The sequence below is a fragment of the Rhamphochromis longiceps genome, linkage group LG14 (genome assembly GCF_057381845.1).
Source record: "Rhamphochromis longiceps isolate RC_006_pf linkage group LG14, R_longiceps_female_GT1.1, whole genome shotgun sequence".
Taxonomy (NCBI): domain Eukaryota; kingdom Metazoa; phylum Chordata; class Actinopteri; order Cichliformes; family Cichlidae; genus Rhamphochromis; species Rhamphochromis longiceps.
Genome location: NC_140570.1, coordinates 10665684 through 10790284, shown reverse-complemented (window position 1 = coordinate 10790284; position 124601 = coordinate 10665684). Strand labels below are relative to the sequence as shown.

Sequence of the window (124601 nt, the reverse complement as noted above, 5' to 3'; positions counted from 1 at the left end):
AAAGGAAGAATGGAGGGATAGAGTGAGAAAGAGGCAGATGAACCACTGTGGTGACCACTAAAGGGACCAGCCAAAAGAAGGAGAAGAAGACGAAGAAGCAGATTCTGTACTATGTATGTGCAATATTTTGCAGTGCACCTGAAAGCACCAATAGTTCTACAGCTTCAACCTGCCCTTACTTTATTTTCCAAGGGTTTGGGGTGTAGGTGTGTGTTGGAGGGAACAAACCTTTAAAGGGGCTCCAAGCTGAAACTTCCTAGCTCTACATTTTATTAGTAATTCTTACACCGGGATGACTACCACATCCATCCTCCTCTCGCTCATTCCTCTTGTGTATTGTAGGAGTAAACTAGGACTGAAATAGCTATGTTATCCAGTTATGTGATATTACCTTTGAAGAGAAATATCTTTATGTAATATGGAATTTTCTACCATATCTGTGGTGAAGTTTAAAAATCTATTCTAAATCCCCCAGTTCCCTTTTTTAACATGTCCCTTTTTAGGTCGAAGGTCACAAGGCAGCAGTTGGATCTGTTGTTGGCTCTCACACACTGGATGTGAAACCCTTTCTCTGTTTTGGAAATCACATGGAAATAACAAAACTACTCTCCCCCTGCTAATGAATGACGTTCGTTAACATTAATGTCACAAAACAAAGACAATCCCCCCAAAAAAGAAATCAGGTGGCAAGAAAGAAACTCCCGACCTTTTAGCACGTCATTGTGACAACTGATTCAAAGAGCTGCTCATTGTCAAACATGTGCTAAAACTGCTTTAATGGGAGCCAGTTTGTTTTTACAGCAGGGCAAGGCATGTGGCTTGCAGGCGTTATTGTAGGGGGAGTTAAGTGTGAGGATCCTGTGGCTGTGTCAAATGGCACTTTTTGTCCTCTGAGCTTCTCACTCCATCAAAGAGGCGTTGCCAAATGAAGCTTTTTTACAGATCCAGAGCCAGGATGTGATATCAGATGCTTGACACCTATCCCATTCAGCCCTTTGTTGACTGCTGTTTACAATAAAGTAGCTCCCGCAGTATTTATTTATTTTTTACACTGTTACCAAGTAACATTTGCACAGAGGATTATAGGATTGTAAGCTTCAGAAATATCCTAGCGTAATAACCTAGAGTCTTAACCACAAGAGGGCAGAGGAGGGAGAGCACACAGCAATGTCCAGACCCCTTTCTGATAAACAGCAGCTGTATTAATACACTGAAAGGACTAAATTATTCTAAATCTTTGGCTCAACACAGTGCCAATTATCTCTCAAGTTTCCAAATACTCCCTATTCTTCTTCGCTCTTTTGAGTTTATGGCTTCAGTCATCCTGCTCTTAAGCCACCCATCGCATTAGTAAGAAAAACACGGTCACCTCTCTAATGACATGTGTTCAGCAATACATATTACGCAACAAACTCCCAGAGTATTGAGAAAAAATGCCCGGGTTCAGGGGAAATGGCTTTTCTTCCCCAGCGTTTGTTTGCTTTGTCTTTGGTGTGGGTGGTTTGGTTCTAGCGTCAGGGTGAATAACCTCCATATCTTGGGCAATGGCAGCTAGAGGACCACAAACTGGCCTTGAAACTTCGATGATCACCTCAACACCCACGCACATGTGCACTTCTTATGTGAGGCTGCGATGCCATGTAGGTATTGAAAAATAAAAAATAAAAAAGCAATGACAGTCGAGTGCATGTACACCAGGTAAGCGGAGCCAGTAAAAGTCGAGACGTCCAGATCATCACCAAACTCTTTGCTTTCACTTTTCCATGAATTTAAAGAGCCACATGTTCCTTTTCTGCTGAAAGGTCCTAATTGTGTACTAATTATCTATGAGCAGCAAATAACTGCAGCGCCTCATAAACAGGGGAGATAATGTTCCCTATCAGAACGGCTGGCATGGGAGATGCCCTGGTGTGTCCTCGTTATTCTCTGATTACATGAGCATTTGTCAAGCGAAAGAGTCTGTGTGTGTAGAGACTTACAGTTGAATCAGAGTTCTCAACTGTATATCACCATGGCTGCACTTCTCAGGTTATTCGAGTTCACGGCAGATTTTCTGCTGTACAGCATCGCCCTGTCAAGCTGTACAGCCCACAGGGCGATGCAACCTACAGTGACACTCTCCATGCAGGGCTCTGGGCCAAATATCTGTATTAAAACCAAAGGGGCCTCAGCAGCTGTGACATTGCAAAACTACCTACGGACAATTAAGCAGACGTGCGTATGGCCGACCTGAAGCGGCGTGTATGTGTTTGACAAAGCCAGTGAGTGCGCCGCACTGTTGCTTACAGCTGAGATAACCTCCCCTGCTGATCAGAGAGCAGTGCTCCATCATGGAGGCAGCTGGAACAGTGACATGACCTTTGAACCTCAGCCAGTGCCTGATCAGACGGTGGGTTTGAATGATGAAATATTTATCAACGTCCTCTGAAGAAATGAGGCATACATTAAAACTGACTTGAAAACTAACTTCTTCTTTTTTTTGCCCCAAATATCTACGTCTCATAGGGAAATCAGAATAACTCACCTACTATATCCCCTCAAACGCTTGTCAAAATGATGATGACGACAAAGACAGGAGCATAATATCAGAACTTTCTGTTTGCATAAGAGTTCACTTATATATGCCTCGTTCGTGGAAATCTCAGCAGAGGATTGAAAATCAGCTTGTTTTGGAACTCATATGCAGATAATGAATGTTCAAATTATGTTTATTAAGCATGTATATTGTCTGACAGTGCTTTTAATAAGCTATAATGAGCTCATTTGAGCTTGGTTTTAACATTATTCTTACTCCATCAGAAGAGTTCAGTGTTGCTACACAATCTGCAACCTCAGCAGCTGAGTCACCAGCGAGGAGTCCTGAGGTCCTATTGATATCAGTTATGACAGCAGTAATGTAGACGGACTGCTCGGTGTGGATGCTGAATCAACGTCGTGCGACGCAAGCAGTCTCAAAGGTTATTCTTCCAGATAAGAGTCATTCCTCTGATGAGATTCCTGCTCAGCAGCTCTGAGCAGCTGATATCCAGAACATTCTAATCTTATGGTTCAGGGCAAAAGCCCACAAGATCACTGCAAAGTGACAAGACAGTCCAAGTACTATATTTATCCAGTTTTTATGGTAGAATTATTTTAATTGCGAGAGACAGAATATCAGCCAAAAATCTAGAAAGAACACTTTACGTAAAAAGTTATACATGTATATGCCTCTGAAATTAAATAAGTAATTGATCTCCACGTAAAGCATGGCTCAGTAATTGGCAGAAAAACCCTTGCACACGTCTCAAGACAGATTTTGGTCCATTTCTCTTTACAGAAACTCTCTAAATCCTTTATGTTTCTTAGCTGCTGCTTAGTAATTCAAAACTTCAGCTCCCACCATAGATTTTCTATAGGACTGAAGTCTAGAGACTGGCTAAGCCACTCCGTGACTTTAATATGCTTCTTCTTTAGTCACTCCTTTGTTGTCTTGGTGGTACGTTTCGGTCATCCATTACCCATCTTCAGTGTTCTGGCTGATTAAAGTCATCTAAGATTTTAATGGTCAATGACCCCCCAGTGAGGTAAAGTCATCCTACACTCTTAGCAGAAAAACACATAATGTTTCCACTGCCGTGCTTGACTGTGGGAATGATGCAGAGAATGGTGTTCTCTGCATCAAACTCAGCATTTCTCTCCCTCCAAACACAGAAGTGATGCCACACAACTTGATCTTGGTTTCATCTGACCACAGCACTTTCTCCAAGGCCTTCTCTGAATCATTTAGATGTTCACTGGCAAACTTAAGACAGACATCTACATGTGTTTTCTTGAGTGGGGTAAACAATGTGGGTGCTGTAAGATTTCAGTTCATCACAGCGTAGTGTATTAAAAATGGTATTCTTGGTGACTGTGGTTCCAACAGCCAGATCACTAACAAACATTACAATAAAACTTACTAAAAAAAAAAGTTTGTTCACTTCATTGTAAATGAGCAAACTTAAAATTTAGCAGGCGTTAAAATAATTAAGGGCATAGAGATAAGACAGGAAAGCCAGGAGGAGGGGAAGAAAAAGAGTAAAAGGGCAGGTTTGAACCCAAACATTTTCATTAGTCTGACAGCATATGGTCACCAAATCAACCCAGTGACCTAACGTGGCAACCAGTTCTGCCTTTTAATGTGGCTGGTGTATCAAGTGGGAGCCTGCACCAAACGATTATTTTCACTGAGGACTTTTTTTGTCAGAAAGTCATTGAAAGTCCATCTCACAGCTTCAGAGCTCAAGGCAGCATCGCCAGATTGCATATATTCCAAATATGTAGGATATATGCAATGACAATAAAGGGCTATTCTATTCTATTCTATTCTATTCTATTCTATTCTATTCTATTCTATAGCCTGAGTAAAGCAGTAATTTGTGACATTGCAGTGGCATAAAATACTTGGCTTTATAAATGGAAAACAACTTACCGATGTAATCTGGCACTGGTGCAGTGTTTTTATAATTAATGCATTCCAGGCTTCCATCAAGATGTTTACCAGTGATTTGTGTTTCACCTTGACTGCTGGCATTTGTTAATTGGTGTCAGACAAATGGCAGGTGGTGATTAAAAAAGAAGAAGCTGTGAACGTGGTAGACGTGGGTGACTCCTCACCGAGTCACCAGGCTCAGCTTGACTCCTTGCATACTTCAAGACACGGGGGTAGAAAAAAGACACCAAGGTGTCAAAGAATGAACAGCAAAGACAAATGAAAGTGGGGAGAAAAAACATTTAGACTTTTAAATGAATAGAACTGCTGCTAATTGTGAAAATACACCAAAACTAATCTGGAATTTTGTTCAGGCAGAAAACTCAAACACAATGTCACAAACTACACTGAGCTTCACATCAGGCCATGTGCAAACACTTTTTTCTACTACTGTACATATCAAGTCAACATTTGATTACTTGAATCCTCTATATTTCTACCTCTACGTGTGTGCAGAGCTGTGGAGGAAAAGTCGATGTTTCCAGTTTTTAAAAATCATTTTAAATCCTTAATATTTTTTAAGACTTTATGAAACAAGGAATGATTCTGACATGAAAGTCTAGAGTCAAAGCCTTCTACTGTCTTCATTTTGCAGACTTTATAATACTCTTCCATTAGGTAAATTCTTTGGGTAGTATCCTGCAACATGTTGCTTGCTCTTATGTTGCAATCACACAGAGATTGCATTCAAAGAAACGTTCATTGATTACATAGGCTTCTGGAACTTTTATTGTGCAACACTGCACCTAACAACCCAGCAATACACAAGTTTTAAATCTGCAGATATGGCCCAGAGTATAATTCAGTTAAATTGTATTCCTTTTTTATATATAGTGCCACATCACAGCAATAGTGACCTATTGGTGTGTCGTATGCCTCATGAGCAAACACTTGGTGACAGTGGGAGGGAAAAACTCCCTTTTAACAGGAAGAAACCTCAAGCAGGACGAGGCTCAGGAAGGTGCAGCCATCTGCTGGTTGGGGATTAGGGGAGGAAAATAGGACAAAACACACACTGAGCCAGAGATTAAAATTGAAATGAATCACTATGAATGAATGCAGTAGTCATGTATAAACACATAAAGAGCGAAGAAAAGGGGAGTGAAGAAGAAACGCTCAGTACATCCATGAAAGCCCCGAGCAGCCTAGGCTTATCATAATGTAACTAAGGGAGGATTCAGAGTCACCTGATCCAGCCCTAAGTATATGCTTCATCAAAGATGAATGTTTTAAGCCTAATCTTAAAAGTAGAGATAGTGTCTGTCTCCTGAACGCAAACTGGGAGCTGGTTCCACAGAAGAGAGGCCTGAAAGCTGAAGACTCTGCCTCCCATTTTACTTTTAAATATGCTAGGACCAAGTAAACCTGCAGTCTGAGAGCAGAGAGCTCTATTAGGATGATATTGTACTATGAGGTTTTTAAGATGTAAAGGCCATAAAAAGGGCATTATTGATGTTCACTAGTGCTTGAATGAAATTCTTCAAATTGACTCTACATGTCTCTCTATGACTTTCCTCAGGTACAGAAACCATCTCAATATTCAGATTTCAGCACATGAGCGATGAGGGGCTACTAAAATACAACTGAAATATAAAAATTATGCTCCCATCTCTTTTGACAGCAACTTCTTTTCAAATAAAAACGAAAGATATGAAAGTACTCCCAGTAGACATATTCATGCACAGACTTAGAGACAAATCTTTGCACTATGTTCATTCCTATTCCCAAAATCACATGAAGCTACAGTGACAAAGTCCACCGGGGATAGGACAACAAACAACAGCACAGCAAACATCACTCTTTGACCTCATTAGTCATCATCGCAAACACACCAGTGAGAGAATTTGTTATCTAAAATGAGTCTACATTTTTTTAGGTTGCATGTTATGTGGCATTGCTTGTGCGTGAACGCGTGTGTATAGTTGCCGCCTGTGATTTAATGACTTTAGATTTAATATGACTGCATTTCTGAGCTGATTGCATCAAGTCACTGTCTTCTGTTTACTCGTGTCTGTTTACCCTGGCAGCTTTTTTAGAAAGGAGTTGGACTGTGAAGGATGTGGCTTTCCCCATTACAGAACCTGGTGTGAACTGAATGTGAAAAATGTAGAAAAATACAAGAGACTGCTGGGAAATGTGTTTACCCAGGTAATATTTTCAACCCTTGTCCTCATTTTCACCCCCCTCCCACCTTCCCACCAGCCCAATCAAGCTCTCCTCTCGTGTCACCCTTTACACCCATAATAATATTCGCACTTCCTTTCTAATTTCACAATCTTCCTGGCTCAGTCTTCACACTGAACTGGCATTTTTACTTTGTTCTTGTCAGCCTTTCATGTTTTTCTGCAACAATTTGGTCACAAGACAAATGAGAAAAAGTCCTCGTGAAGCAGAAAAAGGTGCTGACAGATGTCCCAGAAGAAGCAGATGGAGTTTTTTTTTTTTTTTAAAGAGAGAAAGAAAAAACTGGTAAACGGGGAGGACTGATTCACCGATACGCATATGATACTGATAATGTATATTTGTGTGTTAATGGTGTGCGTCGATGCGTGTGTGCAGACTGATCTCCTCCCACTAGATGACCATTGAACTGTCACCCCAGTCCTCCTGCTGATGGAGATAACAGGGGGCTGAGGTCCACCTCCACGGAGACACACAGACCTCACACCTCCACCCTCCCCCTTCTCCACATGGACTCGTCCCCCACCAAGGGACTATAAAAAGTCTGCCCCCGCTGAAGTTGTTCAGTCTCGTCCAGAACTCCACCAGGTAAGAGAAGCAACTTTGCAGTACTCGCAGAACAGAATTGGAAGCCGGAGAGGACTAAGTGTAGGGGAACTTTTTGTTAGAACTAAGTTGATAAACAAAGGGGAAAAAAGAAATTGCTGGAAGTAAAATTCTTAATTCTGACTTTTTGTATTTTTTATTTTATTAGATATAACTTTGGGATTGTTCTCTTTAGCCTGAGGTAATTTTGCAGCAGTGCTTCTCCACCAAGAGCGTCTCCTGCTAATTCTATGACCGTGTTTTACAGCAAAAGCTGAAACAGGATTATGTAGCAGTTTAGGTCTGATCTCCTTAATCATCCTCTGTAATCTACTCAGATTACAAGTTCCTTTAATAGCTTGCTATACATTTAGTGCAAACTCATTCAGGCTAATTCAGCAATGTGCTGGGCTGTTAAGACATTCTTACTTCTAAGACTACTGAGTCTGCTTTAGGCACAGGATTCAAGCTCTGTTGGATTAATGAATTCCCACTATTCAGTTGGATGTTCCTTTCCTAATCATTAACTGCTTTTCTGCTCTAGACCATCACCATGAAATTTGTGGCTCTAGCTCTCACTCTTCTCCTGGCTGTCGGTGAGTACTGAACGCACCCTTTCCAACCTGAGGGAAATCATTTAAAATGCAGGTGGAACTTTAGCAGGTCCACTTTACCCTTTAAAAGTTTTTCCCTCTTCGCTTGCCAAAGGCTCTCAGGCTGCCTCCCTGCAGGCTGATGCACCTTCCCAGCTGGACCAAATCCGGTCCGCTGTGGATGTCTACCTGACTCAGGCGAAGGACGGTGCCATCAAAGCCCTGGACCAGCTTGATGACACTCCATACCAAGAGCTCAAGTAAAGATTCTCATTCTTGTCCATCAGCCGCACTTTTTTGTAATTGGTCCATGCATTGCCAGGGGTTCGTTTAACTTCCTGCCTTAGTCAGTTTTTACACTTTGCAGTCGACATTTGGTGTGTACACTTAGCTTAACTAAAATGGCTTTGCTTTCCTATCTCTGTTCTCTCTCAGGACCACCTTGGCTCAGCGCCTGGAGGGCCTGCACACTCAGATCAAGACTCTGCAGGCTTCCGTTTCTCCTGTGACCGACAGCGTCTTTACCACAGTCTCTGAAGCCACTGCTGACTTACGTAACAGCATTGTGACTGATATTGAGGCCCTGAGAGTCGAGCTGGAACCCAAACGTGCTCAACTGAGGGAAGTCATTGAGAGACACATGGCGGAATACCGCAGCCAGCTCGAGCCCATCGTCAGAGAGTACCATGCCAAGCACACAGCTGAAATGGAAGAACTGAAGACAAAGCTGGAGCCCGTTATGACTGAGCTGCGTGAGAAGATTCGCACCAATGTGGAAGAGACCAAGGCTGCGTTGACACCCATTGTAGAGAGTATTCGTGCCAGGGTTGCTACACACGTGGAACAAGCAAGGAAAATGTTGGCTCCCTATGTTGAAGAATACAAGGAGCAGCTGAGGCAGGCCTACGACCAAGCACAAAACGTCAAAGCTGAAGACCTTACTGCCCTGAAGGAGAAGATTCATCCTCTGACCGAAGACATCAAGGCAAAGCTCCAGCAAATCTTTGCAATCGTTTCCGAAACCTTCAAGAGCTAAATCCTCCCTACCCTGTTCCTATAACTAACCTCCCTTTCCTATCATGTCTAGATCCATTCCAAATTTCTCTCGATTCCTTCTTTCTTCACAAACAGACCACTTCCCTAAAATTTAGCCTTGCTGATGAATTAAACGGCAGGACTCTCTCTTCCCCAGCTTACTTCATGCATACATGATCAAGCACAAGCTCCCAAACACACAGACGTGTAGATACTCAGCACATAATTGCTCTATTCTTCACATTCTGTGCCCAACTTTTTGTGTAGCAATCATATGTGAATTATTGCACGTGCTCAAACTCCTGTGTAATGACGCTTGTCTGACGAAAAGTGTGCCTTGATGAATTACAGCTCAATAAACATCTGACTGTTTATACTACTCTGAAATGATTTTTCTCTCCTATATGATATGTAAAACTTTTCCTCATCCTAGAATTCCCCAACAGTAGCATTGAACATCTACGCCTTTTTTAGGGTTATCAATGCTCATATTCAGATTCATTAGAGTGTTTAAGACCTCAGTGAACCCCTAAGGTTATGTCACACAGACACACACAGCATTTTAAGAGGTCATCATTGATCAGAAAGGTCTGCTAGAGAAGAATATTAATACAATCAGTTGTACTTAGGAATGGTGTACGATAGCACATGAGACATTTCTGTTTGTGAACACCAAAAGCCGTGATTAATGACTTGATCACACAGTGACCGGTCTATTGACAACTTATGTCTTGTGCTTTATTGGAGAAAAGCATTCTTTCTGCTGTGTGCTGCTACCCTCCAGGCTGGATCCCTTCAACACTGTCCCATTGAGCTACACACACACACACACACACACACACACACACACACACACACACACACACACACACACACACACACGCATAGAGTTCTTATATGAACAGTAGTTGTCTGGTCATCATGCAACCCAAGATGATTTGCACAACAACACTGTGAGATGAACTTTCTCCAAAATCTAAAAAAAACAACAACAACATTCATCAGTGGATCCTTGACAAGAGATGATGTTTAAACATGCCAGAGTCTTGCTTCTAACCAGCCTCAGAAATGTATACCTTGGTCAGTGTTAAGGAGTAACCGGTTCGTTAATTAGTAAGGTGTTGAAAATCTGCTCCCAGAAAATACTCTGAATAATAAAAAGCAGCTCGATGATGTCCTCATCTGTCTGCACCCTGTAACACTGGACCGATTAGGGTGTTATTAATGTGCTAAAGGTTGGTTAGGACGAGCTTCACTTATTGCTCCAGGCCATAAGAAACAATAGGTAATAGAGCAGAGAGTTCTACATGTGTGTGTGCACGCGCACATTTTTGCCTTAACTGTTCTCAGGGCGGCAAGTGAGTGCATCTGTGATTAGTGTGTGTCAATGGCACCGTGAATATTGTAATGGATGAGTCCACCATGGAAGTCCCCAGTGAGAGCCTCATGGTGTATAAAACCAGCTTGTTTCTCACTGCAACCAGACACTCCACAGACCTGGATGTACATCTACTGCAGCACCTGAAAACTGGAATACAAATTGTTCTTTTCAGTCCCATGTTGCTTTGCAAAACTGTGGGTGAATGTGTTGACTAGATCTGGATGAAAAGACTGGAAAAAACAAAATAGCACCTCCATCTATGTTATCAGTAAGAGGTGTTGAAATTATGAATGGTAAGTGTTTCGCACTCCAAGTTATCGCATCAAAGCTCATGGGCAGAATCTGTTCCAACAAATATGAACAGAATTGTATTCTCTCTTCTCCTCAGGTCTTCAGCTGTCTCAGAGCTGCGATCTGTCTCTACCCTGCTGCGCAGACGAAGGGTCACTGTCGAACACAAAGTGCCCCCAGATCAGTGGGGTCAGAGTTCAGCTGGAGATGCAGGCACTTTGGCAGCAGTTTGACCAGCTGGGCACAGAGATGATTGTTACCAAAGCGGGAAGGTGATGAGAATCCTCACATTTATGCATACTCCTACTAAACATCATATCTTGTATGTTTCCTATTTGTCTTCCTGCACTACCTCTCACTAGAATCTGTTTGTTAACTTGCAGGCGGATGTTTCCGACATTCCAGGTACGGATCTCTGGGATGGATCCCTCTGCCGAATATGTTCTTCTCATGGATTTTATCCCTGTCGACAGCAAAAGATACAGGTCAGAAACACAACCTGCATAACTGTGTTTAGTGTATTTGTGATGTTTAACAGTTGTGTTATTTGCACGAATACAATTCTGCAAGCATCGATGCTCTGTAAGTCCTGCTTTGAACATTTTACACTTTTGTGTGTGTGTGTGTGTGTGTGTGTGTGTGTGTGTGTGTGTGTGTGTGTGTGTGTGTGTGTGTGTGTGTGTGTGTGTGTGTGTGTGTGTGTGTGTGTGTGTGTGTCAGATATGCATTCCACAGCTCATCCTGGTTAGTGGCGGGAAGAGCAGATGTCGCAGCCCCAAGCAGGATGCATTTCCACCCAGACTCACCTGCCCGTGGAGCCCAGTGGATGAAGCAGACTGTGTCCTTTGACAGCCTAAAGCTCACCAACAACCTGCTGGATGACAACGGACATGTTAGTGAATGTCTTAAATGAGGGGCTATGATGCTAAACGGGCTTTTTCGCACAGAACATTAACTGAGGAGCTGTAGTAAGGATTATTTTGAATTGTGAATCATGCAAAGCTTCGCTAAACGATTCCAATGGAGCAGACTTTGAAGGCCAGAAAAAGAGATCATAGCAGTGTGCAACAATAAGTACTAAGCTATTTGTGTTTTCTCATGTCCCCCCACTTCCAGATGATACTGAACTCCATGCATCGCTATCAACCGCGCTTCCATGTGGTGTATGTAGATCCAACGCCGAACAGCCACTTGAATGCATACAAGAACTTCTGCTCTTTCTCGTTCCCTGAGACACGCTTCATGGCTGTAACTGCTTATCAAAACCACAGGGTACGGAACTGAGTGAACCAAGATGCAAGCTAAAAAAAAATTATGACATTACAATGTTTTTATCTGTTTGATTTTTGATTATTTTTTTTGTGTGCATTAAGCGATTCTTTGCTTTTCATGCCATTTATTTTAACCTCTCCTCTTAGATCACTCAGTTAAAAATTGCAAGCAACCCATTTGCTAAGGGCTTCAGGACTACAGACCCCCAGGCTTGGTGAGTGTCACACTTTCCCTGCACTTCACCTAATTTAATAAACATATCTGTCCCTAGACCATAGACCAGAAGAAATCACGACATGATGACACTGTTTCTTTATCACTTTTATCACCCGTTAAATAGTGATAAGGCGAAAGTCTTGATGATAGCTAATCTCTGACCTTTGTATACAAAGAACTGACGTTCATAGATGACAGGTTATACATGTCCGGGATGAACACCTTTGCCTGCCATGTATTTAATTTGTGTGTGAGGTTAAGGTGAACACTTACCTCTCCTCTTTCTCACTATGGTTTCTTGTGTGTGTTTGTATGTAGGGCGGGTAATCCCAGTCCTCTAGCAGTGTGGTGTCCAGCAGAGGGCAGAGCAGAATCTCAAATCGACAAATCTGGAGAACAAATAAACTGTGACTCAAAGACCTCAACCAGTCAGTATCTTTTGCATTTTTTTTAAAACAGTGTTATATGTGGTTAAAGTCTTTTTAGCTCATGGAATAAAGAAATTTTAACTAGTAGATACCTGTTTGAATTCAACCTACTTAATGAAACTGTACGGAGAAGGATTATTTAAGGAAAAGACTGTAAAAACTCAGCCTGTTTGGGGCTTTATTTGCCCACCAGTCCTGCAGTGTTTTAAAACTGGATAAGAACAACCACATTATTTAAATAAGCTTTTGGCAAATGATTTATATTTATTAGACAGCAGATTTGGTCTAAATGTTCTTCAGTACCTTTCTAAAGATTTTTCTTCTCCATCTTCAGGGCAGGAGGGCCTGGACCCGCTGATGATGGAGCAGTGTGAACTGTTTCATCACAGTAAAGACTCCATGGGAGGCACGGTGAGGAAAGGTGGGAGCAGTTTTTTAGCACCTGCCTCCTGCCTCCATCTCCCCTCCTTCTGGGACTGTGCAGGGTCATCATGAGACCACCAATCTGTCAAGGTTCAAAAGAAGTGTTTTAAATGAAAAAGGACCCTCCTGTTATATAATATTATGTGATAACTTCACACTGTGTTCATTGTCATTTTTAGTAACTATTTTACAAAATAATGCCTAATGGATACTTATAATCATTAATTGTAATTATTATTAAGTGTAACATAAAATCCAATGTCTACATGAATTATGACAAACACTGTGAATAATACCATTCAAGCACTTCAAGGACATAGTAGGGTCTAGTGTTAACGCCGCAGTTATACAGTTATAGTGTTATGTTATCTATGCAGTTATAGTTCGTCTCCATAGCAATATTTATAAAATCGTGTGCAACGTTTGTAATGCATCTGTTTGTTGTCTGAGATAATAAAACAGCACCCTGAAGTTTTGTATGAATGTTTGGTGTGTTTCTGATATTGGAACTGATGACTCGTGATTTGCAAGGGAGTACTGGTGAAAACTACATTCCCCAGGATGCAATGTTTCTTAGGGACAGTTTCCAAACAACCTGCGAGACCTACAATACCGCGGCTTCAGAATAAAAGACGATATGAAAGCATTACAGGCTATACAGAAAGAAATGTCGAGGAAACAAGAGCGATTTAATTTAAATGGAACCAAGTGTAACCTTTTCTGTTGTAAAACTGAAAACTAAGGAATTATAAAGAAAGTACTGTAAACCAGGCAGTTCCTTTTAAACAACCTTGTTTTAAGTTAAATCCTCTTTAAGAAAGGCGTATACTCCAAGCCTTCTGCAGTGGTTTGACACGTGATGTGTTACCGTCAATGTGTAGAGCTGCAAATAATCAGTGCCGTCTAATTTTAGAACCCATTGGGGTAAAAATGTGGGCCTTTCATGCTTTTTTGCTTATGCAGGCGTAATCGGTGTAAATTGTTTTATTTTGAAAGGTATTAGAGGAAATTGTGTGGCTATGTAAGCTAACTTGACGGAGGTGATGCTCGCGCTCTTGCAGCTCTGATGGCTGCAGAGGGGTAGATGGAGGAGGAGGAGGTGAAAGACTTGAAGGCGGAGAACAGAGAGAACGTGTCGGGCAGGGGGAAGGATGCGGATTATGGCAGCCTGCCGACCGTCCTGCCTGTCAGCGGTGAATGTCGTTTGACACGAAGATGCGCGGACGGAACTACGCAGGCCTGCAGTTTGTTGGCTCACGGAGGCACAGACTGTAATTTACGCGTCGGTGACACCAAGGATTGCCTGGATCAGCTGTGAGGGCGATTTATTATTATTTTTTATTTTATGCTATTTGATTTATTACTCATGCTAGTTGTTGTAGCATGAGTATCCCCCCCTCGACGTGTCATTTAACATGAAGAAAACAGGAGTGAACGCAGAGTGACCTCGTCTCTTCGTGTTTGTGGTTTAACTGCCATCATGCTTTTAGCCGTCATCTTAGCATCCTCACCACCTGAGCTCTCCCCCTGGGTTGCTGCGGACTGGATGTCAAACTGAAGCGAGTGTCGTTAAGTCAGACTTGAACACGACAAAATCAAAACTTTTACCCGGTTTCACCATGGACATGTTACAGCCTCGCTGGTTAACGGGTATATTTATATGGACGACTTTATGTCTGCTCAGCAGCGGTCAAACCGCCCCCAACTCCTCGGGCCTGTCTCTAGCCATCCGCGTGCCACTGCGGCAAGGTGCTCGCGGCGAACAACCACCGCCGCTGCCACCTGCCGCCTCCGCGAGCAGGAGCCCTGCGCGCAGGCGGAGAGGAGCGCCAGCGGGCGGTATCAGCTTCGTGGACATGATTGATAACCTGCGTGGGAAGTCTGGCCAGGGATACTACGTGGAGATGGCCGTGGGTTCTCCTCCGCAAAAGGTAGAGGTTTCATTCACAAAGAGTAATTGATTTGATGTCCCCTGACTCCTCAGTGTGTATCTCATCACCTTTTTAACCAATGAACACACACCCACTGTAAGGAAATCAATGTAATTAACACCAGGCACACCCAAAAAATCAATATGTTATCCTTAAAACATCCTTCTTTAAGAGTACTCAGACCTATCAGGCAAAACCAGCTTGAAATTATCATTGGATCCAGGGTTATCAATTGGCACAAGACATACCCTGTGATGTTATCTGTATTACACAGTCACCTTAGTGTTGCATCAGTGTGTCAGCATATATGCTCATATATATAGTCTTTGTTAGAGTACGTGTGTGAATCCCTGTGAAAGTGTGAGAAAGGACTGAATGATACGGGCAGATAATGGAACCATTAATTCTGCAGAGTGAGGACTGCCAGCTGGGTGCAGCTGCGGTGTACAGGCTGGCACACAAAGGGCGAGCACGGAGGGAGAGATGGAATGAGAGGATCTGCCAAAAGAGAAGGAGGAAAAAGGAAAAGATGGAGTGGGGTGACAGGGACAGAAGAACATAAACAGAGGGACAAGGGTCAAAGAGAAGAAAGTGGGAGTTTGAGAGTGGAAGAAGAGGAAGGAGAAACAAGTGTGTGTGTGTTACAGAGGGAGGACGTGGAAGTCAGACAGGCAGCTTTCAGGAAACAAAAGCAATGAGATGGTGTGGGAGATGGAAGGCCGAAGGTGCTAAGCGGAGGTGTCACTTTGCCACTGATTCTTCCTGTGTCAGTGAGAGAGACAGAGGGTGAGAAGGAGATCTGTCTGCTGCAGATCAGTCCCCGGCAGCAGAGGCCAGTCAGCACTGACAGGCAACACTGTGTGTTGGTGGCTGGAGTGATTGTTATTTATTCATTATTCTAATCTTTCAGCGCAGGAAGCCAAAGTCTGACGTTAAGTGAAATATAGGAAGCCGTGCAGGAAATCTGTCTTCAAAAAAATATATTGATTGTAATTTGAGGAATGCGTCAGAGACTGTTTGTTGGCATTTTCTGAATCTTTGTGTTGCAGACATAACCTTCTAAAAAATAGAAAGAAAACAAAAACAGTGACCTTTGATATGTAGCCGTGGAAGTAAGAAATAGCATCCAAAATTTAGAGGTGTTAGAAGCTCAGTGAGGTAACCACCCACAGAACACTTTTATTTACTTTCATTTCTGTAATATAAATAACTTTAACTAAAAAGCCAGTCTTCTAGTTTGTTATCTATCATAAATTCTTTATGAGTCAAAAGGGTGTCTTTTTACTTTTGAGCCTGATCATGCCAAAAAAAAATCACTGTCACCCTGGTAACTACCAGCTCGATGGCCCCTGACCTGAGGATAATCAATATGAATTCACTTAAGGGCAAAATCCAATTTTGTTGAAAGCTCGTCAAAACTGTAGCCACCATTTTTCTTTCTCCTGCCTTTATTTCTCTGTGGTATGAAATAAAAATGTGTTTTAACTAACTTTAGGAATTTTTAAGATAGATAAAGGTTCTAATTCTCAAAGATTTTTTCATCTGTGTGGTGTGGACGTAGCTCTGAGTCTGAAAAGTGAACCCAGGGAAGGCTTACTTTAAATCTGCAATGTTTTTAGAGGTCACCAGGGGGCGACTCCTCTGGTTGCAAACTTGGCATCCAGCTGTGTAGTCTGTGGGGATCCTTGTCTCTCTTGCTCTGCAACATCAGAAAACACTGATGAGTTTATCGGCTCAGTCACTAGTGTAATGTCTTAATGAGTAAAATATTAAGTTAATTCTGTAAAATTATTGTCATTGTCACAGTCACCCTAACCCTAACCCCCAAAATTATCAAGGTATGTCAGGGATGTGTGGTGTCTTCAGCTTCACAATCATTTTCGCCACTTTCTCTTCCCTTCTGGTTTAAAAACACTGGGATGGAAAAACACACGGAAAAGTCTTGCTATGAAGCCTCAGTGGGTGACTTCATAGTAGCTGCTTTAATCTTTTATATACAGGTCTGGGAACATTTGGAAAGAACCTAAACACTGTCATCACACTTTGATTAAAATGTGGGAAAATCCTTGTTGATACTTGGAATATTGAGACATCACTCACAAGAGATATGTTTGACATATGTTTAACAGATTACAAGCCAATAAGTCATCTATTAACGGTTAAATACCGACAGTTGTTTTTTGGCAAATACAGTTAATCACTCTCTGGCAGACGATCATGGCGGAGTCTGCAGCTTGGATATAAACATTATTTTTATTGCACAAATGGATGAGTCCGATGGGAAAGTACAAACTACATCCAGAACAGAATGAACTTTGTTAAGCTCAAACTAGAGCTGGGCGATAGAACGATAACGATATGTATCGCGATATAACTTTTACTCGATAGAGAAATTAAGCTATCGCAATAGACCTCGCCGCTCTTGTCCTCTTAAAAAAAAAAAAAAAAAAAAAAAAAAAGGTCAGCCAATCCAAATCAAGTAGCGCAGAGCCGAACCAATCACAGCCGCAGCGTCACGTCGCGTGACTTGTTACGTACAGCACAAGTGCCAAGCCGCACGTGTGTTTGTTTGGGAAGCAGCCAGCGGGTAATGGAGCCAGCGCGTAATGGAGGAAATGAGTGTGCCGACTAGAAAAATCAACCGAGCGTGACCGAAGAGAAAACAGATGATGGTTCCAATGCCGGAGAGATTGTCGAACGGAAGAGCCAAAGAAGTTCCGTAGTGTGAAGGTATTTCGGCTATTTCAAGTCTGACAAAAAACAGAGTAGCGTGCACTGTAAATTGTGCCGAAAGCAAGTCTTGAAATACATGCGTCACACTGGTTTCGGTGAAATGAATTTCTACAATACTGTTACTGTTAATTCTACTCTCTGCAGTGTTTAAATGCTTACATATACACACAGTTACTGTCCGTCCACACATACGACTCGGTTCTGCTTCTATGCCCCAGCTTTGTTTACTTTTTCCCACCGAGGCTTCTAGACTTCTGATTGGCCAACATTTCTGCACGGTTAGGAATCTAGCGCCACCTGCTGCTTTGGCATGTTCATAGCAGCGTTTTCCTTCATTTCTGCCTTTATGTGTGGACGGGATTATTTTTTAAAACGAAAACGGAAAATCTCCGTTTTCAAAAATACCCGTGTACGTGTGGACGTAGCCTCAGTCTCTGACTGGAAGCGCTAATTCATCATTCGGCTTTTGTCAGACTAAAGTAACTGTTAAAACTGTTTGAAAAGCTCAGCTATACAACAAGGAGAGATTGAGAATTTCCTTTTAGTTCTCAGTTTATTTGATATTGACAAAAGTTAGTCAGTTTTGTCTGTTATTCTGTAAAACAAACTAAGATTTATTTTTAGAATTAATATTTTGTTTCTAAGTGGAATTGACAATTTAGTCTGTTTCATTTGTTCTATTTTGAAACTTAAACGCTTTAGCGGCTGCCTTTTGTGTAGTTTGCAATATTTGCCTTTATTTATCTGAAAAAGTCTCATGTTCCATAAGTACATCTACCCTGTTGAACTTATTATGGGAAATAAATATTTAAATAAAAACAAGCTGCTGATTATTTCACATTTTACTTGTGAGCAACGGCACATTTAAATCTTACAAATATAGTTATTTGGCTTATATCGTGATAGATATCGTTATCGCCTGAAATGAAAAAAAAAACATATCGTGATATGTAAAAATCTCATATCGCCCAGCTCTAGCTCAAACACAACTTCAGCTCTTTGGAAACATCTGCACAGATCATATTTAGGTACATTAGTAACATATCATTAATGCTGCAATCCCGAACAGGTTGGAATTCAGAGATTTTGCGTTCCTAGTTGTAAATGTTTTGTGGAACGTCCCCAACAATCCAAGATGGTTGCACTAAATGTAAACAGTGCTAAAACTTTAAACTTTTAATCTGTACAGCCTAGAGCAGGGCGATATGGCCAAAAATATTTATCACGATATATATTTGAAAATTTGCGATAACGATATAACCGACGATATAATTGATGCGAGACAAAATACAACTCCACAACATTACTAGCGCAAAAAGACAACCTTCCATTTATTTTCACTTAAACAAGAAGCTGGTTTTTATGTACATTAAAGCTTTATAAAAATGTAACAGTGCAAATGCAAATTCCTTGCTGAAAGTTTAACCAAAAGGCATTTCCAGTAGAAATGGGCTGACATATCCTGAGCATAACCATGTATAATATCCACTGAAGTTAAAAAGAGGTGCTTTGCAGTCTGAGGTACACCTGTGCACTACTCATGATGTCAGATCAACATCCTGATGTGGCACACCTGTGAGGTGGGATGGATTATCTCAATATAGCAGATGTGCCCACTACCACACATTTGGACTGATTTGTGACCACTGTTTGGGAGGGATGGTTATATTGTGTATCTGGAATGAATTTTAGGTCTCTACGTCCATCCCATGGGGAATGGGAGCAGTAACAAAGGTGTTGCGTTTATATTTTTGTTGAGTGTATATGTGTGTTATCATTTTGGATGCCACAAAGGGAAAAATTCCCTGTTAATTTCCTTCTGGTGACTTGGTACCATATTTTCATTGCTGATATTTGTGGCAGCTAGTGGACTTGTCTCAACTTAAGTCAGGGACTTGAACCATAAGACTTTCAAACACAAATAGCTGTTATCCTGTAATCTTAACACCGTCTATTAACAGTATTACAGATGGGGAAAACATTTGCTGCCTACCTTCAGGGCTGAGTTTTATCGTTATAATTTTTTATTTAGTAATTAGATTTTTTTTTTTTTTTTCATTTTTACTCATTTTTTAAAAAATTCTGTTTACTTTCAGTCAGTTTTCAAAGAGGTTTGTCTTATTTCAGTTTTTATTGTTTGAAAATGTTTAATCTAGTTTAATTAGTTTTAATCTTTTAAAATGATTAAAATGTGGAGGGCATATGGCAGATGCAAGATTTAGGAAAATCAGTGTAGGTCTTATAATATAGTATATACAGTATACAATAGAAATGCAAAACCTTTTGAAGGCAGTTGTTTCTCAGTCTTTTAGACATCCAGAGTCTCATCCATCAATGACTGATCAGGCAAGTTGTAAGAACATTTTTACTAACAAATACAAAAACTTAAGATACTGCCTCTATATTTTTTTATTCTTTATTTTTATTAATTTTACAAGTTCACAAAATTGTTTCAGTTAAATTACTTTTTGCTTTTTATTTTTATTTTAGTTGACTGAAATGTGTTTTAAGATCTACTTTTAACTAGTTTAGTTTTAGTTCACTATAATAACCTTGTTATTGGACAACTAATGTGGGTTATGTGGCTAATAGTTAAATGGCTAACGTGCACCAGTCAGGTTAACATTTATGGTAATTGTTCAGTACTTTAGTATTAAAGAAACATATGCTTTACTGATCTCTTGAAATTCTTCATTAAAAAAAACAGGTGATAATCTTTAAGATGCTTCATCAAAGTTTGTTGTGCTGCTGTTCACACGTTCAGCTGCTAGTGAGGGGAGGGGCATTGTGCTGGTCTGCAGAGCTGCAGTTGTTTCTCAGCTAGAGGAGAGGAAGATGCTACTGTTGCAAATGAGTATCTAATCTGATTGTAGTATTTAGTATCAATTATCCAAGTAGCAAAACTTTTTCTCCTATTCATTACAAATGCTGGCTACGGTACCTGTGGTACTGAAAAAAGTTCTCAGAATTTTGGTATGGAAAGGTACCACAGGTATGTGTTCTGGTGACATCCCTGGTGACAGTCATGTCAGAATTGCTACCGGGCCAATAATAATGTGTATGTGAATAATGCTTACAAAATGCATTTTAAATTGCATTTTGGTAGTTATTAAAACAAAAATTATTCATAACAAGTTTATTTGTTTTGTTTTGACTGTCCGTCACACACCCCTGGAGATCCTCAGAGCCAACTTCAAGAAGTAAACTATAGAGTATACAAACCTTTGGATGTAGATATGTATGTGTTAGAGATTAAGAGTGGCACTATAACTCAGAGCACTAGATGAATCATTTGGTCAGCGTTGGCCAAATGGTCTTGAATTTTAATGAGCACATACAGAGACACGAAGGAGACACTTTACATTTATTTATTAGAAGTAATGTTGCGGAAATGACCCTGATCCATTTACAGTAACTTTCAAAAACAGAATGTAGGTTGCATTCTGTTCTCGTAACTGCTAAATGATTTCTCCTCCATAGTGAAGGGGGAAGGGTGTATAATGGATGGAACAGACAGGCACTCTGCCAGAGAGGACAGGAAGACAGATAGAGAGAGTGCAGGGAGAGGCATGAGGTCTCAGTGTGTCAGGATGCAGTGGCTTTCGTCATTTGGGATCCTTGTGTGTGTGGCCCCGCGCACATCTCGGTGACTCAGGATGCGTGTGTGAAAGATTCAGACCTATAAAGTGTAGTCAGCAAATTTCTTTCCAAGAAAGGAGGACAGGGTGCGTACAGAAATATGGCTGACCGTGTTTTTGGGGAAAGTACAGGTGGATGTCAGTGATGTGAACATATGTATGTCTCTGTGTGTGTATGTATGTGTGTGTGTGTTGGTAAGATAGACAGTCAGGATTTATTCTGGGCTTTCAGTGCTGGCCCTTGAGACTCCAGCACTTCTCTGGATATTTAAAGAGCCAATCCATTATTGAACAGCTTGCTGTTGGTTCAGTGTCTGCCTGTGTGTTCATCTGTTTGGGTTTCTCTGTGCCACTCTGTCTCTGCTCTCAGCTGAAGTCTCGGTCTTTCTCTGAATTTCTCATTTATCAATAAAATGCAGTCAGAAATGGTGCTGTGCAACATGGGGTACACAGTCATGCATAGTTGTAAATGATCGTGTAGTATTATACATAATTAACATGAGGCAGACGTGGCTTATTTCTCTTCTCCTCGCTGTCTGCCGCGGTGCTCCATTCATACTTTTACTAACTGTTTTGACCGACTACGCAAAATACGATACTTGCATTAGAGATGCTGACAGAAGAGGAGGAGACGGGGAGTAGAATGGGCAACCTGAGAGGAGGGGAGGGTTGGAGTGGAGACTGAGAGGGGACAGAGAAGGACATTCAGGTCAAAAGGAAGCATCACAGGACACTACAACAATACAGTGATGTGTACAGTAAATTCCTGAGGTGAAAAATGAAAGTCAGTTAGAGATGAGGCTAATTACTTGCCAAAAACAGCCTGTAAGACCTTAAACTATCTATAAAATATTGATGTTTTTGATTGTAGACAGCAAACGTAATATTGTTTTACAAACTTGTGGTATGTGTTTAATAAATCCCTCTCTCTGCTTTCCTGCATTCAGTTGAATATCCTGGTGGATACTGGAAGCAGTAACTTTGCAGTCGGGGCGGCTGCTCATCCTTTCCTGCGCAGATACTACCATCGATCGCTGTGAGTAGAGACTCAGTCAGATATAGAAGTTGTTCGGAAACATTTTATGAAGGCTGGAGGAGAGTAAAACGAATCCTGCCCATTGTTCATTAACAGCTCCACCTCGTACCGCGACCTGGGTAGGAGTGTGTACGTTCCCTACACACAGGGACGCTGGGAAGGAGAGCTGGGCACCGACCTAGTCTCAGTCCCGCATGGACCCAACGCCACGCTGCGCGCCAATATTGCTGCAATCACACAGTCGGATCGCTTCTTTATCAATGGATCTAACTGGGAGGGAATCCTGGGGCTTGCCTATGCTGATATAGCCCGGGTAAGAATCACTCTGTCTTTCCAAAATATGAGAAAAGAAAATCTCAATTCAAACTTTACAAGACACTTACAAATGCCATTATCCAGAGCAGCCTAACATATTAAAGTTAGGGCTAGAAGTTAGATTATGTCTCGACTGCTAATACACTTACTTAAAAGTGACATGTGATGAAATTATAAAGGAGAACAAATGAATGTGAGGACATGCAAAATAGATTTTATTATCACATCATACATCTATATTTAGCTCTTGTGGAAATTAGTGAGAGCATGTGACCAAACTGTCAAGCGGCACAGTATCAGATGTGGGTAAGCGATGCTACTAATCTAGCAAAAGATCAAGAAACTATTGAACTGGTGATGAAAAAAGTTTGGTTCTTTCAATTTAAACCTAAACCTGTGATTCGATTTTGTTACTCAGATGTCAAAGATCAGTGTAGTTTTATTACATACGGCATAAATGCCCACTTTATGATACAATAAAAAGTAAGTAATTTTATTCGCGACAGTAAGGTGTTTGGGGGTTTTGAATATGTAATTATTTGGGGCTGTGACAGTGGTCTGAATTAGGTTCACTTGTTCATATTTTCATGCACAATTTCCACAGAACATGGAAGTGGATTCAAAGTCCAAGGAAAGACCTTGGACTTTGAATCCTGTATCACACTTACACCTATTGGCATAATAACTGCCACACTGACATCTGCAGAAAAGTAATATGTGATTAGACAGCAGAACTGCTGATGGAGGATATTTAAGAAACTGAAAGCAGGTTGGGACGGGACAAAATATTGACCCGGCAATATATTTCATTGCATCCTCCCAAACATTATTTACAGAGAGGTGCCAAATATTAACATTTTTATTGAAACATTTACCTAAAAAATTACAATACTGAACTCTATTAAAATGAGAAAACAGTGAACACACACATTAACACCACAGTGCAGTCAACACATAGTTTTTGCATCTTTCCTTTTTTAGGGTCCGGTTACACAGATGATGTCATGTGTGGTAGATGATTATTCTTTATAATCATTGATGTATAGATATACCATTTATATCATGATAGTATTGAATCTGTAGCTATGGTCTGATTCCCGGTTCTATTCTGGACTTATTTGTCTGTGTTTCCCTCCAGCCTGATGAGAAATTGGAGCCTTTCTTTGACTCTTTGGTTCGCCAGACTCCTGTCCCCAACCTCTTCTCTCTCCAGCTGTGTGGTGCAGGCTTCACACAAAACTACTCCCTGGGCAGCGCTACAGTTGGCGGAAGCATGGTGAGAAACACTTATAGCTCTTTTCCACTCGTACCTACTCGACTCGACTCGACTCGACTCGAGTCTTCTTGGTTTCGGTCATTTTCCATTACAATTGCGCACCACCTAATGCTCATGGGTCGTTATAGCAACACGCCCGAAACTCCTGTGACTTCATTTGTATCTAACACAAACACAAGACAACAGTGGGGGACGTTGAGGCGATGGTATACCTGCTTCTCAGTATATGGCTGTTTGTCAGATTCAGGTACCACGTGGGGTTTTTCATGTAACCATTGCCCTCGTTGCCGGGTTTCAAAAATGGTGGTTTATTTTCATGAAGAAGATGCTCTCATGGTTCATCGAGTGACGCCAATGACTAGCCAATTGGTGACATGCAGTCTGCTGACGTCACATTTTCAGATGGACTCAGATTGGACAGGGCATAAGTGGACAACTCTAAAAACCAAGCAAAGGCAAGCAGGGTTGAGTAGGTACTAGTGCACATGTGTTAGGCCGGATTGGACTCTATTATTCCCCTTGCTTTCAGATCATTGGAGGTGTGGATCCATCACTCTATGTGGGAGAGCTTTGGTACACACCCATCCGCAGGGAGTGGTACTATGAGGTTATCATCGTACGTATTGAGGTAAACGGACAGGACCTGAACATGGACTGTAAAGAGGTGAGGCTCGATAAGTAGATTCCTACGAAAGCTAAAAAAAACACAAACAGACTAATGAAGGATGTGTAAGAAATTTGAAATATGCCTGACTGTGTCACTGTCTTCTACAGTACAACTACGATAAGAGCATTGTGGACAGTGGAACTACCAACCTTCGACTGCCTAGAAAAGTATTCCAGGCTGCAGTCAAAGCTATTGAAGCTGCCTCCTCAGTCAGTACTACTATAATGTACCATCACGTTTATATCACCGCCCTGGTCGTCTGGTTTGTACTGAGTGGATTATGAGAACCAACTAATGTCCTTCCGACCCTGATTTTTCAGACCGAGCAGTTTCCCTCTGGGTTCTGGCTCGGGGAGCAGCTGGTGTGCTGGCAGGCTGGCACCACGCCCTGGCACATCTTCCCCGTCATCTCCCTCTACCTGATGAGCGAAGTCCGTAACCAGTCCTTCAGAATCTCCATCCTGCCGCAGGTAGTCACAGCAGTCTCGCTCTGGATCTGAGGAAAATTTTATAAAGCTGGAGTTTTAGAAGGGTCAGGGACATAAAGCTGTATTGCTCAACCTTGAATTCTCTCCGGGTGATGTGAAATTAAATGTTATTTTGTAAGATCTTTTGATAAGAAGATTACATTTAAAAATGTTATTCATTTCCGTCATTGGTGCAAGACGCAGTTATGCAAGAATGTAGTTAGCATGCCGCACACTGTATGAGGTCTCGACACCGTGTATTCATCAGTAAGTGAAAAGTTTTAACTTTCATTTGGACTTTGCACAGTACAAAAACTGTGGTCAGAGCAAACACACCAATATATGCAGTTCCACTCCTCATGGAATGAAAGCACAACTAGAAACCGTGACAAAAGAAAAGAGCACGTTTGAATGTCCTTTGAATATATTTTCTAAAGGTTTTAAAAGTAATTCAACGTCTTTTTTGTTGTTTTTTTATAAATTGGAAGCCGCTCAGACAGACCTTGATGGTGACGAGATTAATAGAATTTGAGATGTCAAAGAAAAGTTCACTGCAATAAATATCTGAGTGGGTTGTGACCTTGATACTGTCAGAAAAATTAAAAGCTTATTTATTTTACTTTGTGTCCCTCTGTTTGAATGTCTGTAGCAGGTATAATACAGTGAATGACTTTGCTATAACAACTGCATATACAGGAACACTTGAGCTGGAAAAATCTGCCTCTGTAATCTGATTGTTATTTGTTCTGAATAAGATCCTTTAAATATGAAAACATATGATCGCTCTCTAGTGGACAGCTTTGCAATTACATCATTGATTCTAGGTCATAGCTCAGTACTGATCAGCAAACAATATCTGGTACTAGTCCAGTGTGGCGTTATAGCCAGGATGTTCATATTAAACAAGTCCGGTTAGTGAGGTTAGTGTATGTACAGTCAAACTGTATGAGCCAAAAAATCATACGGTCAGCTTTTGTGGGGCAGCCACTGAAAAGGAGGTTGACTTAAATAAAGCTAAAACAGCTTGTTTCAGGCAGCTGAGGTCACTTCAGTAAGGCCCGGTACAAGATAAATAAGGATTATTTCCCACTATGCAAAGCTACTCTAACAGGCTCTAAGAATAAAACTGTGCAATGAGAAATTAGGGTGATACGGGCATTTTAGTGAGCTCTCTAGTCTCTGTATAAAAAAAAGTAACCAAGTTACTCAAAACACAAACCTTGTTGTAAGTAGGGATTTAAACGGTGCTTAAACGGTGCTCGAACCGGTGCTCAAAGAATGGAACACACAAACTTTGTCCAAAAACCTCTCATGTTTAACTGTTTTCCACTTTTTCTTTGGTCATTTTAGCCTTTTTGGCCAGGGTGAAGGGAGCATCTGCCATCAAACAAGAAGACAGCCGCATGTAACTACGACGGTGTTTGCTAGTTCACCTTACGTGCATTAATGTAATAACATGGTTAGCGTACTCAACGTAAATTACACACGGACAACATTAAGCTACTCACGCAGAGAAGAACGGCTGCTGCTGCCGTCATCATCCATCATCATTTCTGCTACACTGGCAGGGCTAGGTGCCAGGACTCTCCTCTTCGGGTTCTTGGGGGATGTTGCTCCGTGTCCAATAACAGGCACCACACCCGCAGTAGATGTGCTCGATGTGAGGTCTCGCAGCAAGCTATCAAATACGGCGCATTTCTCGGCTTTAAAAAAAGCTCTATGTGTCAGGTGTTTCATCAGATTTGAGGTGTTACCTCCTTTGCACAGTATCACAGTATCACCTTAAAGCACTTGTTGCAGGCTGCTGAGTTTGCATATTTTGCTGTGAAGTACAGCCAGACTTTTGACCGCTTCGCCTTGAGCATTTTTAATCTGTAGCTCTGCTCTAAAAGAACGTATGTACCTGGGCCCGCCTACTATCCTCGGAAAGGTAAAATGATTGGCTAGAATCTGAAGTGTATGACATCTCAGGAAAAAAAAGCACCGAAATAAAGCACTGAAATGTGCGCTGCTTTTCGGTCTGGTTACTACCATCTAGTTGTGAGCAGTTGTGAGCACTTTGGTTTGGGAACTATTTTCTACACGGACATTTCTTTCTGCAGATTGATTTTGTTTATGTCAGGAGAAAAAAAATGCTTTCTACATTTTATACCATTGTCATGATTTCTGGAGACATCGCTGCTATCTCTCGTTCAGCTTCATCTAGCACTCTGACATTGCAATATCTGAGCATGATGCACAAACTCTCTGTCTCTTTGCCTGTGAATTCCTCCTACACATGCAGGAGTTGAGCAACCAGGCTTGACAGGTACATCTTAGGCCCCTGAAGGCTTTTATCTATATCACATACTAAGATGTTTTTTGAATCTGATAACTCAAGAATGTAGTTGGTACCATCAGTGCATCTACTGGGAGGCTGAGGGGTAGCGCTGGGTGTTGCCCGTATTTTTAATATTTATGCACCTCTAACATCTTATAAAAGCATAGCATTGTTTTAATTTCATGACAATGACATCTAATTTATATCCAAAAATTTTGAATTATGGATGATGTATTACTTCGTCATGTTGCCTAGCGACCACCTAACAATGAGCCAGGTGACCCGCTTTTAGCAATGAAGGCACAATATCGTTTTAATTTCTTTACCGTGTCCTCAAACGCTGTTACAAAATAGCTGAGATGTTTTGTAAAGAGTAAATAACAACAACATGCAGTGATTTGCAAATCTCACATGATGGTGTATTTTAAGAATGAAGTAATGGTGATTACACAAGGGCTGTGCATGCCCGATGCTGGGTGTCTGACTCTACTTTTTTTCTTTTCTTTTGTATGCAGCAATACTTGCGTCCAGTGGAAGACGTGGCCTCTGCTCAGGAGGACTGCTACAAGTTTGCTGTGTCCCAGTCCAGCACCGGCACAGTGATGGGCGCCGTCATCATGGAAGGCTTCTACGTGGTGTTTGACCGCGAGAAGAAACGCATCGGATTTGCTGTTAGCACCTGCCATGGTGAGGAGCAGGGGATGGAGGGATGACAGAGAAAAAATGGGAGAAAAGAGAAGGAGGCAGAAGAAATGTAGGTAGTATTGTTCTGTTTCTTGACTACATACAATCCTGTTTTGTTTTTTTGTTTTTTTAGTGCACGATGAGTTCCGCACAGCCTCCGTGGAGGGTCCGTTCCACGGGGTCGACCTGGAGGACTGCGGCTACAACATCCCCCAGACGGACGAGTCCACCCTTATGACCATCGCCTACATCATGGCGGGCATCTGCGCTCTCTTCATGCTGCCGCTGTGTCTCATGGTGTGCCAGTGGCGCTTTGCCCGCTGCCTGCACCCACATGGGGACTTCGCTGACGACATATCGCTCCTAAAGTGAAAAGGAAGACGTGGAGGTCATATAAAGACATGTGCTTGAAAGGCAGGATAAACATGGACTGTGGTTAAAAAGTGTTTTAAAATGTCGGTGCTGTTAAAACAGGAGCTTTGAAAAGATTTTTCAGCTAACGTTAACTAAAGAAAATGGTGACAGCCTTGCTGCCCTCAAGTGTTTTGCAAGGATAACTAGAGCCGTTACAAAAAAGCCGTTTTCATCAGCATCAACTTTGCCTGTTTGAGCTACCTATGCAGATCAGCATGGCTATAGAGAGCAGATGCAGGAAAATGTGAAATGAAAGAATAATGATTATAAATAGTATATAAATAAATCACAACAATGGATTTGTTTTGTAACTCGGAAAGGTTTGTCTCTTAACATTTGGAACTTGAGGAAAGAGCATTTAGAAACATTAAAACACTTTTAATGAAGAAAATCACGCCAGATATGAGTACTGGATGGAGATAATGTAAACATATGGACGTATGAACTGGTCACTGTGTGCGTGTGTGTGTGTGTATAGATGTTCTGTTTGTGGCTTAGAGTGAATGAGACGAGTCTGATACATGTGAGCATGCCTGTAGATGTGCGCAGCTGTACTGTAAGTGAGAAGTGTACTGAGAGGTTTAACAAAAATGGAAACATGATAATAGCGCCAATGAAATGACATATGCCAGCAAATGAATCCTGCAATGCAAAACAAGTATGCATAACGTGGCTAATTTGATTAAATATCAGACGTTATATTTAAAGTATAAAAATCGGTTTTGCTTTGTGTGAAACTGAGACTACTGAACACAGCAGATGTCACTTTTTCTTATTATATTGATGGCTTCAATTATCTACTGTACATAAAGGTTGTGCATTCCAGATCATGTATTTGCGCAGACACACACAAAACACACAGAGCTTATATCCCTGCATATGACTGCTGCACCATCTGATGATTACCACATGTAACAAGAACACATGACAAGCAAACAAACCAAGACTTTATAGGGCTTTTTTTCCACAAACACAAACTGAATCACTCACCACATCTTTCAAGGGGGACCATACATGTATGCTTGGACAAAGATACCAGCCCAACGTATGTTATACACTAAAGAACACTATGTATGTCTATAAGAGACTGTTTGTATTGTCTCCGAACAAGGTGTAAATAGGTCAACTCAGAACTGTTTATTTATCTGCCAGGCGCTGGCAGCACTGTTGAACCAATAAAATACTAATTGTAACTGGAAAATGTGTTGTCTATGTACGTGTGTGTGCGGAATTATTAGGCAAATGAGTATTTTGTCCACATCATCCTCTTCATGCATGTTGTCTTACTCCAAGCTGTATAGGCTCGAAAGCCTACTACCAATTAAGCACATTAGGTGATGTGCATTTCTGTAATGAGAAGGGGTGTGGTCTAATGACATCAACACCCTATATCAGGTGTGCATAATTATTAGGCAACGTCCTTTCCTTTGGCAAAATGGGTCAAAAGAAGGACTTGACAGGCTCAGAAAAGTCAAAAATAGTGAGATATCTTGCAGAGGGATACAGCAGTCTCAAAATTGCAAAGCTTCTGAAGCGTGATCATCGAACAATCAAGCGTTTCATTCAAAATAGTCAACAGGGTCGCAAGAAGCGTGTGGAAAAACCAAGGCGCCAAATAACTGCCCATGAACTGAGAAAAGTCAAGCGTGCAGCTGCCAAGATGCCACTTGCCACCAGTTTGGCCATATTTCAGAGCTGCAACATCACTGGAGTGCCCAAAAGCACAAGGTGTGCAATACTCAGAGACATGGCCAAGGTAAGAAAGGCTGAAAGACGACCACCACTGAACAAGACACACAAGCTGAAACGTCAAGACTGGGCCAAGAAATATCTCAAGACTGGTTTTTCTAAGGTTTTATGGACTGATGAAATGAGAGTGAGTCTTGATGGGCCAGATGGATGGGCCCGTGGCTGGATTGGTAAAGGGCAGAGAGCTCCAGTCCGACTCAGACGCCAGCAAGGTGGAGGTGGAGTACTGGTTTGGGCTGGTATCATCAAAGATGAGCTTGTGGGGCCTTTTCGGGTTGAGGATGGAGTCAAGCTCAACTCCCAGTCCTACTGCCAGTTTCTGGAAGACACCTTCTTCAAGCAGTGGTACAGGAAGAAGTCTGCATCCTTCAAGAAAAACATGATTTTCATGCAGGACAATGCTCCATCACACGCGTCCAAGTACTCCACAGTGTGGCTGGCAAGAAAGGGTATAAAAGAAGAAAAACTAATGACATGGCCTCCTTGTTCACCTGATCTGAACCCCATTGAGAACCTGTGGTCCATCATCAAATGTGAGATTTACAAGGAGGGAAAACAGTACACCTCTCTGAACAGTGTCTGGGAGGCTGTGGTTGCTGCTGCACGCAATGTTGATGGTGAACAGATCAAAACACTGGCAGAATCCATGGATGGCAGGCTTTTGAGTGTCCTTGCAAAGAAAGGTGGCTATATTGGTCGCTGATTTGTTTTTGTTTTGTTTTTGAATGTCAGAAATGTATATTTGTGAATGTGGAGATGTTATATTGGTTTCACTGGTAAAAATAAGTAATTGAAATGGGTATAAATTTGTTTTTTGTTAAGTTGCCTAATAATTATGCACAGTAATAGTCACCTGCACACACAGATATCCTCCTAAAATAGCTAAAACTAAAAACAAACTAAAAACTACTTCCAAAAACATTCAGCTTTGATATTTTTGGGTTCATTGAGAACATGGTTGTTGTTCAATAATAAAATTATTCCTCAAAAATACAACTTGCCTAATAATTCTGCACTCCCTATATATATATATATATATATATATATATATATATATATATATATATATATATATATATAGGTGTGTGTTATTAAACTCAACTGCAATAGCCTTGCAAGATTTGTAATTTAAAATAAGCCCTACATGTTTCTTGGCCTTGATGTGGCCCTCTATTTCTTCCATTGTCTAAAACAAACCGTTATAGCTCAACTTTCTTCTGATTGGCTGCCCCTTGCAATCAGAAGAGGTCGATGGGGCTTCTGTGGTCACAGACAGAGCTGTGTGCAAAGGATATTAGGGAAATCTCCCATTTAACATAATTAAACATAAAAAACTACCAAACAGTAATCATTTAGTAACTACATAAGCACCTCATATTAGAATGATATCTTCAAACTTAAAAAACGAAACAAAAATGACAGAAACGTTCCTGTTTTTCTCCTAATATCTACAATAAAAAGTACAGAACTTTTTCTGTGCTTTTACACATTCCCTCCTGCAATGTAAGCCCAAAGATATGGGATCAGAACGATGCCACCTTGAAATGAAACCGAAAAAAAAATATTGTAACTGAAATAAATGTACTGAAAACTCTAGTATTGAAACTGAAAAAAATTGATAGTGAAAAACAAATAATTGAAACTGTAATTTTTTTGTTTTCGCTTACAAATTTCTTTTTTTTCCAGTTTCAATCCATTTTTCGGTTTCAAACCATTTTTCAGTTTCACTCTGCTGGCACTGTTTTGGCGTCCAGGGGCGCGCTGGGGGGCCTTCAAGACCTTTTCAAAGTCTTGAAGGCAAGCTAAGCCTGAAGGAAAAAAGAAGGAACACACACATGTAAAGGAAGCACTCAAAACTTGCAGCTATCCTAAATGGGCGTTTTTAAAGTCAGCAAAGAGGCACAGAAAAGAAGATCAGACACCAGCGAGGGAGGATAAGAAAGACAGACGCAACAACATTGTCATCCCCTATGTAGCCGGTGTATCAGAGAAACTCAGGAGAGTTTTCTCCAAGCATGACATCCCGGTGTACTTCAGACCCAGCAACACACTCAGACAGAAACTGGTTCACCCGAAAGACAAAACGCCAAAACACAAACTTAACAATGTGGTGTATGCTGTACAGTGCAGCGAGGAATGCCCAGACCTCTACATCGGAGAGACCAAACAGCCACTTCACAAGTGCATGGCACACCATAGAAGAGCCACCTCCACAGGACAAGACTCAGCAGTCCATCTGCATCTTGAAGATAAAGGACACTCTTTCGAGGATGCCAATGTTCACATTTTGGACAGAGAGGACAGATGGTTTGAAAGAGGAGTGAAAGAAGCCATCTATGTCCACTGTGAGCGACCATCTTTGAACAGAGGCGGTGGTTTATGACACCAACTCTCTGCCATCTATAATCCAGTTTTGAGATCCCTTCCCAGACGCCTTAACGCCCACTCACATCCTGGGCCATCTGACCTCAGGAATTCGCATGATAAGTGGGGCCAGGTTTCACAATGAACTCACCCGAAACTCTGGCTGATTGGGACCCACGCCCAGTTTCCCACCTTGGCTCAGGCGATTAGAGGATCATCAGGGGGTCCTTTTGTCCCTCTGTGGGGGGTTTCTCCCACTAGGTTTATATCTGGGACTCTCCACCATTTGACCTTAGAACTGAAGAAGCTTCTCGGATGAGAGGTGAAACGTCTTCAAGTAACTTAAAGAAGTCCAGACGCTTTTCTTTGCAAGCTCTTTTGGCCATGGTGAGTATATCCTTCTCTCATCCTCCCCCTCTTCTCACGAAGCTTCTCCTTCAACCTCAGTTCTCACCTCCTCAGCAAAGAGAAGCAGAGAAGACATCTGCACTGAAGAGGTAAGTGCAAAGAGGTGCAAGGTAAGTGATGACACGTTCTGTGGCCCTTTAAGGGGACGCTGTGGAGCGTGTGAGCAGCTTCAAGTTCCTGGGAGTCCACATCTCCGAGGATCTCACCTGGACGACCAACTGCTCCAAGCTGGTCAAGAAGGCTCACCAGCGCTTCTTCTTCTTGAGGACTCTGAGGAAGAACCACCTGTCCTCAGGCATCCTGGTGAACTTCTATCGTTGCACCATCGAGAGCATCCTGACCAACTGTATAACAGTCTGGTACGGGAACTGCTCTGCCTCGGACCGGAAGGCGTTGCAGAGGGTCGTGAAAACTGCTCAGCGCATCGCCGGAGCACCACTTCCTGCAATAAAAGACATCTACAGGAAGCGGTGTCTGAAAAGGCCTGGGAAAATCATCAAAGACCCCAGTCACCCATCACATGGACTCTTCACCCTCCTGCCCTCTGGGAGGCGCCACAGGAGCCTCCGGACTAAGACCACCAGGTACCGGAACAGCTTCTTCCCCACAGCTGTCAGACTCCTGAACTCTGCCTCCTGACATCTGACCCACGTTAACACATGGACTGAACATACCCACACCCACAATGGACAACTGTACCCTCAAACACACAATAATAACATGGACTGAACCACCACTCACAACCACTAGCACTTTATATAGCCTCTGTAGAAACTATCTACACCCTCACTTATCTTAACTGCACTACTGTATAGCTCTGTGTAAATAATCATTCTGTACATTCGATAATCTTTAATCCTACAACTGTTTACAACTTGCATAGTTCCCATTTCTGTATAGCTGTATATCTCAGATTCTGTAAAGTTATTTATTTCATATTCTGTATAGTTTTTCATATTTATATCCTGTTCATAGCCTGTACATAGCTTGTACTCACTACAGACTTATAGTTATAGAATATTCACAACATACTTCATACCGTGTACATTATAACATACCATAATAGACCCATTTCTGTAATATACTCACATATCTATATTATTACTAATATATATTGTAATATATCTATATCACTAAAGCACTTCTGGATGGATGCAAACTGCATTTCGTTGCCCTGTACCTGTGCATGTGCAATGACAATAAAGTTGAATTCTATTCTATTCTATTCTATTCTATTCTATTCTATTCTATTCTAATTGTATAATATTACAGTTTGTGATGCTTTATACATGTTTTTATTGCTTCATTTCAAACTAGGAGATATAAAATAAACCAGTTTTCATAATAGTTTCTGTCTCTTTAGTTGTTTTCTTAATAAGTTATTTGGAACATCATTGCAACCCGTCAGCTTTTTATTGAGGATTTAGAAAGTTGCTGGTGGCCCGAGTGTGTACAGTGGGGTGTTGTTTTTGTCACATGGTGAAAGTGACCTTGGGGGGAGCAAAAAGAACAACTGCACAATTTAGGGATTCACAGACTTTGGTAATCGTTAAAAAAAATGAAGAAAAATTGTTCTGTGTGAACAAGAAGCTCAAATATAAACCCTACTGACACAAATGATCTGCTATCTGTAAGCAGGAAAATGTTTTCATGAGCCTGGGTGAAGCTAATTTGTATGAGTTTAACCTCCTGGTCAAAAACTTTTAGAAGATTAATACGTTCACCTGCTGATTCTTACTTGGCCTGAATGTTTGAATGTTTGCAGTTTCAGGTCCTACTGATCAGTTTTAAGTACTGTAGAAAGTGAGCAGCAATTTAATCGAGTCCTGGGATGAAATGGGACAAAAGGGTAATGTGACAGCCACATTAGTTCCCTTCCCTCGTTTAACAACGTGTAAGCAGACTGCTTTAACCTGCAATTTACTGCATGTTGTTAGGCTGCATGATACAACCACAGTCTGCTAACCACCCGTGGTGAGCGAAGGCTTTGAGGTCTTGCTCGAGCTACTGATGAAGCTTTATCAAAGCTTGTTAAGTTTCCCAACCACATTTCATCTCGATGGTCCAAGGCTTACATCTTTAAGTTCACAAATATACTTCTGTAATTAATCAGTAACCAATTTATTACTTTAAGTTACAGTGTGAGGGGCATTGATGAACATAAATTAGATTTAACTGGATTATGTGTTTAGGTCAAGAGACACAGACCTTCATCTTCAAGAGGCTCTTCTTAAATGTCTGATTACGATGTTTGTGTTTGTCTGCAGCATCACTGTAGCAAAGAGAGTATAACACAAGGCCACAGTCGTGTGGTATTCTGTCCTGCTATTAAGTGAATAAAATACTGAAAAAACATCTAGACACTAAATACAGTCACTGGCCACTTCATTAGTTACACCTTGCCAGTACTGTTTTGGACCTTCTTTCACCTTCGGAAATGCCTTAATTCTTTGTGGCGCAGATTCAACAAAGACCTGGAAACATTCCTCACAGATTTAGTTTCATATTGACATGATAGCATCACACAGTTGCTTCAGATTTGTCGGCTGTGCATCCATGTTGCAAATCTCCTGATCCACCACATGACAAAGATAATCTGCTGGATTGACATCTGTTATAAGATGAGTATACTGTGGTCATAAAACGATGGGCATGGTCAGCAGCACAGCTCAGGGAGGTTGTACCTCTGGAGAGGCCCCTTCCTACACCTGAAGTTTTTACCAGTGAAAAGAACGGAGGTTTCCTCACAGTGTTTCCTAGTGTTTCATCAACAAAGGAGAATTTATTCCTTAGACTGTGCAAAATTTCTTTCATGGTTATCCTGCTGCAAGGGTGAGCTCTGAGATGGGCCCAAGCCATGCTTGCTCCTCAGCAGTCTTTATTTAACCTGATATGTCAAACCCAATTATTGTGGAAGACTGCTCCGACTCTGGTTATGCTCCGACTCTGGTTATGCTTTCTGTTTTTTTAAATGAGCAGAAATAATACTTGCAATAAATGTAGCCTTTATGCAGCTCTGGAGGCTTGGATCGCTGAATTGGAAACCGAAAAAAAAAATGGTTTGAAACCGAAAAATGGATTGAAACCGAAAAAAAATGGATTGAAACTGAAAAAACAGTTTCAATTAATTGTTTTTCACTATCATTTTTTTTCTGTTTCAATACAAGATTTTCAGTACATTTATTTCAGTTACAATATTTTTTTTTAGGTTTCAATATTTTTTTCGGTTTCATTTCAAGGTGCCATCGTTCTGACCCCATACAAAGAGTGCTAAGAAGATTTCTTGCATTCAATAGAGCAGCAATTCTTTTATCTTGTACAAAAACAAAAACAGACATGCTGTTGAAATTGCACTTCTTTTTTATATTGAGGGAAAATTGTTAATGATTTCTTACGATAAATCTTCGATTACGATAAATGCTCCAAGTGTTTTGAATAACTTGCTGTTGTTGTTTTAACTGCAGTGCTTTACGCCGTGGCTCTGGGCCAATCAGGAAGCCCACACGACGTTTTGCGCAACGCGTGACGTAGCACCTAGATAGCGACTTTTCGAGCGTTGTACGGAAATGAGATGATTACCTTTGGTTCCCTGAATTTCACAAACGGCAGAGGACTAAACGGGGATTCGGTGGAAAACTAAGCTGAAGGTGTCTGACTACAGATCATTTTCAAACAGCTACTAATTCGTACTACTTTATCTAATAAAAGAATAGCGAGCTTACTCGTTAGCCGCCAGGACAACTAGCTCGCTTACTAAGCTATGATAACAACGAGGCTGGGAACGAAACCCGACTCCCTCTTCAGGTTGTTGACTTTTTTCCTCTTTCTTTTTCTGTTCTTACTACATTATAATTTTATCGAGTGTACGTGGCAGTGTTTTCACAGACACTGTAATTATACAACAAATCTCGGTCAAACGTACAGCTAGCTAGTAATCTGAATAAAAACAAAACAAAAAGAAGTAATCAAAACTAAGAAGTCACGAGAGCGTACTGTTGGGTGACAAGACAGCTAATGCGTATCAAAGAGAAAGAGCCACGATTTAAATAGCCGTAAATGCCTTTTTAAGGCTATCAATATCATAATTCAGATTTTCGATAGGACAGCCATCGGTAATGTCTTCGGCTGTATGTCTGTGGTTATAGATGTTACATACGCACATTTGCGCAGACTGGACGTTTTCCTGGTGATTGATTTGTCACGTTATTTGGTTCTGTGAAAAAACCTGAGGCATACATGTAGTACAACCTGTTGTTTGGCTAGAAGAAACCGCCCACAACAGGTATGATTGATGTTGTTTTGCAGGTGTTGGAATGCACTGTGTGTCTCACTGGTGCAAAGGCTTTGATTTAACCACAGGGTTTATCTAACACAGATGGCATCGAGTTAGTAAGGTGCTGTGAATTTGATACATTGCTTCTGAATACAGCATGCAGATGATAAACACCAAGGCGCACTGATTCACAGATTGTCCTCACTAATGACACCTTTTTCTCTCCCTGTCTGACTCTGTCTGATGTTCAGGTCGCTTTTCCAATGAGGAGAACTCGCCCTTTTGGCCCCGTGCATCACCCTTCCTCGCCATGGCAAAGCTCTATCTGCCTACTTTCCTCTTACTGATTTTTCTGTCCTCCTTCGTCCTCCTGCTGCTCATCCTTCTGACCCCTGTCACCCCCTCACTTCCTTTAGCGCCTGCCTCTGATCCCTCACTTTGGCCGTCACCCTCTTGCAGTCCAGGTCAGTCCTGGGCGGTTCGACTGCACATTGGTCTTAATCACAAGGAAGAAGATGGTGAACACGGTGCTGTGCACATGGATTTCATAGCCAACAAGGTAGAGTACTTCATTCATGCTTTTTCAGATTAGACTTAAGAGCTTGCTATTTGCTGTTGATATTGTAACCATAATAGGCCATTTCGTGCACTTGCATTTGGACTTAACACATTCACATTCATTAGCTTTTCATTTCACCAAACCTTTCAGTTGTTTGTTTTTTGCTCCCTGTTCGTATTCTCTTTTTATCCCATGGTCTCTTATCTATGTAGTGATTTGACAGGGTTTGTTTTACAGGTTTGCTGTAAAAATGCTTTAGGACCAAACAGTTCTGTGAAGCATTCTCACTACGATACTTCCCACAGAACTGCATACTGTTAGATCTTTTACGTTTTCCTTTTCTTCTTTTTTTTCCATTCACACAACTGATTGCATTTCTGAGCAACATATCCAACAGCCAGCCAGCTGTTGGCATAACAACAACTAAGCTACAAACACAAGAATGAGTTGGAGGACGCTGTGATTTGGAACATGTGTTTACTGAGTGTCAGGAGTTTCATGATAATGCTGTAGTTGAAAATTAGAGATGTGATTTGGTTCACTTTTAAAATGCATAACATAACATTACAAGTGACTCATTACTTACATGTTAAGTACCGTATACAGAGAGCTGCTAATCTTACACCGAGGCTTCCTGCAGTTCCTGGTGCTGCTCCTGATTACCTCCAAAACCCCACTAACCAATCACACCTACCCACATTAAGAGCACATGCCAGCCTGTTGGAGTTATATTCCAGTAAATCATACCAATAGTGATTCACTTTCATGATCTTCTCATGGTATGTCAGTTAGCACCTGCCAACAGTTCCTTCAGTCTGGACACACACACACACACACACACACACACACACACACACACACACACACACACACACACACACACACACACACACACACACACACACACACACAATTTGGACTTCCTCCAAATGTTATAAGATCTATAAAAAGGTTTCTCTGGACCAGCAGTGCCTTACATTAGTCTTACATGAAGGTGGCCACGTTTAGATGCATTGTCCTAGTTTAATTTTTTCAGTCGTCATCTTTGTTCTCTCTTGTCACAGGTAGCGGAGCAGGCTGGGCTGCACAACCATGGCCAGATAGGACACCTGGAAGGCCACTACTTGCTGTGCTCTACAAAGCCCGGTGCTGGGTCTGTAGGACGCATCAAGAGACAAACTCTCCGGCCTGAGGATGTTTTAGCAGGACACCCTCATGTTATGTGGTACTCTCAGGAGAGAGTGCTCAGCCGCTCAAAGAGATCGATGGCCTTCAATGACCCCAACTACCCCAAACAGTGGCACCTGGTGAGGATGCATATTAACGAGTGACCGTGGCTCAGGGGTTGGGAAGCGTATCTGTAACCGGAAGGTCGCCGGTTCGATCCCTGGCCTCTCTGTCCTGGTCGTTGTGTCCTTGGGCAAGACACTTTACCCTACTTGCCTACTGGTGTTGGCCAGAGGGGCCGATGGCGCGATATGGCAGCCTCGCTTCTGTCAGTCTGCCCCAGGGCAGCTGTGGCTACAACCGTAGCTTACCTCCACCAGTGTGTGAATGTGAGAGTGAATGAATAGTGGCATTGTAAAGCGCTTTGGGTGCCTTGAAAAGCGCTATATAAATCCAATCCATTATTATCATCATTATTATTATTATATGACTGACTCTGTCTTTATGATGAAATGTGGCATTAACATTTTTAACTAATTCAGAGGCTGACAATCAATTCATATCTTAATTAAAAAGCACTTTTAGCTCTAAATTCTATTTTAACAACTCAATCAGAATGGAATTTAAGCCAGGCAATTTAAGTGTGAATCAATGTAACAATCTGTGTGCGACGTGACATTTGGTGTTATTTTTAACGGTTATGCCAAATGCTACGGAGCAATATCAGACAGCTTACCAAGGAGAGAGAAGGAAAGTAAATTGTTGCCTAAAGTGAGAATGAAGTGCAAAGTGAAAAGCTAAATACTGCCTCTCAGTTGATTGTAACCTTTGAGCTTGCGCCTCTTTTATAGTTTCCTGATTTATAAGCTTATTACTTTGTTTTTCACAGCTGTCCAATATGTGGGTACAAAAACACAAAACAGCCATAGTGGATTTCAAAGCTCTGATTGGCTTCACAGAAATGCTTGTTGTACAATAAGACCCATACTGCCAGATACACCACTTCACCTTTTCTCCTTCTGTTCTCTTGTTTTGATTTTTGTTCTCGTTTTGATTTACCTTGACATTTCTATTTCCACCTCTTCCTCTCATCCTTTTTTTACTCTGCCTGTTTTTGCAGCACAATGATGTCAGTAAGGGCATGGACATCAACGTGACAGGAGTGTGGGAGCGTAACATTACCGGCCAGGGAGTCACAGTGGTGGTTGTTGATGACGGGGTGGAGCACACCCACCAAGATATTCAGCCAAATTATGTAAGTCAAAACTGTCTAAGCAATTTTTTGATTTATTCCTATTGCTTAACAATGGGAACTGGCATGGATTTATTTGTTTCGTAGGGAATCCAGTGTTGAATCACTGTAATCGATACTTTTTTTTTAGTCAATTCTGCCAGTGGGCTTTTGTATTATAGTTTAGCAACTGCAGGCCAGACAAGAATCATCTTGCTGTGGAGGAACTACTGTGGCAGATTTAACTTTAAACAGCATGTTGTAGATCAGAGGAAAGTTATAAAGTAGAGAGAATGTCGCTGTCAGCAGAAGGGAAGCAGTTTTTTTGTTTTGTTTTGTTTTTTACAGTGTAGACAGACTTACAGTCCGCACTAGTAGAAAGGTGATCACACAGTGAAGAGAACATCAAAGTGAATTGGATAATAAGAAGTTCTAGTTGTAATAGTTTTCTTGATTGTCTTATTAACGATTCTAGTAATGTTTAAAAACTGATTTTATGTCCTCCTTAGAGTCCAGAAGGCAGCTACGACCTTAACTCAAATGACCCAGACCCCATGCCTCACCCTGACATTCACAGCGACAACCACCACGGTACTCGGTGCGCTGGGGAGATTGCAGCTGTTTCCAACAACAGCTTCTGCGCAGTGGGAGTGGCCTATGGCAGCAAAGTAGCAGGTACAGACCGGAAAATCTTGATTTTTTTTTTTTCCGTTGTTAAAATCTGAAGATGACAGAGTTAATTCTGAATTTATCTCATTTGTGACTTGTTGCTTGCTTCTAAGGTATTAGAGTGCTCGATGGCCCGCTGACAGACAGCCTGGAGGCTATAGCCTTTAACAAACACTACCAAGTTAATGACATCTACAGCTGCAGGTCCGACTGTTTCCCCTGTGTAATTAAGCGGTGTTTTAATATGCTGTAATATCATATTAATGAAGGTTCTCATGTTCTTGCTGATGTTGCTCGTTGTGTGTTTTTTAGTTGGGGTCCAGATGATGATGGGCATACTGTGGATGGACCTCATCCTCTGGGCAAGGTGGGATCATCTATTCACAGAACTCTTTGTCCAGCAGAGGGCAGTAAAACACAACAGCTCAGCAGCTTGGACATGTAGAAGACCACTGCAGATTTTCACTTCATGTTTTTGTTATTTTTTTTGTTTTTATGCTAATGACTTGTTTGTTGTCCCTGTTCCACAGGCAGCTCTGCAGCACGGGGTGATTGCAGGCAGACGAGGATTCGGGAGCATCTTTATAGTTGCCAGCGGTAACGGTGGTCAGTACAACGACAACTGCAACTACGACGGGTACGCCAACTCAATCTACACCATTACAATCGGTAAGAACCGGACATTCTTAGGCGTGCCTGTGCCCGCCCTGTTTCTGCAGGTTTATTTGTGCAGTATGTGTGGCGCATGCAAGTAGTTTCTGTGTTTGCTTGATGCAGGAGCGGTCGACGAGAAAGGCAAGATGCCATTCTATGCTGAGGAGTGCGCATCCATGCTGGCCGTCACTTTCAGCAGTGGGAGGGGCTCTTTGAGGAGCATTGTAAGTCTCATCAAACAAAGACAACTAAAAGAATTAAGTGCATGAATAGCGAGTCAACTTAGTTTAGCTTCATTTAGCTGGGTTAATAGTGGCCATGACAGTGGTTTGACACCTTACATGTTCGGTGAAATTCAGACTAGAGGTGTGTGCGTTCTGAACTAGACAAACAGCTTTAAATCATGTGCATCATGTGTAAAGTAAGCAACTAGACAGAGATTGACTCAAAGGTGAGTCTTGGCATTCTTCCAAGTGGATGTTAGCACAGTTTGTAGATAACTACAGCATTGCGTGATGCTAAATGTAGCAGAAATGTAAAAGTTTAACTAATATTTGAACTGCAGTCTTTAAAGAAATTTGTGGAGGCAGGCTGTTCTGTATCTCCACTCAAGCTGAAATAACTTGTTACATGATTACAAGTATAATAAAAAGTTCCCAAAAATTGTTACTCTCTCCAAAGCCTTCTTTCCACTAGCACAGACTTGGCTTTGCTTGACTCTGTTTTTCCATTAGGTGGTAGTAGCAGGAGGCCAGGGTTCCAACTGTTTGCGTTGCATGCAAATGATGTTACGGGACTTCTGTGCTGCTGTGCGGCACCAATGACCACACCCACATTGAGGTGGTGCTAAATTTTAATCAAAAATCACCAAAACAGAGTAAAGTCGAGCCAAGGTGGCACTGGAAAGGAGACATAAAGTTGAGTTGTGTCTAGGTGAGCTGTCAACCTCTTGGCCAGCACACACGTGTGAGTGAACAGATGATCGCCAATATAGAAAATCTATATAAAATTTTCAAAAGGGTCTGTTTCTTGCTCTACATGTTTAAAAACTGTTGTGCTGCGTATATTTAACCTTACTGATTAAGCCTGCAGATACCAAACTCCAAGACATGACATGCAGACCAGTGTGTTTGAGTTCTCTACTGGAAAGGTCTAAAACTGTAGTGATGGGGACAGCTGTTTGAAAGAGCAGCTCCACATCAAGAGCAACAGGGAGTGTTTTCATCTGAAAACCATGACTAATGTTGACAGGGGTAAGAGCCCATTGAAGCCGCTGACTTGTATTTGCTGTTGTTTGTGCATCACCACGGTAACGCAGTTTGGAGCGGCGGATGTCATCGCCTGAGGGAGAAGAGCTTAGCCAGGAGTGGGCTGCTGACCACAGTATGGTCACAGGCCAAATGCTGTCCAGACGCTGCCTGTTAGTTCAATAGTCTCCAGAAACTTTTACCAAGAACAGCTGCTGTCACCAGCGCGCTGAGTTGGGATTTATTATTGAGTTTATAACATCTGGACAGTCATGAGAAAAAAAGTAGTAATATCTTAGAAATTACTTCTAAGCTGTTGGCAGTTTTTGCATCTTGTACTAATGGAGGATTGAAGATATTTTAAGGGCTTCAACTCTCATAAAAATAATGTAAGTCCCAAATAATAGCTGTGACTAATTAAAACATGATGCTCAGTGTTGGAGATGAAGAAATTCAGTTGTTTGAAATAAATACACCATGACTATTTCTAAAAGACATGTGGGCCTTAGAAAACCTCGTATATGAGTTAAAAAAGAGCCTCTAATGCTTTGAACAATGGTGACCACGGTTTGGCAGCATATTTTGTTTCTCATGTGTCCATCACATACTGACTTTTACATCAGTGTATCTGGTAGATAGCAGCAGTTGTACTGGCAGCATTTGATTGACTGAATGATTACACTTTGCTACCTTCACTAGGTGTCACCACAAATAGCAGTTATATCGTTGTAGAACGGCGCTTCATTATTCATTACTGGACAACTACAAGGGGCTGCAGTCTGCGTAGCCTTGCCAACAGCTCTAATACCTGTAGTGGATGTTGTAAATAAGGAGGTTGAAAGTTAGAACAAAAGATTGGATGTGTAACTATTAGACTCAGGCAATGCATTACCCACTTAAATAGGTGGCTCAAGGATGGCTTCCTTCAAGGAATGATAGTAAGAGACTGGTTGATTATTTTCCTCAAGCACAACTTTCTAGGGGCAAACAGTTCTTTGTTAATGTTGGCTGTGTCATCTTTGATCAGTGGGACTAAACCCAAGATACTCATGAACAGTTTACTGGTTACTTTGTTTTCTGTTCACTGTTGTTATGTTGCACAGCTCGCTGAGCTTAGCACTCTGTTGGATTTGCGTGTTTAAGGTTTAGTTTGTTCTTGTTTTCATCAGCTGAGAAATATTAGTTGCTGTTCATGCTTTTATCTCATCTTTGGACTATTGTAATTTACTCTTCGTCTGCCTCAGTAAAACCTCCTTGGACCATCTATATCTTCCACAGATTGCTGCTGGTAGGCTTACCAGATCCCCCAACGTTGCTCATCTCACACAGCTGCTGATCTCAATGCACTCACTCCCTATTAAATTTAGAATTCAATGCAAAGTTCAACTTTAGCACCGAAATATATCAGTGAACCTTTGCAGCTATGTGTCACCAGTAGGACTCTCAGATGTTCTGATCAGGGTTTGTGTCCAGCCATAAAAATTCCTCATTTAAAAAGCTAACTGGGCCTTAGTATTTTATTTTGTCTTATCGTCTGTTTCGTTTTTAATTGTCTGTGTTTGATATGAACCACATTGTGATTTTCATCTTAAAAGGTGCTATATAAATGAAACGTTCTTAATAAATTACTTATTGTGGATCAGGAGACACTGCACATTGGTGGCAATTTAACACAGTGCAACAGCACAGAAGACCAAAATACATCATCTTCTTACTAGCTAAACAGAGAGTGTATTGAAAATCATACTGCAATACCACCCACATCCAATCATAATTGCCTTTTTAAAAACATTTTTGAGACCCAGTACATGTACAGCACTGCGCTGTATTTGATGTCCATGAGAAAACAGCAAAAGATCAACAGCTGGGAATAGCTGTTGATCTTTTGCTGTTTGCTCAAGGAGGTGTCTGGATTGTCTGTGTCTGTGTATACACATTTTAATGTATTCCTCCCTGTGGTTTTGTTCGTTTAACCTCATTTATTTTACTTTTTTTAATCTTAATGTGGCTCTTAAATTCTTCTCTGGGTGTTGCCAGTGTCAAATTGTACTCCAATAACTGCACATACAGAGGGCTGAACTCTGGTTACCTTCGTTCAAATGGGTCAAGATGGCTTTTTAAAAGGGTTTGAGGGTTTGATAACAGTTTATATTCAGACTCCTGACAGTTTTTACTGCCGTGACACTGTTTATACTGTGCACAGTTTCTCCAAACTATCCTTCCAACACTCAGCCCATCTGTGTGGTTCTTCAGGTGACTTCAGACTGGTCCATGCAGGGGGGCACAGGTTGTACCGAGGGCCACACCGGTACGTCTGCTGCAGCACCCCTGGCAGCAGGAATGGTGGCACTCATGCTGCAGGTCCGGCCCTGCCTCACCTGGAGGGATATCCAGCACATCATCACCTTCACTGCCACCAAGGTAAGCCTGATGAAATTCAGAAACTTGGTTATTACAGTACACACACACACACACACACACACACACACACACACACACACACACACACACACACACACACACACACACACACTAACATTTGCATTATTTGGTGTAATGTAATTGTCGAGTATCTTTTTGAGTAAAGCCCTTGTGTGTTCTGTTGTTCAGCCAATCAGGTCACAATACCAGCTGTTCACAGAATGATTCAAAATGACATGTCAAAACCTGAAAGGTGAAAATGGGATGCAAAGTAAACTAAATGTAGGCTCTGACACAATTTAGCTCACAGTTCTAACAGTGTTTTGAAATCTTCCCTTAATCTTTTTTTCAGCAGTGTTTTGCTTCAGTGGCTAAAAATCAAGAGTTATTGGCTTATAAAAATTTGTGAGTCTTCATCGCTGACATATAGAGTGCAGTAAAAACAGACAAGCGGGAGAAAGTGGTGATTTCAGTAACATGCAGCTACGGCCCAGCCAACCAGGAATCAAAGAGAGAACTCGGCTGATTAGTCCCTGTGTTAAGTCTTGTGACTGTCGAGCTCCACAAGTTATTTTTATTATTAAGGAATTGTGTGTAGATTGTCAGGATATGGTGACAATTTTTTTTATTTTAATTTTTTTCGTAGCCTTGGAAAGTCCTGCTAATTTTTCTGCACTTCCGATATCGTCAGCGTGTGATGTTGAATGCATTTTGATACATATGAAGCCTCATCTACCCCCATTATTGCTAGTTACTCTTCCAGTAATCATAAATAGTAAAGCAATGCTTCGAGTGTTATGAAGGCCAGATAAAGAATCAGCTTTTATATGGATGGGTAAGCCCTGTCCAAACTTACTGCTGCTATATTTACATAGTTACAGGCAGCAGCCAGTTTATATGAGACTCAGAGAGCCAGCCTTTGTCCAGGGGTAACAAAATTTGCCTAAGAGGAAAGCTGGCTCATTAACGTGCCAGATCTGATGTATCTCATTTCCCAATACTCCTGGAAGTGGTCTCTGTTGTTTATTTTGTCATTTCTGTTGCTCAATAAGAGCATAAACTCGATCTTGGCTGTGTTTGTTTTGACAGTGCGACAGTAGTGCCGACTGGAAGGTGAACGGAGCAGGATTTCATCACAGCCACCAGCACGGCTTCGGTCTGCTCAACGCGTGGAGGCTCGTCAATGCCGCCAAGGTTCACACATACGCACGTAGAGACACAGCCACTGCTCTCAATAAAGATGTCCACTCCAGGTTAGGCTGAAGATGTCTCTGGTTTCTGTTTCAGGTGTGGGAGTCAGTGCCATTCCTCTTGTCCTATCAGAGCTCTGTAATAAAGGAGGTAACCCCCATTGTGATCTATCCCGATGAGCTCGTCCTTACCTGGGAAGGTAACCCTGCCTCAGTGTCTACTCTTCTCTCTCAGCTCTGTACTGGACATTTACTTGTCAAGTTTACGCACTGCACTCATGTAGCTAACTCCCTCTGCCCCTCCCTCTCTGCCTGCCTGCTCCTCAGACAGGCTGCTTGTCCATATTTGGTAATGTTCTCTTTGTTTGTGAGTTCCCTTGGCGAAATTATTTTTCCAGATTTCTTTGCAGGTTTTTTTCCCCATTTTCTTCAATTTTTTTCTGATATAACTACTTTAACATTTCTCACTATTCATTTTGTTCCTTCATCACTTCTTACCGCTCTGAATCTCTCACATTCAGCTATCTGTGTATGTAATCTCTCCCTTGTACAGTTTTTTCGCATATGGTGACCTCATTCTAGCAGAAACATTTCCTTCTCCCTCATCTCCTCCTCTCCTCCCTCGATCTGTATCTTCCCTCTTTTATGGGCTTGTTGATTTCAGGAATACAGCCAGATGTGTGTGCGTCTGTGTGTGTGCGCACAAAGAGCTGCTGTTAAAGAGGTGCTGTACTCCACATTTTCTCCTTTAAGCGTCGTTTCAGTCAGTATTGGTTGGGGCTCTTTTTTTCTTCACCACTGACGCTGTTCAGACCTGCCCGTCACACTACTCGGGGTTTGTTGTGGTAGTTTCTATGTGTTTTGGCTGACTCACTAACACGCCCCCTTTAGCTTTTCAAAATTTCTTCTTCCCATGTGAACATTTTCTCCACTTGTAAGCGCACGCTGCAACTTGCTCTGACCTGTTCATGGCCAGTCACATCAGGTTTCATCAGCCCAGCTCAGGGCGAGTGGGTGACGTTAGTTTACAGACAACTTGAGTTTGACTTTTCTGAGGGAGAGAGGATGTGTGGGAGCTCGCAGTCTCACGTTCCTGTGAAGAATAGAGGTTTTAGGTTGCTGCGAGGTGAAGGAACGCCAGTGAGTTAGTTGTAAAAAAGAAACACGATGGTAAAAGCTCACAGCTGCTGCGTCATCACATTCTAACCCAGAGCAGTCATTTAGCAGAGTTGGTTTGTGTGGTATACTCAAACCTGTCATCTCAGACAAAAGTTGGGATTGAAAAAAAAAGTTTCAACAATCTTACATCATTTTTATAACTCTACACTGAATTTATTTAGTTTGGCCTAAAGCTCATGACCAGCCCAATGACAAAGATATAAAAAAAACCATCATCTGCTTATTTAGAAAAGCATGCAGTCTTTTATCCCAGGATACATCTTCATCTTCATGTGTCTTCCCTTCTTGAGCTATGAGCACAGGTCAGCAGCGTGCTGTCTGGAGTTTATTACGCACTCACCCCCGCACCCTGTTTATTGAATGCATATCAGGTTTCCTTAAAATTTCCAGTGAAAACCACTGCCAGACCAGTGCATTCATGGAAAATCTTCCAAAATCTGAAGTTGATTTGAACTCTGAGCTGTCAGAGCTTCTAGCATTTAAAACCTTTCTCCAAGCTTCTTCTTTGTCCTTTATTTCATTTCCCCTCTACAGTTGCTTTCTTTTCCTTCTTACTTTCCTCTTCTCCATGTGTCTCCTTGTCCTTGCTGCCCCTCCCTTTTTCTCTACATCTGTCCCATGCCTCTCCATCTTACCGTCCACACCTCTGTTTACACGTCTCCTCCTCTCTCCTTGGGCCCTCTGCGTCCTTCCCTGCCCCGAGGATGTGTTCAGCCCTACATGGTCAGATAGAGCCATGGCCCATTAGCACTCAGAGCCCAGGAAATACCAAGAAATTACCAGACACTCGCACTGGGAGGGCAAGAGGTGGTCAGGAAGACTCACTGATAACAGATTCACGTTTGAGGGAAGATTGAAATTATAGAGTGGTTTTTATTGATTTGCTCTGTTTTAAAGTCTCTCCAGATTAGGACTGATTTCATTCATTAGCTAAACTCTAATTGTTTTTAAAGGAAATGTTATTTGCTTTGTCATAACAGCAGCAAAGAAGTTTTACTGAAATAAAGTTTTGTAAATAATAGGACGAGTAGAAAATTGAATTCTTATCACCGCCGTATTGTGAAGCAGCACTTAAAATGACGCTAGTGAGCCCTGAAATAGAAACTTAAACATGCATTCTGAATGATTTCAAGCATATTCACATACTCTTCATTGTTTACCAGGTTAGAATAAAGGGTCAAACTGTCAAACATACAAACAGTGTGAGCCGCTCTGTCTCCTCTCCATCAGTCTCTGCTGCCGACCTGAGACAATCTGGAATGGAGACCCTGGAGCATGTGGCCGTGACCGTGACAGTCATCCATCCTTGCCGTGGCAACGTGGAGTTCGTGTTGATCTGCCCCAGCGGTATGACATCAGTCATCGGGGCTCGCCGTGCCATCGACAGGTAGTTTCTGTCTTTGAGCTTTGTAAAACAACACTTTACGGAAAATGGTAATTGTAAAACGTACTCATGTTTAAGGTTTCTAATGTATCTCAAGATTGCACTGAAAATTGTTTGTGCTGCAGTCTAATGTAGCTGTGTGTGTTTTGTGCTCATAGAGATAATGCAGGCTACCAGGACTGGACTTTCTCCACTGTGCGCTGCTGGGGAGAGAGAGCCCAGGGCCTCTACACCCTCAAGATCTCTGACCACAGTGAGTTTCTGCCCTGCTTACAGCTTGACTTGTTTGGGTTTTTAAATTTTTTTATTTGTTTGACTCTTCATCATGACCTCCTCACTCCACTTTTTCTGTAGAAGATGAATCTTCTGTCCAGTGTGCCGCTGTGGGAGTGCTGAAGGAGAGGAAGTTGACTCTGTATGGTTCATCTATGTTGTTCAGCGAGGTCAAGGAAAGACAGAGGCAAGAACCGATACACAGTCGGCATAACACTTGCGCAGATGTTTGGAGTGAACATGTGATTTTTAGGAAGATGTTCTGTGAGTTTGATGGGCTGTGCATCGATTGACAGGCTGGTGGAGGAGGCAATGACTGGGAAGTATCTGCACAGCAACTTCTCTCTGCCCTGCCCTCCAGGCCTGGACCTGCCTCCAGAAATCACCAAGCCCTTCACATCCAACAACCTCAAGGTAAACAGCGCGGCGTTTACGTTGCACACTCAGACAAGCCGCGTCATGGTTACCATGCTGTTGCCCACTGTGTGCTTCAGTCTTTTGAGTTCTTTGCGGACTGTGTTCATTTTCTCCCTGGGGAGGTGATGTGTGTTTGTTGTTGTTTTTTAACATGTTTCTTGTACAACTTTCATGGTTTTAACCATCAATCAGGGAAGTGTTTATCATAAAGTCTCCAGTGATTAAATATATCCTCAGGCCTTCATCTTTCTTATTTAGTTAAGATGTGCGTAACTTAACTTAGCAGTAGGATGGTGGACATGTGAGAGGGTAACTAAAATCTGTGAGCCCCTGGACAAAAGGGTATAAAACAAATCGAGTATTGATTAATTAACCCTTCAGCTAACCTTTAGGTGTGTGTGCTCCTTCTCCATTCTTTATCAGCTCCCTTCCTTTGCACTTTACCAGCACATTCAGCCATCACTGATTGACTCTTCCTGTGGTGATTTACATTCCTTGTTTCTATAACCTGTGTCCTCCTCCTCTTCCAGTTCATGCTGTTGCTTGGCTGTTTTGCTCTCTTCTGGTCCCTCTACTACACATTGGAGGTTATGATGGCCCACGTAGACTTCAGGGTCCTTCTCTGCTTGCCCAGGAGACAGGGTGGTCACAGGAGGGGGCGACAAGGGAAAGGAGTGGAGGAGGCACTGATTGGGGATGAGGAGCAGGACTCAGGGGTGGAGTTGCAGGCTGTGCTGGACTCTGATGTCAAAGAGCCGCTTGCCAGTGGAGAATGGCTGGCAACATAGCACTGAGCCAGATTAAGGGCTAAAACCATCACACTGTTAGTCCTTATAGGACCTCTCAGGCTTACACCTTCATTTTGCCACTCACCAACTTAGCCTTCCACACTCAGCTTCCAGCAGTGGTGTTGGAGGGTCAAACCAGTGCACTCTTGTCCTTCTTTGCATTCCCCTTAAGAGTGGCCTTCAGTGTGTTTGTGCTGCACGCAAAGGTGTGTGGCTTGTGCACATCCCCTTAATAAAGGTGATCACATTTTTTTTCTGCGATCTCTTTAGACATGGAAGAAAAATTTGGTACAAAGGTTAAAATTCCTGTAAAGTAAGTTAATGCACAGGTCTGGTATGACCATCAGATGGACTTAACAGGGTTCCTGGTTTAATTACATGTGTGAAAGTGTTCATTTGCTCATATGTTTAAAATGTAACCTCAAAGAAGAGCTTGATAGGATACAATACACCTGTGGAAGGAAGAACTGAGATGTGCACTTAAAAAAAAAACAGGTGTGAAAGTGTGTGTGTGTGGTGTAACCTGAGCGATTGTGTTTGTGATATGCAAGGTCTTCCATGGAAAAAGTGACCTATGGTAAAATGTGAGGCTTCAAGTGGGTACTGTATTTCAATAAAAAGATTGCTTTTTGAGGAAATTCCTTTATGCATTTATTTTTTTAAGCCTGGTGTTGTTTTCTGTGGCTTATCTACTACTGAGAATTTACAAATAAAAGAAAAATACAAACTTGAAATGGGATTTTTGCATTGTGGGATTTGCAAATCAATTTTTTAATAAAGTATAATATATAGACAATGTGCCTGCTGTACAGATGTACTATGCTGATGGTGTTTTTACAGTGCTTTTTTTTTAAAAGACTATTAAAGAAGTATAATTTTTTTAATGTAAACAGTGTTTGGAGTGATATTGAAAACCATTACTGTGCAAGTCACAGGCAAGTTCAGTGATAATAAACAATGCTTGATTAAGTTTTCTCTTTGACTGATTTTTGTACTTTTAAAATAGTTTTAAAACCAAGTTCACACAAGCACACACCTCCAGTAAGTCACCTGTATAAATTAATCTGGTATGGTAAATGTATGTGTTGAGTGGTTTTACACATTTTTTTAATCGAATAAGTCATTTGAATTGAGTAACTGACTACATTTCAAGGTAATCTGAAACAATCCTGGGTATGGTTACAGAGGTTTTTAAAGTCTATTATGGTAACAGTTGCAACATTAACTTGCACTGAACACAAACAACAGCATGGATACAAAGTAAAGCAAAAACAAAGAAAAATTAACCAATGGGAATGTCAAATCTCAGAACTGCCAGAAGACGACTGTTTTCCCGTAAAATAAGACTTTCCCATTTTTGAATTCTTTTATGTCGACGCTTACACGCCTACAGATAAAAATGTGATAAGTGTTCCCCGTTGCAATGTATTCTTAATCTGGGTCATATAAACATGCATGCATGCATGTTGGTGCGTGGGTTGTTTGAAATATTAGTAGGAGAGATCCCACCCCATTTTCCAACAAGGGAACCCTTAAAGAGCTGGAAACACAAAGTCAATTCGGAGATGTATTTCAAAGTCATTATTTAATAAGTCAATGTACAAAAATATGAGCGCTGATACAGCAGGCGCAGCGATGTGGGACGTGTACTTGACACGGTAGCAGTAAAAATGAGGAGCATTGGTGCAACATGGTTGTGCTTGTAAATTTGAGAAGAACGCTTTACGGCATGTAAACGAATTTGTATTTCTGTCAGAACCCATCAAAATTCAGGGAGGCAGATGCAACACGAGTTCCTTATCGAAGGAAAGACCGGATCAACTTTTGGTATGTGAAAGGTTTTTGTTTGGTTTAACAAGACACTTTTTGGTCATTTTTCATGGCTACAATTGCAGCTTAAGACTACAAACATTCAGTTGTTACTGGTCCGAAGACAAAGCATAGTTGAACCCTGCATTGATCACCAGTGCGAGCATGTAAATAAGGGCTCTGTGACAGTTATTAAGTTTAAGGAGGACCAAAGGGTGTAAGAGATCGTAAAAAGAGGGGCTAAAGAGGTTTGGGGTACTGATGCAAGTGCCATCTCTCTGAAGTTGGAGTTAGGATGGTGGCATGGCTGGACCTGGAGATGGAGTTGGACCAAGCCAGTGGCTCTGCAGTGAGCGCCCTTTCCACTGGCGGCTCAGTGACTTTACAGGATCTGTCGAGGTCTTCCGTAGCTCATGCCCTCCTGACTGGCTCCCTTATTGGAGCCCATCTGTAAGCCAATCACATTTTTGCCAGCCTTCATCTGCTCATCGCTGAAGTCTCGCTTGTTCTCCTGTGCCTTCCTGCAATGCAACATTGAAAATTGTCACAAAAAGGTGCCGGAGTCATTGTGTTAACAGGGCTCCGTTTAATTTTAGAGGACTCACTTGAAGAACCAGTTGGGGTCTCCCTTGTATGTGCCTTCATCCTTGGTAACGGCCAAGCTTCCCAAAGCTGACAGGGTCCTCTGCACCGCTGCCAAGTCCTTACCTGTCCCAACACACCATATTAACAACAGCACCAGTCAAAATATCAAATATCAATCTCTGAAAACTAAAACCAATATGTGGAAACAACTAAAACCTGCTGTTCCTCTAATGACCACCTCCTCTAATGGCAACACTCTGAAAATAACACGTGGTGACCACATTCATTAACAAAAAAAAAAAAAACATCTATGGTTGCACCATACAATCCAAGTGCCTAAACCCTCCACTATTAAACAATCCTGAGAGCATGAAACCTGTCTGACCTTCCCAAAGGTCCACGGTCTGGAACATGTCGGTCTTCGTGACGCCGTATTTCTCGGCAGCGTTGAGAAACTGGGAGATCTGTTCCATCTGCTTGAAGGCCATGGGCGAGCTCTGAATCTTCTTCACAGGCTTCTCGCCGGCAAACAGACTGTTAATGAGCTCGCTCAAGACCTGGAGAGAAAAAAATGAAACCAAAAAGGAGAGTAGAAAAGGGAGGGCAGTTAAAGGGAAGAAGAAAGGAAGGAGAAGCACAAGTAAAAGATTTTTATCTTAAAGCAATTTCTATTAGAAAACATCCGGGCAGCTTGTGCACTCACACATCCGTCCTTGAGCCAAGCCTGGAAGCCCTGTTTGCCGGGCTCTGGCTTCCCCACACCAGATCCACACTGACGGCTGATCCACTCCACCAGGATCTGCTCCAGCTCTGGGTCGTACTTGCTGTCGATCTTGTCCTGGACCTGCCGACTCAGGCCGTAGGATGGACCTTTGTTAGCCATGCCGGCACCCTGGGGCAGGCGAGAGAAGTGAAGTGAAGGATGGAAATGAACGAGAAATACATGCCTTCAAAGAAAAAGGGCTAATGTAGTTATGATCCCTTGATGTCACGTAATGATGGGGATTTCAGTCTCTCTGATCTTAGTCTTACCTGTGATCTCTTTTTATCAAATATTGTCACTTCTATCTTTGTCTTGCATATACGTTTATACCTATTCCATTCATAGTTGCTTTTAGCAGCTCACATGTTTGCACTGCAGTATCATTTAGGTTGAGTCTAAAGCATATGCAGAAACATGCATAGTTGTGCAAAGAATTTAAATAAAGCCACATTTACTCGGGAACACGCATACACCTCCTCCTGACTATATGCTGTAATCATGATACACCAGTACAAACATTAACACCATGCATGTCAGAAGCGTGTATAGAAGCGTAAATGCTCAGCATTCAGTACAATTATAAACCTTCCCAGGAGCACCAGCAGTAACAGTGCTGCGTCTCCCAGTGCAAACCATTCAGCCCCGTCAGGATGGACGGTGTGCAGAGGGAGCTCGCTATCAGCCAGCTGATTTTTGCATATGTTCCTCTGTAATGCCAGCACACACACACACACACTTTTTCTTCCTCCCTCTCTCTTTTTTTTTGGGTTTTGCTTTGCACCAACGCACAAACACACATACAGCCAGCACTTGTTTTTTTTTTTTTTTTTTTCTCTCCATTTTATGCTTCTGTATTGCCTTTGGGCCAACAGCCAATGAGTGCAAATGAGTGCAAAATCTCATATCAAAGTGCTGTCTGCACCATCCAACCTTTGTTGCCATCTTGATGTCAGGTCACGTCAACTTCCCTGTTCCTGGAGAGGTTTAAAGTCGAAACATTGAAAAGGTTAAACTTCTCCTCTGGCTGGAGTAGCGACTCGTTCTGGCACAGGGTGAGGAATGCTGTTGTTCTGTTTTTACACAATGCACAAGTTTTTCTGATTGGATTCTTTCCACTGTAGCAGAGGCCTGTAGGGGTCACTGACAGAAGATAAAGTTGGGACTTTTTTTCTTAAAACGTTCCTTTCTTTCACATTCCTCTTATTTTCATTTGCTCATTTATTCTTTCTCACTCAATGATTTGTGAGGCATGGAAACCTGTGATGGAAACAACGTGCAAACACAATACTGGCACATTCCCACTTTGGAATATTCAACCTACTTTTAGCTCCATGTTTTTGTTTTTTCAGTTTTAATTTCACCCGTCTCCTACTCGTTGCTGGATATGCAGCTGATGAGTGAGCCAGTGTAGCTGTGTTTATGTAAATTGCAGATTATAGGCTGTACTTTATGGATTTTTACATTACATTTCAATGTAATTACTTATTTAGTTTAGTTTGGTAAAGGGATAAAAGACATGTGGATTTTTTTGGTGTCGTGGATATGATAAATAAAACCATTGTACCATTGTACGAGTACATATCCCCCATGTCTGCGTATTAGAGGCTGAATGCCAAAGAAGTGAATGGCTCCCAGCCCAGAACGTCCAGAGCTCGTTACCTCCAGCCCAGTTTCATATTCTCTGCATACTCTGTGGTGCTTTTCCAGACCACAGGAAACCAAACACACATGCTGGGGAGCACGCTCACTTACTTACAACCACAAGTTCAGATATTATATCTCTTCCTCACACACACACACACACACACACACACACACACACACACACACACACACACTCATACCTCTCATTATTCCGCCTGACATTTGCCATTATATAATTATTATTTCAAAGCAATGTGTCTCTGGTATAATTTCAATCTGTCCTTTTTTTTCTCTTTTTAAACACTGGCCCTCCTGAAACACTCTGTGGGCTTTGACCACGAATCCTTCACGCTACACTTTTTTTAAATAGGAAAAGTAATAGACGGCATCTTTACCACACTGTGCACTCAGTGCCTTCTCCCACCACGAAGAGGAGAAAGTGTGCACTGCATAACAACCAAACAAAGCTTATATAATCTTTTTTTTTGGAGGTTAAGTAAATCCATTAAGGCCTAGTCTCTATTTCTGGTATTTATGTGCATCCAGGGGCCTGATGTTGTGTTTGGGACCCGGCCCAGGTCCAATAAATATCTGCTAAACAAGCTTCTGTGCTGTCTGGCTGCTTCTGCTTAATTCTGCTGCATGGGGAGCTTTTCATTTATAGCGACTTCTAATGCTTTGTACTGTAGAAAGAAAAGGATGGAGATTTTTGTGTAAGAGCAATATGGCAGTATGAACATTTAAAAAAAATAAAAAATAAAAATCACCAAAGATGGCCAAAACCACAGATTTGAAGTAAAGGCGAGCCTCAAATACCTCTTCTCAAAACTCCCAAAGAGCTCTATCCCACAGTCATGACTTCATCACCTCAGTCCATTCATCTCTCCCTCTCCTGTGTTTTCCCCCGTCTGTTTCTCTATCACCATGGCAAATGTGCCTAATGCCAGAACAGGAAACCAGTTTGAGGGCTGTGGCAACTGCGGCAGCCCGAGGGGACGTGGCATCGGACAGCCTCGCCTCCTCTACAGTTAACCAGCTAACCGCCATCTAATGATTTGTATGAATAAGCTGTGGGGTGCTTGTGGAAGCGGCGCACGCTCTATCCTTTTGTTTCTCAGCTTTTTAGAGAGTCAGGATTTGGCGTAAATCTGCTGAACTTTGTCAGCTGAGTCATCTGGCTGAAGGATGCCATCCCAGCTTGGTGATGTGCTGGTTTTATTTTATTTTTCCAGTTTATTCCAGGGGCACAGAAAAGTTTACTCCGACCTGCCACTTTCTGAAAGCCCTTTGCAGTTCTGATCATTCTGACAAACTTTACAACAGTTGTACATGTGAGCTGATGTACTTCTAGTGACTGTGTCATGTGAGCACTGCTGTCCGGCTCACAGCAACTATGCACTCTTACAAAGACGTGATCAGTCCCTGGCTTCTATAAACCTCTGCTGTGTTTATGTACTGCTCCTGGATTGGCAGCGCAGATAGTGTTATCTCCTCCTGTTGCTGCTGTTCAGAAACTCAGCTACCCACTAATACTCCTTCCCCTCCTCCTTCCCACTGCTACTGCTGGCTGGCTTTACTGGAATCACTGGGTGTGCTGCCATCTTTGATGATTTGCTCATTATCTTCTCTCCAAACGCTGCTCCACATCAGGCAGCAGCTTCATAATGTATTCATAAAGACAGATGGAAACTTTGGACAGCTCTGTATCCTCATTATATAAGTGGCTGTAACTGTCTGCTCTGTAACTCATTACGCCTCAGAAGCTCATGTATGGCAGTGGATCATTTGCTTGTACAAATAAAACTATGCCGATGTGGAGATATATGAAATGCTGTCTGGCTTTTATGTCCTTTCAGTTTAAGGGAAAATATATATATCAGCCCTCAAATAAGATATGCACCGCATTACAGTTAAACGGTGAGTTTATTTGCACAAAGTTTTAAGGTATGTATATAAAACGGTACAACCAGGCTTCCCGTACAGCAGTTTTTAATCAGAGAATGAAGATTATAAGCAGCTGTACTCAATCACGTGCAGATATTTGCAAACTTTTATTCAGTCAAATGCGCAAAAATCTTTAGTAAACCCGATAGTCTCTGCATACGTCGTAAACCATTGGTGCATATGGATGTTTGAGCTCCCATCTGCTCCTGGATTTTTCATGCAAACAGCCCCTTTGACCTCCGAAGGATGAAATTAGTCATATTCTGTATGTATTCCTTTTGATATGAATTTAACACCCCGCATCTGACCATCATCAACCAGACAACCATCACTTCCAGGAGTTTTACAAGGGAAAAAAGACAAGCATACTCACTGTGTGAAGCAATAGGTGAGTTCTCCGCTGGTGAAGGCGTGAGTGTGGATGCTTGACTGAGTGTTTGTATATGCTTGGCAAGGGACCTCCCTCTCAAAAATGCCGGCTTAAAAGGAGCAGATGAGGCCAGATGACTTCACTCCTCTACTGAGAGAGTGAGAGAGGGCGGAGGAAGGAGGGAGCAACGAAAGCCAAGAATGAGGGCGAGTGAGAGGGAAAAAAAGGAAACTTCATCCTTAAAAGGGCATGGCCTTTCAGCAGCTCCCTCTCCCTCTGCCTGTTGCGTCTCTTCCTCTCACGTCTAGTCAGAACGCCCAGCCTTATTTGGGTACGGCTGTTCCACGCAGAGAGGAGAGAGACGGCAGCATTGGTTTGGTCGGCGAGAATTCCCCAAATAGTTTCGCCGCATTGCTCTTCGTTCAAAGTGGCATCAAGAAAAAAAAAGTGACAGCAAGATGGCGGAGGGAGAGGCTGGAGGGAAGCGGGGAGGAAGGGTGATGGGATGGAGGTGGAAAGAAAAGAGAGGAAGTGACAATTGGTTGTGGGGGAAATAACTAAAGTATTGTTCTATACTACTGTAGGGACTGAGCAGTGTCAAAAGTGACTATTTCCACATTTGTGTACACTGAGGAGGGAAGGAGGAGAGGAGAGATAAACAGGATGGGAGTAAGAGAAAGTCATCAAACTTTGAGACAGAAAGCTCCATGTAAGTCCAGGGTGCGTGCATGGATCCCACCGCAAACATTCATGACATTTCCATCACCTCCTTTCCAGTACAAGCACATTTCAGCACGATGCTCCTGTGTGCATATGAGAATTCAAACGTATAGTTACAAACTCTCTGTGAAGCTGGACAGATCACAGAGCGAGAAGCTAGTTCAGACCACTCCTACATAAAACAAAGCATCTATTCATACTGACAATGACAAAGTTACACTACATTTAATAAACTCTGCCAGCTGTCATACATTATGTTTTGTCCACATACCTGATAGAAGTAATGAATCGCTTTGCGTCGCAATCACTTTGTCGTGTCACAAAACATCTGTCTTATGATCATTGGTTTCCATCTTTAGCACTCTAATATTCAAGTTACATGACTTTGATCTTCTCCTTTAATCCTGCTTCCATAAGCTGTAAAAATAAAAGGAGAGCCAGATGTTTCTGTGTGCTTCATCGAGTGTTTTATTGAGTGACTATGAGATATGAGGTATGTTAGTCTTTGATAGATGAAGACGTAAAATGGCAAAATAAAAACGAATCAAACACAGAAAAGAAATGCACAACAACGTCTCATATGTGCTTCTTTGCACGTGTCAACAGTGTAGGAATAAATCTTCCACACATGGCTGTGCGGTTGGTACTGGTGGTTTTTGTGCTTCGTGCTCAGTGTTGCAGAGTAATCACATTACAGTTACTAAGCTAGCAGTCATATTATTAAGGCTTGATAGAAATCTAAAAAATGTGCAGGAAAACAGCTAAAATCGCAAACAGTTTCCAGGCCAGAAACAACTGCTGACAACAGGACAGCTACTGCTAGCATGCATCTGCAAATACAGCATGCTAACACATAGCTAGCAGCTTGTGGTTTTCGCCTTTGCTCACACTCGAGCACAAAAATCTTTCTCTTAAAAAAGAGTGCTATGTAAGTGTAAGCATCACCCTTTGAAAATGTACCAACTCATGTGTATTTTTTTTTACATATCTAGTAATATGTTTGTATAAATGACTTTTCATTGAGTAATACTCCCTGTACCAAACCCCAGCCCCAGTAGTACTTGGCGCCATCCCAGTAGGTAGCGCCCAGTTCCTTAAAAGGACGACTTGAAGCTGATTCCAAAAGTGAGTCAGTTCCCATACACCCCAAAGTAAGACGCTAAGCTGCAGCAGAAATAAATACTTGTGCTAAATTTTGCATCCTAACCCTTCAGGGTGTGGATTTTTTCTTTATATGTTACCTGTTTAAATAGAGTTTTAAAGTTGTGTGTTATCAGACTTGAGCATGCTTTACATGATGGGGTCCCGACTTAGCCTCTTGCTGTCTGCAGGGAGTCAACTCAGCGTGACTGGTATCGCCAACGTGTTTGTAGTGATAATCAGAGACAGGCTGATGGGGGGAGGTTTGGGTTGTTTTGCATATTTTGTTTTTCTTTCTAAGAACTATAAGTGAGATCATATATCATTTATACAATTTCCTCCAACCTCCAATCTGCAGTAAGTTGGGATCTTCTCTCACTTTAACGACTAAAAATAAAGTGCTCTGCTACCGCAAAGAGTACAGTTCTGTACATTAGTGAATGAAATACTCAGATGCAATTGAATGCAGACTTTCAGCCTTATTTTAGCAGGTTGAACAAAAAGTTTACATAAAAATGCTAGAGGAAAATGCTTTTTTAACACGATCCCTTCATTTCAAGGGATCTAAAATAATTGGACAAATGAAATAACCGAAGATAAAATGTTCAATACTGTTGTTATGCTTCTTCGAAAACCCTTTGCTGGCAATGACAGCCTAAAGTCTTGAACTCATTGACATCACCAGATGCTGGGTTTCCTCCTTTTTAATGCTTGCCAGGCCTTTACTGCAGAGGCTTTCAGTTGCTGTTTGTTTGTGAGCCTTGCTGATGATGATCTTGATTTCATCTGTCCAGTGAATGTTTCCCAGAACTGTGCTGGCTTTTTTAGATGTCTTTTAGCAAACTCCAATCTAGCCTTTGTATTCTTGAGGCTTATGAGTGTCTTGCACCTTGCAGTGAACCCTCTGTATTTACTTTCAAGCTGTCTTCTCTTTATGGTAGACTTGGTTATCTATATGCCTACCTCCTGGAGAGTGTTGTTCACTTGGTTGCATGTTGTTAAGGGGTTTCTCATCACCAAGGAAATGACTCTGTGATCATCCACCAATCACAAAACTGTAGACTTTGCCACTCCTTTTTTCAGTTTTCACAGCTCAAGGATTAAGGATAGCTTGTTTCACCTGCATCGAGAGCTCCTTTGAACGTATGCTGTCGGTTCACAGCAAAATCTTCCAAATGCAAGCACCACACCTCAAATCAACTCCAGGCCTTTTATCTACCTAATTGAAAGCTTTAACTTTGCCTTTGTTGGCATCTTTAAAATATCTTTTTAAAAATCTGTCAGTTTCATTAAGTTTGTTGTTATCGGCATTTTTGTTGTGGTCCCCGTCGTTTTACTTTGATAAACTTTGTGTATTCACTCACAGTGAAAACCTTCCACAGTAAAGACAGATTCAGGGGAGCATTTTAATCCAGTATCACATAGCTTGTACTGTTGTGGTGCGAGAAATTCCAGTATTTTATTTGAGTGTCTCTAATTAGCACTTTTCTAAACAAGCTAGCTAGCATTAGTGATCCATCCTCTTGTGTTAGTGTGTTCATCGCAAGGTCTAAAAACCAGTAACAACACCCACTTCAGAGTCTGCAAACAATTTAGATAAAATGTGTGTCATTAGGAGCAGCTGCTTGTTCAGTCTGGCTTAAATATTCACCATTATCAGGAATTTAATATGCCATGAGTGAGCCTGTTATCTCTGTTTCTGTGGTCAGAAATGAACTTTGACCTTAGTTTGATAATAGAATGAAACTGTTCTCATTCCCAACGCATAACATACCGATGATTTGTCACGTCCCGAGGCATCACATAGGAACGTGAAAGGTAACCTTCTGCATCCATATGGATTGTGGATGGAGTCCAATAGAATGATGCTCCTGGCAGTAACACACGTTCCAGCCTTGGATTCCAGCCTTGACCCTAACCATAACCCTAACCTCAATCGTATTAGATTGTGTTTTCCAAAGTGATTCATGATGAGAAAGTAAAATAAATGTACATGTGTAGATTCATTCCAAATAGTTCTCATGTTTCTGAACGAGTAACATACCAACGATTTGTCACATAGTGTCAGTATGTTATGCTTTGGGATGAGAATGTGTTGATAGAATAACGGATCTGGATCCTGATGCAAACAGGCAACACTTAACATGTTGTGTGTCTTGCATTGAGTACAAACTGAAGAAAACAAGAGGCTAGCTGTTCGTGTTTTACCAGTCTTTGTGCTAAGTTAAACTCCTCTGAGAAGTAGCTACATATTAAACAATTAATCATATATTCACAAGTTTACAGCTTTTCACAGCAATAAAAACCTCTCTCATGGTTATTGGTATTATTAGATGAACAATTAAGTAACATAAAAGTTCCAGTTGTAAGCCTTTGATTTACTACAGCAGCATTTCTTTCATGTGTAGGATAAGAAATGCTCTTTTTGCACCTTTTTTCTCATATTCAGATATCTCTTGAACTAAATGTATAGTTTGGAGGACTTCCCTTTTCTAAGCTCAAACTGGGCTGTATGTGGTCCATGATGTAAAATGAGTTTGACATCCCAGCTTTAAAGTAACAACATGGACCCACCAGCCTGTGCTTCTGGCTTCTAAACAGAAGCTTCCTATTGGAATGACTGGTATGTCCAATTTCTCACAGCATGTGCGTGCATGTGTGTGTAATCTGCTCCTACATCATGTGTTTGTTTAACTGAAGGTGGGTCGTGGCCAGATGCCATCAGCAGTAGCAGCAGCATTGTTATGATCCACTGTCATCCTTCCTAATTTTTTAGAAAAACCTCTCACTGCTTTTTCCATTCATGGATGTTGCCTATGTGAGTGTGTACGAGTTCTGAAATTAAACACACGCCATCACTGTCAACTAAGCTTTTATTATGTCATAACCCAAAAATTTCACACTTTATCTTTATACAGACAGACTTTGTATAATTTATTGACACAGATTTAGATCTTAATCATGGAAATAACTTTGAAGAAGTGATTTTCTTGTTTTTCTTCTAACTATGCACAAACTGTGTTTCTTGGCATATTATGTGATAGCAACAAACATCTTTGTAGTTTTTTGTTTAAATCTAATGCAGGGGCTCTTAAACAATGGGACCTGCCCCACAATAAATCACAAACCTATATCTGGTGGGTGAACACTAGTATTTTGATTTCAATCCATTTAAGGTCCTGGAATGAGAAAGATGAAGTGACCTGGCTCTCCAGGTGGTGTATTAGGCAGCAATGTAGGGGTACAGGATGTAACCAGTGAAGACATTGTACTGAAGATTTGTACAGAGTTTCCTCCCAGACGTCAGGTCAAGGTAGACCTGATCGCCCCTCTGCATTTCCAGTGCAACGACCTGAAAAACAGATGGTAAATTGTGTTTCTCACTGTTTCTCTCAAAAATGACACAGTCTCACATTTAGTAACTGTATTTGTAGCAACCAATTTACCTGCGTGGCGCTGTCCTCCGTATCCTCTCGATTATTCTCCCACACACTGGCTCCGCGCTTCCCATTCTTCATAAGCTGGACCTGCACAGAAAAGTAAGGTACAACTCATTTTGTTGTTGCTATACAGCGAGACCAGTCAAATGTTATCTGATATCAGAAATTTCAATCTGCTTTGTTTACTTTATGGTAGAGGCGCCCATTCTCTCCCACAGATGAGTAGGTTGTGAAAGAAAAGACGTAAACACCAGGAAAGGGGGCAGTGAAGATACCTGAAGAGACAGAGAGTGCAGAGTTAGTGAGTTAAACTCATAGGAGTCATAGGAGTTTAAGCCTTCTTTTTCTGTGTGTGTCTTACCCAAGGACGGGTTATATCCATTGCCACTGTTGAGAAGAACAGAGTTGAAGGGAACTGGAATATTAATATTGAATGGACCAAAGCAACGTTCTGTTGATCCAGGAACCATAAGGGCAATATTTGGGTCCATTGTGGCCTTGAAGGCAACCTTGATTTTATCTGACAGCGAGAAGGGAGAATTAATACTGAACAACAGAGGTCAATGGCCTCAAAACACTTTGAATTTAATAAACAAGGGTGTTCACCTGTGAGTGACTGTACTCTGCCTTTCAGTGTGCTGATGTCATGCCACAAAAAGGTCATCCTTTCTAAGATATCCTCTTCTAATTGGAGCATGTCCCTTGCTGCACAGCAGCAGCCGCGCTGTTGATTGAAAGTGCAATTGCAGTCCGATGTTTCACAAGTCAGAGCTCCCTTCCAGTTAACTGGAAAAAACAGAGGAACACCAAGAAGGGCAAACAGATATGGCTTCAGCCGTCAAACTAAAGTTACTAAACTTAATGTTATATAAGAGTTTGTCAACAAAATAAGGCCGGATAACATACGTGCTGCCTGTTTCAGCATTAAGATGGTGTCGGACTGGGCCTGCACTGGATTACAGAGAAACAGTGACCCCAACAGGAACAAAACTGGTAATACAACCATCTGAAAAAAACAAAAAGCAGAATCCAGTATTTTATCAGACTAGAGAGGCCAAGTACTCCTTTCTTATAGATAGTAAGCTAAACACTGCTGAGCTAATGCAAGCATTTTCAGGCCTATCAGCACTAATTCTCACACCTTTAACTGAGTAACTGAACTTTTTAACATAACTGCTGGAATTACCTAAAACTAGCTACCTACCTTACCATACAACAACTTAAGTATTGTGTGTAAAGTGAAGAAGCTCATGTTTACTCAGAAAATTCTACTTAGATTTTGCCAACCTTTAGCAGTGTATTTTTGATCTTCATTCTGAGGTGTGTTGTAAGGAGGAGTTAAATGCTTGAAGCCATTCCCACCAAACAACAATGGTAAGGACGAATGTGCTGCGTTACTTAAAAATGCTGGTTTCATCTCTTGCTAATTGAGTGTGTACAACATGGCTATTACTTTTCAGCCACATTTAGTGTGGTTTAGGCTTAGTTTTGACCTGCTCTGAGCTATGTTATCTGCCTAGCCAATTAAGCTAGCTGCTAGCAAGTAAAAATACCAAAACTTATGCTTTCCTCAGAAAAATCCCAATAAGCTAGTATATACCCAGCTTAAACTCTAAGAACATGATGTTTATGTCGGCTAGATGTCTACTTGGATTTTTAGCCCTCTGTGTATGGATTCTTATTTCTTAAGAATTTTTTTGTCATCTAGGCTAAGTCCAAGTTTCACATTAATATTTCAAAATTTTGACTTACACAGGCGTTACTCAAAATTTTTAGATGTTTCATAAATTTTAATTTTAAGATTGTCTCAAAAAAGTTCCACTTAACTCTGGCTGGCAAATATTTTCAGTATTAGCTTTAAAATATGACTGACTTTGTAACTCATACCGACTTTTTGGACTGCTTTTTTAACCTAAATTAAAATGGGTAAAACTGAAATGTAGCAGAAAGCAGAGATAATGAATTTGACCTTGATAATATACATCAATCTGGTACCCGTGATACTCTTTATCAAGGCCATAAGTCAGTAGTTGAAAGCTAGAGTGTTAAGTATTTTGGTTATCTTACTGTAATCATCATAACATGTATATTAGTTAATGTCTGCATATAAACAATTTCCTTTTTCAGTCCCACATACAGCAGTATTTTTTTTTTAATTTTATATGTTTCAAATAAAGGTTAATTATATATCATCCCCCTGCGAAAGCAATGTAACGTTCTTCATTTGTATTTGTTTCACATTTTTATAATGTATATGTAAGGACTTAATCATAAAACTTACTGTTTTTCTGGTCCTCTTCTTGTTCTGAAAGACTGGGCCTGTGTCAGGTTCTTGTGAATTTAAGAAAGTTAATGGCGGAGGATGAATTCAGCTTCTTATTGTTACACTTTGGGTGATCCAGCCCATGAGGGTGCGAATGACAGTAGCTCCACCTTTTCACATGAACACACACACAAACACACAAGTAGACATTGGACAGCTAAGCACTAGCTATCCAATCCCTGCCACGGTGACAGCCTCAATTGCCTCTGTAATACAGTCCTGTAGATCATTTTCCTCTAGTTTAAAAGAACAAAAAGTGTTCTCACAGCACCTTTTAGCACTTATTGTGTGGACAGTAATACTCGTTTTTAGGACAGCAGTATCTGGTTGCCATTGTTCAAATGATGCCAGCTGCTCAAAAATGTAGATAGTTGTCAGGTCCCCGAGAATATAATAACACTGAGATAAGAAGACAAATGGAGCTGAGTTTTATCTGATTTAACAAAAACAATATACAGTATTGCTTTCCCACGATTGCTTTCTCTTTAAGTATTGTTGGAAACTCAGATAGTGGTAGTAGCCCAGTTTATCATCGATATGAGATAAAATAAAAATAAAAAAAGTGGGAAACACTTTAACCTGGTTCAGAGAATTGGCCTAATAAAGTCTTTTGTTGTGCAAGAATATGTTAGCTGACTGCACAATCGTCATAAGATATTGCATTCTGTTGAGGCCTATAATATGTGCCTAGATATGTCTATGTGTAGATAAGAAATCACGATTGCCATTATTTGGGAGTAGATTGATAACATAGACACTTCATTTGTTATCTCACTTAGAAACTTTGATCGTTTGAGTATGAAATTTTGCTTTACAGAGGTTAAACTCTGCTCTCCATGTGGTAGAATGGTGAAGTTGTTTCAAGTGAAATACTTGGAAAATAAATGAATGAACTGCACCAAAAACATTTGGTGCAGAAAATCATATTTTTTAACCAACCACCATTATTTATAGAAATATACAAACATAAGTGGTAGTACAGTGTATATAAAGCAAATCTGAGTTTTTACAAAGTATTGAGCTTGAAAATGAATATTTGGTTTGACCACCTACTCAATCGTTCTTATAATTTCTTTAAGCAGTCTTCAGGAAAAGTTCTCCAGACGTCTTGAAGGAAAATTCAAACCTTTAGATCTTGGCTTCTTTTCATTCGGTTCTCTGTCAAGATGATCCCACATTGCTTCAATAATGCTGAGTTCCAGGCCCTGGAGAGATCAATCCACTCTTTGTCTGTTATCCAAGTATTCTTTTACTGCATTGCCAATGTGAGTAGGGTTATTGTGGTGCTGAAGAATTAAGCTGTTGCCAATTAGTTGCTTTCCAGATGGTATTGCATTGTTTAAAAATCTGACTGTACTCTTCTGTACTCATAATTACTTCAATTTTGACAGCATTTCCAGCGCCACTGGCTGATGCAGCCACAAACCATGACAGTGCCTCCACCATGTTTTAGAGAGGCTGTAGGCACACTAGTTTACCTCTTTACTCAGCTCCTTCTTGACAACCAACCTTTTACTGCACAGTCCAATATAAAGCCTTTGTAGACTAATAGATCCTTTGAATAGTAGTAAGATGCAGAGCATGCATGACCAGCTGAGGCCGATGTTGTATTTCCAATTAAAAAAAAGATCCTCTAGGCTATAAATAGACCTTGAACTAAGCATTTTCACCACCACCATCTTAGTGTTCGAAACTTGACATGATGAATAAGCAGTGGATCTGACTGCACTGAGGATATATCCCGGCTACTCTAATTGAACACAATTTATTAAAATAAATAATAGTTTTGATTCACTAGGACTTGAAACTAGCGACTGTGTCTATAAAATCATTTACAGAGAGTTTATTGAAAAAGGGTTCTAGGAGGCATTTTCTTAGACTTCTGTACACCCAAACTTCTATGTAACCAGCTGGCCACTAGTGACTACCTGACAAGATTTTGTATGGTAAATGGCCCAATTGTTAACCCATTGTTAGCTATAAAAATGAATTGCCCCATCATATGGGGAAGCAAATAGATAAATCTGTGTGTGCGCTTAATACAACATCGTCCTTAGCATGAAGTTAACAAATAACGTGATTGTACCAAAGTGTATATATTGAAATCATAGTTGGATATTTTTTTACGCATAAAAGTTAAGCATTTAAAATTAAAATATTGGCCCCATTAACAAGGGTTTGCTGTACAGCAGATCCTCATTCACCTCTACTGTTTGTTATTAACCTGAAACCAGGTGTTTTGTTCAAAAAGACGTGGCCCTATTTGATAACAGGGTTTTTCATGTGTTGACAACCACATTTAAAAATGTCCGTACTCCTGGAAAAATGTATTATACACTCAACAAAAATATAAACGCAACACTTTTGTTACTGCTCCCATTCCCCATGGGATGGACGTAGAGACCTAAAATTCATTCCAGATACACAATATAACCATCCCTCCCAAACAGTGGTCACAAATCAGTCCAAATGTGTGGTAGTGGGCACATCTGCTATATTGAGATAATCCATCCCACCTCACAGGTGTGCCACATCAGGATGCTGATCTGACATCATGAGTAGTGCACAGGTGTACCTCAGACTGCCCACAACAAAAGGCCACCCTGGAATGTGCAGTTTTTTGCGCTATTGGGGGTCTGGGGACCCAGAACTGGTCAGTATCTGGTGTGACCACCATTTGCCTCATGCAGTGCAACACATCGTTGCATGGAGTCTATCAGATTGTCAATTGTGGCCTGTGGAATGTTGGTCCACTCCACTTCAATGGCTGTGCGAGGTTGTTGGATATTCGTGGGAACTGGTACACGCTGTCGTATACGCCGGTCAAGCACATCCCGAACATGCTCAATGGGTGACATGTCCGGTGAGTATGCTGGCCATGCAAGAACTGGGACATTCTCAGCTGCCATCTGCCCTGAACAATGTGAACCATGATTCATCCGTGAAGCGCACACCTCTCCAACGTGCCAGACGCCATCGAATGTGAGCATTTGCCCACACAAGTCTGTTACGGCGACGAGCTGGAGTCAGGTCAAGACCCCGATGAGGACGACGGGCATGCAGTTGAGCGTCCCAGAGACGGTTTCTGACAGTTTGTGCAGAAATTGTTTGGTTGTGCAAACCAATTGTTCCAGCAGCTGTCTGGGTGGCTGGTCTCAGACGATCTTGGAGGTGAACCTGCTGGATGTGGAGGTCCTGGGCTGGTGTGGTTACACGAGGTCTGCGGTTGTGAGGCCGGTTGGATGTGCTGCCATATTCTCTGAAACGCCTGTGGAGACGGCTTATGGTTGAGAAATGAACATTCAATGCACGGGCGACAGATCTGGTTGACATTCCTGCTGTCAGCATGCCAATTGCACGCTCCCTCATTGCTTGTGGCATCTGTGGCATTTTGCTGTGAGACAAAACTGCACATTCCAGGGTGGCCTTTTGTTGTGGGCAGTCTGAGGTACACCTGTGCACTACTCATGATGTCAGATCAGCATCCTGATGTGGCACACCTGTGAGGTGGGATGGATTATCTCAATATAGCAGATGTGCCCACTACCACACATTTGGACTGATTTGTGACGGATGGTTATATTGTGTATCTGGAATGAATTTTAGGTCTCTACGTCCATCCCATGGGGAATGGGAGCAGTAACAAAGGTGTTGCGTTTATATTTTTGTTGAGTGTATTTGTCTTTTGTTCATCACTTGTGTGTACGGAGTCTCAAATCAGTTGACCTGGTTCATCGCATAGTTTCATGTTCTTCTTATCTGATCTTCTCAATGCCAGGGTATCTCAGGTGTTTTATGTCTGATTTCCTGTCCTCGAGATAATTCATGTAGCACCTGGGGACAAAACTGGCATGCAGTGTTATAACCTCAGATGTGATTTCAAACCAGAGATTGTTTGATACGGGTGTGAAAATGTGCCCGAGTTCATTTCAGTATGACGAAACCCATCCAGAAAAAGACTGCTTTCTTTTGGAGTAAAACAACTAGTAAAAAGGTCCCACTGCTGTTTGTTTGAAAAGTATAATGAAATACTACTAATTCTTTGAACAGTTTTCATTTCTTTTATTTTTCAGATTTAATAATTCAACTTATTGTGACAGAATGTATAAAAACTGCCCAGCAAATTTAACTTCTTAACATCTAGCTAGAGGCAGTTTTAGACTTAAGACGCATTTTGGCCTAATTTTTGGCAAGTTTTAAAAACTCTTTTGATCACGAGTCACGGCTATTCTACTGATGACTTTTCTACTGATCACGCTATCAAAAACTAATGTGGATATTCAGTCTATTAAATGTCTTTGTGATTCAACTCGGGTATCATCCATCCGTCGTGCTTATCAAGAACCTGGTCGTGGGACCAGCAGCCTAAGCAGAGAAGCCCAAACCTCTCTCTCCCCAGCCACCTCCCTGAGTTCATCCAGGGGAACAAAGAGCCATTTCCAGGCCATTTGACAGATATAATCTATTCAGCATGACTTAGGTTTGCCCCAAGGCCTCTTTCCAGTAGGAAATGCCCAGAGCACTTCACCCAGGAGGCGCTCAAGAAACTGGGAAGTGCTAATTCTCATTCCTGTCGCTTTACACTCTACGCTACGAACCGCTCCGGTGCAACCTATTTCATTTCGACTCAACATGCCCAGCGTCCCTGCTTTTGAAGTTCTGCCTCAGGTCGGTGTTAAAGATCCCACAGACCGGGCCTCTGCCAGATTTTCCAAGTGCACCTTCACTATACGTTTGTATAGTGTCCAGCATCTTTCCCCAACTTACCACCAGTTGATATGGACACCTTTATGGACAAATCACTATTTGCAAAGAAGTCTTATGACAGACCCGCCTTCGGGTCTCACTATTGTTACCGATGTGAGAATTGAAGCCCCCCTTTAAGAATCACCAGATGACTCTAGACCACTTTGGTATACAAACCATGGCCGACTCAGTGACTATAAGGTGCCCAGGTCAGCATGTACTTGTACAATTTAACATGTAAAAACATGGTGAAAGTCCTTCACCCGAACATCGTTCTCTGAACCCCTGAACAGGTGACAGGTATAAGATCAGGTTTAAGGTGGTACCGGATGAAAGATTAGTTGGATGCATCTGACTGATGTTATTGGGTAAATAAAATAAAGTATATTAAAATGGACTGAAATCCACCATATACTAAATGTTAAGACATTCATCTCATTGATACTGTATGTGTCATGTATGTCTGTCACCAGAGTGGTAATATGGTTTAATAAGGCTTCATATTCATGCTCACTGTGAGCAAGATTGTAAATAAAGTTTTTTTTAATTTAATTGATATATGTGTGTTACTAAATATAGTTCAATATAAAGTTGGTCTGTGGAAAACATCAATACCTAAAAAAATAAACAGCATAGTACCATCAGTATTTCAATAGTTTAATTTTCCAAACAATCACACAATTGTTCAGGTAAAACAAACCTTTTGATTACAGTTCATGTAATTTTACAAGGTGCATGGCTGCTGATTGTATATACACATTACAGGCCATTACTGAAACAAGAAAATATATGTTTTTTTCAGAACAAAGATACTCTTATAGTTTCTTGGTTTAAGCTTTCAGATTGTACAAGCTGAATCAAAGCACGATGAATTTAAAACCGGGACTTTCTCAAAAGAATCCCCAAACAATAGACTGATGCAGAAAATTTCACCTAGCAGACTCTAACCTTAAAAGTGGAGCAAAACTTGCAATAAAAACCAACCATCCTCCAACTTATTCAGTAACATAAAGCAGAAAGCCACTGAAGGTGTTGTAGTAGCTTTCATCACAGAGATAGCAGCCACTGCTTAAGGTAACAGTCACCATGTCTCCAACTTTCAGGTGCATGGCCACAACTATGGTGGCGCTATCTTCTTGGTCATTGGTATTAAACTCTTTGGCTCTTGCCATCACTTTATTGTTAACCTGCAGATTGGCACAGGCAGCCAGCATGTTGCCGGGAGACCCTGCGTCACTGAAGATGGTGACTGCGAGACTGTAGACGCCTGAGAAAGGAACGGTGAAGACGCCAGTGTTCATGTTGTAGGCTCCGCCCAAGTTAAGGAAGGCATTTTTGTAGATGACGACCTTGTTCATTTCGCTGAAGGGGCCGTAACACTTAAAATTCTCATCGCTGAATAGAGAGAAAGAGAAGGCAACGCGGCTGGCTGGAAATGCAAAAGGGAGGTGGTGTGTTAGCAGTGCAAAAAAAACTGCTTTTGCTGTTATGTCCTTTATAATTGATCACTTACCTTCAACCACCCTGAGACTTTCTTTTGTCTTTTGGAAGTCCTTCTCCAGCTCAGTCATGCTCTTGTTAAAGTAGGTCTTCAGCCTGTTCACCTCTTGCACCATCAGGCAGCAACCACAGGAGAATTTGTCCGTGCTGCATGCTGAACACAAAGACACATTAACACACTTGCAACAGAGAATATATGAGCACACACTTTTTGTGCAGTCACAGTTCCTCACCACTGCCTGCGTTGGGGTCGGGATCTGGAGCAATCCGGACGGGTCCGTTCCAGGAATATTCGTTTTGAGCAAACGCTGCATTCAGCAGACACAGCAGTACAAGAGCTGTGGAGAAAAATGTGAAAGAGATAAACCAATTAAGAAAGAGAAAGCGCTACTTACTAGATACCTGTTTTGTGTGTAAACGTAGGCTCACCTCTCATGCCGACACTAAATGATGGCAGCTTCATGAATGAATGAAAGGTAAGAGAGACTGATGAGCTCAACAAGAGTCATGGATATATATTTTTCACAGCGCTCCTCCCTTATTGCCTTCCAACTTTGACAACGCCCCTTGTTGGGTTTTTTCCCTGTCCTTTTTACCTGTGCAACTGATAAAGCTGTATCATCACCACTTGATCTCAGCTTTAAAAATCACACAGAAGCAGGTACACACCCTGACTCTAAGGCTTTGTTGTGGATGCCGGTGAGGTGTCATCTATCATCTGGAAAGAGGTGTCAGTGTGTTCTCATTAGCAGACAAGGTGTAAAGTGCTGGTTGATAGTCTAGTGTACTTTTCTATGCACAGTTCTAACCTGCCTTTACAAAAGCACTGTCATTTTACATGCTTGTGCTTTCAGTGTGATAGATAAGTTGACATATTTTTGGTCCAACAGAAATGTGTTAGAAGGGCTCTATACACATGGCAGGTAGGAATGATTTCCTGTGTCATTCAGTGGTGCTTTTTGGTAATCTCAGTCTCTCACTGAACGTGAGAATATATGTATATAGTAGGAAGACTGGAGCAACGTTCTACACTGCAGGCTTATACTGTGTATATTATACAGTGTGGTGCTGTGATCATTTTTACATTAGGAAATAATCTGTGTAGATTAGAGTGAAATGAAAGGGTGACAAATGAAGCTGCCAGTACTCGTAGTTTCACATGATTTGTTACATTGTTACAGCATCTTAATTAGCTACAGAATGTATTCAGAATTATATACACCAATAATATATTTTAATGCTGCACTGTTTGTTGCAATTTAGGACATGATTAAATCTTGCTTTAGTCATCCATCCGCTTCCGCTTATCCTTTTCAGGGTTGCTGGTACGGACCAGCTGTCCCTGGATACCCTGGACAGGTCGCCAGTCTGTCGCAGGGCTAACACATAGACAAAGACAACCATTTGCACTCACATTCATACCTATGGGCAATTTAGACTTTCCAATTAACCTATCCCCACTAAGTGCATGGCTTCGGACTGTGGGAGGAAGCAAGAGGACCCACGCAAACATGAGGAGAACATGAAAACTCCCAACAAAAAGTGGTGTAATTGACCTCAGGACCTTCTTGGTGTGAGGTAGCAGTGCTAATCACCATGCCACCATGCTGCCCGTTATTTAGAAAGCATCCATCCATCCTATCAAATTTAAGATAGAGGGTTGACTCAAGTGAGTTGTCTACTAATTGGATCAGTTCTTGGTCCTCCAAGGCATCCTTGGGCAAACACACATACCCCCAACGTAACCCTTGATGAATCTATTAGAGTGTGTGTAAATGTTAGACACAAAGTACGAAAATAAAAGTGCAGTTTGTGTGTGTGTGTGTGTGTGTGTGTGTATATATATATATATATATATATATATATATATATATATATATATATATATATATATATATATATATATATATATATATATATATATAGTGAATGATACGTAGACTCTCTGACTGCTCAACTTGAGGAGTAGTAAGCCAGTACACAAGTATCATTTGATTTGGGCAAGAGTTGGATTACACCCTGCGCTGGTTGCTAGGCCATCACAGGACTTATTGGGAATTTCATTGGTGTGGAATAGCATTTATTTCAATTTATCTTTTTATTTCACAAAGAAGATAATGATTATATATCCTCTATTTTCCACTCAAATTGTGAACAGCACACTATGCTAGTACCACCGTTACAACTTTGCTTTATTTGTTACAGAATGGATCAAAAATTATAACAAAGGCAACTGTGTTTTTTTAAAGATCTGATTTATTTCATCATTTTTATAGGCTTGACAGATTTCACAGACAAGTAATATAACATTTATAACTAAATCAAAATCAATAACAGTTATAGCCAAGACACTTCAACAATCTAAAAAAAAGATACAGCTGTAGTAATTCAAGGGTTAATCCACATAAGAGTGTTTAAGAAACATCTCTTCAGCATAATGACATACAATCTCAGAAAGAACAAAACAAGTCACTGATGTCACCATAGAAAATTTTCATCTAGCAGGCTTACATTTTGGCTGTATTAGGCAAACGTTGGTACAAAGCACACTATGCCAACTTAATCAGAAGCATAAAGCAGAAAACCAGTGAAAGTGTTGTAGTGGTTGATGTCATCGCTTAAGGAGCATCCTTGGAGCAGCCTGGCAGACAGCTGGTCCCCGGCGTTCAGCTGCACAGCCACGACAACACTGGTGCTGTCTTCAAGGTCCTGACCACTTCTTTCAATGGCTTCAGCCACATTTTCGCCGTTAACCTGCAGAGTGACGCAGTTGCTCAGGGTTACGCGAGCAGAGCTGTAAACCGTGACGGAGAGGCTGTAGACGCCGGAGCGGGGCACGGTGAAGATGCCAGTCTCCACATTGTAGCCGTCTCCCAAGTTGATGAAGACATGTTTGTACTTAATTATGCTATCACTGGAGAAGGGGCCATAGGAGACCATGGCTGAGTTGTTGTTTAGAGCGATGGAGAAGGCGCTGCGGCTTCCTGGAAATGCAGAGAAGAAATAGCTTAGCGAAATGAGAAATCTATCAGCTTCGACTTTTAGTTTATTGGCCACTTGATGTCACTCACCTCTCATATTGTTGAGGATCATTTTGGAGCTCATGAGCTCGTCCTTCAGTTTGTTAATGCTCATGTTAAAGAACTTCTCCAACCTGCCTATTTGTTTCTGCATTAGACAGCAGCCACACGACGCCTGGTCAGTAACACACACTGCATACACACACAAATGAGTAGGTTTTCAGGTAAAAACATGCAGAGCTATATTGAGACATGAATGCAGACCTTCTTATTTAACAGCCTCTCACCTTGGCTTTGAACGGGGGCTTGCTGCGGTACATTCTCCAAAGGTCCAAGCCAGGAAAACTTGTTGTCCTGACCGAAAGCTGCATGCAGAAGACACAGCAATACAATTGCTGGAGAAAAAGAAGGGCATCAGACATCTTTGTTATTTTGAAATGTTGAACTGACTCTAAACCACTACTATTTTCTACCTTTTTTCAATTTGTGGAATTGACGAGCTTAATTGGAGACATTCAACATCCCAAAATGTAAAAGATTATTCTAATATACTTTTCATTTTCACATGGTTTAGTTTCCTAAATGTAAAATTCTAACACGCAGTCTTTAGTCCTTTTTGCCTACTAGAGTCTGAATATTTTGAACCTGAGCTAAATCCATTAATGTTCTTTGCAATTAAAAAATCTTCCTCCAAAATCTTATTTCAATGTAGATACAGCGTCCATCTAGTCTCACCTCTCATGTTGATGCTGATATATGGCAAATGATGATGCTTCTGAAGGGTGGAAGTTTGTACTGACTGATCATGACACGAAAGTAATGGATATATAGTTTTCTAAAAGCCCCTCCCTTGTAACCTCTTTTCACACGACTCCTCCTCTCTCTTTTTTCTTTGTTGTTCATCCCCTTTCCCTCTGTGACTTTATAGCTCAAGATTAATCTGTTTTTTTTTTCATCACTAGAGGCTCTCATTTTCTCAAATCCACACATTGACAGACAGCTTATGTGTGAGTGCTGCTCCAGGGTGCCTTGTTTGATGTTACACACATATCTTTGCTATGAGCAATTTTTTTTTCTAGTCAGATTACTAAACATTGTTTTTGCACTCTCCATGTTCATGATTGGGTTAAAAACAAACAACAAACCTGCCTTTTTGGAAGGATAAACTGTGCTGATTGTAAGCAGGATTTATTTCATTAAGCTGCCGCTGAGATCAGCACGACCCTCTGACTGCCAGTAGTCCTACATGGAAGCTCACCTGCATGTTGTTAGAGTCAGGTAGAAAACAGCAATGCTTTGAGGTAAATCCTAATGCCAATGCTAACATATTTATGATCAAACATTTCATTAATCATGTACACCATCTTACCATGTTAGCATGCTATCACTTTCTAATTAACCTTATAGGTAAAGTACAACTAAAAGACATTCATTCTTACTTATGCTGATGAACTATTTCAGTCCAGACCAATTTGTTTGGGCGGATCAATATTAGAGTGCTGCACCACTATAAGCTGTTGAATTATTTAAATAATTATATGCTGTGGACTATATACTTGGTCGCTTTGGAATCACATGATTGATACCATTGTCATGACTGTGTGGCTGTAATTTGCTTAGTAGAAAGACTGAAACAGAGGGAAATATGTTTAATTATGTTTGAAGAGGTCTATGCAAGCCATAGACAAAATAAAAAAAATCTTTTGCTTTCTTTGCTGAAAAACAGGCTATTCAGTAAAGAGGGCCAATGTGGAGATTTTGATGGCAGAAAAATTAAGACACGTGTAATCCCCGTGTGACTCAACACAGAACCTGTACGAGCTGATTGGGTGGCCAGTGGTCACTGCGTACCTGCTTAATGCCCAGTAGAAATCTGTATTGAGGCACACAAGTAGGAATACAGTGGAACCACAGTGTGTCTCATGTTTAAAGCCTTTCTGTTAATCTCTGCTAATTATCTGCTTCTGATAGCTTTATACTGACCAAACAGGGGTATTGCTTTCTATGCTGAAATGAAAGCTTATAATTACTCATTAGTATTTACAACAGCTGAATGTTGTATGAAAACACTCATTTAAACTGTAAACAACCCATTAAATTACAGTCTACCTCCAGATCGGAATCACTGTATTTAAAATTCAATGCTCTTCTTTATAATGATCATGTGTATTAGTGCATTACAGTAACTTACGATTCACTTTCCCCTTACTTTTGGCAGATTGGTTTTACTTGTCTGCCCTAATGCTTTTTCATGTGTCACCTGCAGACTTTCTTGGGCTTTCTTTGACCTGTGATGAATCTAAGAATAATAAAACTACTGTACTTTCTTATGCACAAAAAAACTACTACTCCACAGGAAGAGATTGTTGACTTGAATCCAGACTAATGTAGTTTGCGTGGAATTTAATCCAAAGAAAAAGTAATGCAAATCCAAAAAAATGTCCTTCCTGCAGCTTGACCTTGGTTCAACTTGCAGCAGTTTCCAACTATGTGAGTCTCAGCTAAATAAACCAAACCAAAAGTTCAAAAAGGATAAGAAACTCTAAAGAAGTTAGCGGCCATTTGCATGCTCGAATCTCAAAGTACAACTCAGTGGCTCAAATGATGTTGCTGGAGACAGCATAGTTTAAAAAGCAGAATCATCCTGTTCCTAATCTCTGCTTGAAGTCTCAAGAGAATATTTGCAATTTTAGCATGAAACAAGAGAGAAGAAAGCAGATAAAATGAAAGACCTCTGCTTTGTTTTTTTGATACTTTTTAGGATATCCATCCATCATGACTGATAAATATCAACCACTAAATCAATTTACAGCTTTCTGCTGTTAATTGCACAGGTTTAAACAAAACAATTTACACTACTGTTACTTCAGATAAATGTGGATGATATTTAAAGTTTATCAGTGAGGTTTAAGTTTCCACAAATCCCAGAGCAGCTTATTTTTCCTTAACTCAGTCAGTAGCATACAGCAGAAAACCAGGGAAAATGTTCTCTGTATTCTACTGCTACCTAACAGTTAGCCTGCAGATCAGTCACCTTCATCCTGTCAATCAATCAATCAATCAGTCAATCAATCCATCCATCCATCCACTTTGTTCATGTAAGTAGGGAACCTTCTGCTTACAGTAAGGTTAATAATGGAGTTCCACAGGGTTCTGCACTAGGACCAGTTCTGTTTATATTATACATGCTTCCCTTAGGCAGTATTATTTGTATCATTTTCTGTATCTAAATTCAGATTAAAATAACAGCTGGCAAAGAAGTGAGATATGGAACTCAACAAAACATTTACCTCACAGCAGGTGCGTTTCCTAAAGTTGCATCTTTTTTCTAACCATATCTAGTCTCACCTCAGATAATCTTGCTAACAGCACGCCAGCATGTGCACCTCCCAGGTCTTTTGTTGTCATTGTAGGTCAGGTATCACCTCTCCTCTGGGCCAAAAAAGGTGAGTGTTTTTACTTTGTGTCCACAAGTACATGCTTAGTCATTTTGCACTGAATATACTTTTGTGGTCATATTAATGATTGCAACACTAGCGTCACCAGGTTTAACCAATAATGCTGTAGTATATTTATATATATGAGAACAGTGCCATTCTAAAGCATATGTTGTTATCTTAGAAGGCTGGGATTTGTTGTATCTATTTAGCGTGTCCAACTTTTTCAATCAGGGCGGGGTTGCAACAAACTGTTGCCAAAACATGTAAAATGAGCTCTTCCTTGTTCTCCTGTGAATAGTGTTTGATTACTAACTAGTGCAAAGCAAGATATTTTCTGAATATCTGCACTGAGAGAGAAAAGACTTACACAAGAGAGTTTCCTTCGGAAAAGTAACAAGTCAGTAAGGAAGAACCAGAGTTAAGGCTAAACAGACCAAACACAAATCAGGACTTTTCAGCTCATCGTATCTGTGTGTGGAGAAAGATCGAAATAAATATGGGAATACTAAATATATTGTAAGTGCAGAATGGAGGGGAAGCTCTAGGCATAAAGGTCAGTGAGATATAGAGAAGATCAGCATTATATTGGTTATGTGTTTGGTCACATAAGAAGGAAGAAATAGACCCAATGCGCTATAAGATACAGTCAGTCAACTCATTTAAAAAAAAAAAAAAATGCTAAAACAGATCACAGAGGTATGTGTTGCAAGTTTATTAATCTTTTATTTACTTACATAGACATATTAAAATTAATTTATATTACATGAATCATGGTTGGTGCAAAATCATTATGTAAACAAGAACTGACTGAACTAGTTCTCTCCAGAGCAAGAAGGCATCCTTGACATCCTTTTTAAAAACCTTAAGCTGTTACATTCTTGCAGCCAGATAAACATCTTTAATCAAAAACATCAGATAATTACTCTTGTGCACATCAGTCTAATTGGCAAATGGTTACTGTAGCACCTACTCTTGCCCAGAATCTGAATCCTGGGAACAGAGGGCCAGTGAACTGCTGCTGGTGTCTGTGGATGAGGGTAGCCTGGTTTTGGGTGATGCTGTAAAAGGCCAGAATCCCTGCATGCTGGTCCAGGTAGATGCCGATCCGTTTGGCCTTTGGTGCACCCAGCAGTTTTTCCTGGTTATTGTGCCAAAAGGAAAATCCGCTCCCAGACCAGTACAGACTCCAAGACAGCTCATTGTGGCCCAAACGGCTCTTGTCATCATTACTCTTGCGTTCTATCTCTTTGTAGGAAACTCCGATGGTGACCTGCATGATGGGAGTGAGGAAAATAAATTCAGTGAGGGGCACAAATGTAAGAGTCGTTTGCTAATCACTTTAAAAAACAAAAAGGGAAACAACAGAACTTTAAACTACAAATTGAGACCATAAGATGACTAAGAATATATTTATCAAGGTCATAAATAAATTCAAAAGTAGGATCAAATTTTCATAGATTTTTATACAATGTTACTTTTTCTTTTGCAATCAGAAGAGTCGCCCCCTGTTGGTTATTAAAAGAGCCTGTTTAATGCACAAGTGCATTAAACAGGTTTTCAGAACTGGAGGTCATGTGGCTCTTTTTTAAAAATAACCTACAAAAACAACATATGACAAATATGTATGTTGAACAGATTGTGTCTTTTAACGAGCGCAGCCGTGACTAATAGAAATGTCAGTAATTTTTGTATTTATAGCACTTCTGTCCTTAGGGCCTCTCTGGTACTCTAATACAGTATGACTTGGCATAAACTATGATGCAACTCTGTGCATTGTGTGAGAAAATGAATTACTTTCCAGGCAGAAAGTAATTGAAATGATTGGTTTCCTTTGAAGTTTCTGTATACATGGATTCCATTAGCCAATTAAAATGGAGCACAAAGGGCAGTTCCCTCTATTACCAGACTACCTGTGTAGACAAATGCTGGCTGCATGATTTAAATCCTCAAAAACATTTATTTTAATTAAAATATATAAAACTAAAAATGCTTTATAGCCAAAACCTATCCTAAAAGGAATGGTAGGACATAGAATATTGATTTAAGCCTTCTTTAGTCAGACTTACTATTGTGAGACTTCTATTTTGCTTTTAGGTCTGAAGACTTTTATGGCATTAGAGTTCTTTCATAACCATTACCTAGCACTGACTGGGCAAACAAAGCATGTTAACTAATTCTACGACTCAAACAGTTACAGTTGAAAACACACACACACACACACACACACACACACACACACACACACACACACACACACACACACACACACACCCACACACACACACACCCAAGCACCTTCTGGCCAGTCCACTCCACCTCCCAGTAATAAGGGCTCCCTCCCAGCGGCTCTTTGCAGAGAACCTGTCTCCAGAACTGGAATCGATCAGGATGGTCTGGTGGGTTCAGGTTCTCAGCCCGCATCGTTGCCTTACGATTGCCATCCGACAGCAGAACGTGGCGATACACTGTGTTGGGGTCCATAGTGGGTTCGAAACGAACTAAAGAAAGAGGATTTGTCATTTTACCTAAGACTGGAACAAACAAAGGCTTCGATAAAGGGGTCTGTATTCTGGAGTACAAAAGACTTACATTTTATGAGTTCATCTCGAGTTTTTGGTTCTGGTTTCATAAATCCCACTGATGATACAGAAGCTGTTAAGACAGAAAAAAAATACACCATTGTAAAAAGGAAAAGTAACATTTAACCCCAAGATACTCTAAGAGGTATCTGTGAAAGGTCAGGTGAGCAAAGCTGTCCACAGCCAGCTTTTATCTCCTACAAGACGGGGTAACTGCCTGACGTGGATATCGTCAATGATAATGTTTGTGCTTTTACCTTGACGTCGAGGAGCAGGCAAGGGTGGAGGTGGGGCTGAAGCTTCATTCACAGAGAGAAGCAACAAACAGAACAGTTAAACTAAAGCATATCTAAACTCTATGACAGCCAACATTAGAGAAACCCTTTCAAGCATTACCTTGAATGTAAGCAGAACCACCAGACCTTGAAGGCAGAGGCCCTGAGGTGAAAAAAAATAAAAACAAGAGTAAAATATGAACTCAGTGTTTTTTCAAATGCCACATTAAAGTATATTCTGTGTGTGTGTGTGTGTGTGTGTGTGTGTGTGTGTGTGTGTGTGTGCGCGTGTGCATGTTTTACCTTGAGGTCGCAAAGGTGGCAAGGGTGGAGAGTCTGTTTTCATTTCATACACTACAGAAGAAAAGGGTTTACATGTAAAAAGGTGTCCTTTCCACAGTCAAAAGCTAACAGTTAAAATAAAGCTCATTTGTGCTTTTATTGGACTGGTATTTAACGTACCTGTACTTTGGGCAGGAACCTGAGCTGGTAGCGGGTCTGCAGGTAGTGGGCCTGTTGGTACTGGTCCCGCTGGTAGCGGGCCTGCTGCTTCCGGACCACTGGTAGTCAAAGCCAAGGGGTTATTCACTGCAAAAGGAAAATTTTGACCTTATGTTATTAAGAGAAGAGAAAAGACGAGAAGAGAGTAGAAGAGAAGAGCTGACCTATTGTGATGATTTTTTCCAGGCTGCCTTTGCAGAGATCCTGAACTGACTCCTGCAGTTCTTTCATGACTGAGCGGACTGACGTCACCATGGTTTCCTCCTGCCCAATCACTGTGGCATCAGTCTGAACCAGCGGCTCCATGAGGAGGAAGTTCTTGAGAACAAATACCACAAATTCCACAGTCAGAGACTACAGATCTAGTTTAGCACTAAAATATGTGCACTCCGCTTCACACTCGTTACCTTCAAGAAACAGACATCGTCCTGCATGTCAGCCAGTCTGCTCAGCTCTTCACTCTTCCAGTTGAGCTGTGCAACCTGCTGCTCCAGTCTGTTGAGCTGCCCCTCAGCCTGGCTGCCTAAAGAGGCCTCGTGGGTAGAGAGGAGCTCGCTGACCTGGGTGCCTGTTAGATTCACGTTCTTGGCTAGCTCCATGAATAAATCTGTGCTCTCCTTCTCTAGAGCCTGGACCAAGGCCTGGTAGTGTAGACAAGCAAGATGAGGACATATTGTCACCACAATTTCATATTTTTCAAAGTAAACAAGGATGGCATGAATTAATAAGGTTTTCTACATGCCTTGTCTTGACGTGCAAAATGTGGGAGTTCCTTAATCTTCCTATCCGTCTCCTGGAGCCTCCTCTGTACCTCTGCTTGCATCTGAACAAGCTCTTTCTATACACAAACACATGCACACATACATTGTGAGGCAGTAATGACTGTACTTGAGACTGTACAGGCCATTTGTGATATTGTTACATAGTTTTGCTGGGAATCACTATAACATCAGTAAGGCGCACTTCAGACTTGTTTTTCAAGTCCTTCAAGATTAGCTTAAGAAATGTTTTAGTTACACTTGGAAACTGCATTTATAGTGGTGTATTTCTTTTACCAGCATTTTACTTTAATTTTAAAAGTTGTTTAGAGACCCAAAAACAAATAAACAAAAATAAAAGCAGAGTGAAAATATCACCTGAAATAATTACAATTACACACCTGTCTTTCTTTTCTCTCGTCTCTCGGTTTGACAACACGGTGTCCACTGTGTCCATGCTGGCAACACACCTCACACACACACTCCCTGTCGTCATGGCAAAACAGGTCCAGGGGTCGGCCGTGTTGGTGACAGGGTTTGGGTTCCACAGAGGGAAGCTGTGGGTACACGCTGCCCTTTCGTTGCATTGTATCTGGCTGGACCTCCAAATAGACCGGCATGGATGGTGGGCCGGGGGAAGGAGCTGTGAAGGAGTGCTGCTTCAGGCTGTTGGTCCTCAGCTTCTCCATAGCCTCTGCTAGCAGGGTGCTCTTGGCCAGCGAGGGCCGAGGGTTAAACACCTGCCTACACTGGGGGCAGCTATACTGACCTTTGCTGCCCCCTTTGTCCCAGTGGCTCTGAATACAAGCCAAGCAGTATGAGTGTCCGCAGGGTAGAGTGGCTGGATCCTTCAGGGTTTCCAGACATACTGGACAGGCAAAGCTTTCCTCTTCAGTCCAACCTGAGGCCATGCTCGCTGGGAGGAGATGAGCTTAAACTTTCTTTGTATGGATCACAAAGTTCTCTGTGTGAAGTCACGGAACTGATACTACAGCAAACAGGTCAGAGAAATTAAAGCAATGACACCCAACAAATGACGAGGCTAAAATGCCAGTTCATATGAATCACCTGCTGCTTAAAACATGAAGAAACGGCTCAGGGTGGGGCTGGTTAAACAGGTGGAGTGAGGAGTCTATCAATCTGACATCATGGGTTTCAACAGTTTGTTGGAGCCTCCTAATGGAAAAATGAATTTTGCTGTTGATTTTTGCTACTCAAACGAATTAATTAAGTTTAATCATCCAGTCACATTCATTCTTGCCAGGCAGTCTGCCCATAGGCAAAAAACTGTAAAGAGCGCCTGTTTTAGTCTCCTCTGTAAAGGAAGCGGGCCTACACAGTCCAAACGAGAAGGACTGGTTTTAAAAACCTGTTACATAAACTGACATCATTTGGTGCTTTCCACGTGATTTAATCACTAAATAACGTAAACGTCGTGTCTTAAAACCAAACTTCGGGAGGGGACAAAGAAAGCACAACAGGCTAAGCTTGAATGCTGTGCAATAAGTTTGGCGTCATCACGACGTGGTGAGGGCAACACTGACGCGAGTGAAGCTAGCCGGCGCCATATTGACTGCTGGCAGCCGCCCAGCCGCTGCTGATTCAGCTTTCAAGGTGAGCATTTTCTGTGTTAAAATGACGTTTTACTGTCATACTTGGCACCTTGGTGTGTTTTCTGACATACCGTGAAACACGTTGGGGCTTTGTCATAAGCCAAATCTGAGTGTTAGCTTTGGGGTATGAGCTACTTCAGCTGTTTGGTTTTTGTTTTGATCGCTCGGTCAGTTAGCCTGCGTGCGCTCCTTACTCGTTTTAAAGACACTGAAGATTTTCTCGCCCAAAAAGCCTTCTTTGCATGGGTTTAGTTGGCGATGAGGACGTCTGAACATTGACAATGTCATATTTTATATATATATATATCGTCATCACTGCTAACAAATGAATACAGCTAGCTAGCTAGCTGTATTCAACCCAAGTTTGGGAGAAACTTGAGCCAAACGTGAACTCCGTATTCGAAGCTAATATATAAAATACGTTTCTGTGTCTTAACAGCTTTGAACAACAGTTAAACGTAACACCGAGATATGACTGTGAGAGCACAGTGACCAGTATTACTGTAGGTAGGTTTGGGTGAGCCTCTGATCTCGGTTAAGCCAGGGTATCTTCAGCCCTGTTTACCCATGTTATCTGATCCCTCACCTCCCCTGCTGGCAGAGACGAGCAGATTTTAGTTCATCTTTCACTTCTTTCAAGTTGGTTTAACTAGCTAATGAACACAACTAATTGACTAATACATTTACGATCATATCGGTATGTTTTGTTTCCGTTTATAGGATGTTGGCAAGTTCTCGGATTCTGACTTGGTCTTGCCCCAAAAGATCATTACAGCTGTTAAGAGACTCTCATCTCTGTGGTTTTTCCGAGATCACATGTGCTGGATGGCAGGGAGCAAGTCACGAGAAAGGAAGGAGACACTCAGAAATAAGTGGAACAGGCACCCACAAGGATGGACCATCCACAGAGACTGTTTATAGTTCAGCACCAGTATCTTTTTGTAGCTTCAATTATAAGCTGAGACAGACACGGTTTGAAAACCCTCTATTCAAAGCCATTTTATTAAACCACCACCATTCTGCCTCTACAAAAACCAAACAAGTGTGTGATCCTGTGCGCACTTACTGGAACTGTTTAGTCAAAATAACCTGCCTTCAGCGCTGGAGAAAACCTTGGGACTTTCACCTGCCTTCTTTTAGCCGCACCAGTAAGATTCAGTGTAGCCTTCTTCAAAGCCATTTAACTCATGGACAGGACTTCGTTAGACCTCTCAGCTTGTCAGCACATAGTCCCTGGACTTTAGAAAACAAGCACAATAAACCACAACTCCCTAGCCTCAGTTTCCACAAAACCATAGCTACTCATCAGGCTGCCACGTGCATGTCAGATACCTGGAGAGATTGCTTATCCCCTGGGAATGAAAACAGATGTCGACAGCACTTGGGCCCTAACTTGAAGCTCTATGAGTTGCAGAAGGGGAGGAAAGAACGAAATCAGAGATGGGCATCTGTCCTGGTCTCCCTCTGCTCTCTTGATGGGGAGCCTGCATTTCTCTTCACCCTGCGGTCCAGCACTCTGAAGGGCAGGCACAAAGGAGATGTCAGGTTAGTGGTAGATTAGAAGCAGGCTATGTCTTAAATCTTACTTATTGGAGTACTTTATGAGTCCTGCCTTTTTTTTCTTTCTTTTTTTTTTTTTTTTCCATCCAGCTTTGCTGGAGGAAAGAGCGATCCTTCAGACAGCGATGTGGTGGCCACAGCATTGCGGGAAGCCAGGGAGGAGCTGGGTGTAAATGTGAGAATAGAAAAGGTGTGGGGCGTCCTGAAGCCACTAAGAGATGCGGTGAGTGGAGCTGTGCTGGTAGAACTCTCAAGTAGAAATGCATATTAAAAAATAATTGACAAAATCATACCATATTTATGTTACCCTAAATAAGCACTTACCACTTTTCTTTTTGTAAATTCATTGTTTGGTTGATAAATAATGGTGAAAAAGGATTATGTGACATTGTAAGAGCTCTGTGTTGATTATTTGGTCTGACCATCTGCCCAAAATACCCAAAGATTCCTTATACAAGTAGATAAAATAGAAATGAGCAGGAATTTCTGTAAAAACCTTCAAAACATTCGAATACCTGAGATAAATTTGAATTAAAAATCTGTTCATGTGTTTCGGTCCAGTCGGGCATGGTTATTGCTCCTGTGCTGGCTAACCTCGGTCCTCTAGAGGAGCTGAACTTCAAACCAAACCCTGGGGAGGTACGATCATCTGCCATTTTCTGTCTGTTTGAAAAGAACAGGGTGAGACTAGAGTTGACTAGTCTCATGTTATTCTTGACCCTAATATATAGTACTGTGCAGAAGTCTTGAGCAACTCCTCATTGCTTTATATTTTGCTTCCAAGGAGCTGGACAATTTTTAAAAATATAATTACTGAAGCTGAATCGAATAAAAATGCCAAAAGTTTGAGAGTCTGTTTCCCGCTTCCAGGTGGATGAGATCTTCACCCTGTCCTTGTCTCACTTGTGTAACCCCCAAAACCGAGGCTACACACACTTCCGCACCGGTGACAAATACGGATACACTCTTCCGGTGTTTAGGAATGGCAAACATCGAGTGTGGGGCCTGACTGCTGTTGCCCTAGACCATACCCTGAAACTCATTGTCCCTCCATAATAGAGCACAACAACTGAACTCAACAACTGAAGGATTATTCTGACAAATATAAGCTTTGCACCAAGTGAATCTGAGCAAATCCAAAATGGTTTAATACAGCCGCTTTTGTTTTGGAAGGTAAATTCCTCTCTTGAATTTATTAGAGTGAGGAAGAAGCTCTTTCTGCTAGTGCACTTTCTGAGCCTTAAATTTGTATGATTGTTTAAAAATGAAAAGCAGGTGTTGGAAGCTTTTCTAAGGAAGAACGTGAACCTGGTGGGTCAACGTTATAATTTTACACCGAGTGATTCTTATTCAAACTCTTTACGTTTTTAGGTAAGTCTTTTAATTATTTCTATAATAAAAGTTACCACCTGGGTTAAAATAAAATCAGTGAGTTGCTTTCTCAGATCAATTATGTCACATGACTGTGAATTGTTAAATGTTTGTCAGGGCAGCAAAGTACCGCTGTGACAGCCTGTTTCCTGTGTTAGCTAACATTAGATCAACTGAAGTAATCGGAGTATTTAGGAGTGATGTGGTGTGTTGAAGAACAATGCAATAAACTTTGTTTTAAACATATTTTCTCTGCATGGTTTATTTAATTTACAAGATTGACATCAAAGCATTAAATAAATACAGCAATTTACAGTAAAACAGTCTGATTCCCGTCGGAGATCGAAAGCTTTCATTTTACTTAGCTGTCTACTTTAAAACTGCATGTGGTCTCATATATACTGAGCACATGTATTACAAACTGTGTTTAAAACTGTAAACCTTTGTTTCCACTAAGGTAAGTAAGGTCCTCGAACGCTCTGGTATTTCCTGCCTGGGCCTGATTATGATCTCAAAGGTAACTGGACTGTCCCAGCTTCAAGGCAGTGAGCACTCCAAGGGGTCCTGTGAGTCTGGGAGAAGGTGGCAGTTGAAGGGCCAGCTGAAGGGAAAGAGATCCAGGGCTTGGCTGCATTGCTGCTCGGCCGAGGAGCAGACTGAGCGGCAGGGTTGGAGGACGCCGCCCTGAGGACTACACTGGGGCAGAAACATCCCACAAACCAGCCTCTGCAGAGGCTCAAAGCACGCCAGCTCCATCAGCACCTGGATGACAAAAGGAGGGGAGGGAGGATGGTTCGATGCCTGGTTTGAAACAGTTGCCAGCTACAGCTCCAGATGTCTGATGAAGCTTTTTGATGTGACTTTTACCCGATACTGTCCCAGGAGGGTGGCCGCTTCTCTCTGGTCAGCAATGGACAGCCAGATGTTGGGGAATGAGGTGAAGTTGTAGCTGAGGCCCCGACACATCTCTACTTCAATGTGCTCACAAGACGAGGCTACTTTCATGAGAGGAAATTATTCATTCAGAGAAACACTTACAAATAGAAACCACAAAACCATGGTTTCTAGAGGTGAAAAGTGGTAACATTTCTATTTGGTGGTTTTCTCAGAATATGAAGCCATCGGCAATTCCTGTTATTTCAACACTTAAGTTTCTTCCTGCTGCTTTTCATTGGCAGTGGAAACAAAAACTGGCTGTGATTGAGGTCAGAGATAAACCAGACTCACTAAAGGGAGGATAGGTGGAGTTGCCACAGCCCTGTTCATCCGCACCATCGGGGCAGTCGTTCCAGCCGTCACACAGCCACTGCTGCTGAACACACTCCCCTGTGCTGCAGGCGAACTGCCTGGGGCCGCATGTCCCTTTAAAAATAAAAAGGATGTAAAAGAGGTTTATAGAAAGCTAATGCAAAAAAAAAAAAAGTAATATTAAAGTATGAAAACTCACTGCCCAGCACAGACACAGCCTGGTATGTTACATTGAAGCCACTGTCGGCCACTCCCTCATCAGCCACAAACACCACTGTCATGTGAGGGCCAGAGGAGGTCAGCTCTGGGGGGAAGGTGGTACCACAAAACCTGGCACAAAGGGAGAAGAGACACAAAAGGTACTCCAGAAAACTGGTTGTTTAACTAGCATGAAGGTAAATGTGTTTGTCCTTAGTTACCCTCAGAATTAAAGACTGTGGCACTTCTCACCTTCCGAGGACTCTTCCAGCTCCGGTGCTGACGCTATCATGCACCTCCACATAGTCAAACTCACACACATCCTGAGTCTCCAGGCTGAAGTTTCTGAAGCTCAGCGTGATCACGTGACCCTCCTCAACAGATATATGCCATATACACAACTGGAAAACATCAGATTGGTGGAGAAAACTGCGTGGTGTGGCTGTCGGACTGAGAATGTGTTATGCATGTGGAAGTACTTCTGAATCTTTATAATTTTGTGTTTTCAATTACTATTAGGATTATTTTTCAGTTTGAATGGTTTAGAACGTAACCTGCTGGTGAGGGTAAGGCCCGGGGTGGTTTGGACTTGCCAGGTAACCATACGGCCCAATCTTCTGCCCACCGCATTCTGTGAAAAAGAAAAGAATCTCTTCAGTGGCTCCCTGTTAATCCCAGAATTGAAGTAAATCCTTCTCCGCATATACAAGGTCTTGAATAATCAGACCCCATGTTTTCTTCAAGACCTCATAGTACCATATCAACCCAATAGGGCACTTTGCTCTCAGACTGCTGGTTTACTTGTGGTTCCTAGGGTATTTAAAAAGCAGAAAAGGAGGCAGAGCCTTCAGCTTTCAGGCCTCTCTTTAATGGAACCAGCTGCCAGTTTGGATTCGGGAGACAGACACCCTATCTACTTTAAGATTAGGCTTAGCACTTTCCTTTTTGTTAAATCTTATAGTTAGGGATTGATCAGGTGGCCCTGGATCCCCCCTTAGCTACACTGCAATAGACTAGGCTAACTGCTGGGGGATTCTCTTGATGCAGATGATGGCTGCCCCTCCGTGATTGTGGTTCTGCTGGAGGTTTCTTCCTGTTAAAAGAGAGTTTTTCCTTCCAACTGTTATCAAGTGTTTGCTGGTAGGGGTTCATCTGATTGTTGGGATTTTCTCTGTTATTGCAGGGTCTTCATCTTCCAATATAAAGCACCTTGAGGTGACAGTTGTGATCCAATGTTATATAAATAAAAGTGAGTTGAATTGTGACCTTTGACCTTTCCTGTCTCTGTTTTAGTTCCATATGTGGACTCTCACCCTTGTGCTTGTGGCTGCAGTTTGCCTCGTCCATCTGGTCATGGCAGTTTGGATGACCGTCGCACACAGACACAGGCAGCAGGCAGCGGCCGCCGTCGCACATGAACTCTTCTCTGGAGCAGCTTTCTGAGAAAACACAATGTGCTAACTTGAACATTGTTGCAAAACATATACAAGAGTGAACGCATGTGCTCCCAGATGCAGGCTACTGACTGTGTCCGGGGAGTACCGCCCTGTACTGGGCAGTGAAGCCGTTGCCTGCGATGCTGCCATCAGAGTGGAAGGTGACCCACACCGTACTGCTGTTTGTGTTGGCCGTCGGTGGCGCTACGTTACCACAGAACCTGCAAGGGAGACATTTGTTTTTGATCAGTCTCATTCTTGTTCAGCTTTGGATTGAACTTTGTGCCTGAGCCATGCAGCTATAAATTCTTAAAAGGATTTGTAAGCAGGAAATGTGTTACGTAGTTAGAGGAATTTAATGAATCACGTTACGACACTGTCCAGGAATGTGAGCAAAAAGGTCAACGTGTTGATACGTACAAAATTTCCAAAAACCCTTCAGTACATGGAAACGCTTTCCAATGATGCACGGGCTTTTGGCGCCATCTATCAGCAGTTTAGTGAAACAGCATAATGCTCCTACTCTGATTGTGTATAAAAATGTTGCTTGTGGAAATATGGAGGTGTGAATGATGTTCATAAGAAGGTATGTTTCATGATCGCTGACCTGGTGACCACAGAAGTCTGCTCGATCTGCTCCCGCACCTCCACCCAGTCAAACAGGCAAGGAGAGGGTCCCTCCACAGTCAAAGAGGAGACATGAATCTGGACCAGGTAGGGGGGCGGGACCTGAATCACCCACACACACAGTGAGTTTGGGGGGTAGGACGCAGGGTGATTTGGAGAGCTGAAACTTCCTTCAGTGTCAGTTAAAACACCTCCACATCCTGAGAGGCAGAGAGAGAGAGACCTTGTGTCTTAGGTCAACAAAAAGTATTTTGGGTAGAGAGGCCAGACCTACTTGGTTCAGATGGAGGGATTCTGGCAGGTTGTGGTGCAGCTGTACTGTCCTCTTTACTTCTATTGATAGGGACTGTAGGTAAAGCTTGGGACTGTCCATCTCCTGCATGCTGCAGGCCTGAAGTGGCAGTGGTCAGCACCTGATCCTCCACTGCCTGGTTCTTTATCTCTAAATAAGGAAGCCAATACATCTGGTTCAGAAGATTTTTATGATGTGCAGTGAGAGCACTAGTCATGCTGAGAAACCTTTAAACTCCAGTATCTGTGAGTTCATGGTGTACTTTGAGGTTTTAGCATGGATCCTGGGTTTATGAAATCACTCAATACTTTTAATCAGTTTGAGATTGTGGTAATGAAGCAGTTGATGTGCAGCAGTGACTCACGTGTGAGAATGAGGACCAGCATCAGTCCTAGGGCTGCTAATAGGAGCAGGACAGCAGCAGAGACCACTACCACCCCCCAACCGCAGCCCGGAGCACGCACACGCATCACACACACACCGAAAAATCCCCAGACTAGGCCTGAAAGAAATGCATAGTACATCTGTAATCTCTTTTTCCCCCACTTTGTTTTCTTTTTTGTTTTTCAAGAACTGTATTCTGGGAAATGCATTCATTTGGAAATAAGGACATCACTGAAAACTTCCAAACTCACCACGTCTATTTAAAGTTGACATAACCCTGATGACATCACTATGATATGTTTATGGGATTTGTTTCCTTTGAGAACAGCTAAAGAAGGCATCAACTGTACACTTTTTACAACTTGAGTACAATTATCATGAGGCCACATTTACCTATATTTCAAGAAAACTGAGCTTAAGTGATAAAATGATCCCGTTAGGGTAGAGGCACAAGAAGCAGCAAGCTGATTGGCTGACTCACTTGCTCCTGGTGGTTTGATTGGCTCAGGAGTAGAAGAGGATGTCCTGAATCCCTCCACCCTCTCCTCCTTCTCCCCCTCCAGCTCAAAGGCGGGATTGCAAAAGACATTCTGTGGATGTAAAAATCAAAGATTCACACAAGTGCTGGTTTTAAAAAAAGCTTTTTTAAACTCTTCCTCTGCTTTCAAATAAAAAGCAACAAAACACACCTTCAGTTATTAGAACACACACATCTTATGGTTCCATTTCACTACTGGTCGGGTTACATGTAACATTTCATATGACACTGACCCATCATTACCTTCAGATCTGGTTAGCCAGATATCTGACTCCTTTGTGGCTAAATGTCCAGGTATGTTAACCAGCTAGTTACTGTGGAAGTTAGTTTTTGCTACAAAAAAAAAAGGATATTCTAACTGCATCACTGAAAAATTTCAAATTATTTTCTCAGAAGCTTGTGTTAATGAGTTGAAAGTTTGAGATATAAAATTTTGTTTTTCAGTAGTGTAAACAGCTTCTATATGTTATTGATTGTGTCTGATGTTTGCGTGGGAACCCTGCTCTTTGTTATAGCTATAAAGTTAGCCACTTGCTAAAAGAAAAAAAAACAGCAATGAGAAAAAGTTACAGAAACTAAACTATGACCTATGACCGGGTAAGAACTTCTTTGTGAGATTACCAGTGTGCTTAGACACTTTTCTCACATTGCTGTTTTGTAAAAATTCAAAAAAGCAAACAAATCATTATAGTATCATAAGAAATGTCCAGGAAAGAGCCAGAGTTTGCAAAGCCACACAGTGGGCATAGATATATTTGCAGTATACTCAAACAGCAAAAGTTTGTTTTCTAGACGACAAATACATGTTTCAAAGCAGAGGCAGAATGTGCAGGACAATAACTGCCAACATCGTCTCTTAAGCCTATTAGCGGCTCACTTAATGTGCAGACATTTTACACTGGACTACCTTTCTATTCTTGTTTCAACAATATTACCCAGTCTTCATCATCTGAAGTGAAACCCTTAACAGATTAATCTCCACAACAGCTGAATGGCTTTACTCTAAAGGCTGACAGCTGTGGAAAACAAGCTCGACGGCAGCCTTGAGCTGAGATTGTTTTGTCAAACCAAACTACTTAAGCTCTTAAAACTAGATTTTGATATAAGGCCTTTCTACAAATTACTAAAGTCCAAGTGATGCTGACTAAAGCACGAGATCTGAGCCTTTAGAACATTTGCCCAGTTTGGTAATCCAACTACAACCAGGAAAATTGGCGCCGTAGCTCCATAACATATCCGGTTAAAATCCAAAAACATGGGGAGTCAAAATCAACATATCCTACTCACCTTATAAATGTCTGAGGAGTCAGGGTATACAGCGACTTGGCTGAGTTCAGACATCTTTACTCTCTCAGTGCGCTCCTCTTCTTAAAGACTCCAATGTTGTTCTGAAAACATTTGGGATATGATCCTGAAGATATCCTTTTATCCGCGAGGGAATTTTAAAGATGGTCCCCTGAGTTTTCTTGTCATTGTTCACTTTTTTGCCCTGACTGCAAACCTCCACATGAGCTGTGAAAGCCTACAGCGCTCAATCCCCCAGCACAGCACAGTCCTTTGTTTAGACCCCATCAAAAATGGGGCCTAAACACTGCTAGAAATGAGAGAAAAGTACAATCAAATTCCGATCTTCAGCAGTAGAGATGACTGTGGTTGCTGTCTGTCTAGTTTATCGCAGTAATTATTATTATTTTCTTTTACGTGTGTTTGTGTGCCTGGTTAAAAAGGTTTTAGAAACTTGCTCACATTGCTGAGCAAATCCTTGTCAGGTGAGAGGACTGAGCCCTGGAGGAGGCGGGAAGAAGGACAAGGAATGCCAAAGATGGGGTTGGGGTGGAGGTGCGGGGGTCCCTGTTAAATCTCGGTAATCCCCTTAATGATGGTTTAAGCTCCTAAAATGTTTCACTGAAATGTGCACCTGCGCACAGCCGAGTGAGCAAACACACGAGAACGCTGCTGCAGAAACGGAGCAGTCTCAGTCATCTAACACGGATTCTGGGTAAGATGGCACCATAGCAACGACGGCAGCGTTCAGTGTGGAGAAGCAGGAGTGACATCTGATTGTGAGATCTGAAACTGTGTGTTGTGCCAAAAACTGATCATCTGAAAAGAAGTGATTTATGATATTTGTGGGGGTTTTTAAGGTCTAATCTCTTTCTTTTTTTTAATTAAAACATTTAAAAAACAATGTAAAAAAAATTGGTTTTAGTTTAATTGTTTTAATTAAATTGTGCTTTTTATGGACCTTCTGTGTTTTAAATATATATTTTTATTTTTTGGATCAATTATTATTATTATTATTTATTCATGTTTGTGTTTTATTATTTTATTTTATTTATTTTTCTGTAATTTTATTCTGTCCTTAATGTTTGGTCAGCATTTACTGTTTCAAAGTGCTTTATAAATACAGTTGAGAGAAAAGCCGATAAGCTGATCATTGATCAGTTTCATGATTGAAGTAGAAACAGGAGAGGGAGGGGGGAGAATGAGAGAAAAAGAGGCACCTCTGCAGCAAAGACACTCAATAACTCCAGCTTTGTGTCTTTTTCATTGTAGCTGAAGTACAGGACAAACTGTTCCTTTTCACCACAATACAAAACGCTCTGAATACCAGATGTTTCTGTTTTTTACAGGACGGTTGGCAACTCTAATAATTAACCTTATGAACAAAATAAAGTTCAACATCATTAACATCATAGCACCCACCCAGCTGTATAGAAACTCCGTCATGCTAGCTAGCACGCAGTACGGAAAAAGTCAGAATAACGAAAATAAACTCCACCTAAACTTGGTTTATATCTGACCCAGAGAGACTGCAGGTCATAACTTCTTACCTGAAGTTCAGTTCACACCGGCGGCTGCCTCGGGTCTCTCTTCCTTCTGTCCCCTTTCTCTCATCCACCTGCTGGCCTCCACCACTTACTAATGTTACTGAATCTGTGGAAGCTCTGTGATAGCCACCATACGAAGTAATGAGTAACGACCCTATCTAAATCCCAGTAACGACTAACGCGTTCCTGATTTTGGTGATAGTAACTAGTTACCGTGCTCGTTACCACAATAATAACGTAGTTACTGTAACGCCACTGGTCTATCAAAATTTAAAACAAATTTCCTCTTATGTGGATCCAATTTTTCTCAGAAACAAAGATCAGATAAAAAAAAAAATCAGGTAATTCTTTGTTTTTACACTCATCAGGTCCCAATCAGCCCAAATAGCAAAGAAAAGTTAAAAATGCATGCCATGAAAGAGTTCAGGTCTTGGGAGGTTAAATATGCTGTCACATTAATGTTGGGAGCTGTGATGCAGGGTCCCACATTGCATGCAGGTCTGGCACGGATCTGGTGTCAAGCCGGCACTGCTGGCTTGACACCAGATATGGGCCAGGCCTGGCATAGATGGCACTGTCTATGTGATGGCATGCCATATCTGGCTCAATCGTAGTTTTGTTTATGTCGCCCAGGCTCATAGAAATCAGGCCTGGCCCAGATCTGCCATCAAGCTGTCACTTCTGACTGACTGGTGTCATGGCCGGGTGTATGTCTACCAGATGTGGGCCAGGTCTGGCAATGAGGCACTATTTATGTTCCTATTTTCCAATTTTAGTTAGAAGACCCAAATGCCACGTTGCAATACTATACTGCTATGGTAGCCAACGTTTTAAATGCAGATTTGACAGGTTTGTGAGTGTACACTTTATCCAAAACCTAGTGAGGGTTTATGCACGTCTACCACAGGCTGGATGTAGCTCAGGAGGTACAGCAGGTCACCTGATTGGAAGGCTAGTGGTTCGATCCCTGGCTCCTCCAGTTTGCATGTCAAGAGTATGATAGTACTTAGGAAGCACGTCATGTTCCTTTTGCACTATTATGTTCCGGCACATGTTGTTATTACGTGGCTTGATTAAGGTACACATTAGGCTGACATCTGGAGCCAGAGCTGAAGCTGGGCCAGCACAGGACCACCAGTGTGTCTGCAGCTGGTCCATGTGTGGGCCACCAAAGGGCCATCATTCTTTGCGGTATGTGGGCCATGTGTAGGCACATTGTGTGGGCCACCAAAGGGCCATCATTCTTTGCGGTATGTGGGCCATGTGTAGGCACATTGTGTGGGCCACCAAAGGGCCATCATTCTTTGCGGTATGTGGGCCATGTGTAGGCACATTGTGTGGGCCAGATCCGGGCAATACCAGTTTTGCTATGTGGGGTGCTGGTATCTTATTTCTGAATAAAAATGTTCCAAAGTGTCACACCTTATTTACCATCCTGCAAACACAGAAACATCCCTCACTCACTTTAGTTAGGATGGATTCTCTCTCGTTTCTCCACACAGTTCTGTACATTTAATTAACGTGGACATTCATGTACGCATACCTGATATCTATGTCTGAAATGTTATCTCTTATCTAACTTATTATAATAACATGTAAATTAATATGATAATGGCAATATGGTCTCGAACCTAGAATGTTTATTCCAAACATCTTCAACATGAAACAATGGCTGATCTTTCTATGAAAGATTTTGGTCTTCCAAAGTGAGATTTATTAATTACTCAGGTAATAGCAGAGCCTGTACTGCACCTTTTTAACACTTGATTACAGTGAGTACAGTTGTGAGCAAAGTACTGGTGGTGGCACCACTGTTAAAACAATTTTTAACATTTATTTGCTACAAAAAAAAGGTTTTGAAACTTTTGAATTTCCCATGTTTGTTCTTCGCAACATCATAAGTTGCCCTAACTTAGTTATCTTAAATGACCTTTACTTAGTCTTTTTGGGCAACAAGTTTGAATAATTTATTTAAAGTTCTGGGAACTAATTCGATTTTACAGTGTAGAAAGGTGTAAAAAACAAAAAAACAAAAAACAAAAGAAAAACAACTGCAAAACAAACTTTGTGTCACTGACAACTTTTGTCCACAGCTGTACAGATTTGTTGGAAACAGCTGTTCAATCCATCATAGGCTGTGTATAAATGAGCTTATCAATAAGGTGAAACTTAAGTCACATGGTTTCTGGGAAATCATGTGGTGTAGCCATTCTACTTTGACTTTAGTTTTTTTTATTACTCATTTGAAACTCATGAAACTCCTTATACATCTTATATGACATCTCAGTTATTGGGAGCAGATGGGAGGAGTTTGGGAGGAGCCTCAATTTTATCCCACAACTTAGACATTCACATTACTCACACTCTCATTACACATACATATAGGATCTTGGGGGTGGGCACGATACACGGACTCCAAATTACCATCAGGGTGTACACCTCACCCCTGGCGTCGTTGCCCACCTCTCAATTTTAAATACACGTAGGCATTGAGGGCTAGCAGGAGGGACCGTGCGCTTACCTGCTGCTCTCTGGCAGGTAGCTCCATGCCCGCCTGGGTTTTCAATGCACCTTAGAACACACATGCATCAACACTACAATGAGCGGGTGGAGGGAGGTTTGGAGTCTTCTCTCACCCCCATTCTCTGCGGCCTGCTGGAGCGGGGGGGCTAGGAGGAGGAGTTGGCCGTCCGACTGTGGTCTGGAGTGTGGGGCCTCCCTGCTGCTGCGGAGTCGGGGCGGTCTGCCTCCCCCCACCGCAGGGAAAAGGGTAACACCACCTGGGTCTGGGTGCAGTTCCCCCCTCCAGGGGCAAGGGTACCTAGACCCGGTTCGTAGAGTACGCTTGGGGAGTGTGATCGTGTGTACAGCGTCTCTTCATGTCTGTCTCCACGTTGGTTGAGTGTGGAGTAAGTGCATATGAGAGCATGAGGGGGGGAATGGATGTTTGTATATGTGTGTGCCTGTATGTCTGTGTCTATATGTCAGGTTGGGTGTCAGACGCCACCTCTCTGGGGACATCTCGGGCCCTCCAAGGTTTGGAGGCCTATCTCCCCCTACCACCACTTCCCCTGCCAGTGGCGGACTCCCTCAGACATCGGTGCGTTGGTGGTTCTTTGTGTCCGGGGATGGGCGTCCAGGTACACACCGGCTCACTCCTTGGCGGCCGCTTGTCGGGGCCTGGAGCCTGGGGCTCGCTCGGGCCACTTCGGAGGTGGGGTGGCCCCGGCCTCTCGGCCTGGGGCTCGGTCACTCAGGCACGGCTGGCTGCCGGCGGAGCTCACGGGCGCGTCACTGCAACTCCCCCTGGCTTCTGCTCCGCGGCTGCTGAGTGAGCCCTCATCTGGGACTCTCCTCAGCTCTTTCTGGGACAGTGGCGCGGCTGCCCCTCTGTTGGTCTTCCTTGGTCTCTTGTGTTCTGGGGGCCTCTGGATGTCTGGAGTTTTGATCTCCTCCATACCTGCTTCATGCCCTGGAGGACGGGGCTGTGGCCCCCCCACACCCTCTAGCAGATCATTACATGAAGGAACCTTTTAAAAAAACACAAGCGCGTCCATGCTCACAGGTGTACACACGGGTGATCACACCCACAAACTACACCCTTTTTGGCTCCTAACTCAAAGCACACTGTGTTCTGTTGATCTTATGTGCTGCACAATAATGTTTAATATTTAGTATTTACTGTCATATTCCCATATATCATTGTGATGTTGTTTATTCTATTACTCTTGTTCTCTTCTGCTTGTTTTCTTTTTTCTTTCTCAGCAGGTGATCCAGGTGATCGATATATGCATTTTTTTCCTTTTTTTTTTCCCCTCTGCCCGTTCTGTTGGTTTTTGTCTTTTGCCCTTCTCCCCCGTCCCTCTTCTCAGCTGTTTCTCTTTCCCTCTTTCTTTATCCCCTTCTTTCCCCCAGTCAAGTCTGTCCCGTATTCAGCAAGTGAAAATAAACTAAACAATAAAAGGTGAATCAAATGGACCATTACGGCAAGGCTGGGATGGTCAATTTGGTAAAGTAAATCCGTTGGGCATTGTCAAGTGTTCTCTGACTGTGAGGTGCCCACACTTGAAAAAGACCAGACTTTGAATTTCACTCAACTTTATTTTGACCAGGTAGATAGGTAGGTAGCAGCAGCAGAGACTTTCTGAAGTGGTGGAGGTGGGAAAGCATCGGAGCCGCTTGCCAGCCGAGATGTGGAGGGTGTCGTTGTGGGAGCTGCCAGCCAGGGGGTAAAGAAATGACGCTTGCAGAAGAGAGGGAGATGGAGATCGTGAGGAATGGCCTGACTTACTCAACTGGAGTATGGAACGCCAGGACTGCCATAATGAATTAATTAAATACACCATTAAATAATTAATTAAATGTGGCAATAATTAATTAAAATTGGAATTAATTAATTAAATAAATAGTTATGATATATGTAATTAATTAATTATTGACACATTTAATTAATTATTTATGTATTTCACGTTTTAATTAATTATTGACACATTTAATTAATTATTGACACATTTAATTAATTATTGACACATTTAATTAATTATTTAATGATATATTTATTTATTTCATTTTGGCAGTCCTGACGCCTGGCTCTCATCATGAAATAATTTTATCTGTCAGCCTCACCCATCAAACTCAGGGGGCGGGGTTAACGCTGATCGAGTCAAAACCATTGCTTTGGCCTGGTGGCCATTGTTTCTAGCACACAACAACCGGCATGTGGAAGCTAACAGAACTGAGCTTTGAAAAACCCTGTTTGTGTGTTACCAAATACCGTTTTAATATTTTTTTAGCCGAGAATGTAGTGGTTTAATCTTCATGTGTCTGGTCGGTTTGTCAAGATACAGCCTCTTTGCAAAAGTGTTTCGATGATTTCGGAGATGTCGTCCCAGTCTCACGGCAAAGCGTGGGATAGACCCGCTCGCCTCGCAAGCAATCCCACCGACAAAGCGCAGGCCCCGGTACACAGCTGTAGTAACCCCCGCTGACTTCTTTTACTGAGGTTATATTTATCGGTGTTTTATTTCCTGATGTTCTTATGTGTCCTACGTGTTTCAGTCGCCAATTCTGAATTATAACTAACATTAAAAACATGTTTAAGGAGGAGAGAGAGCAAATAAATCTGTTTAACATCTGATCTTTGGGTTTTTGTTCAGTAATCAGCGTGACCTGTGTATAAACACATAAAAGAGATAACGTTGGTGTTTCCGTCATGTAGTAACTGCTGGCTTTAACTGTACAAAGGTTGTTCGACACTATGAAACACATACAGACTTCATGATGTTCGGCTAATATTTTTATTGTGAATATTAATCATGCTGACCTCGCTCTGTACACCACGCAGCGAGGTCAGCATATCCACGATATCCTCAGCTCCATGAGTTAACACAAAGTTTCCCAGCTGACTATCTAACTGCCAACTATTCCAGAGACGTGAAAATATACAGCATAAAGAAAAGTGTAAGAGACTCAGCAGCAGATTAGAATAACAGTTATACATTTAATAAATCACCAAATGAATCCAAGAAACGAGCAAACCTGTTCCGACAATTTGAATTTGTATTCCCTCAGCTGCAGACTCGCTGCTGTTTAAATGTTTGAAAAGGAAGATTAGATATAAACAAACGTCAAACATAGACTCAGTCTGCCTTCACATTTGATATGAGGCCAGCACGTATAGTGGCCTCAGCAGGCTATTACTGAAATACACGTGCTATATCATAAACTATGATATAAACAGGGAGGTCCTATTAACATGTTTAGTTTTAAAGGACACCTTCCTGCCTTTAGTCTCATTCATGAGCAGTATTCGTTTTCTTCTAACATCCAGAAGTCTGCACAATGTGTTTCATAGTTTGTAACAAGCCTTTGACAGGTAAACATAACATGACCGAAAAAGCAAAAAAAAAGAAAAAAAAAAAAGAGAGAGAGAGAGAGAGAGAGTGTTGACATAAGAAGAGAAAATGCTCTCAATTATGGAGACAGGCAAATGGTTCATTTATGTTTGATGTGTGTTTATTCCTCCCTAAATATCGTCGGTGAAGTTCGCCATGCACGTCAGATTTTCCTGCGCATTTTTATACCTCTGCCAACAGAGAGAGAAAAAAAATCACATTCTAACAGACAGCTGGTGCTTAGAATACAGTTGAATAACTATTAAAAAACAGATGATATTTAGATGATAGTTCAGTCTAACACATGTGCCAGTGAACCATTAAACGTCTGTGAAACTATGCAGTTATGAAACGTAACTTTAACCTCAGCCAAACCGATTTGCTCAGTTGTAAATAAAACAGCGAAGTAAACGTGACCCGACAGACAGAACCTGAGTGAATGAAGTCCAGCGTTTAACCACTGAGAGCTAAAACTCAGCTGAGGTTTGAAAGCTGTGTGCCGGTGATTGGACATCAGCCGCTGATAAAGCTGGCTCGCCTATAAAGTGCTCTGTAAGGAAACGAGCTCCAGCAGCTCTGCGCTCGGGGAAAACACTATATTTACTTATCTTGTGCAGAAAAATGCGCTGACATTGCGTTATATCGAGCACCGGCTGCCCAGTTAAACTGTGACTATCACCAGGTAACTAGGTGTGTTTCTTGAATTAGCAGCAGGTGTTAAACAGCTGACAGATGAGGAGGAGGATGCATGCAGGTAAACTGAGGGTCTGCTGAGCTGATCGCTGGTTTCGTGAGAAAAATGTCAGCTCGTTCTTTATGTTACAGAAGCACAGAGACACAAGACCAGGCGGAAAGAGACGATCGTTCGGTGAAAATGAGAATCTGCGAATGCAACATGTGGAACACGGAGAGTGGAATATGTAAACAAACCGGTTAACGTAACCCCCTCGGTGCACTCTGCATGCTAACTGTTAGCAGAGCTAGTGAAATCTCTGAAAACATCTGAGCACTTTTGCAAGCATGTTCTATGTTGACAACCTGACCAGACATACGGCGCGACATTCGCGGCTAAAACACTGTTAAAAGTGTAGCTGGTGACAGAAAAACGGGGTATTTTAAAACTACACCACCACCATTGCTGCTTGTGATTTGATCTGCATTCTGGGATAACTGGCTGCCCCAAGTCTACATAAGCAATCGATTTTCTAGGATCGACCTGTTTTGACTTACTTTGCACGGCAACCAATCAAATGTTAGAGAAGCTGCATGGGCAGCGTTAACCCCGCCCCCTGAGTTTGATGGGTGAGGCTGACAGATAAAATTATTTCATGATGAGAGCCAGGCGCCAGGACTGCCAAAATGAAATAAATAAATATATCATTAAATAATTAATTAAATGTGTCAATAATTAATTAAATGTGTCAATAATTAATTAAAATGTGAAATACATAAATAATTAATTAAATGTGTCAATAATTAATTAATTAAATGTGTCAATAATTAATTAAAATGTGAAATACATAAATAATTAATTAAATGTGTCAATAATTAATTAATTACATGTGTCATAACTATTTATTTAATTAATTAATTCCAATTTTAATTAATTATTGACACATTTAATTAATTATTTAATGGTGTATTTAATTAATTCATTATGGCAGTCCTGACGTTCCATACTGGAGATGACCACAACAGTGAACCGCATTGGCATGCCAAATACCCATGGGTAGAAGATCCAGCAACCTTGCCAAATAACAGGAGAGCAGTAGAAGCAACATTCATCAGAACCGAGATGAAGCTATCTAAAGAACCTGAATGGAAGAAGGCCTATGCTGCACAAGTTCATGAGATGGTAAACCGCAGAGCTGCAGTGAAGCTGTCCAAAGAAGTCCTGCAGAGTTGGACTGGGCCAGTATGGTACATAAGCCACCTCATCGCGCCAAATCCACACTCTGTCTCTACCCCAGTGAGGTTGGTGTGGAACAGCAGCCAGAAGTACAGAGGCCTCAGCCTGAATGACATCCTCATCAAAGGTCCTGATGTCCTGAACCCGATAAGAGCTGTCCTGCTGAGGTTCCGAGCTGGTGTCTACGCCGCCCTTGGTGACGTCCGCAAGATGTACAACTCCGTCTGGCTGGAAGATCGAGAAGTCCACTTGCACAGATTCTTGTGGCGTGACACAGAAGATGCAGACATAGAAGACTATGCCATAACAAGAGTCAACATTGGAGACAAACCTGCTGGTTGCATAGCCCAAGTCGCCATGAGAGAAACTGCAAACCTACCTTCATTCAGTCACTTCACAGAAGAGAAACGTGTGCTGGAAGAAGATGCTTATGTCGATGACATCCTGACATCACACAATGACCTCGACCATCTGAGACGCCTAACAGCCAACATTGAGCACATCCTGAGAGCTGGAGGATTCTACATGAAGCCTTGGGTCTACTCCAGTCAAAGTGGGAGGGAGGAGTCGAAGAAAGAGTTGCCTCGATCAGAGCCAAAGACTATGATCCTGCCGAACCAGCTGACGGAAGATGACAACAAAGCCCTTGGCCTTGGCTACACCATCAATGATGACAAGCTTCATGTCATGGTTGCAGTGAACTTCTCAAAGAAAAGGAGGAAAATGCGCCTTGGTCAAGACCTGCTCAGAGAAGAAGTCAGAGAGCAAACACCTGATCCACTCACCAGGCGAGAACTGCTAAGCCAAGTCTCCGGCCTATACGACCCACTCGGTCTAGTGACTCCCGTCAAACAAAAGGGTGCCATCCTGGTAAGGAGAGCTTTCCAAGAAGCAAAAGTAAAGCACTGCCTCGAAGACACATGGGACGCAGCCTTGTCTGAAGGTCTCCGAGAAGACGCTATAAAGCTTCTGGAAGAGTATGCTGACCTGAAGAAACTGCATTTCACTAGAGCCCTGACTCCACCAGATCCTTGTGCAGAGCCCAGTGCCATCACGTTCTCTGACGGCAGTGAACATGCATATGGTGCAGTGATGTACCTTCGCTGGAGCTGCAGCCATAGTGTCATTGTGAGACTAGTAGAGTCCAAAGCCAAACTGACGCCTCTCAATCACAAAGGCGATCCTGTTAAAGCAGAGATGTGTGGCGCAGTCTTTGCTGCCCGTCTGAAGACCTACTTCCAGAGACACTGCAGAATCCAGGTCAAAAAATGGTACCACCTCGTTGACAGCCAGACCGTCTTGGGTGCAATCCAGCGTGAGAGCTACGGTTTCCAGACCTTCTTCGCAAACCGCGTTGGTGAAATCCAGAGTAGCACTGATGTCCAAGATTGGTGGTGGATTCCTGGGTCAGCAAACATTGCAGACATTCTCACCAGAGGGGCCAGTCCAGATGCCCTAACCGAGGACTCCGAGTGGCAGTCGGGCCCAAAGTTTCTCCAACTTCCTGAAGATGAGTGGCTGAAGAAATCCGCCGGAGAAGTCGCTGCCCAAGCTCGAGAAAAGGTCACAAAGCTACAGAAAAAGACTTTTGTTGCGGTCCTTACCAGAGTCCACATCAAGGCAGCTCAGGACTCAGCACACGTAGAGTCGAGAAGACCACGAGGAGTAGCAACCCAACAGCTAATCGACGAAAGGCGATTCAGCAACCTGAGAAGGCTGATTGGGACCGTGGCGTGGGTCTGGAGGGTTGCCAAAAAGTTCATGAGATCCAAGACCAGAGACCAAGAAAAGTGGGAGGCAGTACCATCTTTGGGTGTCCTCACAGTCTGCGAGAGACGAGATGCTTTTCGAGACCTTTGCCTAGCAGCACAAGAGGGCGTCAACTTCCCAAGCACCACAACAGACAGACTAGTTGTTTACAGAGACCAAACAAGTGGACTTCTAGTCTGTGGTGCTTTCTTTGCCTTTAGACAACAATTCTGATGGCAAAAGAGCTAAACGGGACAGGCAAAAAAAAAAAAAAAAAGATTAAACAGTACAGCATGGATACGGCTTTACTCCAGTCTTAACCCTAAAGATAGAAACTGAGTTTTCAATTCCAGAAAAATAAGCAACTTTCACTCTAAAGCCTTTACTGTTTGTGTTGCAGCTAAAACCACTTTAAGAATAATACTGGAACAAATTTAGGTTACACTGGATTTTGGACTGCAGACAATCTATATGTGATAGCATTTCATGTTGAAATAAGTTCGGGCTTTGAAATACTGCTATTAAATAGATTAAATGGTGCTATAAACAATATTTTTTAAATGCAAACAGAATATGGATAAAAAAGTTTTGGTTCATAATTTTTATCAACACATCTTTACCACCAAACTCATTATAACTGGGTCAGCTGGGAGGAGTTTGTGAGGGGCAGACCTTTCATCAAATACTGATATCTGATCAGTATTTAATGATACTGATCTCTATATAAAGAACAGTGTCTTGTAGGATTCATAAGAAGGCAAGTGGAACTACAAAAAACGGAGGTGAGTTAATTATTATTTGGTAACATTTCTGTTGTGTGTGTGTGTGTGTGTGTGTGTGTGTGTGTGTGTGTGTGTGTGTGTGTGTGTGTGTACCTGTGTTTTGCCATCCCTAGTTTCTCTTCCAAAACTGTAAAAAGATGCATCAGAGCCAGCAAACCTGCAGCAAAGATAATTAATCACCTACATAATGTGATCTTCATTCAGTTCTTCTTCCTGACATCATCACCTTGTGTCTGTTGGTAAAACCTCAAAATCCCATCCTTTCGTGAACCTCGGGACCAAAAGTGGTCCCGCCCCAAAAGTGCTCTAAAAATGTTATATATCAATATTTTTTTCTACTTTAAATTAGTCAGTCTTTTAAAACTACTTCTGCTTAAAATATCCATATCAACTTTTAATTATATTTTCATTGTTTTAACCCTTTAAATCCCAGTTTTATTACATGAGCGCCCTGTTTTTTTAGCCCCAAAAAACAAAAAAACTAAATATTTTCCAAAAAAAACATTTGAAGTAATATTTGTTTGTTATTATAATTAGGCCTTTAGATGGACTAAAGATTGGCACCAACAGTCATTTCGATCGCCTTTTATTTTTTTTCCAGGAGCGCATTTCATAAAATGCACACTATCGACCACGCCCAAAAAGTGCTATAAAAAATTTATATATTAATATTTTATTCCACTTTAAATTAGCCAATCTTTTAGACCTACTTCTCCTTGAAATATTCATGTCAAGTTTTAATTACATTTCGCGGATTTTAACCCTTTATATCCCGGTTTCGTCACATGAGCGCACTGCTTTTTTTGCCCCAAAAACATAAAACATAAAACATAAAATATTTTCCAAAAAAACCATTTGAAGTAATATTTTATTGTTATTATAATTAGGCCTTTAGATGGACAAAAGATTGGCACCAACATTAATTTCGATCCGGTTTTAATTTTTTTTGCAGAAGCCAAAAATGTCCCCAGGCGGCGCTGCTGCTCCTGCTCCCCCGGGGAGGAGTGCCTCTGCCGCGGGTGTGTTTCGCGCAGCGCCGGAGCATATGGTTCGGTTCCCGTGTCTGCAGCACACACTTCCGCTACCACGTGAAAACAAATACGTCATTTCCTGTTGATTAAAAAAAATTAATGCACCCTCAAACGATCCTAAGGTCAGAAAATGGTCCGGAACGAGCAGCGGGCCAAGCTGCTGCTGTACGCGGGAAATTAGTCTGCCTTTTCCAGGTATCTGTCTCGAGCAGGCCGCTGGAGAAGGTGTGTATGTTCCAGCAGGCGTCACATGTGGAGCAAGGGCGCCACCCGGTGGACAAATAAAAAAATTACAACTCTAAGGCCTGTAGTCCAAAACGAAACCTAAGCTGGAAACCTGACGATCCCTTTGACCGTAATTTTTCTGGCGTGAAAAATAGCGTTTATAATGGGTTTCAATGGGGCACAAATCGGCCACGAGGTTCGATAGTGGATGTATGCCTTTTATTCAGCCATTTAAGCTCATTTAAAAAACTCAGACTGAAATTTTAAAATAAAATGGGAAAAAAATACATGTTTGAAAATTTGGCTATACTCCATTAAACACAGTGGAAATGGCGTGGAATTAAAAAACGGAAAGGCCACGAAATGGTCCCAGGTTCTACCAAGGGTTTTAATGAATCAATGGTACAGAAGTGGAGGAAGCAAGAAGAATGAGTTTAATAAAGTTTGATTTATCTGACTGCTTTGTTTCGCTTAATGTGCCTTATAATCCCGTGCACCTTATGGTCCGAAAAATGCGTACTGCACACTGCAGTTTAATGTTGCAAAGCACCTCTTTTTAACTTCAGTGGATATTATACATGGTTATACTCAGTTTTTTGGGCCGGATTGACTTGGTGCAATCCTTTTAGACTCAGAACTTCTCAGTGTTCCCTATAAGTGAATTTCTCCCAAGCCAATTACAATCATGGAGAAACACACTTTGCAACTGTTTACAATAATAATATTTTATAGCGCTTTAAACCTCAATCTTTCAGGCCTGGTTTAAAGAGCTGATTGTTAAATCATGAACTCCCAAAATATCAACATATCACCACCGGTGGATCACACCTCTCAGATTTTCTCCTCAGTGCACTGTAACAAAAACAAAAACAGACATAACCAACAAAATACTACTAAAATAACACAAACTAGGGCCCGTTGCAGACATGTCCAGCATAAAGCTATCCCTCTCTCGCTTACGAGAAAGAACACAAGCCAAAGCTCACTGATAACATCAAGCTAGCGCTAAGCAAAACCAAAAAATCAACCAGAAATTCACAGGAACGTTTTGCTTCCTGCCGGGACAATATTGTGTGGGAATGAGAACCTCAGGTGCCGTAACTCCTTTTGTTCCTCCTTGAATTAGATCTCAATCACAGAAAATGCCGTACTCCAACCTAAACTTACCCTATTAATTCATCATCTTCACTCTGTGCCACTGTTCCTCATCAGGGCTGTGTGAAGCACAGCAAAGAATTCAGTCAAGGCCTTGAGCCATAAACAGACATCACGCACAGACATTGTTTTCATAACCAAACCGTTTTAGACCTTATTCCTAAAATCTACACAAATGCCCTCTGAGTGACATATAACACATTCTAAGTAATCAATGGTAATCAATGGCTCCTTATAAAATTATGCATCTGGATGTTTGTGTGCAGCATTTTGCATATCAGCATAAGCAAAGCATTATTCATTGCATCAGCGTGTATGTGTGTGTGCGTGTGGATCACTCTTCATTGCACAAGCGTGTGCATGTGTATGTGTGTGCATCACTTCTCAGTGAATCATCATTCCCATGTGTGTGTGTGCGTGTGTGTGTGTGTTTGTGTGTGTGTGTGTGTCATTTCTCACTCACTCAACGAGTGCCCGTGTTCATGTGTGTATTTCACTTCATTCTGAATCTGTGTATTTGGAGACGTGTGTGTGTGTGTGTGTGTGTGTGTGTGTGTGTGTTTGTTCATCACTTTCCTGTTCTGGTGTTCTGGGTAAACCACGGCCTGAAGCATGCCCTGGGGTCCTGCCCTCCTCCTTTTCAGTTTGTTTGCGACCATTGCTGCTGCTGCTGCTCAAAGTTCTGTCCGTCCTGGTTCTGACCCCAATTGGGGCAGTCCTTTCTCCAGTGTCCATGCTCACCGCAGGTGAAACCTGCATCTTCTCCTGTGTTTTTTTGTCCATTCTGAGGTGCCTTCTGACCTCAGTTACTCCTCCTGTCTCGGTCACGCCCTTTTTGCCGCCCGATCATCCGTGTTGGTCCATCACTGTCCTGCACAGTGTGAATGCAAAGTTACCAAGGTCAGCATTCTTTTGCTCGGCCTTACTTTTCCTCTGGGCTTGGCGGGCGTCTCGTCACAGCTGAGCTCTGTCAGCTGACGCAGTCTGGGAATTTTCCCCCGTGTAGTGAAACGGGCCTTAGGTTTAGTGCTCTCCGTCTCGTCTGCATGAGATCACATTCCTGCAGGTCTGTTGACATTCTCAGGTCGTTGTTGTGGGTCCAGCTGTTGCAGCATTTGGTCAGTGTCACATATGGGGGAGAGCAGGAGTCCAGTCAGCCTCGGCTTTCAGGGCCGGCAAAGCAGCCTGTAATTAAACATAAAGAGAAAAACAAAAAACAAAAACAGACAAAAAACAAAAGCAAACGAACAGGAAAATGATGTTGTGTTGGCTGTATTTCAACGAGAGGGGAGAAACACCGGGACCAGGCCCTGTGTCAGCCTTCTCTCCCCCTTTTTTTGTTTTTTTTTCCTCTCCCGATATAATCAACTCCTAACCCACCAAGTTGACAGGACAACATGCACCTGTTAAAATTCTTAAGATCATGTTTAAAAGCCCAAAAAGAAATTTTCTTTCATTCAGTAATCACTTGTAATCAATCAGCAGAAAACATGTCACAATTTGAATCTTTTAACCCCTAAATTTGTTGTGTCTTGCCTGGTTGGTTAGACCAGTGTCCCCTTTTTTTTTTTTAGTTAAATTGTTGTCCTGCAACCCAGAGGGTTTCTTTGTCAGTAATGTATAGACTTCATCATTTAAGTATGTTAATTTTTCTTTAACCTTGCTGGAAAATCTTCACGTGTTCATGAGTGTAAGCTGTTTCTTCATTGCGTGTATGTGCATTTGTATAAAAGCAGGTTAATTTTAACTTTTTCTCAAACTAGGCGTTACCTTAAAAGGAGCCTTTCTCTCAGATTTCTCTGCTTGTGTGTTTTTGTTTCACCTTTTTGTTGTGATGCTCCGGACGCCTTCCCAACCTCCACAAGTCCGTTGGCCCCAATTTTATGAGTTAAAAACTTCTCTTAATTCTCTCCTTGCTGCTGTCTGTTTCACAGCTGCTGATTCGTGCTGGGTGTGGTTCCCATTACCTATAATTTTGCTTCGGCCGCTGTGCTTGTGGGGGCAGTTGGTCCAGGTCCGCAGCTTCCTGTATTAACACACTAAGAGATTTATTTTAATTTCATTTTCATCACTTTTAAACCGATAAGCAGGCAACACGCCTACCTCGACAGCGTAAACTGCACGCCAGTCTCCCAACACATTCCTCTCTCTACTCCTCCATAAGTCTCCACTACACACCTCTTACTATCTCTCCTTTTTATTTTTATTACACCACAGAGTAATACACCCAATTATGCCCGTCTATCTCTATGTGGCTCCAAATTCCCTCTTTATTTTAATTTCTCACTCGTCAGGGGACAGGCACACAACAATTTTAACCACTGAAACGAGGAATTTTAACCTTTTTATTTCTTTACTAATCTATGTACCTAAAATTTTACTTTGTATTATGACCGCAGCCCTTAAAACTCGACTGACGCCACAAACCACCGTCAAACCTCTATCCAATGTACTAAAATTAGCACCAACCACTACTGCACTTCACGGCCGCACCACCGGAACACGGCCGTATCATAAACCAAACCTACGGACGTGTTTCGCTCTCGCGTTGCCAGCGTTCAACTGCACCGTGAAGCCAGCATCTGCTTTTCCTTAAATCAACTTCTATTTCATAGCCGGCAAAAGCCAGGACGTCACTGACACCATAAACAAAATAAACAAACCTCGACTTCAATGTACTGGACTAATGGCCGCGTCTTCAGAAGAAATTCTAACGTATTATTGCTACAGAAGCCAGTATTAGACAAAATTAAATGTGGAAGGTAAAGTGGCTGCAACTAGTCCAACGTAGTATGTTATTAGTATCTCGGTAGAAGCAGTTTACTGCAACTAGTCCAACGTAGTATGTTATTAGTATCTCGGTAGAAGCAGTTTACTTAACACACTGGAATTCAGCCTCAACTTATGTTGTTAGTATCTTGCGCCAAAAACCAGACACCGACAAATTTACTGTGAAAATACATGTGACTCAGCGAACAGATTAATTTGGAAAGCCCAATATGCACATTTGGTATTTATAATACAACAGGCTGTGCTTACCTTTCTGTTTTAGGCCGGCCTTCTGTTCACCTCGCCCCACGATCTCACCAAAAAGCCAAATCTGCACTTCCTCAGCACACCAAAGATCCGGGTCACACGGCACCAAGTTGTTGAAATCTCCCAATTCTTTGAATCTTTGGGCTGAAGGAAGGACAATACTCGGTGTATAAATGCTCAATCAACAATCATTTATTTCCATAGAATTCAACACTTATGAGCATTTAAGCCATCATGATGGGGAGAGCTGCATGCAGAGGGTCACAGCAAGTCTCAAAATGGTGACAGGTTGCTCAGCTTTTTATAGTCTCTAGTGGCCCCCATCTAGTCGTAAAAGCCAAAACATCACATTCTTTCTCTGTTACAGCTCCTAAGTTATGACCTCGGCAGTTGTCTCTCCGCTTTTCTGTAAGGTGGGGGTATGGAATGTGGTCTGTCTATCTCCCCTGTCTTAGACACAGAGTCTCCTGCTTACAATCTTCTCTTCATGATTCAACAATTAAGCATGTAATACATTCACAGCAGATCAAGGATACAGAGTGATGCACACTTATCTAATAAACTAATCAGTGAATATGTTCTTTTAACTCAAAAGTATAACGAGAACTAAACTACATACAGCTCACACACTCTATATTAAAGGGTATAATATGATCTACAGCAGTATTCTAATTCAACTACTTTGATTACATATATAAGGTAACATATAATAACAGAATAATATCACAATATGTCAGCCCATTTCTACTGGAAATGCCTTTTGGTTAAACTTTCAGCAAGGAATTTGCATTTGCACTGTTACATTTTTATAAAGCTTTAATGTACATAAAAACCAGCTTCTTGTTTAAGTGAAAATAAATGGAAGGTTGTCTTTTTGCGCTAGTAATGTTGTGGAGTTGTATTTTGTCTCGCATCAATTATATCGTCGGTTATATCGTTATCGCAAATTTTCAAATATATATCGTGATAAATATTTTTGGCCATATCGCCCTGCTCTATGCACGACCCCCCCATCCCCTGGAAATGAAAGAAATAGCTCCATGGGGTGTAATCCCGATGAGGTATTTTATGGTCTGTGTACCCTTGTAATGAGAGTATGTTTGTGCGCGTGCCTTTAAATTAGATGGTCTTTCTGTTCGAATCTCAAAACAGTCAACAATGATGGCTACTCGTTTTCCAAAAGTTTCAGTAAACTGTGGAGGCATTGTCGCCTGCAGACAGTGCCTCTCAGGCCAGTGCACCAGTGCTCCTAAGTGGGCATACAAAACATCAATGGTATCGGTGAAGACAGAAGACTGTTTTGTGCGACACATGGAATAGATGACAAAGATGCTGGACTGGAAGATCAAGTCTCAGACGCATTAGTGTGAGTAAGAGCATTTGGAAACCTGTCAGTTTCTTCGATATTGGCAGGAAATCTTTGACAGTGTTGAAGAGGGACATCAAGACAGCATAACAATGTAGTCCAGTGTAATATCTTACTTTTTCGGTATCGTCCTTTAAGAAAGTTTCATTCAGCTCTGTCTTTTGCAACTGTGCTCGAAGCAGTCTGTTCTCCTCCAACAGCCGGTTTATTTCTGCTCTGCCCTGTTGACTGCACACACAATCCTTCGTCTGCCCTTCAGCTTCCGTGACGCTGTCACTCCCATCACCACTGTCCACATTTGCAGCTGGTACGTCAACCTCCACTTGTCCAACACAACTGCTGTCCACTGCCTCCATGACATGGTTGTTGTTCTTCTGTCAGACCTTCATCGATCATCAAGCCTGTAAGATAAAAAATAGTGCATAGACTTAAGGTTAATGTACACCAATATTCCAATGACAGGTGTGTGATTCATCTTTAAGTTATGTGCGGATTAGTGTACCATAAGAGCAATTTAGTATGTTTTCAGAGGGGGGTGTTTACCTGCAATGGGTGCTCTTTTTTGCTTCCGTTGCATACGCCTTGCGTGCCGGTCCGAGTCTGACACAGGTTTGTCGTCGTGCCCCATGTGCAGTGTTGGTGCCCAGTCTGGATTTGTTACATCCATTTCATATGCTGGTTTGCCTGCAATAATGCCAAATCAAAAGCTACTCAGTCGACATGACGTGGTTCTGCAGCATCACACATTAGCATGTTTTATCTCATTATCTATGACCGCAGCGCATTGAAAAAAAAAAAACACTAAAAGCCTTTTAGTTTGGTCCTTTTACAGCATCCTGCCATGCGATTACATTTGTTCCTGACCACCGAGAACACTCACGTTAACTTTTATCGAGTGGAAAAAAAGTTAGCGTGTTTATATTGTGCTAACATAGCTGTGTTGCTAGCGGTCACGTAGCACATCATTATATACCAGCTAGCCCAACTTCAGTAACCCTACAAATGTCACTGCTGTTTAGTTTTCTGTCTTCATTTATGTTGGAAGTGATAAGAAAGCTGTACGTTTTAATTTGTTTCCAAAACCCCGCAGTCAGGACATGCTATATTGTATTTAGATAGAAGCTAGCGAGCTAACTTGCTGCTAACTTCTAACTCATATGTCATAAATTCCATTTTCATGGATGCCTGGATGTTTAACTCAGTTGTTACACCTGGTAGAGCAGAACGCTGATAATTTTATTAAAGATGAAAGACTTAAGACAGTGTTTTAACTCTCAGTAATGCCACAGTGATCATTTGATATATGGACCTGCAGCAGAGTTTAGGCCCAGACACGGCTAGTGACGTCAGACTGAACAATCGGATAGTGATATGAATTACTTTAGAACTCACCGGAGAGAAAATGCCGCGAGCAAACCAACAAAAAGCTGGGGATTGCACGGAACTCGATATCCGCTCGTCTCACCGCTGCAATCCATGCCTGGCGTCTTTGTTTGGTGATATCGGATACATGGGATCCCTCACGTTGCCGCCAGGATGGAAAACGATGAAAAGATTAATCCAGTTTCTTGCCTTCACGATCGTGAGCTCTAACGTTGCAACCGACTACACAACACGTACCATAGCTGAAGCTGTATCCTTTGTCTGGCCTACTGTGATGGCGGCGGGGGGCGTGGCCCGCCTCATGTAACGTCACGCTCCAAAGCCCTGTGACGTTTCTGTGTTCTGTGACGTTGTCCCAAAGACGTTGTCCACCTCTGTTGGAGGGAGTAATGTGGGTGACTGTGTAGTGTAGTTGGTGTAATAGTTTTCGACTCCACACAGTCACTGCTTTGCTGTGCTTCTGCAGCGTATCCAGTAATGGTGACAAATCCTCCAGCGTTGCAATAGGAAGCTGCTCTTAAGCGCAGAAAGAATTGTTTCCAGGGATTTCTATTTGTATCCAGCTTGGCGTGCAGGATCCTTTGTGTAATCTATGCTTACATATGTATTTTACACACAGACAATGTGAAAAATACAACACATTGCTATGGATTGATGCTGAAAGTGCTAATTGCACTAAAAAATTTAGCTGAAAAAATAACACCAACTAAATAGATAAGCATGTCTGTTAACAAAAAAAACCCAAACGCTTTACCCAACTGGGGTTTTTCAACTACCTCAGGGACAAAGCTTTACCAAAATCTTCCAACTCAGACCCTGTGACAAGGTCTGTGAAAACCACGTTTTTATGCCTGAAATTCTACAGTACTACACTCCCACCAGATGAGCTCATGCAGCCTGTCACGAACCGGGACATACAACCATGACAAAACAGGAGATGCACACACAATTTATTGTGTTATTAATTTAGATCAACTGTGCTAATATAGTATACCAAAATGAAAACAATAACTCAAATTTCTCATGTACACTTTCTACAGAGGCACCATCGAGAGCATCCTGTCGAGCTGCATCACTGTGTGGTTTGGAGCCTGCAATGCGTCCTGTCATAGAACCCTCCAACGCATAGTGAGAGCTGCAGAGAGGATCATTGGTGTCTCTCTCCCCTCCCTCCAGGACATTTACAGCACCCGTCTCACTAAAAAAGCCCTTTGCATAGCGGCTGATCCCACGCACCCAATGCAAAGCTTCTTCAAGCTGCTGCCGTCAGGGAGGAGACTGCGGAGTCTCCAGGCCAGGACCAGCAGACTGAAGGACAGCTTCATCCATCAGGCTGTCAGGAAGCTTAACTCCCTCCCGATTCTGCCCCCTCTCCCCTCCTCTCCTCCATGGTCTCACTGAACTCTGTCACATACACACACACACACTCTCTGACTCACTCACTGGCCTGCACCAGTTACCAGTCACTTTGTGGAGCATTGGACTGCCATTACCTCATAAGACTTTGTTGTTATACTATCTCTAACCGTATATTACTAGATCTCCATTTGCACTATTTGCCTATTTGCACTACTCTGCCTGGTTTACACTCAATGTCATTTACCCTTACCTGAATATTGTATATTGTATATTGCATAGCTTTCTTGTTAAATTGTATTGTATTTATTTAAATTTTTACTTTTTAATTATTTTATTTGCATTTTTTAATCACTCTCTTATATTTAAATGTTCATTTGCTATTTCATCTAGGGTTTGAGAGTAACGAAATTTCTATTCTCTGTATGTCCTGTACATGTGGCAGAATTGACAAATAAAGTTGACTTTGACTTTGACTTTGAGATATTTGAGGTTGTGCTGAAAATAATGGTGCCAAATAAGGCAAGAAAAACATATTTTAAAGGTGAAATATAGAGGTAAAATCAAAAATAGTCAAGAACGGCCAATTATACCCTGGACCACAGAGGGTTAAATTTGAAAACGGTTTAAAAAAAAACATCCCCATTCTAAAATGTCATGTGACAATCTGATTCATGAAGAGTGATGATGTCACAAGGACATGTGATGATGTCACAAGGACATGTGATGATGTCACAAGCACATGCCTTTGAGCCTTTGAAGTTTTTCTATAAATAGGGGTCAGGAGCAGCAAGTTTTAGTCAGTTTGTTCGCAGCCTTCAAACGTTCGACCAGAGCTATATTTGAAAGTATTTCGGTCAAGATGACTTTCACCTCAAATCATCTTGAAATATGTAAAGGGACCCTTTTGGGAGGTCACTACAAGGTCGAGGGTTTCCTTGAAGAAGGGGGCTTTGGTATTGTAACCAAATGTTGCAATACAAAAACCAACAAAGTCGTTGCTATTAAAGTCAACAAGAGCGACCCTGAAATTCTGCAACAGGCAAAAATGGAAATTTACATACTGGAGAAGCTGCGAGGCTTGGATGCAGATAGATGCAACATTGTTAAATGGAACGACTTTTTCATCGACGGTGACCGCATCTGCTTAAATTTTGAACTCCTCGATGAAAGCCTGTGGCAGTACATGCGGTACCGGAGGAACCGGGTTCTCCCAGTAACAGAAATCAGGCCAGTGTTATTTCAGCTCGCAAATGCTCTGTCCCACCTGGGTTCTTTGGGAATAGTGCATGCTGACCTCAAACCTGGAAACATAATGGTTGTGGACCGCTATGAGTGTCCCATCAAAGTCAAACTTATAGACTTTGCCCTTGCATGTCCCACATCTACAGTGATTCCTGGTGACTGTGTGGGGACGGTTGGTTATAAAGCACCTGAGGTTATGATTGGTAGTCTATTTAATGAAGCAATAGACATGTGGTCCCTGGGGCTGGTAGCTGTGGAGCTTGCTACAGGGTATCCTTTCTACCCTGGGAGAAATGATTATGATGTTTTGAAATTCATCATACAGACCCAGGGACAGCCACCAGATCATGTTTTAGACTCTGGCTTTTACACTGATAACTATTTCATAAAAGACAACTACAACGGACAACGCTGGACATTTAAGACCGAAAGACAATTTCAAGATGAGACAGGTTGTCAGTCCAAGGACACTCGATCCATAAAACTTAAGTGCCTCGATGACCTTGAACAACTACTGAAGATATGGGGGTGTTGGGAAAAAATCCAAAATGTATTTGTCAGCCTAATCAAAGAGATGTTAGCATTGGATCCAAACCAGCGCATAACACCCTCGGAGGTTCTCCACCACCCCTTTTTCAATCCTGGCCTCTCTAAGAGTTCTCCCTGCACTGACATGAGTAGCACAGGGGGACAAAACCTTGTGGTCTCTCAGCAGCCTTCTAGTTGCAAAAGAGAAGAATCACAGAAAATCAGCTGCAGTTCCCAAACCTCAAAAGAATTTTCTCAACAAGAATATGTCAACGCATCAGCCAACACATCCTCCTCTATAGATGATCTTGAAATATCTAAAGGGACCTTTTTGGGAGGTCACTACGAGGTCGAGGGTTTCCTTGGAGAAGGGGGCTTTGGTATTGTAACCAAATGTTGCAATACAAAAACCAACGAATTTGTTGCTATTAAAGTCAACAAGAGCGACCCTGAAATTCTGCAACAGGCAAAAATGGAAATTCTCATCCTGGAGCAGCTGCGAGGCTTGGATGCAGATAGATGCAACATTGTTCAATGGAACGACTTTTTCATCGACGGTGACCGCATCTGCTTAAATTTTGAACTCCTTGACCAATGCCTGTGGGACTACATAGAGGACCGGGAAAACCACTGTCTCCCCATAAGCGAAATCAGGCCAATTTTACATCAACTCACAAATGCCCTGTCCCACCTGGGTTCTGTGGGAATAGTGCATGCTGACCTCAAACCTGGAAACATAATGGTTGTGGACCGCTATGAGTGTCCCATCAAAGTCAAACTTATAGACTTTGGCCTTGCATGTCCCGCATCTACAGTGATTCCTGGTGACTGTGTGGGGACGGTTGGTTATTGTGCACCTGAGGTTATGATTGGTAGTCTATTTAATGAAGCAATAGACATGTGGTCCCTGGGGCTGGTAGCTGTGGAGCTTGCTACAGGGTATCCTTTCTACCCTGGGAGAGATGATTATGATGTTTTGAAATTCATCATACAGACCCAGGGACAGCCACCAGATCATGTTTTAGACTCTGGCTTTTACACTGATAACTATTTCATAAAAGACAACTACAACGGACAACGCTGGACATTTAAGACCGAAAAACAATTTCAAGATGAAACAGATTATCAGTCCAACGACACTCGATCCATAAAACTTAAGTGCCTCGATGACCTTGGACTACTACTGAGTATAATGTGGGGCTGGGAAAAAATCCAAAATGTATTTGTCAGCCTAATCAAAGAGATGTTAGCATTGGATCCAAACCAGCGCATAACACCCTCGGAGGTTCTCCACCACCCCTTTTTCAATCCTGGCCTCTCTAAGAGTTCTCCCTGCACTGACATGAGTAGCACAGGGGGACAAAACCTTGTGGTCTCTCAGCAGCCTTCTAGTTGCAAAAGAGAAGAATCACAGAAAATCAGCTGCAGTTCCCAATACTCAGAAGAATTTTCTCAACAAGAATACGTCAACGCATCAGCCAACACATCCTCCTCTATAGATGATCTTGAAATATCTAAAGGGACCTTTTTGGGAGGTCACTACAAGGTAGAGGGTTTCCTTGGAGAAGGGGGCTTTGGTATTGTAACCAAATGTTGCAATACAAAAACCAACGAATTTGTTGCTATTAAAGTCAACAAAAATAAACCTGAAATTCTGCAACAGGCAAAAATGGAAATTTTCATCCTGGAGCAGCTGCGAGGCTTGGATGCAGATAGATGCAACATTGTTCAATGGAACGACTTTTTCATCGACGGTGACCGCATCTGCTTAAATTTTGAACTCCTTGACCAATGCCTGTGGGACTACATAGAGGACCCGGAAAACCACTGTCTCCCCATAAGCGAAATCAGGCCAATTTTACATCAACTCACAAATGCCCTGTCCCACCTGGGTTCTGTGGGAATAGTGCATGCTGACCTCAAACCTGGAAACATAATGGTTGTGGACCGCTATGAGTGTCCCATCAAAGTCAAACTTATAGACTTTGGCGTTGCATGTCCCGCATCTACAGTGATTCCTGGTGACTGTGTGGGGACGGTTGGCTATTGTGCACCTGAGGTTATGATTGGTAGTCTATTTAATGAAGCAATAGACATGTGGTCCCTGGGGCTGGTAGCTGTGGAGCTTGCTACAGGGTATCCTTTCTACCCTGGGAGAGATGATTATGATGTTTTGAAATTCATCATACAGACCCAGGGACAGCCACCAGATCATGTTTTAGACTCTGGCTTTTACACTGATAACTATTTCATAAAAGACAACTACAACGGACAACGCTGGACATTTAAGACCGAAAGACAATTTCAAGATGAAACAGATTATCAGTCCAACGACACTCGATCCATAAAACTTAAGTGCCTCGATGACCTTGGACTACTACTGAGTATAATGTGGGGCCGGGAAAAAATCCAAAATGTATTTGTCAGCCTAATCAAAGAGATGTTAGCATTGGATCCAAACCAGCGCATAACACCCTCGGAGGTTCTCCACCACCCCTTTTTCAGTTCTGGCCTCTCTGAGAGTTCTCCCTGACATGAGTAGCAAACGGGGACCAAACCTTGTGGTCTCTCAGCAGCCTTCAAAACAGAAAGATCATAGAGAATCAATCTCCAGCATTGCTTCAACCACGGACAAAAATGACAAAAACACAAACAGGGATTGTAAAAAGCCATTAACAGCAGATTACATTGCAAGAATTAATTAAGCTGCTCCAATAATGATCACTTTGGCTTTTTTGTCTTTTTTAATTTTCACTCCCCCCACCCCAACCAGTCGCGACAGATGGCTGTCCCTTTAAGAGCCTGGTTCTGTCGAAGGTTTCTTCCTTTTAGAAGGGAGTTTTTCCTTCCCACTGTCGCTCATTGCTTGCTCATAGGGAATCACTTGATTGTTGAGGTGGCCAAAACTCTAGGGGAACTAGCAATTCTTGTGAAAATTGAAAAGGGAAAAAAAGCCTAAAAACATAAAAACAACTGATCAATATGTTCTTGAACTAAGGCACAATTTTGCTTAAAATCCATTAAGTAATCTCTGTGTCAAGTTCTTACCAATATTCAAAGCGGAGCAGCGGACAACTTACCATTACATCAGTCCTTCAATCAGACATAATTTGATCCAAATTGGAAATAAACTGGATGTTTATTAAATAAACCAGCTTTAAGCATCATCTAATTGTTGTTTGTAACTCTTTTTAAATATAGTGCTAACCTTTAGCCTCCTAGTAGACATACATGTTTTATAAATGGGAAAATCCTCTTTTCTTTAGAAAAGTTAAGCTCTGACCTTGAAGTCAAGGTCCCTGAGATTTAAACCTTACAGAGATTTTTAGTAAATGCTACCATGGTATTAATTTAAAAATTCTACATTGTCTCGTTCTTGAGTTATTGCATTCACAAACTTGGGTGTCCACAGCGCCCCGCCATATACCAGACTCAAAAGATTATGAGGTAGGTGTTTTGTTTTTGTTTGTTTGTTTTTTAAGTTTTTTCATAAAGATTACAACATAAAAATAACACAATTGGGAATATTATTGTCATTTTTGAAAACACTATTTTGATGTTATCTAATGCAGTGCAAAAAATAAATAACTAAATTGATAACTGGCACTGAGTCTTCTGTGTGCACACATTCTGCATCAACACACAGGGAGACACTGAGACTTCAGAAATTTTTCACTGTGTTTGTCTATACAGCCACAACTTTCAGATTTTTCACAAACAAGCAGCACGGATTTTGTCCTCATCATTTCAGCTAGAAGTACTTTATAAGGGGGTCTTTCAAGTGAACATTGAACAGGTACAGGTGCTTGAAATCCTTGAAAATGCTCGTTCAGGAGTTAGGCCTTTTTCATACAATCCCCCCATTTTCAAAGGCTCAAATTGGATTGAACAAGCAAGTTTTTTTGTTAATAATTTGGAGTGTAGAACTCATAGATATCAAATGTTGTTTCCTCCCTTGCGAGGCCTTTACTGTATCTGCCTTCAGTTCTGGTTGCTTTGCACTGTGAAGCTATTTGAAAGTATTTGTCAAAGAACAATGAGCACTAGATATCCACTAGATGGTGTTATAGTAAAACACAAGCATAACCCTCACTTAGACAATTTTACCTGATACACAGTTTGTGACCATGTATTTACTCTTCTGGCACTTTGCCTTCACAATTTTGTATTAATTTCACTACCTTTTGGCATGATCACCTTTTAATTTGTTTCTCACATTTGTGACAAAGACACTGCACTGGAGGCAAACAAGACTGTGTAAATACATTCAGCAAGTTGGATTAGTTTCCAGTTTCTGCTGAATACAAGCAAAAACCAGTCACTTCAGAAAGATGTTCAGAATAAAAGCTGTAAAACTGCCAAAGAGCAGCACGTGAAGGTAACCGACATGAAGATAACAACAGGGTAACAAATGCAAGTGAATATGAGCATCTTTTTATTCGCAGCCTTCCGTAAAGACGCTGAAACACAGTTTATTGCTGTTTATCATGAGCGCACAGGTCAGAGATAAGATCCCTCCAGGCTAAACCCTTTAAATCTAAATGCAAGCCCAAACCGATTGTCATATTTGCATGCCAAACACTGAGTAGCGCAAAGGCCTAGCACTCAGTATTTACATGAAAACAGGAATACTTATTTTCTGTTTATGTAAGAATATAAGGGTGAGAACTGTGTGTCCATGTTCTCATTAAGTAATCCTCCCATTGTTGTCACTGAAGCTTTTGTCTAGCTGTTTATTTATATCTAAAAGCAAAATGACTGTTTTTGTATTTTGCTGTTAAAGCCGCTGCTCCTCATGCCAACCACACCCCTGCAGCAGTTCATTTGTACTGAAAACGCTTCGGGCTCTTTAATTATTTTGGTATCAAGTGTGAAATTAGAGCTGTCATCGCAACAGGGGCCCAATTGATTTTAATTACATGTCTCTCTGGGACCGGGGCAATGAGCAAACTGCTTTCCTGGATCCCATTTCACCTGATGAGGCAGACACGGGATCACTTTTCTGTTTTAAATATCTCGAGCGTACATTTCAGCTAACGGCTGCAGCGGGCTATCAGCCAGTCAGCATTCACCTGTCTGATTCCCACGTGATTTTTTTTAAGCAAAGATGTAACCAGGAGCTTTTTTGGAAACTATCAGAGATAAAGGGCAGAATTCTGCCCTTCTGTCGTTTAAACAACCGCCAGATTATTTACCTGTGGCTAAAGGGATTATTTTCTGTGCACTTTTTGCAAGTTTAATCTGTGTGAAGGCATTATGGTTTGTAATTTCTCCATTCCCAACTGTAATATTAGAGGCTGTTCCCGTGTTTTTACACACTGCACACTGATATGTAACACCTAAAGTTTGGGATTTTGAGACAGAAAAGTTTGTTTGGAAACAGATGTGTGCACTATCTCCTCGTTTAAATATAAGACATTTAAAATAACGCAGTTAAATAGAGTTTCAGCTGACAAAGAGGCGTAAGCTTCTATCAGAAAACAAAAAAATGAAATAGCGGTTGTACAGTATTGCACAATCTCCTGTTTGGGGCTAATTACAGATTTTTTTTATCTCAGTCTAATTTGTTAATTCAGATTACAGAGCTACACGTTTTGTGAAAGTAAAACATTTAACCACTTTGCCACCTTCATATTTTCAAAACGAATGTTGCAATATGAAATAAAATGAAACCATCAACAATTAAGATAGAGCCCAATTAGACTCGATTAAACCTAAATGAAACAAGCTTTGCGTAAAAGCTCACTTTGGGCACTTTGAAATGGGATACTCCCTAAAAATGAGCACAGGAAACACAAATGAGGTTTACACAACTTATTTTTTTACACAGCATTAGAGCTGGGTGATAGAACGATAACGATATGTATCGCGATATAACTTTTTCTCGATAGAAAAATTTAACTATCGCGATAGACCTCGCCACTCTTGTCCTCTTGAAAAAAAAGAAAAAAAGAAAAGAACAGCCAATCCAAATTAAGTAGCGCAGAGGCGAACCAATCACAGCCGCAGCGTCACGTCACGTGACTTGTTACGTACAGCACAAGTGCCAAGCCACACACGTGTATTTGTTTTGGAAGCAGCCAGCCACCGTACCGCCCGGGTAATGGAGGAAATGAATGTGCCGACTAGAAAAATCAACCGAGCGTGACCGAAGAGAAAACAGATGATGGTTCCAATGCCAGAGAGATTGTCGAACGGAAGAGCCATAGAAGTTCCGTAGTGTGAAGGTATTTTGGCTATTTCAAGTCTGACAAAAAACAGAGTAGTGTGCACTGTAAATTGTGCCGAAAGCAAGTCTGGAAATACAATAAACTGGTGCATGCGCTACGTCCACACGTACCCGGGCATTCTTGAAAACGCAGATCTTTCTATGCGTTTGCACCTTTCGTCCACACGTAAACGGCGTTTTTGGTCACTGAAAACGAAGATTTCAAAAACTCCGGCCAGGGTGGATATTTTTGAAAACTCCGTTTTTGCATTTAAGTGTGGACTAGAAAAATGGAGAAAACGCAGCGTCAAAGGTGTGCGCATTTTTTGATGTCACACTGTGCGCCACGTTATTGTTTCGGTGAAATGAATTTCTACAATACTGTTACTGTTAATTCTACTCTCTGCAGTGTTTAAATGCTTACATATACAGGGAGTGCAGAATTATTAGGCAAGTTGTATTTTTGAGGAATAATGTTATTATTGAACAACAACCATGTTCTCAATGAACCCAAAAAACTCATTAATATCAAAGCTGAATGTTTTTGGAAGTAGTTTTTAGTTTGTTTTTAATTTTAGCTATTTTAGGGGCATATCTGTGTGTGCAGGTGACTATTACTGTGTATAATTATTAGGCAACTTAACAAAAAACAAATTTATACCCATTTCAATTATTTATTTTTACCAGTGAAACCAATATAACATCTCCACATTCACAAATATACATTTCTGACATTCAAAAACAAGACAAAAACAAATCAGCGACCAATATAGCCACCTTTCTTTGCAAGGACACTCAAAAGCCTGCCATCCATGGATTCTGCCAGTGTTTTGATCTGTTCACCATCAACATTGCGTGCAGCAGCAACCACAGCCTCCCAGACACTGTTCAGAGAGGTGTACTGTTTTCCCTCCTTGTAAATCTCACATTTGATGATGGACCACAGGTTCTCAATGGGGTTCAGATCAGGTGAACAAGGAGGCCATGTCATTAGTTTTTCTTCTTTTATACCCTTTCTTGCCAGCCACGCTGTGGAGTACTTGGACGCGTGTGATGGAGCATTGTCCTGCATGAAAATCGTGTTTTTCTTGAAGGATGCAGACTTCTTCCTGTACCACTGCTTGAAGAAGGTGTCTTCCAGAAACTGGCAGTAGGACTGGGAGTTGAGCTTGACTCCATCCTCAACCCGAAAAGGCCCCACAAGCTCATCTTTGATGATACCAGCCCAAACCAGTACTCCACCTCCACCTTGCTGGCGTCTGAGTCGGACTGGAGCTCTCTGCCCTTTACCAATCCAGCCACGGGCCCATCCATCTGGCCCATCAAGACTCACTCTCATTTCATCAGTCCATAAAACCTTAGAAAAATCAGTCTTGAGATATTTCTTGGCCCAGTCTTGACGTTTCAGCTTGTGTGTCTTGTTCAGTGGTGGTCGTCTTTCAGCCTTTCTTACCTTGGCCATGTCTCTGAGTATTGCACACCTTGTGCTTTTGGGCACTCCAGTGATGTTGCAGCTCTGAAATATTGCCAAACTGGTGGCAAGTGGCATCTTGGCAGCTGCACGCTTGACTTTTCTCAGTTCATGGGCAGTTATTTTGCGCCTTGGTTTTTCCACACGCTTCTTACGACCCTGTTGACTATTTTGAATGAAACGCTTGACTGTTCGATGATCACGCTTCAGAAGCTTTGCAATTTTGAGACTGCTGCATCCCTCTGCAAGATATCTCACTGTTTTTGACTTTTCTGAGCCTGTCAAGTCCTTCTTTTGACCCATTTTGCCAAAGGAAAGGACGTTGCCTAATAATTATGCACACCTGATATAGGGTGTTGATGTCATTAGACCACACCCCTTCTCATTACAGAGATGCACATCACCTAATATGCTTAATTGGTAGTAGGCTTTCGAGCCTATACAGCTTGGAGTAAGACAACATGCACGAAGAGGATGATGTGGACAAAATACTCATTTGCCTAATAATTCTGCACTCCCTGTATGGCTGATCAAACTTCCCACACCTCTATAGCCGCAGAATCGGAATTTTCAAAGCTAAGTTAGACAATGCCACATTGACCACACAGTTCTTCATGTTGGCAGTAGTTAAACCATCACTCAAAAATCATCACTTGACCCAGCTGTCCTAGCCAATCATAGGCCAATCTCCAACTTTAAATATCCCCACAAAAGCAGCTGGAAAATAGCCACAAAGGAATGCCTTATTAAAAGAGTTTCAGTCAGGTTTCAGAGCACATCACAGTATGGAAACAGCTTCGATGAAAGTTAAAAAATGATCTTCTTAAGGCCTCTGACAGTGGATTGATCTCTATGTTCAATACTGTTGACCATAACATGTTATTCGAAGAATCCTCCCACACACACAACACTAACCATTGAGCTTCACAAGGTTTCACACCAGGATCTATTTCTATTTACATAACACATGCCTCCTTCAGGTAGTACCACAAAAGACACAACATACCTCTGCCGTGCTGATGACACCCTCTCTCTCATCCAGTCATGAAGCCAAACAACACACACCTGTCAGTCAACCTAAAGGAATGCTCTGAATGGCATTACCTTGGTCTCCATTAACACTGTGAGGTTTCTTGGCCCAATATGCACTAATATGCACTTTTTAAGGACTGCTTTCTTCAATTTCTGCAATATCTCTAAAGTCCTATCCCAGAGTGATGCTGGAAGACAAGTTCATAC

General features: G+C 41.7%; 12 protein-coding genes and 1 long non-coding RNA gene across 26 annotated transcripts; 7 read left to right on the top strand and 6 right to left on the bottom strand.

Annotated features, from left to right (window-relative positions):
* Positions 1 to 7179: 7179 nt before the first annotated feature.
* LOC146653688 (uncharacterized) lies at positions 7180 to 9283 on the top strand. The gene is made up of 4 exons (XM_085429455.1): positions 7180 to 7279; positions 7821 to 7872; positions 7985 to 8129; positions 8305 to 9283. The coding sequence occupies exons 2-4, from the start codon at positions 7830 to 7832 to the stop codon at positions 8903 to 8905; spliced, it is 789 nt and encodes a 262-aa protein (XP_085285581.1). The 5' UTR covers positions 7180 to 7279; positions 7821 to 7829; the 3' UTR covers positions 8906 to 9283.
* Positions 9284 to 9386: 103 nt separating this feature from the next.
* On the top strand, positions 9387 to 13376 carry LOC146653687 (T-box transcription factor TBX1-B). Its single transcript, XM_085429454.1, has 8 exons — positions 9387 to 10578; positions 10674 to 10848; positions 10960 to 11061; positions 11297 to 11468; positions 11693 to 11848; positions 11995 to 12062; positions 12383 to 12492; positions 12827 to 13376. Exons 1-8 carry the CDS (start codon positions 10545 to 10547, stop codon positions 12985 to 12987), a joined length of 978 nt encoding a protein of 325 aa, XP_085285580.1. The 5' UTR covers positions 9387 to 10544; the 3' UTR covers positions 12988 to 13376.
* A 575-nt stretch (positions 13377 to 13951) lies between these two features.
* bace1 (beta-secretase 1) lies at positions 13952 to 29590 on the top strand. Its single transcript, XM_085429453.1, has 9 exons — positions 13952 to 14846; positions 22165 to 22253; positions 22350 to 22566; positions 23707 to 23844; positions 24374 to 24508; positions 24619 to 24720; positions 24832 to 24981; positions 27814 to 27985; positions 28116 to 29590. The coding sequence occupies exons 1-9, from the start codon at positions 14535 to 14537 to the stop codon at positions 28352 to 28354; spliced, it is 1554 nt and encodes a 517-aa protein (XP_085285579.1). The 5' UTR covers positions 13952 to 14534; the 3' UTR covers positions 28355 to 29590.
* A 6854-nt stretch (positions 29591 to 36444) lies between these two features.
* On the top strand, positions 36445 to 51321 carry pcsk7 (proprotein convertase subtilisin/kexin type 7). 3 transcript variants are annotated; one of them, XM_085429126.1, is made up of 18 exons: positions 36447 to 36721; positions 37223 to 37311; positions 37442 to 37749; positions 38814 to 39056; positions 40037 to 40171; positions 40657 to 40822; positions 40930 to 41020; positions 41129 to 41183; positions 41347 to 41485; positions 41594 to 41694; positions 44971 to 45138; positions 46228 to 46332; positions 46426 to 46528; positions 48738 to 48894; positions 49050 to 49144; positions 49246 to 49351; positions 49461 to 49578; positions 50112 to 51321. In XM_085429126.1, exons 3-18 carry the CDS (start codon positions 37501 to 37503, stop codon positions 50367 to 50369), a joined length of 2289 nt encoding a protein of 762 aa, XP_085285252.1. In that variant the 5' UTR covers positions 36447 to 36721; positions 37223 to 37311; positions 37442 to 37500; the 3' UTR covers positions 50370 to 51321. The 3 variants fall into 3 exon arrangements, with proteins under 3 accessions (XP_085285253.1, XP_085285252.1, XP_085285251.1); XM_085429127.1 differs by lacking the exon at positions 37223 to 37311 and having other exon boundaries at positions 36445 to 36564; XM_085429125.1 differs by lacking the exon at positions 37223 to 37311.
* Positions 51322 to 51939: 618 nt separating this feature from the next.
* tagln (transgelin) lies at positions 51940 to 57648 on the bottom strand. Its single transcript, XM_085429128.1, has 5 exons — positions 57488 to 57648; positions 53467 to 53655; positions 53149 to 53320; positions 52784 to 52886; positions 51940 to 52699 (listed from the first exon to the last, which is right to left on the bottom strand). Exons 2-5 carry the CDS (start codon positions 53644 to 53646, stop codon positions 52561 to 52563), a joined length of 594 nt encoding a protein of 197 aa, XP_085285254.1. The 5' UTR covers positions 53647 to 53655; positions 57488 to 57648; the 3' UTR covers positions 51940 to 52560.
* Positions 57649 to 62209: 4561 nt separating this feature from the next.
* cbln18 (cerebellin 18) lies at positions 62210 to 65204 on the bottom strand. The gene is made up of 7 exons (XM_085380387.1): positions 65066 to 65204; positions 63691 to 63790; positions 63391 to 63570; positions 63146 to 63304; positions 62971 to 63059; positions 62791 to 62871; positions 62210 to 62696 (listed from the first exon to the last, which is right to left on the bottom strand). Exons 2-7 carry the CDS (start codon positions 63788 to 63790, stop codon positions 62568 to 62570), a joined length of 738 nt encoding a protein of 245 aa, XP_085236513.1. The 5' UTR covers positions 65066 to 65204; the 3' UTR covers positions 62210 to 62567.
* A 5342-nt stretch (positions 65205 to 70546) lies between these two features.
* LOC146653682 (complement C1q tumor necrosis factor-related protein 3-like) lies at positions 70547 to 71884 on the bottom strand. Its single transcript, XM_085380452.1, has 4 exons — positions 71783 to 71884; positions 71587 to 71691; positions 71367 to 71507; positions 70547 to 71282 (listed from the first exon to the last, which is right to left on the bottom strand). Exons 1-4 carry the CDS (start codon positions 71814 to 71816, stop codon positions 70849 to 70851), a joined length of 714 nt encoding a protein of 237 aa, XP_085236578.1. The 5' UTR covers positions 71817 to 71884; the 3' UTR covers positions 70547 to 70848.
* A 1696-nt stretch (positions 71885 to 73580) lies between these two features.
* On the bottom strand, positions 73581 to 75596 carry LOC146653681 (complement C1q-like protein 4). Its single transcript, XM_085380150.1, has 4 exons — positions 75109 to 75596; positions 74661 to 74768; positions 74425 to 74565; positions 73581 to 74337 (listed from the first exon to the last, which is right to left on the bottom strand). Exons 1-4 carry the CDS (start codon positions 75113 to 75115, stop codon positions 73913 to 73915), a joined length of 681 nt encoding a protein of 226 aa, XP_085236276.1. The 5' UTR covers positions 75116 to 75596; the 3' UTR covers positions 73581 to 73912.
* Positions 75597 to 78506: 2910 nt separating this feature from the next.
* On the bottom strand, positions 78507 to 82991 carry ftr86 (finTRIM family, member 86). Its single transcript, XM_085380305.1, has 11 exons — positions 82328 to 82991; positions 81911 to 82006; positions 81576 to 81809; positions 81333 to 81486; positions 81130 to 81255; positions 80971 to 81021; positions 80789 to 80830; positions 80650 to 80691; positions 80403 to 80465; positions 80109 to 80311; positions 78507 to 79083 (listed from the first exon to the last, which is right to left on the bottom strand). Exons 1-11 carry the CDS (start codon positions 82835 to 82837, stop codon positions 78748 to 78750), a joined length of 1857 nt encoding a protein of 618 aa, XP_085236431.1. The 5' UTR covers positions 82838 to 82991; the 3' UTR covers positions 78507 to 78747.
* A 410-nt stretch (positions 82992 to 83401) lies between these two features.
* nudt8 (nudix hydrolase 8) lies at positions 83402 to 86279 on the top strand. Of its 2 annotated transcripts, XM_085380318.1 has the most exons (5): positions 83403 to 83540; positions 84260 to 85084; positions 85190 to 85322; positions 85661 to 85738; positions 85970 to 86279. In XM_085380318.1, the coding sequence occupies exons 2-5, from the start codon at positions 84261 to 84263 to the stop codon at positions 86153 to 86155; spliced, it is 1221 nt and encodes a 406-aa protein (XP_085236444.1). In that variant the 5' UTR covers positions 83403 to 83540; position 84260; the 3' UTR covers positions 86156 to 86279. The 2 variants fall into 2 exon arrangements, with proteins under 2 accessions (XP_085236445.1, XP_085236444.1); XM_085380319.1 differs by lacking the exon at positions 85661 to 85738 and having other exon boundaries at positions 83402 to 83540.
* Positions 86280 to 86539: 260 nt separating this feature from the next.
* mfrp (membrane frizzled-related protein) lies at positions 86540 to 111939 on the bottom strand. Of its 11 annotated transcripts, none has more exons than XM_085380308.1 (16): positions 111715 to 111939; positions 109809 to 111572; positions 104452 to 104515; positions 92481 to 92787; positions 91137 to 91245; positions 90636 to 90773; positions 90254 to 90421; positions 89960 to 90179; positions 89443 to 89573; positions 89230 to 89355; positions 88471 to 88547; positions 88169 to 88317; positions 87918 to 88048; positions 87698 to 87832; positions 87338 to 87468; positions 86540 to 87232 (listed from the first exon to the last, which is right to left on the bottom strand). In XM_085380308.1, exons 4-16 carry the CDS (start codon positions 92532 to 92534, stop codon positions 87008 to 87010), a joined length of 1794 nt encoding a protein of 597 aa, XP_085236434.1. In that variant the 5' UTR covers positions 92535 to 92787; positions 104452 to 104515; positions 109809 to 111572; positions 111715 to 111939; the 3' UTR covers positions 86540 to 87007. The 11 variants fall into 11 exon arrangements, with proteins under 11 accessions (XP_085236434.1, XP_085236436.1, XP_085236438.1 ...); XM_085380310.1 differs by having other exon boundaries at positions 92481 to 92784; XM_085380312.1 differs by having other exon boundaries at positions 111288 to 111572.
* On the top strand, positions 95111 to 96075 carry LOC146653678 (uncharacterized). Its single transcript, XR_014907225.1, has 2 exons — positions 95111 to 95234; positions 95353 to 96075. It is a non-coding gene; the product is annotated as an uncharacterized LOC146653678 (long non-coding RNA).
* A 2833-nt stretch (positions 111940 to 114772) lies between the features above and the next one.
* On the top strand, positions 114773 to 118216 carry LOC146653676 (uncharacterized). The gene has a single exon (XM_085380529.1). The coding sequence runs from the start codon at positions 114773 to 114775 to the stop codon at positions 118214 to 118216; it is 3444 nt and encodes a 1147-aa protein (XP_085236655.1).
* The last annotated feature ends 6385 nt before the right edge of the window (positions 118217 to 124601 follow it).

Bases quoted from the DNA above. Each gene is read 5' to 3' on its own strand.
- LOC146653687 (XM_085429454.1), top strand. From the start codon at position 10,545: ATGTTATCAGTAAGAGGTGTTGAAATTATGAATG. The intron at 10,579-10,673 runs GTAAGTGTTTCG...TCTTCTCCTCAG, and splicing joins AGGTGTTGAAATTATGAATG to GTCTTCAGCTGTCTCAGAGC. The intron at 11,849-11,994 runs GTACGGAACTGA...CTCTCCTCTTAG, and splicing joins CTGCTTATCAAAACCACAGG to ATCACTCAGTTAAAAATTGC.
- LOC146653688 (XM_085429455.1), top strand. From the start codon at position 7,830: ATGAAATTTGTGGCTCTAGCTCTCACTCTTCTCCTGGCTGTCG. The intron at 7,873-7,984 runs GTGAGTACTGAA...CGCTTGCCAAAG, and splicing joins CACTCTTCTCCTGGCTGTCG to GCTCTCAGGCTGCCTCCCTG. The intron at 8,130-8,304 runs GTAAAGATTCTC...GTTCTCTCTCAG, and splicing joins ACTCCATACCAAGAGCTCAA to GACCACCTTGGCTCAGCGCC.
- bace1 (XM_085429453.1), top strand. From the start codon at position 14,535: ATGGACATGTTACAGCCTCGCTGGTTAACGGGTATATTTATATGGACG. The intron at 23,845-24,373 runs GTGAGAAACACT...CCTTGCTTTCAG, and splicing joins CTACAGTTGGCGGAAGCATG to ATCATTGGAGGTGTGGATCC. The intron at 24,982-27,813 runs GTAGTCACAGCA...TTTTGTATGCAG, and splicing joins GAATCTCCATCCTGCCGCAG to CAATACTTGCGTCCAGTGGA.
- nudt8 (XM_085380318.1), top strand. From the start codon at position 84,261: ATGTTGGCAAGTTCTCGGATTCTGACTTGGTCTTGCCCCAAAAGATCA. The intron at 85,085-85,189 runs GTTAGTGGTAGA...TTTTCCATCCAG, and splicing joins AGGCACAAAGGAGATGTCAG to CTTTGCTGGAGGAAAGAGCG. The intron at 85,739-85,969 runs GTACGATCATCT...TCCCGCTTCCAG, and splicing joins TCAAACCAAACCCTGGGGAG to GTGGATGAGATCTTCACCCT.
- LOC146653681 (XM_085380150.1), bottom strand. The intron at 74,566-74,660 runs GTGAGAGGCTGT...GTGTGTATGCAG, and splicing joins AGCCCCCGTTCAAAGCCAAG to TGTGTGTTACTGACCAGGCG. The intron at 74,338-74,424 runs GTGAGTGACATC...CTGCATTTCCAG, and splicing joins GATCCTCAACAATATGAGAG to GAAGCCGCAGCGCCTTCTCC.
- cbln18 (XM_085380387.1), bottom strand. From the start codon at position 63,790: ATGGTTGTATTACCAGTTTTGTTCCTGTTGGGGTCACTGTTTCTCTGT. The intron at 63,305-63,390 runs GTGAACACCCTT...TCTCGCTGTCAG, and splicing joins CAGAGTACAGTCACTCACAG to ATAAAATCAAGGTTGCCTTC. The intron at 62,872-62,970 runs GTAAACAAAGCA...TTTTCTGTGCAG, and splicing joins ATGGGCGCCTCTACCATAAA to GTCCAGCTTATGAAGAATGG.
- LOC146653682 (XM_085380452.1), bottom strand. From the start codon at position 71,816: ATGAAGCTGCCATCATTTAGTGTCGGCATGAGAG. The intron at 71,692-71,782 runs GTGAGCCTACGT...TTTTCTCCACAG, and splicing joins ATTTAGTGTCGGCATGAGAG to CTCTTGTACTGCTGTGTCTG. The intron at 71,508-71,586 runs GTGAGGAACTGT...CTTTGTGTTCAG, and splicing joins CGACCCCAACGCAGGCAGTG to CATGCAGCACGGACAAATTC.
- pcsk7 (XM_085429127.1), top strand. From the start codon at position 37,501: ATGGCAAAGCTCTATCTGCCTACTTTCCTCTTACTGATTTTTCTGTCC. The intron at 41,021-41,128 runs GTCCGACTGTTT...TGTGTTTTTTAG, and splicing joins AATGACATCTACAGCTGCAG to TTGGGGTCCAGATGATGATG. The intron at 45,139-46,227 runs GTAAGCCTGATG...TTGTTTTGACAG, and splicing joins TCACCTTCACTGCCACCAAG to TGCGACAGTAGTGCCGACTG.
- tagln (XM_085429128.1), bottom strand. From the start codon at position 53,646: ATGGCTAACAAAGGTCCATCCTACGGCCTGAGTCGGCAGGTCCAGGAC. The intron at 53,321-53,466 runs GTGAGTGCACAA...TTTTCTCTCCAG, and splicing joins CTTGGCTCAAGGACGGATGT to GTCTTGAGCGAGCTCATTAA. The intron at 52,700-52,783 runs GTGAGTCCTCTA...GTTGCATTGCAG, and splicing joins GACCCCAACTGGTTCTTCAA to GAAGGCACAGGAGAACAAGC.
- mfrp (XM_085380308.1), bottom strand. From the start codon at position 92,534: ATGTCTGAACTCAGCCAAGTCGCTGTATACCCTGACTCCTCAGACATT. The intron at 90,774-91,136 runs GTGAGTCAGCCA...CATTTCTTTCAG, and splicing joins AATCAAACCACCAGGAGCAA to GCCTAGTCTGGGGATTTTTC. The intron at 88,548-89,229 runs GTGAGAGTCCAC...TCTTTTTCACAG, and splicing joins CTGCAGCCACAAGCACAAGG to AATGCGGTGGGCAGAAGATT.
- ftr86 (XM_085380305.1), bottom strand. From the start codon at position 82,837: ATGGCCTCAGGTTGGACTGAAGAGGAAAGCTTTGCCTGTCCAGTATGT. The intron at 82,007-82,327 runs GTGTGTAATTGT...GTTTGTGTATAG, and splicing joins ACGAGAGAAAAGAAAGACAG to AAAGAGCTTGTTCAGATGCA. The intron at 79,084-80,108 runs GTGCTTGGGTGT...CCCATCATGCAG, and splicing joins TGGAGTGGACTGGCCAGAAG to GTCACCATCGGAGTTTCCTA.
- LOC146653676 (XM_085380529.1), top strand. From the start codon at position 114,773: ATGACTTTCACCTCAAATCATCTTGAAATATGTAAAGGGACCCTTTTG.